Raw genomic sequence first — 129990 nt, 5'->3', positions numbered from 1 at the left:
AGGGCCGTCACTCTACTGCAGTGCTACATCTGCTACATCGCTGAGATCGGCAACATTTGTGATGTTATTGCAGTCGACATAAAGTGTGTAGCTTGCAGAAGTTTTGTTGGGTGTTTCGCATTTCGTCGGGGGAAGGGCACAGAGCGGTATAAAGAACACAATATGGTATTAATGAAGGATAAGGAAAGGTTCGGCGAGAGACAGCAGTGCTGGCACCTTCACCCATCATACCGATGTATTCCTGTAATATATGCTCGTCGCTCTAACTTTGCACTTTACAGAAGCTGATTGACAGCGTTTCGTCGGCTTCAGTGTAATGGCGACACAATGGCTTCCATTACACAATAGATGAGAGTTTTCCATTAAGTTCCGATTCGGTTAGTACGGCCTATATTTACAACTTGATACGTTTAATTTTTTTGGCAAACATGCGCATTAATGTTACCACCATTTTCTCTATTCCTATACTTCTGAGGTCAGTAAACATTTAAGTGTGGTTTTATCTGGAAATTCATACCTGATGTCTAAGGCATAAACAAATTTTTTCAAACCTTGATGGTCGGAACTTCTGTATGGCAGCATATCGACAGCAATTTTTTGTGAATAAAGAACCGAGTTCGTTTTTTACTATGAACTGGTCTCGTGCAACTCACTTCTGCTACAATAATTTTTTATGGAGCTTCACGCTTCTTTTGGTTGCACTTCTTGCTCTCGATCTAGCTCATATATTGATCCCTCACCTTTCAATTCTATTAATAATCCATGGTCCTCCAGTTTTTCCCATGCTACGTTTTTCGTGGTCTCTTAAATTAGTCCTTGTCTCTGATCATGTTTATAATCTTTAATGCAGATGGTACGCTTTAGAGACTGACTGTGATCCCCACTTCCTTGAAAAAATTCCGTACAGATGATTGATTTTTACGGTTCATTTTCATAACAATAACAAAAATCTCTAGTTACTCACCTCTCGGAACCGCGCGACTGCTACGGTCGCAGGTTCGAATCGTGTCTCGGGCATGGATGTGTGTGATGTCCTTAGGTTAGTTAGGTTTAAGTAGTTCTAAGTTCTATGGGACTGATGACCACAGATGTTAAGTCCCATAGTGCTCAGAGCCATTTGAACCATTTTTACTCACCTCTTTCCAAAACAAAATACTCTTGGAAGCGCGGAATTTCCTCGGCCCTGAGAGACTATCGGTGACGTGCGGAAACTACTGATCGTTCCATGTCAGCACCATTCGGAACACTTTCATGGCGACTGCACTCTTTGTCTCACTACTGCCAATGACAGCGATTCAACAGGTGTGGCACTACAGTTGCTTGACGAAGAATAATCCTGTCGTTGTGTGGCATTCAAATAACGAAATGAGTGACGAAGAAGCCACTGTGTGCACATTGAGGCCACTTCCTACGATACTCCAAAGAGCTAGCAGCTTTAGAGGCAGCGTTCTCCCTCGTGACGCTCGAAAAATTATTAATGAGGTTGCAGAATGCTGTAAACTCGAAAAAATAAAAAATAAATAAAACTAATGGTGAGCTAATTCACCCGCTTCACATCTTTCAAACAAGGGGTTTCAGCATTAAAGGGAAAGAGCTTAAGAAATATCCACAGGATTTGGAGTTTTGCAAAAACATTCCCGGACACTGACCGTCAACTCTTCGTAAGAAGAGTTTAGTTTTGTCTCCTATCCACTGAAACATTCGCATTTCGCGTGAATTACTTATGGAAATGCACTGCAGTACTGTGAAAGCAGATAGCATTCAATACAGCTGTATTTTTGATTATTATGTCTAGCCACGATACAAATAAAAAATTTGGCACTCGACGGCTCGTGCTTTTACCGTATTCAGTTCTGCGGGAGCTGGTGTGTCCTTGAAGGAACAAGCTCCGCTAATCGAACACAACAAGGGCAACCAACATATGAATGATATTTGTGGTTCTACAAAACTAGAAGTGACGCAGGGGCATTAGGAGTGCGTCAATGTCTTGTGTTTTCGAATCACTTTACACTTTAACACGTACAAGTGAAAACACTTGTAAGTACAATGATGACTCAGAAACACAAATGGACAGTAGCCGGTGTGTTTAATTAATAACGACAGTAATTGTATTTATTTTAAAATGTCTTGTACAGTACAATCACAAACACTTAACAAATCTTCAAAATATCATTTTTTTCCTCTACTAACTGCGTTGTCCCCCCCCCCCCCCCCCCCCCCCAGCCATGGACCTTGCCGTCGGTGAGGAGGCTTGCGTGCCTCAGGGATACAGATAGCCGTACCGTAGGTGCTACCACAAATGAGGGATATCTGTTGAGAGGCCAGACAAACGTGTGGTTCCTCAAGAGGGGCAGCAGCCTTTTCAGTAGTTGCAAGGGCAACAATCTGGATGATTGACTGATCTGGCCTTGTAACACTAACCAAAACGGCCTTGCTGTGCTGGTACTGCGAACGGCTGAAAGCAAGGGGAAACTACGGCCGTAATTTCTCCCGAGGGCATGCAGCTTTACTGTATGGTTAAATGATGACGGCGTCCTCTTGGGTAAAATATTCCGGAAGTAAAATAGTCCCCCATTCGGATCTCCGGGCTTGGACTACTCAAGAGGATGTCTTATCAGGAGAAAGAAAACTGGCGTTCTACGGATTGTAGCGTGGAATGTCAGATCCCTTAATCGGGCAGGTAGGTTAGAAAATTTAAAAAGGGAAATGGATAGGGTAAAGTTAGATATAGTGGGAATTAGTGAAGTTCGCTGGCAGGAGGAACAAGACTTCTGGTCAGGTGTCTACAGGGTTATAAACACAAAATCAAATAGGGGTAATGCAGGAGTAGGTTTAATAATGAATAGAAAAATAGGAATGCGGGTAAGCTACTACAAACAGCATAGTGAACGCATTATTGTGGCCAAGATAGATACGAAGCCCACGCCTACTACAGTAGTACAAGTTTATATGCCAACTAGCTCTGCAGATGACGAAGAAATTGAAGAAATGTATGATGAAATAAAAGAAATTATTCAGATAGTGAAATGTGACGAAAATTTAATAGACATGGGTGACTGGAATTCGGTAGTAGGAAAAGGGAGAGAAGGGAACGTAGTAGGTGAATATGGATTGGGGCTAAGAAATGAAAGAGGAAGCCGCCTGGTAGAATTTTGCACAGAGCACAACTTAATCATAGCTAACACTTGGTTCAAGAATCATAAAAGAAGGCTGTATACATGGAAGAAGCCTGGAGATACTGACAGGTTTCAGATAGATTATATAAGTGTAAGACGGAGATTTCGGAACCAGGTTTTAAATTGTAAGACATTTCCAGGGACAGATGTGGACTCTGACCACAATCTATTGGTTATGACCTGTAGATTAAAACTGAAGAAACTGCGAAAAGGTTGGAATTTAAGGAGATGGGACCTCGATAAACTGGCTAAACCAGAGGTTGTACAGAGTTTCAGGGAGAGCATAAGGGAACAATTGACAGGAATGGGGGAAAGAAATACAGTAAAAGAAGAATGGGTCGCTTTGAGGGATGAAGTAGTGAAGGCAGCAGAGGATCAAGTAGGTAAAATGACGAGGGCTAATAGAAATCCTTGGGTAACGGAAGAGATATTGAATTTAATTGATGAAAGGAGAAAATATAAAAATGCAGTAAATGAAGCAGGCAAAAAGGAATACAGACGTCTCAAAAATGTGATCGACAGGAAGAGCAAAATGGCTAAGCAGGGATGGCTAGAGGACAAATGTAAGGATGTAGAGGCTTATCTCATTAGGGGTAGGATAGATACTGCCTACAGGAAAATTAAAGAGACCTTTCGAGATAAGAGAACCACTTGCATGAACATCAAGAGCCCAGATGGAAACCCAGTTCTAAGCAAAGAAGGGAAAGCATAAAGGTGGAAGGTGTATATAGAGGGTCCATACAAGGGTGATGTACTTGAGGAATTTTATTATGGAAATGGAAGAGGATGTAGATGAAGATGAAATAGGAGGTACGACACTGCGTGAAGAGTTTGACAGAACACTGAAAGACCTGAGTCCAAACAAGGCTCCCGGAGTAGACAACATTCCATTAGAACTACTGACGGCCTTGGGAGAGCCAGTCCTGACAAAACTCTACCAGCTGGTGAGCAAGATGTATAAAACAGGCGAAATACCCTCAGACTTCAAGAAGAATATAATAATTCCAATCCCAAAGAAAGCAGGTGTTGACAGATGTGAAAATTACCGAACTATCAGTTTAATAAGTCACAGCTGCAAAATACTAACGCGAATTCTTTACAGACGAATGGAAAAACTAGTAGAAGCCGACCTCGAGGTAGATCAGTTTGGATTCCGTAGAAATGTTGGAACACGTGAGGCAATACTGAACCTGCGACTTATCTTAGAAGCAAGATTAAGGAAGGGCAAACCTACGTTTCTAGCATTTGTAGACTTAGAGAAAGCTTTTGACACTGTTGACTGATATAATCTCTTTCAAATTTTGAAGGTGGCAGGGGTAAAATACAGGGAGCGAAAGGCTATTTACAATTTGTACAGAAACCAGATGGTAGTTATAAGAGTCGAGGGACATGAAAGGGAAGCCGTGGTTGGGAAGGGAGTGAGACAGGGTTGTAGTCTCTCCCCGATGCTATTCAATCTGTATATTGAGCAAGCAGTGAAGGAAACAAAAGAAAAATTCGGAGTAGGTATTAAAATCCATGGAGAAGAAATAAAAACTTTGAGGTTCGCCAGTGACATTGTAATTCTGTCAGAGACAGCAAAGGACTTTGAAGAGCAGTGGAACGGAATGGATAGTGTCTTGAAAGGAGGATATAAGATGAACATCAACAAAAGCAAAACTAGGGTAATGGAATATAGTCGAATTAAGTCGGGTGATGCTGAGCGAATTAGATTAGGAAATGCGACACTTAAAGTAGTAAAGGAGTTTTGCTATTTGGTGAGCAAAATAACTGATGGTGGTCGAAGTAGAGAGGATATAAAATGTAGACTGGCAATGGTAAGGAAAGCGTTTCTGAAGAAGAGAAATTTGTTAACATCGAGTATAGATTTAAGTGTCAGGAAGTCATTTCTGAAAGTATTTGTATGGAGTGTAACTATGTATGGAAGTGAAACATGGACGATAAATAATTTGGGGAAGAAGAGAATAGAAGCTTTTGAAATGTGGTGCTACAGAAGAATGCTGAAGATTAGATGGGTAGATCACATAACTAATGAGGATGTATTGAATAGGATTTGGGAGAAGAGAAGTTTGTATCACAACTTGACTAGAAGAAGTGATCGGTTGGTAGGACATGTTCTGAGGCATCAAGGGCTCACCAATTTAGTATTGGAGGGCAGGATGGAGGGTAAAAATCGTAGATGCAGACCAAGAGATGTATACACTAAGCAGATTCAAAAGGATGTAGGTTGCGGTAGGTAGTGGGAGATGAATGAGCTTGCACAGGATAGAGTAGCATGGAGAGCTGCATCAAACCAGTCTCAGGACTGAAGACCACAACAACAACAACAACAACTGTGTTGTATTACAACAACCTTATATTTATATTTGCACTCCTTGTTACAAGTAAGTTAGCTCACACATTTGAAGATGACAATCTGTAAAATATGCATTCACGAATCCATGTTATTTACGTGTGTAGTTTTCACCATAAGCATCCGATCGGCACGAGATGCGCACGACCGTGAGTTGTCATCACTGGAAGACAAACAAGAAAATTCCGTCTCTCACGCCCTCACTCCCCACAGCGACCACTCTATTAACAACTTAGCTTATAAACAACATAGACTGGTTAAACCGCCACCTTATTTCAGTTGATTAAATATCGCCATACGATCTATTTTCCCTTTGTACTCCAAACGCCATGGATGTAATTGGAACCGACAATTTTACAGGTGCGATTTACAAAAGAATTATATTATAAACGATAGGACTATCGATAGTTAAACCCGACTAACGATAGAGACGATAGTGCAGATACTATCGCTAAATCGATAGTTTATCGATGTTTAAGTAGCACTAGCAGCCGGTGGCGCGAAGCAATCAGTGCGTTAGCCCGAAGGTCGAATTTTATAATCTGCAGCACCCGAAGAGGTGCTGTCCCCACCAGGCCAGTCCCCAGCGGCAGGGCTTTGATGCGGCCCAACAGCAGGCGAGGTTTCCGGCAGAACACAGTAAGACAAGCGCAATATCTCCCCAAAATGAATAACACTGGGAGACGCTGTTTCCCCTTCTGCCGTGTCGTCCTGGACTCATAAAAGTGTTGCAAGTGACATTTCCAGCAAGGGATGTACCTCCGCAAATTATCGACTAAATATGTTTTGGACGCGGGACAGAGATGCGGTATGTGTCCATTTAGACGCTGTCACCAAGGAGACTTCTGGAAAGTTTTCGGATGAGCAGTGACTCCCACAGGCGACCGCAATTGGTCAGATCGATGTGACGTAAGCAGTGTTCCCCGCGCACTCACCGTTGAACAAAAGTAGCGTTCATACGTTAAAAACTTGTTGCAATGTTTCGGTTGGACAGCCGGAGCAGCGGGGCAGCTAGCTGCACTAGATTTTGGTAGAAATGAGACACTCGCGTTCAAGCGTGTGCCCGATTAGGGCGCAGTACTCAGTAGCGGGTGATGTGGAGTAATTGCGGAACAGTTTTGCACTTACCAGGATCTCGGGACGATTTCTCGGAATTGTGTCATGTACGCTGGCCGCTATGGTTGCAGCGACATCACACCTGGTCGGCCTAACAGCCCGACAAGAACAGTAGGGTGGGGACCTTGTAGTGGAGCTGAAGAGCATAATACGTAACACACGCCACTCCGGGTGCAGCACTATCAGCCTTGTAGTATATAGAAGTTAAACGGGTGGCCATTGACCCACTGAGAATCGCAGCACATTCTCTCATTCTTTCTGTGATTAGGTACTGATGGAAACAATATGACCCAGAATCCTTTGATTTCGTTCAGTTAAAGAGCAGTGCCAATCTGCATTGCTCGTTTTTATTGTTGTACAATCGTGTTACAATCCTTTCTCTTCACGAAGGTATTAATCTGTCCACACTCAAGAGGCATCACCTCGTTAATACAATTTACGACTCTTGTAAATCATCTGTTGATATAAATCTGATTATCTTTCCTGGTATTTCAGACTACATACACTAAAGCGCCAAAGAAACTGGTATACTTGCCTAATATCGTCTGGGTCCACGCGAGCATGCAGAAGTGCAGCAACACCACATGGCATTGACTCGACAAACGTCTGAAGGGTGCTGGAATGAACTAACACCGTGAGTGCAGGGCTGCCCATAAATCCGCAAGAGTACGATGGGGTGGAGACCTCTTCTGAACAGCACTTTGCGAGGCACCCCAGATGTTCTCAATAATGTTCGAGTTTGGGGAGTTTGGTAGCCAGCGGAAGTTATTAAACTCAGAAAAGTGTTCCTTGAGTCACTTTGTAGCAATTCTGGTCGAATGAGATATCTCATTGTCGTGCTGGAATTGTCCAAGTCATTAGAAATCCACAAGGGACATGCATGGATGCAGGTGATCCGACAGGATTCTTACGTACGTGTCACCATTCACCGTATCTAGAAGTATCAGGGGTCCCGTATCACTCCAACTGCACGCATTCCGCACCATTACAGAGCCTCTACCAGTTTGAACAGTCCCCTGCTGACATGCAGGGTCCATGTGTATTCATGAGGTTGTCTCCATACCCGTACACGTCCATCCGCTCGATAAAACTGAAACGAAACTCGTCCGACAAGGCTACACGTTTCCAGTCAACAGTCGAATGTCGCTGCTGACGGGCCCAAGCGAGGCGTAAAGCTTTGTGTCGTGCAGTCGTAAAGGGTGCATGAGTAGGTCTTCAGCTCCGAAAACCCATATCGATGATGTTTCGTTGAATGATTTGCACGCTGACTCTTGTTGATGGGCCAGCATTGAAATCTGCACTTCTGTTTCGTTGAACGATTCTCTTCAGTAGTCGTTGGTCTCGTTCTTGCAGGATCTGTTTCCGATGTCGGGGATCTGATGTTTTGCCAGATTCCTGATATTCACGGCACACTCGTGAAATGGTCGCACGGGGAAATCCTTACTTGATCGCCATCTCGGAGATGTTGAGCCCATCGCTCGTGCGCCGATTATAACACCTCGTTCAAACTCACTGCCATTGTAGCAGTAGTAACCGGTCTAACAACTGCGCCGCACGCATTTGTCTTTCATAGGCGTTGCCCACCGCAGCGCCTTATTTTGCCTTTATACATACCTCTGTATTGAAATACGTATGCCTATATCAGTTTGATTGGCACTTCAGTGTATATTGACGCACCAAACCAATCCTGCGACCTAGTTAAAAATTTTTGTGGAGTTAACTTGATGTTAATAATTTACGTACATAACAACTTTCTATTAGGCAAGCGACCTCACCCAGTCCGATTCTTCAACAGAGGCCTGGATTGCATAGTCAGATGTCAATAAGCGCACAAGAATCGCATTGGAGGAATTATAATAGAATTCCGAGTTTAGTAAATAGTTCATTTCCTTATCGCCTCAAGATAGCAAAGGAGAGCTAGGAGGTCGCTTTCCAATTTGCACATCTTATTCGTTACCTCACTGTGATGGTGTTTCCATTGCAAAACATGTGTGCAGACTTTGGAACATTCAGACTTATTGGCAGAAATCGAAATTGAAATTAGTTATATTTAGATTAAAGTTCAGTCTTGATCACGTTATGTCTGTTTTAATGAGTAACCGGTTTCGGTTTTTTCTATTAAACCATCATCAGACCCATTGGCTCCCTTGGGTTGGTAGGTGGAGCTCTCCTTGCTGCTGTGCAGTCAACTGATGTCAGTTGACTGCACAGCAGCAAGGAGAGCTCCACCTACCAACCCAAGGGAGCCAATGGGTCTGATGATGGTTTAATAGAAAAAACCGAAACCGGTTACTCATTAAAACAGACATAACGCGATCAAGACTGAACTTTAAACTAAATATAACAATTAATTGATCACTGTAATCCAAAAACGTTTACCAAAATTGTGAAATTAGTTAGTTCAATTGATGTGTAACGAGGGCTACACTGGCTCGTAAAGCATCTCAGCTTTGAGTTCGTAAATTTGTAGCTATATAGCTCACACCATTGCCGAACGCCAGCATGACACGAGGCACAAACACTGTGATGCTATTCCAATGAAATTGTGCTTTAGAAATAAATTTATAGTGTTTGAAATTTTAGGTATTGTCTGTCATTACATACGCATGAACTTAAAAGTCAACTTATCCCCGACTAGAACCACATCTCAACCAGAACGTCTGTGTAAAATTTTGGTAGCCAGCAGAAGTTTTTAAACTCGGAAAAGTGTTCCTGGAGTCACTCTGTAGCAATTCTGGTCGAATGAGGTGAGATGCTAGTTGCCACCCCACTTAGACATAAGTATTATTGAACCCAATAATGAATGTTGGTACAGAAGTTTTAACTTCTGTTAGATGAATTTTAAAAATAATTAACCATTTAGTTTTTATCTTTTGTAGACTGATTACGTGTAAGTAATGCCCTCATTCTTATGAGAAATATTCATAATTGTTGCTCTGAAGGTGACCATAGCGGAAGCTATATAGATGAAGAAATAGGCTCATATTAAGAGCTCTAAATGGCTTTATTCCTAAAGAAATTTACAATTTCGCAAGAGTGTACATAAATATTTTCAAATTACTATTGAATTTCCTTCTGGCGGTAGAAGCGAAACTTGCCAATGCCTAGCTCTCGCACAGTAGAGAGATAATAGCTTAAAAGAACAATTTTTTATTATATTATTGATTATACATATGATATTCAATGTTTATATATTATATGTGTTGTCACGTTCGTTCGAGACAACCAAATCCTAGCCAATGGTGCTCAAATTAGCCAATTCGTACTAGCTTTGCAGATTAGTGAATGGAATGATGTGTGGGACTTCAATAAATTGTAGAGTCAGTGCGAGTAAATAAGAGTATTAGTCATATTATAGATGGCTGTATGATTGTAAACATTGAAGCCAATAAGAAAACAATAAACAGGACGAAATCTTTATCACTATTTGCTGCTTCAGGAATACTGAATTATAATGGTTGATAATGAACTTAGGAGGACAGTGGATCGCAGTAACTGTGCTTCTCTTTTGCGGTTTCTTCTCCTTTCACTTTGTTAAGTACAATCCACTGTGACAGGAGCTGTCCGTGGGACGCATCTGATATTGATGCCGTGGACGGGTTTGCCAGTGATGAAGACTCCTATCTCCTCCAGCTCCTCCCTGGTGCTGCCGGGGATGATGCGAAACTGCCGCATCACCGTGGCGAGCACTGTCTTCATTACCAGCATGGCGAAGCGCGCTCCCACGCAGAGGCGCGAACCGGCGCCGAATGGCAGGTAGCTGTAAGGGGGCAGAGCATTGGTGCCGCCACCCTCCAGGAAGCGGCCAGGGTCGAACTTGTCGGGGTCCGGGTAGATCGCCGGCTGGCGGTGCAGCAGGTTCAGGAAGACGAAGACGACGCTGCCGCGAGGCGCCACGTACCGCCCGTCGCTCAGTGGGATGTCTTCCGACGCGAACACCGGTGCGACTGGTACAGCAGGGAACAACCGCAGTGACTCCTAAGGCAGAAACCAGGGAATCACATCGTCTGAATGTGAATAATGTGGGGATGTTTCGTGGTGGTAGAGGGATTACCCGTTGACATTAGCTTAACGTTTCTAGAATATTCTACAGCAATAATTCGATGAGGCTCCTTTCATGTAAATATATGCTCAGGAAACAATATTATATGTACACTGATTGGTTCGACGTGGGGATCTGTAATTCCTTTGTTGTCACCATAATCTCCTCTAAATACACTCCTGGAAATGGAAATAAGAACACCGTGAATTCATTGTCCCAGGAAGGGGAAACTTTATTGACACATTCCTGGGGTCAGATACATCACATGATCACACTGACAGAACCACAGGCACATAGACACAAGCAACAGAGCATGCACAATGTCGGCACTAGTACAGTGTATATCCACCTTTCTCAGCAATGCAGGCTGCTATTCTCCCATGGAGACGATCGTAGAGATGCTGGATGTAGTCCTGTGGAACGGCTTGCCATGCCATTTCCACCTGGCGCCTCAGTTGGACCAGCGTTCGTGCTGGACGTGCAGACCGCGTGAGACGACGCTTCATCCAGTCCCAAACATGCTCAATGGGGGACAGATCCGGAGATCTTGCTGGCCAGGGTAGTTGACTTACACCTTCTAGAGCACGTTGGGTGGCACGGGATACATGCGGACGTGCATTGTCCTGTTGGAACAGCAAGTTCCCTTGCCGGTCTAGGAATGGTAGAACGATGGGTTCGATGACGGTTTGGATGTACCGTGCACTATTCAGTGTCCCCTCGACGATCACCAGTGGTGTACAGCCAGTGTAGGAGATCGCTCCCCACACCATGATGCCGGGTGTTGGCCCTGTGTGCCTCGGTCGTATGCAGTCCTGATTGTGGCGCTCACCTGCACGGCGCCAAACACGCATACGACCATCATTGGCACCAAGGCAGAAGCGACTCTCATCGCTGAAGACGACACGTCTCCATTCGTCCCTCCATTCACGCCTGTCGCGACACCACTGGAGGCGGGCTGCACGATGTTGGGGCGTGAGCGGAAGACGGCCTAACGGTGTGCGGGACCGTAGCCCAGCTTCATGGAGACGGTAGCGAATGGTCCTCGCCGATACCCCAGGAGCAACAGTGTCCCTAATTTGCTGGGAAGTGGCGGTGCGGTCCCCTACGGCACTGCGTAGGATCCTACGGTCTTGGCGTGCATCCGTGCGTCGCTGCGGTCCGGTCCCAGGTCGACGGGCACGTGCACCTTCCGCCGACCACTGGCGACAACATCGATGTACTGTGGAGACCTCACGCCCCACGTGTTGAGCAATTCGGCGGTACGTCCACCCGGCCTCCCGCATGCCCACTATATGCCCTCGCTCAAAGTCCGTCAACTGCACATACGGTTCACGTCCACGCTGTCGCGGCATGCTACCAGTGTTAAAGACTGCGATGGAGCTCCGTATGCCACGGCAAACTGGCTGACACTGACGGCGGCGGTGCACAAATGCTGCGCAGCTAGCGCCATTCGACGGCCAACACCGCGGTTCCTGGTGTGTCCGCTGTGCCGTGCGTGTGATCATTGCTTGTACAGCCGTCTCGCAGTGTCCGGGGCAAGTATGGTGGGTCTGACACACCGGTGTCAATGTGTTCTTTTTTCCATTTCCAGAAGTGTACGTAGATTCCGAATTGAAAGACATGAGAACCCCCCTCCCTTGATATCACCTGCAGGTAGAATGTTAACAACGATCGAAAACGCAATAAACTTTACACACTTGACGGCAAAGAACACTCTTCTACGAGTTCAAGATCTCCCCATCCTCTTACGTAAGAGAAGGGACTGAAAAAAAAGATTAAATGTCAGTAAGTTTCTTCAATACAGGGTGCCATAGCCACACATTTATTGAAAGACTACCATTATTTGATTATCTTTTTAATTTTAGACAGCCAGTCCGCGCTCGCTTGCGCGCGATCGCCTCTGTCTCTCTCTCTCTCTCTCTCTCTCTCTCTCTCTCTGTGTGTGTGTGTGTGTGTGTGTGTGTGTGTGTGTGTGTGTTTGTGTATGTCCAGTTCTGCAAGGCAGCAGCCGCCTGTCTCTCATGTGGCTTGTCAACTTGTGAACTTTTGGGTGACAACTGCCTGCAGCCGGAGAGAAACAGTACAATAGCTACTAAAATAATTTGAAGCAATGTAAATATGACAAAGCGATCCTAATCTTTATTCAGCAGAAGTCTTCTCCTTCTCGTTCAATCACAGGAGACGAAATTGCAGTTCAGATCATCTGTTTGTTAGTTGGTTTTCATCCACTTGTGATTGTAATTTGGCTATTGTAGCGCACCAGACCACAAACGTTTAGGGAAAGGGGGAGTTCGGGAGGGGGGGGGGCTAAAGAAACACCAATCTCCATTGGAGGGAGGAGGACGTATGGAAGGGGATAACACAGGGCATAACTCAATAACATCTTGAGCCATTTCTACCAAATTTTGTGTGTACATATCTCATTTATTGTATGAATATTTGTATAAAAATACTCGGGGTAGAATACCTCTACCACCACCAGGGTTGGTGTGCTGGTGAGACGCAGTGATTTGTAAAAATTTCGATGAACCCCGATATTAGTACCGAATCCTTCGTTTTCGGAGACGCTACCTAGTTTCGATAAATTTGCACATCTACAAGTGGCGATGTGGGTCGAGTTGGTATGTACGAGAGAGTGACATGCACTGAACAGCTAGAACATAATGACATCTACCTAATAGACGGTATGTCAACCTTTGGCATGGGTAACAGCGGTGGAGCGTCGTGGCATGGAAGCAATAAAGCCTTGGTAAGTCGCTGGAGGGAGTTGGCACTACATCTGCACACACAAATCGCTGAACTCTCATATTCCGGGGAGGGAGGCAATGAGCTTTGACCCCAAATTCAATCACATCCCAGACGTGTTCGATAGGGTTAAAATCTGGCGATTTGGGGGATCACCACATCAACTGGAACTCGCTACTGTGTTCCTCGAACCACACTCTTGAGATTGTGACATGGCGCATTATCTTGCTGAAAAATGCCAGTGCAGTCAGAAAACATGATCGTTGTAAGGGGATGTACAGTCGTGCTCAAAAGTTACCGAACAACCTGAATTGCATTTCGCCTGATTCGCATGCAACCCGCATAACGCAGCTATCTAGCAGGTCCTCTAATCGCTCCTCGGTACAGTCGTTTGACTATTGAAAATGGTTCCAACACCACTAGAAAACACTGCTCAGTATCGCAATAACTCAAGATGTAAAGTAATACCACGAAGCTACAAATATCAGGGAACACCTTATCACAGATAAGACTGTCCTTAAGGCTTGTAAGCTCACATTTATTACAATAAATGACATACCTGAAATGTTACGACTCTCATTATTACGTCAGATAGGTATTGCACTTAGTGAGTTCGTCATATTCATGATTTCCTCTTCAAAGTAACATACCGTACTTATTACTCGTATTTAACACAAAATGACATTAAAAATTTAAGTTATTCACGGGTAGCTAGTTGAGAATTTGTATGACTTCGAATGACACGACGAACCATCTCGTTCTGCATATGGATTCAAACCCAGGTCATGTAGACTAAGCAAAGATTTCGTAACTGTCTAGGCATACAGAGAGTGATATATTTCGATTTTAGACAGTATCAGTTAGCAAATATCAACTTTAAATTACATAACTTAAACATTTTAACGGACGCAAATTCTTACCCAGCATCTATTGTCCCTGTTAACGAACTACGAGAGATGTTAAATATGGCTTCTTCACAAGTAACTTACTTGAAATGCCGTGAGGTAAAGCTTTTTGTTGGACAGGAATTCGAACCCGGAACCTAATCGGATTGTTATCGAAGCACTACCAACTGTGACATATCGGATTTTCTCGGCAGTAGCCAGATGTGTTAACTGAAATGACGAGACGAAACATTAATTTTTTTCTTCCCAGGACTGCAACCCAGCACCTATCGCTATTATCTTCTAGAGAAAACGAACGTTAAATATGGGTTTGTTACATAAACAGCGACATGTGAACGTATTTGAACTAGAAATAATATGACGAAGAGTTAAGTGCTGACTGGGAATTGAACCCCACACATGTCGTTGTTGACTACACACAAAGAGACGTCGGCTACCGAATTTTTCTCCACCAGCAGCTCGGAATAACATCGTTGAGGTTACAGTGATCTCGCAAATAGTTTTATCACTGGGAGTCAAAAACGTCAGATATCGTTAGTGCTGACAACGAATGAAAATACATTAAAAATCAAAATTATTATCCACCAGCAGGTAGGTGTTCTCATGCTAGAGCTTGATAATACAGAATGAAAACTTTAGTGCCGGGCCAGGATTGGAACTCCATCCATGTGCAATATGTGGAGATGTTGAGGAATATGCAGTTTTGAACAAACAACAAATTATAGTCGAGCTGTATTGTCACGAAGGGATCAAATTCCGCTTTAAGGGCGGTGTGAGTTGCATTCACAGTTCAGAACCAATTTTATCGACATACAGAAGCTCAAATAAAAGATGGAATAAGTGTCCTGTGATCCTACATAGCGTTTGTTTCGTCACTAGAAATAAATAACTAGTATAAGAAAGGTTACTGGTGATAGAGTTTCTACATGTCGCCACTCCTGACTTTATTGTGGTTCAACCTAACGTTTACTTGGTAGAGAAGGAATATCATGTTTAGTGTGAATTTCAGACCACAATGCCATTATACCTCCTTCACTTGGCGTACCCAGAAGAAAATAGAATCTGTCTGTCCCTATCAAAAATCATCAGCAGAAGTTGGAATCGAAGCCAGACCATAAGTATATGCACCTGTCATCCATCCAATAGACCACCAAATCCTCTTCTCTGTGACTCATTTTTCTATCATAACGCACACTGGATGAGAATTCTGAGACACAGGCTCCCTGTAGTGGTTTTCAGCATGTTAAGTACATTCATTTACTTTGTTGACCGAATCGCCATGAACTAGCAGCCTCAGCTACCCAGTGCATACATTCGACTCTATTTTGTAATCACTGAAATAAAATGATTTAATTGCCACCTACACAGAACTGTCAACAGTATAGGATGCAGAAATTTAAACAGGAAGTTTTCCTTTCCACTTGAGCTGCTCTATTGCGCTATCTGTTTGTTGAAAACATCATGCGTTGCAAAAGAAAAGCTGTAACTGTCTGTCTCTCAGAAGTCTAGATCCGGCCATATGCATTATCTCACAGCACTGTGCGATGCAGAAGTTCTGGAGGAATTGTTGTTGACTTCTATAGCTGCTGTAGCTACGTGTCCTTCAAACCAATCGGGAACAATTGTGACCTGGTGTCATGGCACATTATCATCCATAAAAGTGCCATCGTTGTTTGTGAACAAGAAACCTGTGGATGGCAGCAAATGGTCTCATTTAATTCAGCTGCCTTAGTCCTTTAACACCAAATTTCGGCGCTCTGTTCTAACGGATACGATCGTCGTACGTCCCACAACGATTTCTATGATGACGCCATGCAGCGTTGCTCGTCCGTTGGAACGACAACTCGATATAGAGGCCGCTGCTCTCGGTCGTTAAGTGAAGGTGGTCGGCCGCTGCGTTATCCGTGGGGAGAGGCAATGCCGAGAAATTGGTATTCTCGGCACACTCTTGACGCTATGGATCTGGAATATGGAATTCCCTAATGATTTCCGAAATAGAATGTTCCATGCATGTAGCTCACAGTCTAATTCCCGTTGCTTGACCATAATCACACCGGCAGCCTATTCACAGAAGTCACTGGAATAAAAATGACAGCTCTGTCAATGCACTGCCGCCATCTGTGTACGTGTGTATCACTATCCCATGACTTTTATTCACCCCCAGCGTATTGTTGCTTTAGATGATAATTATATCATTAATGATCTTTTATTATTAAGCTGTTATTCAGTTGTCTATTAATAAGGGACGTCAATCCTGATACGGGTTCCTGCTATTGAGAAAGAGAAAGCGGATGAGGGAAGGTGGACAGAAATGAGTTTCTTTCTTTTGGGCATAAGTGTTTCTGCTATGTTGTTCAGACAAGACCGTTGAGGTAGAAAAGAGATATGATGGGCTGTATATGCTGATAATTCCTTAGAGCAGACGAAGTATATTGAAATCTCTCCAACTGTCCTCACGTAGCTGAGATAACTATACCTAAGATGGTGAAACATGATCAGAAAACCGAATGTCACAGATTCATCGTACGGATTCGAACATCACCAGTTCTGAATTCCGTGAGCCTTACTGAGAAAGACATTGCAGGACAACGTTGCTGTTATCAACAATTGGAAGTGCAACTTCTGTTTTTCAGGCCAAAATGGAATACCTTGTAGGATGTGGAGATCTGATGTCTTGTTCCACACTGTAACTGTGTGTTCAGCCCAGTATGGCTTTTCATGTATTACACTATACAACGCGATTTTTGATGTCTGCATAATTTTCACTGCACCACACGTACTTTTTTTGCTGGTGTCCCATCTACCGTTACTTTTTTTCCATCAGGTACAGTTTTTCCGTAAGTTAAGTGAACTAAGTTTTCATTTAAACCTAAGTTTCACAGAGAGAAATTTTATTGCAAGTAAGGGAAATTTTATGGTGGTAAGATTGAACAGTAGGCTGCACTTTTCATACCCATCAGACTCCTAGGCCGAAACATTAGTTCATTCTAGACGTACTATAGTGTTGTGAGGTGGTGAAATTTGTGCCGTTAAATGTATTTTTTCAGTTTCTTAGAAATGAGTTCTCACAAGATATTCTCTTACTTTTTTGGTACCTCCTTAACTGAAAAGCAAAAACTGAACATTAATAGTTTCGTGAAAAATTTCTACTAGCCATACTTTAGTGATCAAGACAACAGCTGAGCATCACACAAGATATGCCGTACATGTGTTGAGAGTCTGAGACCGTAGAATAATAGGAAGAGAAAGATCAATGCCTATTGCACTTCTCATGCTTTAGTGGTAGCCAGAAGATCATATATATGATGGCTATTTTTGCGTAGTTAACGTTGAAGACCGTAGTGCAAAAAGTAAGAAGGACATAAAATATTCTAACATTTTACGGCCTTACGACCAGTTACGCATAGGGAATCTCTCCCTACTTCAGTTCCATCTACCGTTCTCGAAGATTTGCAACAGGAGAGTAGCTCAGAAAATGAATCTGCTGATGGGGACGACTGCAATCCGGAAGAATATTCTACATCAGAATTATTTAGTCCAGACGAACTAAACGAATTAACTCTTGACTTCAGTTTGACAAAGATGCCACCGAATTTCTTGGGTCTCGGCTTAGGGTAAAACCATTTTCTACTGCTTGGAGTATCATCCTCTTGGTACAGGAACAGAGAAATCGAATTAATTATTTAAAGAAGAAAGTTGTGTGTTTTTTTGTGACTTTGAGGGTTTTGCTGAATTTCTCCAAAATCACTTTGATCCAAGTCAGCGGAGGTAGTTTATAGACGCGTGAAAACATAACCTACAATTGTACTTTTACATAATGGAAATTCGTTTGGCTGATTCCTTATTGTCCCTTGAATATACCTTAAGGAGATGTATTGAAATCTCAAAGCTGTGTTGAAATAGGTGAACTATAAAAATCTTCCTTGGACAATTGTGGGGATTGGGAAGAAGTTGGTACGCTGATTGGTCAACAGTCCATCTACACAGATATTCCGTGTTTCATTTGTGAGTGAAACAGCCGAGCCAAATACAAGCATAGAAAGACAGGTAACTGGTCCTAAACATAAAGCACCCAACCTGATTCACAGAATATTATAAAAGAACCAATTGTTCAGCCAAGCAAGACGTTATTATTTGCTCTTCACGTGGATTGGTGAAACAGTCCACTAAAGCACTTCTTAAGGATGGCGACTGTTTCTTGTAGTTGGTAACAAGATTTCCAGAAGTACATTGTGAGGAAGTTAAAGACGGGATCATTAAACAAAGATACTTTGTTTGAAAGTACGATAAATCCAGTGAAGAAAAGGGCTTGAGTTTCATTTAAAGAAAAAGTGGCCAACTTTTTGACAGCAACAAATATCCAGATTATGAAATCATGGTTGGCACGGTGTTGCAGAGTTTCATGAAATTGTGTGAGAACGTACGTATGGAGCTTCATTTTCTATATTCAAATGTCGATTTGTTGGCTGTGTCAGTGAAGAAAGAGGAGAACGGTTACACCAGGACATCAAAGATATGTGAAATAATGACGAAGGAAGATGCAGTAGAAACATGATAGCTGACTGCCGTTTTATACTAAAGAGAGATGGCTCTGGTGAGGGGAGGCAGTCAAGGAAGAGAGGTTTCGATCCACGTGAGTAAGGTTTTGACGCAGTTAGAACAGCGATTCGAAATTAATTCGTCAAACATGTGCTGCGTTTTTGTAATAATTATTAATATTTTAAGTGAAAAATTACCATTATCTACTCTAATGCAGCGTGTAGTGATTCTCTACAAGATTACAAAACAAGTATTTTATTTTGAACGCAATTAAAAAAATCCGCTGTTGAAAACTAAAGTGAGTTCAGCTAAAACATTGTATAACAATTTCAGCTAAAACTTTGTACAAGTTGCCACGGTATAGTAAAACCAAAATCCTATTTGAAATGTTAATGAAACATTATCCCAGTGACACTTAACAGCCATAAAAAAAGTCTTTCAGAAAGTTTAAAATTGCAGTATAGTGTTGTTTTACTCCAGTGTCACTTAACAGCCATAAAAAAAGTCGTTCAGAACGTTTCAAATTGCAGTATAGTGTTGTTTCACTCCTAGACTTTTTGCTGAGAGTGAGAAGTAGATATTTGTCCCATTTAAGATTCAACGTCATAGGTATTCTAATATATTTCGGGCTAATCAACCTTGAATGATTATCCATTACACATGGGGTTTAATGGGTTGAACTTTAACGCTATATTCTGTATTCATTTTAATAATACACTCAGATCAGCTTTGAAATTCCCGATTTTTGTCTTTCAGTTTATTGTTATTGTTCTAAGATGTAACTGGAGCCTAAATACTTATCACGTAGCCATACTGACAAACAAATATCGTATTAGAATCTGTAAGCTGATTTGCTTCCACGTATTTCGATACGAGCTGTCAACATTAACTACGAAACACGTAACTAACCAACTGTCAACGCGATTTCTTCTTTATTCCCTTAGATCGGCGACAAACAAGACATTCTTGTGTCATCCGTTGTTTCAGACGATGGAGCAGTTTCTTATTTCGTTAAGGTAGTTAATAAAGGGAAATAACTTACTTTTTTGAGTACGTATAAATGCATGTAGTTTTCTCTCTTTATTTCTACGGACGCGTGTCGCGCGTACCCACTCGCTCACACACACACAGGTGTGGACGTGAATAATGCTCATTTGCATGTGTGTGTGTGCATGCGTGGGGGAATTCGCTCGTGCGCGCGCCTGTGTCTGTGGTTCAGTGGTTCAAATGTCTCTAAGCACTATGGTACTGAGGGCATCAGTCCCCTAGACGTAGAACTACTTAAACCTAACTAACCTAAGGACATCACACACATCCATGCCCGAGGCAGGTTTCGATACTGTGACCGTAGCAGGCGCGTGGTTCCGGACTGAAGCGCCTAGAACCGCGCGGTCACAACGGCCGGCATGTGCGTGTGTGTGTCTCAGAGATTACAGTAACTGATTTTGTTTCGATGGTTTTCTTCCATTTATCTCCACCGTATTAACTCTGTAGTACAGAGTAGGAAACAGTCTCATCAGCGGCATCACTTTCAGCATTTTTCTGACTTTGCTGTAGTCTAATACACATTATCTAAATGTAATACTACTGATGTGTAGCATATTCTCTCAGACACATATGCCGAAAGTTTCGAAAATAAATGTCCCGTGGTTGAGAATATATAATACAACAAATGATTGGGTGTAAAGTGGTACAATTTATAAGCAGTTGTACGACTGGAGTTCTGAACTGTAGCAGTAAGGTTTTCTCAACTGTAGCAATTAATACAGAAATTTCGCAGGTGTGACCAAAATAATTTTAATTTTTAAGACGTTGCAAACAAATATGAAATCCTAATACATATTCATTATCTAAAATACTATCTGCGTTTTACGGGAGTTGGAAGACCCAGGAACGCAAAATTACCATTAATCGGTTTTGCTTTTCCTGATTGTTCTTGTCTTTTCACTCATTTTTCTTTCTTATTTCTAGTTTTGCTTATGGACAGTATTTAGTCCCCATGGAAACCGAAACCCGAAAAATGTGTAGACCCAGCGGCCAGATTCCAGTTTTGGAGGAACCATTGATAGCATTTTGTAAGGTCACAGTTCTGACACATGACTCTCCTAACAGCTGAGCAGTTTTTAACTAATATTGCTCTGAGGGTATGTTCGAAGCCATTTGTCAGTTGCTTGGTTGTAACATGCTACAAGCTGCTTAAAAATGCAACATCTAGTGGCCGTAGCTTATGAGTTGTGTATGAGTTCAGGCTGTAGATGATTAGATCAATATCTCTAGCTAACAGCAGGCAACTCATCTAGCAGTATAGATGTATTATTAGATCAAATCAATTGTTAAAACAAGCATGTCGACTGTTATCTGTAAGCGAACCTGTACAATATATAAGAAAAGCGGTGGTACAGTTTATAAAACGACGCAATAAATTTTAAACTCACTACTCTTTTTGCCCAGAGTCTAGTGTAGTTTTAAAGGTCACTACGCTGCATTGTCAGTGAGAAAGTATGCCTGTTTGCTATGTAAATTATAAACAGGCTTAAAATATCTGTATGAGTTCAGATGATAAGATTCCAAATAAATTTTTAGTTCCTCAGAGCACAAAATAATTTTGAAGCATTTCACTGCCAAATTATCAATGATCTATCGAACTGGTCATCAACAACTGGTGTAGTTACTGCCTAACGCACGTTCTGTCCAACACGAGGTACTACCATGCAGATGATTTTCTATGGATTCACAAAGTGACTCCCTACACTTTCCTCACCTTAAACATCACCATTCATTTAAAACTATGCAATGGGCTACCGGCTGAAAATTTTTTAGCTATAATTCTGGACACCACAAGCTCTACTTACCTTTATAACAGCCTCAGTGACCTTTAGCTGAGTGAGATCACTTTCGGTAACCGGTCTCAGGTAGTCTTCCCCAGTTCCGAAGATTTCGTCCACTTCCTTTTGAATTGCGTCTTGCCACTCTGGGTACAGACCCAGCAATGCAAATATACAGCTCAGTGCTGTTGCAGTGGTGTCAGTACCCGCCAGTCCGAATGTTCGTACCTGTTGAAACGGGAAGATGACATACGAAGAAATGTTCCTTAGTGATAAAGAGCGTTAGTACCCAGTGGCTATAAATAATGTACAACTACTCATGGATATCGAGTCTAGACTTTAATTATCGTATGTCAGCGAAATTTAGTAGACTTGCTACGGCGTTAATGAAGAACTGATTTCACTCAGGAAAAAAATAGTTCCAATTGTGGCCATTAGGTGCAAATCTGGCGTTGTTCACTGTATGATACCCACGCTGTCATTTGACAAGCCACAACACGAGTGAACTGTGTGGCTATCTAGACGACAGACCATACACTATTAATTAAACTCCTTTTTGTGAGTGGCATCAATTACAGTACCGCACTGATGGAGTATAGTTGAGTGAAAGGTCTAGAGAGAGGCCTGATGTCATTAAGTGGCTTAACTATGTGTAAAATGAAGGTGGAGGAGGAGAAAGGAAAGGAAAGGAACTACTGATGTCAGCTGCATCGGGACGTCAGGCGGAATCAGCAGCGACGAGAGAAAATGTGTGCCGAAGCAGGATTCGAATCGGTGCGTTATCCACTGCTTATCACAACTGTGCGGACTATCTCAACACGTCTCTCAGCTGCCCCACATTCACACCGAACACCACCTATCTGCAGTCCCTGTCCATTTTCTCTATGCTCGCTACTCTGAGACTCCTGCAGGAGGTCGGATGCACTTGTGTATCTACAATGAAGAAGTTGGATCCATTGTCCATCTAGACGAAAGAGTTGTATGAATGTGTGGCATCTGTTCTTTCGCAAAGAATAAACATCATAGGAAGAGGAATTCCTTCTTATGCAAGACACCTTTTCAGTTTCGTTTTACCCACACATGTTTCAGCACTTTTTGTGCTATCTTTTGTGAGTTATTTTATTTTCTTCCTGTAAATGTTTTGTTACATATAGTTACACATACTTAGAATAGGGAAAGTTAGTTTTGTGCGATATTCGAAGACACGAGTTAGAGCCAGGAGCAGGCCGGATTGCAGTAAGTTACGCATACCAGCAGTTGCGAAGGCAAATAGAGGCCACCGGGGTGTAGAAGTCCCGGAAAGGTCCCACACAGCAGTTTTCATGGCGCAAGTCACAGGCAGAAGAGGGCCACTGGCTAACCTAAGTGTTACCCATACGTGACACGAAGTGGAGCACTTGGCATAACAGAGGCGCACAGCCGAGTATAAATAGGTAGCGTTTTCTAACTAGATTCATTCAAGTGTGGCAGCTCTCCTACACGGCGGGGCGTATCACACCACCAGGCTACATGCAGCAACAGATGGGGCGCTAGCATCCCAGCCCGTGACAGGCCGTTGGTTCGAACGGGGCTGCAGCCAGCCAGCGGCGGGCCACTCTTTGGCTCACTTCCGCGGGCAGTCGTCTTGGCGTCCGACACACGCCAGAGACTTCCTGAGGGCCGCAGATTCGGACGCCAAGTAGCGGGCACTTGTTCGTCGCAGCAATCTCAGCCATGCCGGTGAGGAGAATGACGCAGCTGGCCGCCCAAGGCTCACACCGAGCTGTGCTGAGTTGGCTGATGGTGTAGCCATCCTGACATCATCGGAACTCAGCAGGCTGGCCAAGGCTGGCACGACACAGAGTTGTGTTGCACAGGCCGCTGGGGTGCTTCCTCAGCATTGTGGGCCCTGTGACACAGACCGAGGGGAATGGAGCACTGTAGTGGAAGCCAATAAGTCATTTGGAAAGTTCTCACCGAGTTTTAATACGGCACCTCCCGGAACTCACCCACTACAATATTAACACTTAGACAGAATTTTGGTACAAAATTTTTACAATTGTGAATGAATAATTGTTGTGAAATATTATACATCATTTGTTTAGAGTTCACAGTTCAGATATGTATTAACGACCTGACGCACTGTATTTTGTTTTTTTACGTTATATCTAGTGCTCTTGTCATAGATTAATTGTCATGAGAGTGAGTGTATGCATTAGTTTACATACCCCACATGACGCTATTGGGTATTTATGTTGGTAGCTAGTCTGCTACACAAACTACAACTTGTCACCTGCAAACAGCAAAACGTAATTACATAACAGACAGATAAATAAAGATTATGTTTTGCTGTTTGCAGACAACAGTTGCAAATTGTGTAGCAGCCTAGCTACAAACATAAATACCCAATGGCTTCATGTAAGGTATGTAAACTAATGCATACACCCACTCTTTAGCTAATTAAGCTATAACTAGAACAATAGACATAATATGATAAACAGCATACAGTGCATCAGGTCGTTAATACATATCTCAACTGTGAACTGTAAACAAATGATATATAATATTTCACAACAATTTTTCATTCACAATTGTAAATATTTTGTACCAAAAGTATCTCTAAATATTAATATCAACAACAGTTTTATAGTAAGAAAATAAAATAACCCACTGAAGGTAGCACAAAAAGTGCTGGAACTTGTGTGTAAAACGAAACTGAAAAGATGTCTTGCATAAGGCGCAATTCCTCGTCCTATTTTCACAGCAAGCACTGACATAAGAAGAACTTCACCACCTCAAGATGATTAGAATAGACATCTTTGGGGTGAGGCTAACGTCTGTGTGTCAAAATAACCCAAGGACAATAGATGAACTGAAGACAGCGATAACTGAGTATCTGCCTTTGGTTACATGTGAAACACTGGTAAAGGTGTTCGCAAATACATGTAAACGTGTTGAACTATGCCTTCAAGAAAGAGGAAAACAATTCCACCACCAACTGTGAAACTGGTGAGCACAGTGTATTTAATTGTGATTAATATAAATAATTAATATAATTGTTTTAATTGTAATAACGTCGAATCCCATCTCCCATCATAACAGCGGCGACTATCATTGAATCCCGGGTCCTAACTCATACAGCATCATGAATGTTCTGCCAGCCTTACATCCCTTGCAAGGTGAGACACTCGGAGCTCGTCGTTGCGTATAGACTTTGCGGAGGCACTGTATTTCAACAAGTGATCATGTTTACATAAATTATTTCTTATCACCAAATATCAGGTCGCACCAGTAAAATGTGGATCTTTCTCTTTGTATTTCTGCGCCAAGACTCCAGAACACTTTCGAGATTTCGGCGTGGCCGCTACATGAGTGATTTGCATCTCACCCTCAGCGGCCCACCATGCTATAGTGGATTCGTCCCTTGCAGGCACCAGAATGTTCATACTAAATTTAAGTATTGGGAAGTTTATTCTAGAACTATTGTCTGCAGCGTAGCCTTGTCCTGAATTTAAACGAGAATAATAAACAAGTCAGGCAAAATGAGAGTGGAACTTGTGACATGTGGTACTACAGAAGAATGCTTAAAATTAAATAAGTACCTCGAATAACTAACGAGGTACTGAATTGAATTTGGGAATGAAGATATTTATAGTACAAATTAACAAAATAAAAGGTCGGTTGATAGGACATATCTTGAGGCATTGAGGAATCATGAATATTGTACTGAAGAAGAGTGAATGGGAATGAAGGAGGGGGGGGGGGGGGGGAAGGAAGAATAAAAATAGTAGAATGAGACCAATGTTTGTTTACAGGTGGTAGTTCAAATGGATGTAGTTAGCAGTAGAAATGAAGAAATGAGGAGCCTTGTACAAAATAGATGAGCCTGGATAGCTGTACCAAACCAGTCCTTGGACATGAAGGCGACAGCTGTGACAAAGATGGGAGCTGTCAGTGTTAAATTACCAGGAGTGTGTGAGGTCATTCTCATAAAAAATTCGTTGTTTTTCAAAACTGGCTCTTACCACAGGCGAATAACAGCAGTATATCTAAAAATCGATATGGGAGAAAGACTGCCACTGCTGCCATTAGTCACTTAGCAAACCTTGCAAGAGACAGTGAAGGTTTCAATTTTGAAAGACCCACCTAGCACTGGAAACCTCACTACTTCCAGAGCTACGACTTGCATTGGTGTTACCTTTTACACTAAGTCAGGACCACAAGACCAGGATCTTCAGATTTCAGGCCGTAGCAAAATTCATTCAACAAACAACCTGCCAGGACAGACACATATATCAAAAGATATATTTTTACAAGTTCTTGTTTCAAGGCAGAGATCATAGCAACTATTAGGCCCAATGCATGTGCAACATACGTATCAGTCTTTTTCCTCATCACAAGCATTTCCACTGCAGCAGTATACCTCAAACAATTTTAGAAATTTTTGAAATTTATGTTCATAGACATATTAGAACAATAATGTCGCCCAAGTTTCCAACGAAAATTTAGCAACTGGGAACAGAAACTAGTTACATGTAGTTACCTATCAAAGACCTGTGGCCTGAACCCATCTGAGATGTAACGTTCTTTGTAGAACTGAGGGAGGTGGCGCAGTGGTAGCACACTGGACTTGCATTCGGGAGGACGACGGTTCAATCCCGTGTCCGGCCACCCTGATTTAGGTTTTCCATGATTTCCCTAAATCGCTCCAGGCAAATGCTGGGATGGTTCCTTTCAAAGGGCATGGCCGACTTCCTTCTCTACTCCGATAAGCCCGATAACCTCGCTGTCTGGTCTCTTCCCCCAAAACAACCAACCAACCATCTTTGTAGAAATACTTCTCTATTTGCTCACTTTCAGATTCCTTTGTTAGGTAAGTACAATTACTTGTTTCTAGTACATGTAACATAGCTCATCAGTGAAAAAGCATGAAAATTGTTTGTTAATCAAGTTTAATTTGTTGCATGACCTAGTTCACAAATGCATTTCAAAAAGAGAAAATTGGTAATTTCTGATGTGTTCATTCGCACAAAATATGTCACAATATATGTCACAGAAGCTTTATCAGGAAATGCTGCCAGTAATGTTTAGCCCTTGTATGTTGTGGCATCATTTTATGCCTTCGATAGAATGACTAATGTAGTTATTTTCAAAGGGAGTAAATGGATTACAGTACTTACCTCATCGTACACTTCACTCTCAGGGAGAAGCAAATTTCCATGATCATCCATCATTACATCCAGAAAAGTTTTCCTCTTCTTTGGTAATGCTTTGGATCGTCTCTCCCTAATAATTGCAAGTCCTTGTTTCGCCATGCCGTTATACAAGTTCAGCTGTCGTTTTAATGCTTCACCATCAGGCGTTAGTGAGATTATCCAATCAATTTGCAACCATGGCTGGTAAAATCTCTTCTGTTACAGTAAACACAATAAATTTGCATACAGAACAATTAAATGAGGAAAACCGTTTATTTAATTTCCCTACAACGGAACTGTTTCGCGGAGGCTGTGTCGAAAACTCTGTATTGCAAAGAAACAAAAATAAGAAACACATATAAAATTTAACTAGTTTATTTAAGTTCTTACATTCTTTCTAATAGGACTCGAAAGATGAAATTGATTTTTTGTAAGTGTGGAAGGAATACATTTCATAAAAAAATCGCAAATAAAGTGAAAAGTGTACACACAGTGTCCAACCTTAAAGTAAAAAAATCTTTTGAAGTAAATTATATCAGGTAAAACTTTTGTTCAGTGTCACCCTGCTATGAACAAGCTTATAGCCGTAATACAGTGTGGAACTGTAGAACCTTGGGTGTCCATCCAGTCATGTAGTAAGTATTTCGTCAAGCAGACTCATTTTGTCATCTTCAGGTGGTCCATGATGAAGAAACACGTTCTTATATAGTGAGGTCCGCACCAGACAGCGATACTATGGACACTGGAAATCACAGTTCACTGCTGGGTGCAGTTAATCCCATCCACTACCGCCACCTTCCATGGTGGATATACAGACAGAAAAGAATGGAGTGATCGAGGGGGTAATCACCATTTGCAAAGGATACTGACAAGAGCGAAGCATCAGTCATCAAGAGTCACCTGTAGATGGCAATCAGTCTGTCTGTCAAATCAAAAACAACGTGTGATAGCTTTGTTGGTTATTTCTATAGCAATAACATTATAATCAATGTATGATTTGTTTTTGTTAGATTATTGGAACACTAGGAGGTCCTAATATTTTTCTTATTTTAGGTCTTATGGTTAATCTTTGCTGTCTCAACAACTGAATCTATCACATAATAAGGCCAGAAACAGAACAACATCTTAGCATCTATTTTAGGACTTTATTTGGCAATAAATATCATACCAAATTATCATGAGCTGTTTTGTCACGTTTATCTGATGTTGGTCACCTGTTTAATGTGCAGTCTTCCAAATATGTATGGACTATGTATGATAAGCCTCAATTCTTACAGAAACATATTTATTATTGGCTCTTGAGTACCCATAAGTTAAGTGTAATAAAAAGCTACTTCAATGAATGAATATGTCTTTCAAACACCAACAATGGAGAATCACTTCATGTAAGAAGTAGCTACAGCTCTACGGAAGATTATAGCTATATTCTATTAGCCTCAAAGAGGTGAAGAATGGCATTACATTTTTGTATAGTGATCATCTTTCTATCTTAAATCAAGGATGAATTAAAACTATTTATCTGAATGTGAAGAAGAATGCAGAAGCATAAACACAAGATATGAGAAACATATCAATAGTAATTAATACAAATGTGCTTCAAACAACATTAAAAGTAAAAATAAAGTTGCACAATGTATTAAAGGTGTAAGGAATATGAGAAACAGATTGTCAAAGGTGAAGAAAACCCTTTTCAAGGATATTCAAGGAAATATTTTTACTTCAATCACGCATATGAGAGGTAACGCTACACATTTCTTTTTCTGAAAGCATGATGTTTTTTATTCAGGATTGCAATAAACCATATTGTGTATTAAATAGAAGATCAACTGTTATTGATACAATCAGAAAAGTTAAAAGAAGGAATCAAATTTTTAGATGATAATGTGGAAGATTTCATCAGTATATGAAAACCTATTGAAGAAAAAATTGAAGCTGGAAAACAAATTGTTCCCTATTATAGCAAAACTTACATTCAACATTTAGAAAAATTCCTAGACATACCACCAATCAATGAATTTATTTATGCTTTCTGTTACTTAGATGACTCAGAAATATAAGATGTATTAAATAAATAAGAAGAAGGTGCTAAAAATCTAAAAGATCAAAGAACTGAAAAAATCGATATAAGTGAAAGAATGTTGAAATAAATTGATCATAGTGAAGGTAATGTTTTTGCATTAACACTTTCTGGTATGTTTAAATATGTAAGTTACGTACCAGTAAAATATTACGGAGATAAATTTGTTGTTGGTGAAAGAGAAACTGAAGAGAGAGGTATATTAATAAAACTCTTAAGTAAGAAATGTCTGACTATAGACAACATAAAACAAAACTTGATACTATTGATTTATAAAACTAAATAAATATATTATTTGATTCAGGAGATCTATATTCTGATAAAAATCCAAATAAAGCAATGTAAAGTAGAGTATTAAATACAAAAATTTGATAAAAGAAATTGTAAAAATTGATATACTAGAATCAAGATAATCAAGTACAGACTATTCAGAAAGTGGGAAAGCAGATGAAGGATTAATTAACAAATAAAAGAAAAGCTTTTAGATATGTTTAGATGTGTGATGTTAGAGACTTAATAGACAGATTAGCTGAAAAGATGTTGGTATAGCAAAATTTTAATTAGTAAGTCCTATGATTTTACAGTAAATAAAGGAGTGCCTTACTTAATTAGACTTTTGAACAGTTTACTGCATGCATCTTGAATAAATGACAAATATGGAAAAGGATTAATTAAGAGATTTATTAAGAAATTACCATTCTGAATGCATCTTTCAACTCTAATTATTGTGTTCTAGGAACAAAATTAGAAAATGGATAACTGAGAGGATGTCAAGGTATAATTCAGACAAAGCATGTAGCAAACAAGATGTTTCATACAGAAATTATACAGATTTATAATCTAGACGTAAAGCAGATAAACAACTTCAGCAAATTGTAAAAGAAGAAATGTTGGCTTAAGATGCATCATTTAGAGAAAAATTAGCTGCAATACCAGTTAAATAAATAATACATGGAAGACAAAATTAGGACTAGGATTGACAATTGGTGATAATAATTAAAGATTATAAGAATTTTTATTATTTTTTATATATGTAAATGAATAATTTCAGAATCGATTATTTTGTGCTACCAAGGGGCAAAACTACACGTAAATCAATTTAAATGAAACACCATAATTATCAATTACTTAGTACTGATAAGTGTTTAGTGAAACTCAGAAAAGAAAAATAGATAAGCAGAAAAACTGGAAGTAATTTCCTCATACCATTAGATATACCAGCTATGAAAAAATTATTGATTATTTAACAAAAAAGAAAGAAGGAACAGGTTTAACAAAACGTGAGAGAGGTTTTTTTTACTGATTCTATTAGCAGCATAAGGAGAGATTGCTTATTTAGCTTGGAGATCATCAGTTGTCCATAAATTATTTCCAAATAAACAAAAAACAGATGCTGAATTGGAAGAACAAGAAAGACATAATTTAGCAATAGAAAAGACAAGTAAATCTATAAAAAAATCGACGATGGGATTAATAAATATTATAGAGCAACAAGAAATTTTGATGCAGAAAATTTAATTAAACAGTCTGAAATTAAAGCATTATTAATTTTCTCTAACTCGTCCCGAATTATTCTACATTCCATTGCTGACACATGGTATGCTCTCTGGCTTATTGGTTGATGGTCTCCAGTGCTAATCCGGTGCTTCACTGTCAATTTGTCTAATTTGCTCTTCACCTGTGAATTGAAGCATTCAGAGAACTCTTGGAGAATCACAAGTAGTTTCTCCTCTTGTTCCTTAGTGAGATCTGGTGATAGTCGAGCTAGAAGGTATTGTCTAGTAGTGGTAGCGCCAATTTCGTCCACAGACTTGGTATCAAAAGTTTCTATGACGCTCAGCTGTTCTGCAATTAACGGCTCAGCGTTTGCTACGCAGAGAGTCTTGGAAAGATTTGCGGTTCTCAGCGACAGTTAAGTATCCGCAATTCACTGAATCCGTTCTTAAACGAGACGACAGAGGCAGGGATGACATTATTCTTCAGTGATATGTTTCTCTTACATTCCACTACAAGATCCATGGGTTGCTGCATGGTATGACGCATGACAGGTACCTTTCTAGCGCTAACTGCAGGAATGATCGCTTTGTCCAGCACACATAGTCTCCACACTATCGGATTCGCATCTTCCTGTCCACAATATCTCATCTCGTCTAGCATAATCTTCGAGCGACCACAATCTATAACTGCCTGAGAAGCTTTCAGAAAGTTCCATCCGAGAATGACGTCATGACCACACTGCTGTAAGATGATGAATTCTAAGGGCTGTGTTTGGCCACTTATACCCACATGAAATGTACTTCTTCCTGTAGGTGTTTACATATTTCCCATTAGCCACCTTCAGCAGAGATGTTTTGCTGTCGGCGACGGTACTTCTCCGAAATGACTGAATATGATGCCCCAGAGTCCACAAGAGCTTGAGGTGGTCTGCCATCCACGAGGATGCACCCACATCTTCTTGTTCATCTTCGTCGTCCCGAAATTGTCGTCGGCTAAGGTCGGTCTGCTGTGTTCTGGTGCGGGCAACATCAAATATCCGCCGCATTTCTCGACAATAGTGCACCACATGTCTCGCTCGTTCACAGTGGAAACGTACTGGTTGGTTATCCGGGTACTCCAGACTTCAGTCTTCCTTGGTGCCCAAACAGGCTCCTCAAGAGGCATTATCGAAACGTAACTCCGCCTGGATCTCGACTTTTTCACAGTTTTAAAGGGAAATGAAGGACGAGAGATTCGGTTCAATGTCTGTTCCACGTCCTCCCTTACGACCTCTTGAAGGGTCTCGGTTATTTGCTCGCCGTGCAATCCCGGTGCCTTCTGAAATTCCTCCCTCACTATCTGATGAAGAACACTTGTGAAATCTGTTGCTTACTCCACCACAGACATCGATACGACGTTTGGAAGCCGTTCAAACTTCTTGCGTGTAAATCTTTTTTGATGCATCGTCTCGATGCACTGTCACCATTTTAAGAAGTCATCTGCTGTCGAAACCTCTCTCAGGAGTAGGGCTTGATACATGTCTTCAGCAACACCCTTCATGAGATATGCAACCTTATCTTCCTCCTTCATTCTAGGGTCCACTATTTTACACAGCTCCGTCTTGAATGTAGGATGCTATAGTACTCCTGTACGCTGTGTCCTGCACTTTAATTTATCTTCAGCCTTGCACTTCTGCCGTTGTGTTTCGCTGTAATACTTGCGCATTTCCACAGGGAATACTTCCCAGCTTGTGGACTTCTTATCGTTGTTCTCATACCATTTCCTGGCAGTGCCCTCCAAGTAGAAAAACACGTTAGCTAAACACACGGTGTCATCCAATTTGTTAAATTTGTCTGTACGCTCATATACCTTCAGCCACTTGTTTGGCTCTTGGCAATCGCCACCACAGAACCTGGAAAGATGTCTGATGTGGTGGCACACAGTTTCTGTCATCGTGGCGTCCTCTTCTTCTTCTGTCTCCGATAGAGTGCAGTCTGTTGAATGTGGCTTCAACTCGGGTTTCTCGCCACTTAAACGGCGGCTCTGTCGTGGCCTGATGGGAGCCATTGTGTCGTCGATAATGGGAGCTGTCACAAGGTCCAATACCCGGCACCTCCACCAGAATAAGTAGATGAATGACGAACACTAATTTCACTTAACGAAGGTTTATTCAGCACTTGCACATACAAGAGCGCAGAGAGAACTGCCTCCGGCCAGAACACATACATTATATATAAAGTTACAGAACATTCCAGTACAATGATTCTTCACATTTGTGGATACTTATAGAGTGCACTCGAACCGAATATAGAAATTAAAATTGTACCGTCTAGGTGAATTTTGAAGTCACGACTCTCCATGCAACAGTTTAATATCATCACCACTTCACCACAGTGCTTCTCAGCATCTTCTGTGACATTGCTCCCTCCTTAAGAGCAAAGCGTCTCGATGTTACGTCATCCTAGTCTGGGAACGAGTCATCAGTCCTGCATACTCCGACTCCCGATGACTGATTATCGCCCTGGCGGCGATATTCTTAGAACTTCGTTTGCCGCCACGCTCGTTGTCACCTTTCCGCATGTTGCCTGTCGCTGGAGCTTCGAATTTACCCTGGTTTGCAGGATACTTATAAGGCTTCATTCAAAGGACGTGGACCGTATCTCTGATCTTTCGTCGTCTTGTCTCAGGGTCTAAATCTCCAACTTCATAAGTAACATCAGGCAACTGTCTTCCAACCTTATAAGGTCAAAAGTAGTGCCTGAGGAGCTTCTCAGAGAGACCAACTTTCCGAACAGGAGTGAAGATCCAGAGGGGGTCACCAGGCTGGTAGACAAAAGGGCTGTGGCTCGCGTCATAACATCGCCGTTTACAAGCTCCAGCCGATCACCTAGCCGCCGCAATCCGGAAAACTAAAGGGTGAGACCTTCCTTGGAGGTTAGGCCGCCGAAGACAAAAATCCTCCACCGTCGATCACTACAAAAATGATAAGAAACTACGTCGTTATCCTCATAGATGGGTGACCAGCCCAAGCTCTTGTGAACTCTGGAGCATCATATTCAGTCCTTAAGACCTATCACCCAACAAAGTGAATGATGGTCTGTAACAACTGTGAATGGCCTTCCGTAGAGATACTGTCGAAATTTGCACACGGCCCAGATCACAGCAAGACATTCTGTTTCTGCAGTTTAATAGTTTCTCTCGGCTTTTGTAAGTGTCGCACATCTTCGTTTGCCACATGATGTCCAAGTATTTTGGTTTCTTTTGCTCCAAAGAGACACTTTCTTGGGTTAAGTTTCAGTCCACCTTGTTGTAGACACTTAAGAACGGCCCTTAGTCTTTTTATATGTTCATCAAATGGCTCTGAGAACACTATAATGTCATCTAAATAACAAAGACACATCGTCCACTTCAGGTGCCTTAGATGATTATCCATCATCCGTTCAAAAATTGCTTCGAATGAAGCCCTATAAGGATCCTGCAACAAAGGGTAAATTCGAAGCTGCAGCGACAGGCCACAAGCAGAAAGATGACGAAGTACGTAGCGGCAAAAGAAGTTCTTAGAACATCACCGCCAGGGCGAGAATCAGTCATCAGGAGTCTGAGTATGCAGGACCGATGATTCGTTCCAGGACTAGGCGTACTTAACACTGAAACGCTGTTCTCTTGAGGAGGGAGGAATGTCACAGAAGACACTGAGTAGCAGTATGGTTTAGTGGTTATGATACTAATCTGTTGCATGGAGGGTCGTGTGTCCAAAACTTACCTGGACTGTAGAATTTTAATTTCTATATTCAGTTTGAGTACATTCTATAGGTATTCACAAATGTGAAGAATTATTGTACTGGAATATTCTGTAGCTGTATATATATACTGCATGTGTCCTGGCCAGAGGCAGATTTCACTTTGCTCTTGTATGCACAAGAGCTGAATAAACCTTCGTTAAGTGAATTTAGTGTTCGTCATTCATCCAATTACACCCTCTTCTAAACTGAACACCAAATTGTAATTTTGAGTACGATTTCATGCTGAAAATTATCATTGATAAACATATAAACAAAGTTTTACCATTTGGTGCTCTGTTATTATATTAAGTGTGGATGATAATCTGTATGATATAAATAATAATGATCATTCAATTGTAGTGCAAAATTCAATTTTTTAAATGCAACATTAAAAGATACAATTAAAACTGTCACTTGATATCAAATAACTTCATTTGGTGAAATTTACAATCGACTGTCTGAACCTCATTTTCAGTCACTGAGGACGATCATAACTGGTGTGTTAATTGCAAAAAAATTACTAAAACTCATTATCTTCACAGAACAATAATCTTAAATGCACAACAAAGGAATCTAGATAATGTATAGAACGAAAAACGTACTATTGTTAAAAAATTATAAATGGTTGTGAAGAAATTATCAATAAATTGCATAAGACAGTGAGACAAATTTTTAAGAGATGAATTTTGTGATTCTTGAATTTCTCCCGGCGTATTTGATAATCAAAATATCCACGGGTATGCTGCCGGTCTATAGTGTCCAATGGGCACAATATTTCGGCGATCATACATGTCGCCATCATCAGGTGAACTGACGGACTGAGCTCCTGTGAACGTGCTGGCACGGAGATCCGTACACTATGGCTGCTCAGAGGGAACAGTTCCTTCTGAGCAGCCATAGCGTACGGATCTCCGTGCCGGCACGTTCACAGGAGCTCAGTCCGTCAGTTCACGTGATGATGGCGACATGTATGATCGCCAAAATATTGTGCCCATTGGACACTATAGACCGGCAGCATACCCGTGGACATTTTGAGATGAAATTTTGTTTTGCTTCATTTAGATAATTTGTAGCAAGCAGACTTAATAGCAATACATACAGCAAAATTAAAAGGGATTTCAGTTGTTACTGAAAGATGTGAATAGATATAAACTATACTTGATGTTCTTTAAAAATTTGCTTAGTTTATTCAAGTTAAAGGGAAAATTTTGTCACAACAGAGAAAGTGCATGATCACTGATCATTATGATTATTACAAGAGACAAATATTTACTGGATATAGTAATATAAGTAAAACATTTTAATTGATTTTGTAATTGAAGATAATGGTATGAAGATAAATCTTTGGAAATGGCTAACTTGTGATGACATTGAATATGATGACAAAATTTTTGAAAATAATGATACTAAACAGCTGAAGAACTTTTACCATTTTTCACTAATATAGTAGTAAAACAAAAGATAGGAAAAGAGTTCGTTAACATCATGTTAACAAGGGTTCAGAAAAAAGATTACACTATAAATTTCAAGAACAATCAAAGCTAGATTGATCTGTGTATGTTTTTCAATGTGTGATAATAAATAATTGTGTATGGTGGAAGAAAATTTAATTGCATATTGGATTTAAATTTTATTTTATACTTTTCTTTGATTATAATATGAAATCATTGAATTCTGAATAGCAATGCAGTTTGAATTTCAAGTATGTAATTATTTGATCATGAATGAAAGAGATGTGAATAAATGTTATAAAATATGGGAAGAAAAAATTGTATCATGAATGTATGGAATTAAAGCTTGAGTATCTGGTCAGAGTCTAAATCGAGTTCCTGGATTACATTTAGCAATTAGAAAATATATTCCATTAGAAAGATCATCTTACTTCTAATTATAAAAATTAAAGAGCTTATGTTAATGTTAAAAATAATGGTTATAAAATATGTTTTGTGGTCTATAAAATTAATATTACATCCTGTGAATTAAGTTACACAGACGATTAGTAGATATTACAATGTTGCTGTTAGTAATTTTAAACTTCTGAATTTAGAATTTAGACTGATAAGAATCTAACATTGAGATTTAAATTGATAGATCTATTAATGTTTGTTCATTTTATGAAAAATATCAAGTATATCAATTGAAGATAATGAAATGGAAACAAGACAGGATATCAATCACTTTTATCCCAAGAACGAAAAAAATTTAATATTATTGTTGGACAAAAATTTTGTCATGACTTATTTCAACTCAATTAACACATCATAAAGAATTGTAATTTATTTGTGATATGAGTTTAACCCATCGGTTTTTGTTATATCATTAAATATAGCACTAGATATAACCTAAACCCAGCTCCATATGGAGGATCAAATTGACACAAAAGTTTATTGAATGAATTGAAATAGATGTTGAAGATATTCGTAGTCTACACCCTGAAATTGAAGAAATTAACCCACTGACATTTTACGAACAATCTAGACATAATAAGTCAGATACATGTTCATTATGTACAAGTCAATACTCCCGAAAAAGACGAGAAATGTTGTCATCATGCTGATTTATCTGGGAAATATATAAATACATTATACAGTATATCCTTTTTAGATCTAAAACATCCTAGTTCTACACCAATTTATATACATAAACTCTCTGAGTATAACACTGATTCGTTCTTTACAGACTTCAGTTATAATGTTAAAAATATAGATTTAATATGAGATAAGCTTAGTTTTGGGAAGAAAACAAAAAACTTGTAAAATACAATTATTCATACATTTAAATTTGTAGTTTCTTCAGTTGATAAGTTATCATCAAATTTAAGAAAGGTTCAAATCATAATTTTTTTATGAAAATTCCATAATTAAAATGTCGATTATCCTATTAATTATATGGATAATCAGAAAAAGTTGAAAGAACAGATGTCACATCAAAACAAAAATTGTCATATATTTAATGAATGGGGTATTAGTGAAGAAGATTCTAAACAGAAAATTGGTCTTTGGAAAAATTTACTTAAAATAATCCTAGTGAATACCCTGATTTGACTCTCAGATCTGATTTTTTGTTCTCATATGATGTTTTTGAAAATTTAAAAGGCTGTTATAAAGGCTCATGACCAATAATTATTATTTTGTGGGCATAAGCTGGGATTCAAATTCATAAAATGATTAAAACTTAACTATAAATATTAGTGCTTAAGATTTGATATTAAAGATGGAAAAGCTATTGAAGGTTTATATCTCAATGTTGCAAAACTTATGGCATAGAAAATAATAAGCATTAGAAACATTGTGATTGAAATAAGATATCATATTATTTAACGTAAAACACATAACATAATAAATATTATTTAACATAATACAAATAATTTGTGTTTGAACTATGAGTAAATATTTAGCTTATGACAGATTTGAAAGGAGCAAGTCAAATAATTTTGATTCTACTTCATTTATTTTGGATATATATTTGAAATAGATGTAGAATATGAAAATATCTACTTGTTAAACATACTATTTACCATTTGCTACTGAAAATGAAATATTGCAGGGACTAAAGAAAAAGGTTATTAGCAACATTAAATGACAAATGTAATTATGTAATTCAGTACAGTATTGAAAGAGCATGATTGGCTGAACGAGTATGTCAGTTTAGTTATGAAAATGGGGACTAAAGTAAAAAATTATTTGGAAAAGATGTTTACAACTGATGACTAATTCAGTATGAGGAAAGAGGGATGGAAAATATTACAAACATAGTGGTTATAAAATTAATTCCAGATGCAAAAAGTGTGGAAGCTTATAGCAACATCAAATTTCGAACAAAGGACAATGTTCAATGAAATTCATGCTGCAATTGATAAGAAGGAAACTATACTGATATTTAACAAACCAATTTAAATTGGAATGATCATACTCAATTTGTCAAAAGGATTGTTTTATAATTTTCATGTATACATAGAACTATGAAACAACAAAAATTATAGAAAAAGTGAGTGTCATTTGCAAGATATTAGTAGTTATATTTATAACATAAAAACGAATTTTTTTCTGAAATATGAAGAAAATGTTTATTATATTTGATAGAAGTCACTGCACGAAAGATAGTATTTGAATCATTTCCAAAGTAAATAAAAACTATTAGTTTAATGAATGATGAGTGTAAATAAAAAATAATGTAAGTGTTTTGTGGTTTGAGATCTAAAACACATATTGATGAAATTGGTGATATTGTGGAGAAAAAATTCTAAAGGAGTTAGGAAAGACATTACAAAAAAAAACAGCCTTACATTATTATAAAGATTGATTGTTTAGTAATGCTAAACACTACAGAACTATGAATTTGTTTCAAATTAATATGTATGTAGTTTATTCTGTAGCAGTTCAGAAAAACTTCAGTATCTCAATATGATGAAAGAAATCACGAAATTTGAAGTAAATTTCATAGAAATTGATTAAAAAGTTCTCAATAGTGACAGGGAAATGATTTGTAATTAAGAAACAATTGGGAGAAAAATGGTAAAACAACCTGCAAAATAGTGAAGATAATTGAAAGAAATGATGGAAAGTCTAGTAAGGAGAAAATGGGAAAACAATGGGTAATTTAATTTGATGATCTGCATTGACCACTTTATACTGTGATTTTCTGATGTTTGGGAAAAAAGTTTTCCAGCTTGTTTCAACCAGATCCCACACTATTTAGTTGTAATTTTATGGTTGTTCCATTATGTTTGAAATTGTGGCAGAACATTTGCTAAGTGCCAAATCAAAGTTGGATATGCACATATTTACCACAGACATTAGTAAGATCTCACTGCAATCCACAATATTGACTGGGACAGGGTCAAGAAAATATGCCCCTTCTCTTAGCCTGGCAGAGACCTCACACTGAAGTCAGTATTACAGCTAAGCATGCATATGCTCAGCCACTGTTTATGACCTCAGCTGAAGAAATCACCATCATCGATTTGGACTAACATCTTAATCATGTCTCAAATGGAAATGCTCTTCAGTAAATTTTAAAAATTATACTTCAAGAGTTTATTAATTAGTGCATCAAGTAATGCTTTAGTAGTAAATGACAGTTGTAATTTTTCAGTCACTCTTGGGTAAAGGATTCTATCTAGTTAATTGAATCATTTTAAAATTTCTTCCAGTACATTGCTGACGCTGATACAGCAACCAGAGTGATATGTAAGATGATGATATAATCTTGATTGCAGAGGTTTTATTTTCAAATTTTCGCATGGTGCAAAGCAGTTCAATTTCTGTGTTAGATTACCATTGGTCTTTGGAATACGGTAGATTCTGTAGAATGATTGCTTTGCATACCACTCTTCATAGATGTTGGGCAATTAATGGCCAAATGTTGCCTCTGATAGGTGAGGTGTGGGGGAACTATCCACTTGTAATTTTTAATGGCCATTTAAACTGACCCATTCCCTTAATCCTCGGTTGAAACTTTATTCTGCAGACTGGTTAGGTACTTGATTTGGTCAGTAAGTAGTCAGTAAGATTCGTCTTTTAGAAAAAAATAGCCCATTGTTCTTTCCATAGCAGTGGAAACGTCAAACAACTTAACTCATGCCAATATGAGTTCTTCATTAACCATCTTGATTAAGGTCAGGGTCATCAGCTGTTGAGGATCTTGAGAGACTATCCCAAAGTCCTCATTGATCGTTTAGGCATAACAGAAAAAATGTACTATAGAATTCATTTATCGGAGACGTCCCTGTGCAGCAATCTCCATATTGTTTGTCACTCCCCATAATGAGGATACTGAGGCAGAAAATGAACCAAATGTTGATGGATGGGATTATCAAGCCATCCACATCACCTTATGCATCGCCCATTTTTCTCATTCCGAAGGGAGAAGGAAAGGATTTTAGGCTGGTGGTCGATTATAAGGCCCTTAACCAAAAGGTCGTCATTGAATATGTGCTGTTGCCCGATTTACACAATTGTTTCACTTGGTTCTCTGGGCCCAGCTCTTTTACTGTGCTTGATCTTAACCAAGCCTATTATCAGATACCACTTACTGTGGATTCCAGCCAGGTGACCACATTTTCTACTAATGGAAATCTGTATGCATTCAGTTGGGATCCTTTTGGCTTATCTACCGGGGATTCCAGCCAGGTGACCACATTTTCTACTGATGGAAACACGTATGTTTTCAGTTGGGATCCTTTTGGCTTATCTACCGGGGCAGCTGTCTTGTCTTGTCTGTTGGACCATGTGTAGGACAATCTCAAGTTTAGCTGCATGTAGCTACCTCGAAGACGTTCTTATCCATCTAGATCTTTTGACCAGCATCTGCATTATGTTCAGGGGATGTTATTGCGGCTTCAGGCAGCTGGGTTACTGGTGAAACCATCTACAGTCACCCTAGCTAGACATCAGATCTCCTCTCAGAGGATGGGATCAGAATTAACCAAGAGCACACCTCTGCCTCAAGACGAATGCTACCCTCCAGGAATAGAAAGGGAACAGCTCGGTTTATTGTCATGGCCAGTTATTTCCGAAAAATTTATTCCAAATTTTTCCCACCTTGCCACCCTCTTAATAGTTTACATAAAAAGGGGGAGGCCTTCCTTTGGGGAGAGAGTCAGCAGCCTGCCTTTGAGGCCATCAAAACTGCCATGAGTAGCCCTCCAGTCTTGGCTGTCCCATTTTTTCAAAAGGCCTTTATCGTCCAGACCAGTGCCTCCAATGATGGTGTTGCCGCTGTTCTACCGCAGGAATGTTCTGGGAAGAGGCGCCCTGTTGCCTATACTTGCAGCAGCTTGATACTGGCTGAATCTGAATACTCTGCTTACGAGTGTGAGGTTTTGGCGATACTCTTTGCACTCGAAAAATTTAAATTCTGCTTGCAGCATAGGGAGTTTGATTTCTAAACTGACAATCAGGTGATAAGCTGGATCCTGCGCCATCGCATGAAAACTGGCAGAATATCCACATTACCCTTTCGGGTCTGGCATATTGGAGAGGCTGACAACCAGGTGGCCAACTCAGCTGGATGTTTCAGGACGATAGCGAGGAGATAACTAAGTGTGACAAAGTATTTGAGGAATTGGCTGGTGCCATTTTAACCAAAGTGCCAGAGCTCTTTGGTTATCTTGATGTTAAGCTGGACCAGGACCCCGAGCTTGGCACTTTTAGGAAGCGTTTGCTTGCTGGGGAGCAGGCACCAGGGTATCTGTAGATTAAGGGAATTTTGTGTCATGTGTTGGGAGATCACTTGAGCCAGGAGTTTATTTGCTTTTGGAACTTGTCCCATCCGTTTTACGCTATTTTCATGACTCCTTTCTCAGTGCCCCATTTGGGTTTACACAAAACCATCGCTAAGGTGAAACAACACATAACTTGGCCATTGTTGAGTAAGGATATCTGACGATTAGTGCAGGAGTACGAGCATGTAAAATGGAAAAGCCTAATCACAACTCACCCATGGGCCTCCTCCAGTCGAAGAGAGAACAACATCCTTTGGACAAGTCATTTATTCAATACGTGGGCCCCCTTTCCCATAATAAGACAGGGAATTGTTACATCTTGATTGTTGTGGATGGCTTTCCCCTGTTCAGCTGGCTTATTCCTAGCAGTGGAGTTACAGCCACAATTACTGTCTATCGTCTTTCTATGGTGGTTTCAATATTTCGTCCGCCCAGGGCCTTAGTGACAATGCCACAGCGTTACAGTGCTCCTACTATTCCGACGCCTCATTTGATGAGAGACAAAATAGGAGCCTTAAGGCCACTCTCAACACATATCGTACTAAGACCCACACTGAGTGGGATGCTTATCTCCTGTGGATCAACATTGCCTTTCATTGTGCCCAGCATGAGGCTATGAAGGCCACTCCTGTTCCACTAATGTTTGCTTACTGGTTTAATTCTCCCATGACCAATTTGTGGAACATTAATGACCTCTTGCCAGAAAAGATCACCCTGGGGGTTATTCAGCTGAATTGGGGCAGTGCTAGGTAAGTATCCAATTGGCTCACTGCCAACAAGCCAAGCTTTATAATCAGGGGAGGCAGCCAGATTGCATGAAAGTTGGGGATCAAATTTCTGTTTGTAATTTCGGCCATGGGGGCGGTAACGATGCCGGTATTTCTATGAAGTTTCCGCCGCGTTTTATGGGACGTTATCAGGTTCTCCACATGCTGGGTCCTGTTAACCTTTTAGCCCCTAATGTAGCTAGCAATAGGACCTCCTGAGTACACAGCAGTCAGATTAGAGAAGCTGGGTCGAGCCCCTCCATTCTCCCACTCCCCTACCAGGAATAACCTGGGGACTGTTTATTGTCTCAGTTTGGGAGGTTGAGCCATGTCGGCTTGTACCGATTTCTCTTTCGGGTGACATCCTCTGCTTGGTTTCTTAGAGTCGCTCCGGTGGCGCTACCATCGAGCCGGGCCGGTTGGCCTGATTTTCGCGGCATGCGAGACTCATTTGGGCAGCACTTGGAGGAAGTTGGGGTCCGAGCTGAAGCAAACGGGGTAACAGTTAGCCGATTGTGTGGGAAGTGATCAAAGGCTCCATCCCATGAGAGGTTGATGACTATATGTTTTCCGTCGAAAGTGTGTTGCCATTGGCGTCCATTGTGCTGCCATTCTTGAAGTGACCTCTTGGCAACAGGCTGTCAGCTGGCGATTCACTTGCAACCTTTTCCCTTGCCTGTGATTTCATTGGAAACGACCGCTAGTTGGTCAATCAGTCGTCTCGGCGGAAGACATGTATAGGGTCTTTTGTTTTTTGGTGGATCAATGAAGGGGTCCAAATAATGAGCGTCCTACTGGGATAAATAGAGCAATTACTGCGTCGAGTTGTTAAATTCTTTTATTTAAATTGTGTTTTAGAGTTGTACTGGCCATCGAATGTGATATCCGTTAGCCCTAGCCACCCAGGGAGATGGCTGTCATAAAGCGGACACTGTGGACTGTTGATGAAAGCTCTATATTAGAAGGTGCTGTATTTGTATCTAGTGAAATTTCTGAGCAAGTAGTCCGCGTGCTTAACAGGGTGGTTAAGTGCTCGCCTCCCAAGCAATTGGGCCCGCGTTCGATTCCCGGCCGGGTTGGAGATTTTCTTAGCTCGATGACTGGGTGTTGTGCTGTCCTAATCATCATTTCATCCTAATTACGGCGCGCAGGTCACCCAATGTGACGTAGACTGAAATAAGACTTGCACATGGCAGCCAAACTTCCCCGAATGGGGCCTCCCGGCTAACGATGCCATACGCTCATTTTCATTTTTTTTTTTTTTTTTTGAATGAGTAGTCAATCTTAATGCTGTCCAGTACTAGATTTTGGGGGTAACATGTTGTAATTACCTTGGCTTAATCTTGTGTTTATATATTGTACTCTTGGGGACAGGTAACAGTTGTATTGCAGTTATCTTTGATAGTTTCTTGGGCTTTAGTGCTATAATCTTATTTAGGTGTTTGTCAAGTATTTTTCTTTAACCATAGAGCGGGCCCACTGTTGTGAAAAGTACAACAGCAGCGGCTTTTGTAGCTAATCGATGCCCTAACCTCGAGCTATTGGGCCACAGCTTCCATTATTCCACTGCCGATGTTTTCTCCATAGTGTTAGCGCGGCTTCAGTTCCTTTGATTAGCTTTCGCAGTTTGTTTTCTGAATTGTAAGCAGCCAGGTGTCGAATGATGTAAGAAGTGTAATGCGCACCTGCTGGTGTGATAGTTGCAAGCTTAGTTCCATTAGTCAACATGCAGTTGTAAGTGTAATAAAAGGTTACTTATACTTATTCGTTGTTTTTTATGTTGGATCAAATGGCTCTGATCACTATGGGACTTAACATCTATGGTCATCAGTCCCCTAGAACTAAGAAGTACTTAAACCTAACCAACCTAAGGACGTCACACACATCCATGCCCGAAGCAGGATTCGAACCTGCGACCGTAGCGGTCGCGCGGTTCCAGACTGAAGCGCCTGGAACCGCACGGCCACACCTTTTATTTTGTATAGATGCATATTAAACGTTAGTTTCGTTATACTGACATCCGAATTTATTTATTTGTTTAATTTAGTTTGATGTTTTATTTCAGTTCAAAGGGTGTATCAGACCATAAAATTCGCAAAGTACTCGAAGAGAGTGATGATGAAGTCTACCCAGACTTTTCACACATGGAGGATAGTGAAGTGAATTTGAATGATGAAAACATTAAATAAGAGGACTAAAGCTATAAATCTGGAATTGGAGATGAGGATGGTAATGATCTCGAAGAGATGGAAGCTGTTCGGATGTTCTTTACTGGAAAAACAAAGCTACGCTTTGGTGTAAAAGCGAGTGTGGTAAACGTCAAATACCAGGAGAAAAATATCATGAAAATTCTACCAGATCCAAAGCGAAGTGTGATAGATATAACTGATGAAGTTAGTGTTTTTCTGAAGATAAATGAACTTGACATTATCGATGAAGTAGTAAACTACAGAAACTCGTATATAAATAGACAGCGAGAAACACACCAATTGTCGTGCAAAAGAGATAATAAAGCGACATCAAGACCCAAAGTACTCTCTGTATTTGGGTTTCTTTTTTGACTGGAACAAGAAAAGGCCATCATCCAAATGTACTGGAACTCTGGGTGGACGATGAAACAGGAATGCAGCTTAGGGATGCAATGAGTTACAAAAGGTTGCTGTTTCTTCTACGTTGTTAGCGGTTTGGTTTGATGACATGGAAATTTACTGCAGGTCATGCAGCATTGCTATATGTAAAAGTATTAACAGTCTGAATGAATTCACGACAATACATGAAATGCTTCACCCTTTCAGAGGCCGCTGTGGACGGATTCACTACGTACCATGCAACCCAGCTAAATATGGGATAACAAGGTTTGCACTTTGCTATGCAAAAACATTTTATTGCAGTAATCTGGAGGTTTAATACAGAGTGCAACCAGAAGGGCTATACTGGGTTTCTAATAACTCTGAGAATATAGTGAAGAGCCTTGTAGTGCTTATAATTAACTCAACCATGCACTTCATAACTGACAATTGTTACACAAGCTACCTCCTATCTCAATACTTGCTGTAGACGAAAATCATTTGCATCAGTACGATGAGGAAGAAAAGACATGAAAATCCTCCAGAAATTCTCCCCAACAAGACAGGAGAAACTGGATGTGCAGTGTTAGGATTTCAGCATGATAAGTTCATACGTTTCTCGTAAAAACCGTGCTGTCATACTTTGGTCTAGTATGCATAACACGGTGACACATGATGAACAAACACACAAACCTGAAACCATAGCTGACTACAATGTGACAAAAGGTGGGGTTAACGTTCTATATAAAATTTGTGCCTGTTTATCAGTTTCAAGAATTGCAAGGTGATGGGGATTGGCTACCTAGCTGCTGGTAGACCTTTCTGGATGCAAAGTCGTGGTCCAAGAACTCTTCTGTTCCTGACGTTTCGTCCAGGTCTGATTTAGACATCCTCAGAGACGCTCCTCCACTGAATCTTGCCGACTGGACTCAGCAGAAGAGCACCGCTGAGGATGTCCAGCACAGATCTGGACGAAACGTCAGGAACAGAAGAGTTTCTGGGACCACGACCTCACATCCCAGAAGGTCCACCAGCAGCTATGTCATCTTGTCCTGAAAGTCTTCATTATATGATTGTCTATATTTTTTTCTTTTTCTAACATTGCTGGAATTAATTCACAAATATTGTTTTCCTTCATAATGCGAGAAATAACTTTGCGAAGACGTATTTATCTCAAGAGGTCTAATGTGTCTAGAGTTCAACACAAATCATGTTGGTCCTTCTGTAATTTTTTAAAAGGGATAAATTCCGAAACGAAGTTTTTAACCCTTCTGGCACTCTCTCGTTGTTGGTTGCTGCTAACTGGCATTTCGCTTCGTTCCATCGTAAAGGAAAATTTCAAACGTTTTCACGTAATAAATATAGATGTTTTCAATCACAAGTGATGTTGAATCCGGGGCTTGCCTCTTCAATGAATTCCTGCCGCCATCATTGGGAGACTATTTCACAAATCATCATCGAGCAGAGTTGCGCTAAGTATTATGCTTCTGCTTCTTCTTCTTCCTGAGACTGGCATATCATTTGAAATCCTGCGAACCATAGATGAAGGGTAACAGTCGTATTCCAGATTTCCATAAAGCATTCGACATGGACTGCTGACTGTTAACGAAGGTACAAGCGTGCGGATGAGGTTCCCCTGCATGTGTGTGGCTCGAAGACTTCTTAAGTAACACAACCCACTATGTTATCTTCGAGGGCGAGTGTTCATCAGAGACAAGGGTATCCTCAGGAGTGCCCACTGAAGTGTGATAGGATCGCTTCTATTTTCTGTATACATAAATGATCTAGCGGACTGGGTAGGCAGCATTCTGTGGCTGTGTGCTGATGATGCTTTGCTTTATGGGAAGGTATCGTCATTGTTGACTCTAGCAGGATACAAGGCGACATAATACGGAGACGAAATGTCGACTTCAGGTTATTGGAAGAATTTTAGGAAACAGTGGTTCATCTGTAAACGAGACCGCAAATATGGCACTAATGCAACTCATTCTTGAGAATTGCTCGAATGTTTGGGATCATCCACAGGTTGGATTAAAGAAAGACATTGAAGCAGTTCAGAGGTGGGCTGCTAGATTTATTACCGTTAGGTTCAAACAATTCGCATTTACTACGGAGATGTTTCGGGAACTCAGATGGGAATACCTGGATGGAAGGCGACGGGCGACGTTCTTTATGAAGAGACCTGATGAGAAAATTTGGAGAAACGACATTTGAAGCTCACTGCATAACGATGCTACTGCCACCAACATGAATTTCGCGTAAGGACCATGAAGATGAATTCAGAGGGATTAGGGCTCATTTGGAGGTATATAGACAGTAGTTTTTCCCTTGCTCTGTTTGCGAATGAATGAGAAAGAAATGACTAGTACTGGTACAAAGTACCATACATAACGCACCATACAGTGGCTTGTGGAGTATGTATTGTAAATGCAGATATACCAAAAAATTGTGCTCTTAAGGGGCAAACCTTTGCAGGATCTTATTACCAAAATCTCCTGACAAGGTTTTAGGTGGCCGACAAGACAAGCAGACCCAGGAAGCTGTCCAGCGGCGTGTTTTACTCCACGACGTCACCTCGGCTGATTCCAGATGGGAGAAAGAGACACATGATGCCTTTTAGGCTACCAAAGTTTGCCTCAAACTATTATTCTACTGAAATGTGCGATTTTACCTGCGTGTGGATATAGCTAGGTAACTGGGCTTTGCACGGTTCTGTTTAGAAAGGATGGCGCGGTAGAGTCATATGGTAGAGCCGTATATGTCTGTTTTCGTACCCTGCTGCTAAACTGGGGGCCAATAATATCATATACCTGTAATCCCGCAGTCAAATAGTCTAAGCATTGCTTAGAATTGCGAATTTAAAATATAATAACTTATAACAATATTAAAAAAAAGAAATGTTATAAACATTTGTCACACTCAGATCACTTACAGTAAGTGCAGACAATAGAATGTTCATCAACAAATAATCCGAAATTCTTGCACAAGTTCAGTGACATTAGGATATTGTTAGATATTGGTTAAACAATTACTTGGACCTGCTTGCCGGAAGAATCTTCTGACACTCTTGTCAGTGTTCTATAAAAACAATAGCAATCGCCGTTGTATAGGTTTATATCTATAAATAAACCTATACAACGGTGATTAGTACTGTTTTTATTGAAAATTGAACAACTGTAGTCCCATGCTCCACCACAAGATGGAGTTATATTCACTTTTGTCAGTGGTGGTGGTGTCAGCTAATACATGCCACTGGCCACATTTACAGTGGTTTTTGATAGCCACTGTGATCAACATTTAAATACAGTTATTGGCAGATATATTAAAATATTCATTAAGTAAATACGCAATTCAACAATATGTGGCATGATCATGCTGCATTCAGTTGCTGTGCTATTGTGGAAAATATGATGTTCTGACAGATATTTCCGCAGTGAAAACGATATAAAAACATATAAAATCAATACAGAAAATAGATACATATGTTTAACTTTCAGCTGTGATAGCTATAAGGCTACGCTACCTTCCAAGATGTTTTATGTTGACATGCCATGAAGTTTTTAACAGTTGTTAATTTCAAGGTTATTTGTGAAGATATTCTGTCAGTGTAAATCATTAATTTTTCCAGCTTCTGAGATTCTGAAAATATTGTGGTTTCATTGGATATGCCTCAATTTTATGAGATCCCAAATGTGTTCAGATTTGCCTTACTCTGGAACTGTTATTTATTATTGAAATTCTAGGAATTGTCTTCTGCACTCCACCCTTGCAAGCAACCAACGTCTATGTTCTCTCTGCTCTGGGAGTATCCATGTCCAGTCATGTGCTGACTGCCCTTATACCTGATTCCCAAAGGAATACCCAAGTGGCCTCCTAGCCCTGCTGACTCGTAACCAGCCAAGCAAGAAAATTCACCTCTCCTCAGTACCATTTCTAGACGAACGAATAGTTTGCCTCAGTGATTTATTCCTCCATCATTGGATGAAGAAACCATTGCATTGCAGGCCTTTCCAAAATGGTGATGATGTGATAATAGAGGTGGAATGTTACCTGGACAGCAAAACGCAGCCTTCCACAATCAACATATCTGCCAAAGCATCAATCGCTGGAAAACGCGTTGCACTGGAGGATGGTTATGCAGAGAAGAATTAACACCACATTTTATGATTGCAATTTGAATTTTTCGAAATCATTATTATTATTCTTATCATTATTGCTCACGGTTACTTTCTAATAATAAATGATATGTATTACAATTTTCAATTAAAAGATCGCTCCAGGCGATTCAAAGTTATTCTGTAACATGCACAAACAGACAAATATATACAGGATGAGTCATTTAAGACATAACACACCTTTTATTTCGTGAACTGGTACACATATCGAAGCGCGGCTTTCAGCAAATGTTAGATTTTCGAGGGGCACGTATTTTTTGTTTGGTTAATGTATTTTAGCGCTAGTATCAACGGAGATTTTGAAGCAAGTAGGTTTTCTTAAATGGAACCGTATACATTTTATAACTGCATTCGATAGGCATTGAGAAGACAATTACAGTGGCATAGCGTTTTTAATGTTGGCGTAAAAAATTCGAGGTATGTCCTAGAATTTGAGAACACGGAATCGGCATTAGCTGGTAAACACCGACAGGCAGAGCTCTCATGCTACGCTGCGTCAGATTGTCTACACGTTTGCCTGTTGACTTGCCTACACTGCAGACCGCTCATTTCTACTTTAAAATTCGTTGCATGCAGACGTGTACACGAATGAGGAGAAGTTGGATATACTACTTGTATATGGTGAACGTAAAAGAAATTCCGTAGAAATAGTACAACGGTATAGTGATATCTATCTGGATCGCCAATGTCCGACGCACCAGGCAACTGCACGAGTTATTAAGACGCTGGTGCGGACAGGCAGTTTGAACCTCAAAAAGAGGACAAGAAAGAAACTGCAACTGAAAGAGAACACGAAGAAGCGGTTCTGGCTACGACGCTAATGAATCTGCACAGTGGTACGAGACATATTGCCAAGGAATGTGGAATCAGCCAGACGAGTGTCATTCGCACCCGCATCGAGAGAATTTCCGTCCCTATCATCTGTCATTACATCAGGCACCCGACGGCCGTAAATTCGAACGCTGTACAAAATTTTGTCGGTTTTCCGTTCAGCAAGTGAGAGACGATCCTTTTTTTTCCAACGTGAGCTCTTTACCAATGAAGCAATGTTAACAAACAAGCTAATGTAAGTTTGCATAATATACATTAACGGGCAGCCGATAATCGACACTGGCTTCGTTTGGAGCAACATCAACGGCCATGGTACGTAAACGTAAGGTGGGGCATCATAGGAAATTACATTGTGGGATCTTAACTCACCTCAGGCGTTCAAAATGGATATTCATACGCACCCTTTCTGACGAACATTCTGCCGGTTTTTCTAGAGGAGGCACCATTGGATATTCGACAGTGTACGTGGCTGCAACACGATGGCTATCCAACTCACTCGCCCCAAACGCAAGTACTGAATAAGAAATTTCCTGGACGTCAGGTAGGACGAAATTCTGTTGTCACTTGACCTGAGAGATCCCCCGAATCCTCTTGATTTCTTTCTTTGGGGAGCACCCAGTCGTGCAGCCTATGACGAAACCCGAACTTCGCCAGCCGATATGTGTCGCCGAACCGCCAGACCATGCCTACTATATCATCTACCGTAATTACATCTGTTCACCGTTCTTTCGAACAACGATTGCAAAAGTGGTTTCCAGTTCGTCTTCAACAGTTAGAACACATGCTTAAATAAAGGACAAAGTTTTAGAAGACAAAATTGATGTTATATGATTTGGGTGGTTACCAAATCATTGTTAGTAAACTGTTTCTTTCATTTACGTGTGTACGAAATTGCATACAGGGTAACAATTATTGAACTACATGAAAAAAACATAAATTACTTAGAAACTACGGCATGTACACACTTAATTGAACATGTAAACGTAACTGCAGGTATTCGGCTTTAGGTTATGACATGTTCGATATGCCTTCCATCATTGGCGCTGATGTGGCGCAGACAAATAGGTAAATTCTGTATGGCCCGCTAAAATGTCGGAACATTGATGCTGTCGATGACCTCCTGAATAGCTGTTTCCAGCTCAGCAATAGTGTGTACACCTTGTTTTTAACATAGCCCCACAAAAAGGAGTCGCATGTGTTCAGATCCTGAGAATATGGCAGCCAATTGAGGCCCATGCCAGTGGTCTCTGGGCACCCCAGAGCCATAATGCGGTCCCCGAAGTCCTCGTCCAGAACATCACTCTCCTGCTTCGATGGGGTCGAGCTCTGTCTTACATGAACAACATCTTGTCGAAATCCGGATCACTTTGAATAATGGCGATGAAATCGAAAACCTTCAGGTGCCTTTCGGTAGTCACCGCGCTATCAAGGAATATCGCACCGACTATTCCGTGACTGGACATTGCACATTACACTGTCAGCCGTTGAGGGTGAAGAGACTTCTCCATCGCGAAATGCCGATTCTCAGTACCCAAATGTGCCAATTTTGGTTATTCACGAACCCACCCAAATGAAAGTGGGCTTCGTCGCTAAACCAAAACATACTGCTTACACTGATTCCCGTCACGCTCTGAGGTCAATGGAGCAGTTTGAACCTTCTAACGCAAACTGCTCAGAAGTTATGACGATTTTATTCCATATAGTTCAATAATTGTCACCCCGTAAGTCGAAAGCGTTATTGCACTCAGCTGGTGACATTGTCGTTACGCGCTTACGTTCAACAAGAAACGACGTTTCGTTAAAAGGAATATTCATTTTGTGGTGTACAGGAGGTCACCAAAGTATTTTTAGCAAAATGTTTAGCTCAACGAATGTATCCCATATGATATAGCCGGCCGAAGTGGCCGAGCGGTTCTAGGCGCTACAGTCCGGAACCGCGCGACCGCTACGGTCGCAGGTTCGAATCCTGCCTCGGGCATGGATGTGTGTTATATCCTTGGGTTAGTTAGGTTTGAGTAGTTCTAAGTTCTAGGGGACTGATGACCACAGCAGTTAAGTCCCATAGTGCTCAGAGCCATTTGAACCAACCATATGATATAAATAAGAGAAGAGTTGGTAGGGGCAGTTGTCCGACTGCATGTATTTTGCTTCTAAGGAGCACACAGCCACGTACAGGATAAATAGGTCAAATCACCTTTCTAACATTTAGATATTTAATACAGTTGTTGCTTTTTGTAGGATATAAGACCTCTTTTTTTAAAGAATGAACAATTGTTTTCTCCGTTTCAGATCAAATAAATGTGGGAGGATACACAAATGTGAAAGAATTTTCCTAAACGCTTTGTGATGGGCTAGAGACTAGTTCGTGTCAAATTTCGATAATCAGCAGTCGTAGGTGAATCTGCATCTAGGTCGTAAGTTGATGCAAGGGGAAATACAGCTTCAATCTCGCAGCGCAGGCCTCCCTTACGGTATACACCTATGCAGCTGGTCCGTGATAACTGCTCGGCACGCACCACTAATGCCGTTTCTGGCCGCCGTACTATCACATTCTAGGACAGTCCTTGAATTTTTTAACGACAGGTTTCAACATCAGCATTAACAAACGTTATATTACTGTAATAGTCTTCTCAAGAGCTGTCGAATGCGGTTATAAAAAGTATATGGTTGCATTTAGAAAAACCTTCCTGCTTCTATGCCTTCTTTGATAACAGCGCTAAAAACTTCAATCACACACACACACACACACACACAGACACAAACAAAAGTGCCTCTCGATGCTCTAGCATTTACCGAAAAACCGCGTTTCTATATGTGTCGCTGTTCACGAAATGAAAGGTGTGTTACGTCTTGCGTGACTCACCCTGCGTATACACACACGCGCTTATTTATTTACCTGAATTAACTCCAGCCCACTGATGAAAACATCAACGGCAACAGCTTGTTTTTTTCTATCAGGTTCCAGTTCATCAAAACTGATGCCATACATAGAAAGTGTAAGAAAGTGAAAAGACGTGTGCAGAAGCATCTTGCTTATATCTACTTCATTACCATTTGCCTCTGTTAGTTGTGAACACAGGAACTGTGCACCTTTGTTGAATGCCTCTGTGTAACCATGCAAAACCTGCAAAATAATTGTTTTAGCTGTATTAAATAGCAAATGTGTTATCTATCTTATTATTCTATTTTAATTATTTTATTTTTTAATAAAATGATATAAACATCTGATACCTGACATGCTCATTAAATCTTAATGCCTATGGTAACCTTAAGATTTCATCTTCACTATCGCATTCCAGAAATGTGTGGCTTAGATACCTAATCTTATTGTTCCTGCAGATGGTTACCAATATCAGTTTTTTCATTAGTACATTTCTCATTATAAACTATTAGTTAACACCTACAAATATAATTAATGTGGACTGTGATTCCGTTGGTCATCTAAATAGGTCATTTGTCTGTTCAGAGAATACATTTTACTTCTTCCGTCTATAGCCCGATTTATCTTCATTTCTCTGCTACCCAAGTACTTATTTTCATGAAGTTGAAACGTGACAAGCTATTTTCCGAGCCTTTTTCATTCTATATGAAGCTCATTAAGGAATGAGATAAAGATAACGGTGAATATTACGAGGCATGTTCAGAAAGTAAGTGTACTGTATTTTTATATTTCTTTAGAAAAAGTGTATTTGAAAAAATTACACGTTACCGTTAATACAACTGTCGACAATTTTTCGTATAACTGTCATCCCATTCAACGCATGTGATGAGTCGTGGCACAATCTTCTTCATGCCCTCCTCGAAGAACTCTCACACCAGCTCCTTCTCCCTCTTCAGAACCTCTCTCTGCACCTGTTCGTCCGTTGAAAACGTAACTGCATTTATGTGTGCCTTCAGGGAAGTGAAAAGATGAGAATCTAAAGGTGCCAAGTCAGGAGAACCAATTGAGTCCAAGAATACATCGGTGTCTCACTGTGTTTGAGGACAGATATTTTCATGCAACAAGCACACTCCTCTCATCAGTGTTTCCCTCTTTTGATTTCGAATTCCCTTTGAGCTTTCTAAGGGTCTCACGATATCTTTGTGCATCGTTTGTCAGCCCCTGAGGCAGAAAATCGACCAAAATGTTGACATTTCGGTCACAAATAACTGAGGTCATGACTTTTTTTTTTGTCCGAAATTGTGGAGTTGAATTTGGTGTGACGCCATTGTGACGACAGTCTTTTTGTCACAGGTATATAATGAGCTACTCCCACTACATCTCAGTAACAATAGAGCTCAGACATTCAAATTCAAGTCGCTCAACAAACTAGCAGCCGCTAATGACCTGATTTTCCTTGTTCTGCTCTGTTACCAATTCTGCCACCCGTTATCCCGGCATTTCTGTGTCTCGTATCAGAGCATTCTGAAGAATTGTGAAAACGTCGCAGAAATTTCATCTACTGTCAGTCGGTGGTTTTTACGAACAGTTCCTTGTTTTTTTTTCCACTAACTCACCATTTAAAATGCAAGGTCTTTCTCGCCTCAAGAACATTTGTTCTCTCTCCACTAAAGTTCCCACACCAATTAAACACACTAGTTCTGTTCACAATGTCTTTCCTATAAACTGTTTTGATTCGTGAAAAAATTTCGGTAGGTGTTATTTCTTCGACGAGCAGGAAGCGGATCACAGCATGTGGCTCGCATCTGGCGGGATTTCTTACTGACATCTTTCACGCAAATGGACAATAGAACGTGAGTTTACGTACCACCACTGAGAAGCCCACTCTGGGCAGCGGATTGCTCTCTATTAATAATTGTGGCCAACCATCGGGAAACAAGAAAACCTCAGTCCGTTATCGTCACCGTACACCTAATTTCTGAACAAGCCTCGTTCACCAGGCAGTGTTTATTAATGTACATCGAATCCCAGGGACTCAACATACTACGCTCTTTCCATTTTCATTTCTTTTCATTGTAACTTGGTGGTGGAACAGCCTATTTTATGGATGACTTTTGGGAGTGTAGGCAGGCACAGTGCCTTCGAATTGGGACAGGGTGGACAGATCACGACGAAGAAAGAGCGGCTCAGCCTAGTAGTAGAACTGTTGCTGTGTCACTACAAAAACAGCCTGAGAGCGCAGCTTTCCTGTTTCGAAAAAAAGCTTTTGTAGATAATCATCATTCAATTTCCCACAGAAACACAGAGTGCTGAAATAATGGACCTTGTCTTGAGTACGGCTTTCTAATTTCATAGGGGCTTTAATGTGAGTGTAGTGTTGGGCGTGAAACCATGACATTGGTAAATTGGTCAGTGGCGTCACAGAGACAGACCTGAAGCAACAGTTTTTAGAAGTGGGAAAGCTATTTGTGATGTAGTTGGATTGGTGTCATTATAAATTTTCTTGTGAGATTCTGTGTGCTGGAGGAATCCATGCCATTGGGCCGTTAAGTATGAACTTTTCACCATTGGTGGACAGGTAAAGCTCGGCGGTAAAACGCTAGGAAATAGCGAGATGGTGGTGAGAGTTCACAGCGGATGGTGTTCTGAGGGTTTGGTCAGAATGCTGAAGTCCAAGTCTGGAGAGGTGTCTTAGCGGACGACTGGGCTTCGGAGTTGCAGCTGCAACACTGTGTCCATGTAGCATTTCTCAGCAGTGGGTTTCACAAAGTACTAATAAAATTCTCATTCGTTTCTAGTAATCAATTTTTGCTACAAAACTGCAAATTAAAAAACATGCGTATTTTGTGTATTGGTTCAGTTCGTCCAAACCTTCCATCTTTGACATTTCACTTTTCTGATAGTCGAATAAAAATTAATCAGTTCTAATTAGACACTGGTAAATCAAATGGTTCAAATGGCTCTAAGCACTATGGGACTTAACCTCTGAGATTATCAGTCCCCTACACTTAGAACTACGTAAACCTAACTAACCTAAGGACATCACACACATCCATGCCCGAGGGAGGATTCAAGCCTGCGACCGTAGCAGACACGTGATTCCGGACTGAGGCTCCTAGAACCGCTCGACCACAGCGGCCGGCACATTGGTACATGCTGGGCCATATCATATACATTTGATCTTCCAGCGAAACTGACGTCACGCAACAATTCGGCTGAATTTTCGTGATGGAATGTTCGGTACTTCAGTGCACACTCTTAAACCGAGATAGTACATCAGCCCGGAACAATTTTCAATTGTTCGTAATGCTGTTGCCACAAGTATTTCTGATGCTCTCTTCGACAATCATTTTTTCTGTCCATAACAGCATCTCGGTAACAGTGATCACTATTTATAAATAGAAAACTGTCCAGCAGTGAACGGAAAGCTTTTTCACGTAGCTTTTATTAATTCACATACGTTATATCTGTTATCAGAAGTAGCACTCTCCTGATGGCAGCCATTTGGCGTTGAACACATTGCTCATGATGCAGGTGGTACTTACCTCTCTTAAGAGTGCCTGAAACTAAGGGGCTGTTATGCATACCCTAGTCGATGATACCCTCACTGCAATCAATCACTCTGAAGTTGTTGCGCAGTTGTTCAGGTTCAAATTTGTTTTCTATCTGCATCGGTTATTTGGTATATTCTCGTGAATAATATATTGATATAGTGCAAATGATTACAGTGAGAGTAATCGAGGATGCACGTCGACATGGACTGAGAACAAAAGTCGCAAAGAGGAAAAATATCGGCAAAGTGCTTGTTTACTGTGACAGTTCTCTGTGGCTGAATGGGAAAGTGTCTATGTTGCAGCACGATAGTAGTAACAAAATGAAAGATTACCTATATTCCACTAAGGATGCTGTTGATAAACTTAATACACCACTAGACTATGAGAATGTAGACTGATCTACTTCGGCGTTCGGAGACACCTATTTGGTGCAAGTAGAGCAGAGTGTAAAGGCTGCTTAGCATAAACAATCTGGTATCAACAAGTGCCTACCATTTTTAATTGTATATTACAGCACTGAGGATGGTCACTAAGTGACCGAAAATCGATTTTGCGGAGAATAAAACAAAAAAATACGACCAATACTGTTTCTCCTTCCAATTATATCCATTATCTGGTCGTGGTGCACAGAACACTCCATGGAGTCGCCGAACATACAGTTACTGATTTGCAACTTGAGTTACGCGGACTCTGTGTGGTAGGTATTAGGTACTGGTTTCATCGACGCTACTTTACTCTACCTAGTGTGCAACTACTACTGCAGAGTGAAAGAAAGTCGGAAGGAAGAAATATAAAGATAGGTGAACTGTTCGATCAAAGTGACTGAGAGCGAATAAGGAGACGAAAGAACGACAGAATGACCCCGCCACGCCGCACGTGGGTTCAATCATTGATTACCTCCATCCAAATTCACGGATATATTGAATGTATTAAGCAATCTTTGACATTCCTTCGTAAAGGAGAGAGTCATCTTTTTTAAGCATGATGTTGTTCTTAAAATTGCTTCTATACTGCGATGTGCTACTTAGATTTATGTTATCCTTTATAAATTCTAAGTACACGTCCACATGCTTTTAATTTTCCCATTTTTCCAAGATACATCATGATGATTGTTGTTTAACTACTTCTGTACCAAGTAACCTAGACATCGGGTGACGTGTTCGATATAGACGAACAACGTATTATTGTGGTTAAAATTGTGTAATATAAGATTTGTTATTGTTACTTAACGCCGATCTTTTTATAATACTGTGTGAGCATAGCACTGTTTTTTCTAAAATAAAAAAATGTATATTTTGCCCAGCCATTATGACAAGAAAATCGAAATTAACTACTGGCAATCAAAAATAAATTACAAACATGACACAGATTACAAAATAATATTGACATACTTCGTTTAATATTTCCTTTTAATTTCTTGCCTACATTTAAGGTACTGTGAGCTTAGTTCATCATAAATATTTTTATCCTACAAAATTTATCTGTGTTATGCACTTCTGTTATACATAAAACTTCCATGTTTCTCTGATTCAGATTGTATTTTCATGTAAAATGGTCCTTAATAACATATTATCAGTTACATGGATTTATTTATCATGTTTTGTGCTGTATACAAGATGATAATGCAGTCAACCCTCACAGTAGTAGATGGTGTCGTTATGTTTACACCACTTCTCTGTCAGCCGCCAGCTGTTGGTGAACATGAACACTTGTAATCGGCGCAATACAGTTACGTTTATGCTTGCACATAGTAGTTTTACATTTGACATACCGGCTTGTAGTAATCTTCATAATAGCGGGACGTGTATATTCAATATGAAACGAACTGCAAAACTGTTGGAAAATATGCTATGATATTTTAAAGCATAAGGTATGTTATAATTACAAAGGTGGGCTTAAAAGACAATTCATTGAATTATGATATCATGCTCGCAAAATATTTTTTCTGTCAATTTGTGTTCATCCTCTTGCAGGTCCGATGTGACATCATAGCTCTGTCGAGACTGGTCATCCAGTGAAATTCCGTTTGGCAATCTTGGCTTGTCAATTTTTCTTCAGTGTTTGCAGCATAGTGAGTTGCAGAAACCAATGTAGTTGGACATTACTATTCTATTGGCTAGTTAAAGAACACCCACACGATTTAAATAGTTAAGCGCTGCTACAGAAACAGTTAAAAGATTTGGGGGGGGGGGGGAGGAGGGGGTGCGCGAACTCTTCATCAGTTGGCAGCTGGATGGGTGCGGCCTGGTAAAGTGTTGTTCTCTGCTATCGGAGCTACAAGATCGTCGCGGTACTGAAGGACTTGCTGATCATCCGTTTGAAATTTCCAGCTGGCTGCGCGGTGTATGGAAGGCTATGTGGGGACCAAAACCAATGAATCCCTACATAAATGGATTTTAGTTCTTTTAATATCTTGGGAAGGAAAGGGTGATGCCTGTTTACTAGTAACTTTCAGTGGCGCCTTTAGCACGTTGGTTTAAAAGCGAGAAGTGAATTTTGTAATTCGAGTGCATTTCTTGAGAAGGCATTGTCTGTGTTATTGGAAATTGCTCTTTAGCAAAAGCGCTTTAAGGCTCAGCTATGAAATTTGAGATCTATTATTCGATATTTGAAGTTTTAAGAGAAATTTTAGTGTGTGTTCATCTTAAATAGTGCAGTTTATCTTTTGGAATTTATTTTAGTTAAGTACTTTTAATACTTTAATAAACACTGAACAAGGTAGTTTCCTCTTTTTTTCAATTTTTGAGTTAGTTGATCGAATAAAATATAAGTTATAAAGGTCACTAGGTCGTTAGTCTTATTTAAGCAACAGATTTTCCGTACAATTTTTGTAAATCGTATCTTATTTCTATTTTAGGCCACTTGCTGTTCTTAGGTTCTCCCAATGTTACCTGCCTGAGAGGCGGCCACTAGTATTGGAACAACCCTCGTACGTTTCCAAAGTAATATTATCCAACAAGGCGGCGATGACGTTATCCAAAATGGCGGCCATGACGTTGATAAGACGGCGGATTTTGCCGGGAAGTTTGAATTTTAGGGGGAAAGTACCACGCCTCCCTCCCCCAGAAAAATGGCGGGAAGTTCAAATTACAACATGATAATGCGTCACACCACATTCATCTCTACTAAGCAAAGTAATTGGCGGGAAAAAAACTTATCTTTATTATTTAACCAATTTCAAGCTGGTGTGTTCTCCAATGGGTCTGGACCCTAACTGGCTTACTTCATATCGATGCCAAAAGAGGACGCCACCGTGACGTCGGGTGATGACGGAAGTAGCGTTATTCGAGATGGCCGTGCCCAGTGTCTTCATCACAAGCTCCAGAGCCCAGCTGACATAGTTCATATCGTGGCCACCAGAGGCCGCTACCATCACGTTGGTTGATGACAAAAGATTGTCCGCTCTCTCTCGCGCCGCGCCACCGGCCCGTGGGCATCCGACCGCTTACGTCGCACTTTCTGCCGCCACCTCCATACATGCGCCAGACATAGTCTTCTATAGATATGCTAACGAGCTTATCTGAACAAAATTGACACCAGCATCGCTCATCTAACTTATCAATTACCGAAGTACTTAATTCCATTTCAATTTTAATCATATTCAATAAGTCAATTTACATTCCATTTCAATTTTAATCATATCCAATAAGTCAATTTACAAGCTCAATATTTAATGATCAAATGAGAAGTTCCACATATTCCCATTATCAGCGCGGTGTTCATTCATGACCTAGCAGCCCCCCCCCCCTCCCCTAGAATGCTGCACTCCTATTGGATACTGTATCAGTCACGTGACTCAACTTCATGGAACCTAGGACTTGGAATCAATTTTCACCTATGCCACACCCACCTGGACTTGGAATCAAATAGTTTTCACGATCTTCAACCCAGCACCACGCCCCCTTACCGACCCATGTTGGCGGGCTAACATGTACTAACGTGCACTATCGTGGCTTAGTTTCGAAGACAGTGAACAGCATAGAAGTGATAATACTTGATTTTTCCATCTGAAATTTTAACGCAGCGAACATCATGTTAACCTGTAGCCAATTTTTTGAGTGATTTTCGAAGGGAGTAACAGAGAGAATCTCTGGCTTTTCCGCCAATCAAACTAACTCGATAAAACATTATTACGTTTCATACGATCATTAACTTGGCTATTGCTGGGTATACGAGGGAGAACCTTATTAATCCAACTGGAAGTAAATATAGTGCTCTATTTTAGCGTAGACTTGCACAGTAATCCAGACAGTTTATTATCTAGTGCCATACATCGAGAAATTTTGTACGATTTCACGCATTTTTGCACCTTTGTTTACTCTACACCCACAGTGAAAAGTGACGATAAAGAAGACTGTGTGTACTTATGTCGCAGCTCTCTACTCACTACACGGAGACCAGAGTTCCCACAAATACGACAGCTAACTCGTCATCTTTAGCAAGATTGCGAGAACTTTAAACGTAAATTTTACCACCATACTACTACTACTGGAGGCAAAAGGAGGTCGGGCACAACTTCCTTGATATATCAACCACTCATTTGTTGGGCCACAAGTTCCACCTGCTCCCACCCACTTTCATTACAGTAACAATAATTTTCCATTAGTGTATGACCCTAAAATCTGTTTATTTATCTCTGTACCTCTGCTAATAGTTTCCATAAAGCGCCTCACCAATGTTCATTTAGTAACTCTCAGTATTTAAATGTCTACGTTTCTCTGTCGTCAGGCAAAAATGGTTCAACACCATGAATTTGAACTTAGGCACAAGGGACATGTATCGTTGTTTTGAAACGGCTATTAATGTATCGAACGTCTCTCCGGACCATTTTACTTATTCGTTTATTTCATATGATATCTAACAAAGTGTCATCTTCAACTGCAGTAGGGCCCCTTCCGCCGGAGTTTCGAGTCCTCCGTCGGGCATGGGTGCGTGTGTGTGTGTGTGTGTGTGTGTGTGTGTGTGTGTGTGTGTGTGTGTGTGTTGTCCTTACCGTGAATGTCCATTATAATTATCCGGGCTGTTATGCCGTGGTCGGTTGATGAATTCTGTGTCGATTCCCAACGTTTCGTCTCCGACTGCGGGAGACATCTTCAAGGGGGTCTGTAGCTCAATGGAAGGTCCAACACACCCACTGGCTCGCTACTGACTGCCGCTAAATTCCGTGTCCGCGTGCTCCCACGCCGCGGCGTGACGTCACGTGTTTTGAAAACGTCAGTGCAAATGGCCGCTGTCCGTCGCCGTCGATCGCCGTTGCCATCACCCAGTAGTGGGCGGGTGGTACACATCTTCTTTAACACCGGCATCCATATGCCGTTTAATTTCACACCCTCCTCCTTACGGTTGAAATTATTTGAGTGTTTTGCGATTTCGATTGCCTCCCTGTAGAGCCTTTCGTAATATCCGCTTCTGGCCGCTAGTACTTGCGTCTCCTTGAAACGAATATTGTGGTTCCCTGGCTCGAAAGCATGCTCCGCAACAGCTGATCGTTCCGTTTCTCCTCTTCTGCAATTTCCCTTATGCTCTTCCAAACGTTTAGAAACAGTTCTTTTAGTGGTACGCACATAAACATCACCACAGCTGCATGGGATCCTATACACTCCAGCTTTTTCCAGTGGTTTGCGAGCGTCCTTGGCAGGCTTAAGATATTCCTGTATCTTCCTGGTGGGCTTGCAAATTACGGTAATATTCCGCTTCGTCAAGATCCTCCCTATTCTTTCCTTTACATTTCTAACAAACGGCAGGAAAACCTTAGATTTTGCAGTAGCCTGTACGTCAGTATGATTTCTGCGTGGCTGCCTCAACGCACGTTTTATTTCGGAGGACGAATATCCATTCTTCTTTAGTGCATTGTGGAGATGTTCCATCTCAGCGTCGAGCAACTCAGGTTCACAAATATTTATAGCTCTGTCCGCTAACGTCTTGATAACACCACGCTTCTATTGTGGGTGGTGATTCGAATCCTGGTGCAAATAACGGTCCGTGTGCGTGGGTTTGCGGTATACTGAGTGGCCCAAACTACCATTTTAGTTTCTAAAAACAAGCACATCGAGGAAATGTAACTTGCCGTCTACCTCCTCCTCCATTGTAAACTGAATTCTAGTGTTTATACTGTTCAGATGTTCGTGGAACCGGCTTAGTTCCTCCCTACCATGTCTCCACAGCACAAACGTGTCATCCACGTATCGGAACCATACATTTGGTTTCTTGCTGGCAGTACCTAAGGCCTGTTCTTCGAATTTCTCCATAAAGAAGTTTGCGATTACGGGACTTAGGGGGCTTCCCATAGCCACGCCATCCGTTTGCTCATAAAACTGTTCATTCCACTTGAAGTACGTGGTCGTCAAACAACACTTAAACAGTTCTGAAATATCGGCAGGAAAAATTCGATCCACCTGTTCCAATACATCATTAAGTGGAACCATGGTAAACAGCGATACCACATCGAAGCTCACCAATATGTCCTCCGGCTGGACCACTATGGCATTCAATCTGCTGATGAAATGTGTCGAATTGTTTATATAAGAGTCCGAACGGCCCACATGTGGTTTTAGCAGCGTAGTCAAAAACTTGGCTAACGAGTATGTGGGCGAACCAATGGCACTTAGTATCGGTCTTAACGGCACATTTTCTTTATGAATTTTGGGCAACCCATAAAGCCTCGGTGGTAGCGCAACCGAATTGCAGAGACCTTTCTGTACACTCTCTTCAATGGAAGACTTTTTTATTAACCGCGACACAATTCTGTGGACGCTGTTAGTGGGGTCCTTATTCAGCTTCCTATATGCTTGCGGATCCAGTAGATCAGTAATTTTACTCCGATAGTCGACCACATCCATAACCACCGTTGCGCTTCCTTTGTCAGCTGGGAGAACCAAAATACTATCGTCGTCATTCAGGAGACTAGGCTGACAGCAACTTTTTCAAAGAAAATTCAAAAAAATGGTTCAAATGGCTCTGAGCACTATGGGACTCAACTTCTGAGGTCATAAGTCCCCTAGAACTTATAACTACTTAAACCTAACTAACCTAAGGACATCACACACATCCATGCCCGAGGCAGGATTCGAACCTGCGACCGTAGAGGTCTCGCGGTTCCGGACTGTAGCGCCTAGAACCGCACGGCCACTCCGGCCGGCAAAGAAAATTCCACACTGGCTGTATTAATGATTTTTATTAAATCTGCGACCGGTTTCGCACAACTTATCGTTGCATCCTCAGGCAATATACGCTATTTATAACATAGTAAGGTTGAACATTGCCCTCTCGCCAATTCTCACCATTCACGTCCAATATACCGTCATCTGGTGAAAGCGGTAGTTAAAATTTAAAAATCTTTTTTAATTTTTTTAACGATGGGAGCGGTAATGGACGTGCAAGTTGAGAGGAACCAAGCGGCAGCGGACACGGCCTCAACGTTACTATATTATAAATAGGGTATATTGCCTGAGGATGCACCGATAAGTGGTGCGAAAGCGGTCGCAGATTTAATAAAAATCATTCATACAGCCAGTGCGGAATTTTCGGTAATGTGCTTCGTCATAATTTGAGAAGAACATATATACAACACCAGAGGGAAACATGAAATTTAATACCATTCGTTAAGACCCTTAGTGGCTCAGAGAGGAGTCCAACATGCAGCAGTAAACATTTTTTATCATTTTCCCAATAACGTAAAATGTCTGACAGGTAGCCAAGCAAGTTTTAAATCTAATCCTGGACAACTTCTTCCACTCCATTCAAGAATTTCTACTTGTAAACTAGTGCCCAGAAAAAAAACACTTGTCTTTAAGTGTATCTATATGAGCAGGAATAAAATAATAACGTGTTCATTAGTGTTACCACTAATCATGTATACATTATCTGTAAAATTACTCGTTCCGCATCATATCACCATAAGAATCATTCAAATGGTCTATTGAACATGTAACGAACTCATTAAATAACAAAAAGCTAGAATATTTCCTATATGGTCTTGAAATGTAGCATACTGTACCAAATTCCTATTATCTTTTGCTTCGCCTGCACTTTAATGACTGCACCATCTGAGATTTACGCTGATGTGACAATGTACTCAGGTGATTCACATGAAAAAGTTTCCGACGTGGTTATCGCAGCGCAACGGGATTTACCAGACTTTGAACGCGGATCGGTAGTTGGAGCTAGACGTATGGGACATTCTATTTTAGAAATCGTTAGGGCATTCAATATTTCGAGACTCACAGTATTAAGACTGTGCCGAGAATACCAAATTTCAGCCGTTATCTCTCACCACGTACAACACAGTGGCTGACGGCCTTCGGCTAACGATCGAGAAGCAGCGGCGTTTGTGTAGAGATGTCAGTGCTAACAGACAAGTAACACCGCGTGAAAAAGCGACAGAAATGAATCTGGGACGTACGACGAATATGTCCGTTAGGATAATGGGACGAAGTGTGGCGTTAATGGGCTACGGCAACAGACGATCGACGCTAGTGCCACTGCTAACAGCACGACATCGCCTGTAGCTTCTCTCAAAAAATGGTTCAAATGGCTCTGAGCACTATGGGACTCAACTGCTGATGTCATTAGTCCCCTAGAACTGAGAACTAGTTAAACCTAACTAACCTAAGGACATCACAAACATCCATGCCCGAGGCAGGATTCGAACCTGCGCCGTAGCGGTCTTGCGGTTCCAGACTGCAGCGCCTTTAACAGCACGGCCACTTCGGCCGGCTAGCTTCTCTCCTGGGCTAGTAAGTATACTGGTTGGGCCCTAGGAGCTGATAAACCGTAGCCTGGTCATATAAGTCCAGATGTAAGTTTCTAAGAGCTGGCTGTAGTGTTGGATTGTGGTGCATACCCCAAGATGCCGTGGACCCAAGTTGTCACATGGCACTGTGCGGCCGGCGGTGGCTCCGTAATGGCGTAGGCTGCGTTTATATCAAATGAACAGGGTCCTCCGGTCCAGCTGAACCGATCGTTGACTGTAAACTTATATTCGGCTACTTGGAGACAATTTACAGCCATTCCAAGACGTCATGTTCCTAAAAAACGATGTCGTGTCATCAGACAAGAATTGTTCTCTATTTTTTATCAAAAAAATTCTTGACAATTCGAGCGAATGCTTTGGCCGCCCAGATCGCTCGGCATGAATCCCATCGAAAATATATGGGACATAATGGAGTGGTTAGTTCGTCCACAAAATCGTACGCCGGCAGCACTTTCGCATATTATGGATGCAAGTAGAGGCTGCGTTCATTATTTCTGCAGAGGACTTCCAACGACTTGTTGAGTCCATGCCACATTGGACTACTGCACTACACAGGGCAAAAGGAGACCCCACAAGTTAAGAGGTATCCGGCAAGTTTTGGCGCCTCGTTGTATATTGTTCCCCTTTCTGCGTATTTGCACCATGTTTTGCTGCTCGTGTAAGTACAATTGTGAAATAATTGTCCCTTTAGTATATCTCTGCATAATATTCTTTTCCCAAATTGCTGAAAATGTAACTCTATTTTATTCGCTGAATTTCCACATTCTTAAATAAATTATGACTATAATTCTGCTTACCCAATAAGTTTCCTTTTGTCTAGTTTTCTAATCCTTATTATTATGCTGGGATTTAGATATGTTCTCGACAAAATACACTACTAGCCATTAAAATTGCTACACCACGAAGATGACGTGCTACAGACGCGATATTTAACCGACAGGAAGAAGATGCTGTGGTAAGCAAATGATTAGCTTTTCACAGCATTCACACAAGGTTGGCGACGGTGGCGACACCTACAACGTGATGACATGAGAAAAGTTTCCAACCGATTTCTCATACACAAACAGCAGCCTGGCGAAACGTTGTCGTGATGCCTCGTGTAAGGGTGAGAAATGCGTACCATCACGTTCCCGACTTTGATAAAGGTCGGACTGTAGCCTATCGTGATTGCGGTTTATCGTATCGCAACATAGCTGCTCACGTTGGCCGAGAACCAATGACTGTTAGCAGAATATGGAATCCGTGGGTTCGGAAGGGTAATACGGAACGCCGAGCTGGATCACAACGGCCTCGAATCACTAGCAGTTGTGATGAAAGGCATCTTATCCGCATGGCTGTAACAGATCGTGCAGCCACGTCTCGATCCATGAGTCAACAGATGGGGACGTTTGCAAGACAACAACCATCTGCACGAGCAGTTCGACGACGTTTGCAGCAGCATGGACTATCAGCTAGGAGACCATGGCTGCGGTTACCCTTGACGCTGCATCACAGACAGGAGCGCCTGCGATGGTGAACTCAACGACGAACCTGGGTGCACGAATGGCAAAACTTCCTTTTTTCGGATGAATCCTGGTTCTGTTTACAGCATCGTGATGGTCGCATCCGTGTTTGGCGACATCGCGGTGAACGCACATTGGAAGCGTGTATTCGTCATCGCCATATTGGTGTATCACCTGGCATGATGGTGTGGGGTGCCATTGGTTACACGTCTCGGTCACCTCTTGTTCGTATTGACGGCACTTTGAACAGTGGACGTTACATTTCAGATGTGCTACGACCCGTGGCTCTACCCTTCATTCGATCCCTGCGAAAACCTACATTTCAGCAGGATAATGCAAGACCGCATGTTGCAGGTCCTGTACGGGCTTTTCTGGACGCAGAAAATGTTCGACTGCTGTCCTGGCCAGAACATTCTCCACATCTCTCACCAACTGAAAACGTCTGTTCAACGGTGGCCGAGCAACAATACGCCAGTCACTACTCTTGATGAACTGTGATATCGTGTTGAAGCTGCATGGGCAGCTGTACCTGTACACGCCATCCAAGCTATGTTTGACTCAATGCCCAGTCGTATCAAGGTCGTTATTACGGCCAGAGGTGGTTGTTCTGGGTACTGGTTTCTCAGGATCTATGCACCCTAATTGTGTGAAAATGTAATCACATGTCAGTTCTAGTATAATATATTTGTACAATGAATACTCGTTTATCATCTTTATTTCTTCTTGGTGTAGCAATTTTAATGGCCAGAGGTGTAATTAGTGTTTTCGAGAATCCATTGACAGTACAAACACTGTCTGAAACCAGCGCTTTCGGACTCAGTGTAGTGAGATATGGAAACAATACGCAGAACAATTCGTTGTCTGACTTCGCTTTCTCTTACAGCAACACTAACAAGACCTGCTGTACCCATTGTTACGGCGGTAACAATTAGACTACTCCCGGCAGACTTGTTGTTATGCTCCGTAATGGCGTAATGGCACTCTAACACAAATGTCTTCATTTGTAAATTTTTTTCATGTAAAAGATAATGTAAAGGGTAAGAAACAGCGAAGAAAATACAAAATAAATATGTTACGAAGCACATGCCTTAAAGAAAGGTGAGTGATACCGTACAACAAACTAGTTCTCTGTAGGTTATCGTCTGACCGCTATTCGCTGAAATTCTCCGAAATGCAGCAGAAATTTTTTTCAGTGAACTCTAGTTAGAAGACTCATATTTTCGTCAACATTGATATATATTTCAAGGACAAATGTATGTTCCCTTTTGTACTGCTACTTTTTGTCATAATTTTTGTAACTTCAACGACACAATTACGCTAAAGTTAATTCTTAACGTATGTTAATTTGAAATAAAAAAGAATAACTTCAGTTACAGTAATAATGTAACATGTCATATTTTCTTTATTAGTTAAAATATGCATAGATTATTAATCCTACTCTTTTATATCCATATATTTTTGTCTAGTGGAGTTTAACCAAAAGCAGCCGTGCTATTCAAGTAGCCTGTCTCAGGTTTTCCACTCTGCTTATCTACAATACAACGGAGCTTTTCACTGAAGACGAAAGTCTTATGGATGATGTACATACCTCTGCATGGAATGTAGGTTCTATTAGCTTTCTGTGTGTTTTCCAGAGTTCACCCTTATTAACGATGAGCCCGTAGCCTGAGAAGGGAATGAGGGCACGTGTGGTGTAGTCATCACGTTCCCGCATCTTGCAGCCCACCAGCAGTCTCTTTGCATCGTCCGGTTGCGTTGCTATCAAGATCAGTTTAGGCCCTATGTAGAACCTGCACAGAAGTTGCCATAGGAGCTGTACACATTAATGAGGAAACAAAGAATCGACTATGCTTGTGCACTTGTTTGCAGAAGATAAAGATGAAAGTAACTTTCGTATTGTGTATCACTGCCAGGTACCTGGACCATACATAGAAAGGACTGTTACAGCATAGTACACAAAGCATTTGAAAGAAGCACGCAATGATACAATAATTACAGTGAAGTCACCGCGATAGATGCTGATGTGCTGAACACTATATGAAGCTGGACAAGGTTCTTAAAACGGCATGTGGTCAGGGCGGACCACAGTGCGCACCCATGATGGCCAGAAGGTTGATAAGGAATTCTTGTGATAGGGCGTTCCGTTCGTCCGTCAGTCTGGTTGATAACTGCTGGACTGTCATTTATGAATATGGACTTTCTGAAATACGTCTCTCCAACTCATCCGGCACGTGTTCGATGGGATTTAAGTGTGAGTAACAAGCAGTCCAGTACATTCGCCGAACATCCTCTTCATCCGAGAGCTTCTCCACCGTCGCTGCTCGATGCGGTCGTGCATTTGCATCCGGAACAATGAAGACCTGCTTAGCAGTCAAACTCTATACCAGTCATGGGATCGACTTGGGAGCAAGTTGCAGGGAATGTGTTGCCATCCGTGGTGATCAAACACCCTGCTAAGAACTATGTGCAGCCTTATGTAATATCCAGGAGACCATAATGAATCGCTGTGCCTTCAGTGGGATTATTGTCATTGAATATAAGTGTTATTTCTGTTCATGTCATGGCGTGATCCCTCAAGATACTTTCTGTACTGTCCAGTTCACTCACATTAATATGGCCACGTGTCCGAAGCCTGAATAACTACATCTGCAGTGCAAACGCGTAAAATGCGAGTGAGGTTCTGGAAGGTGTCGACATAGAATGAACTCATGCCGTTTCTAGTGACGTGGCTTGCAGCAGGAGGTTTCTCAGTTAAGGAACTGTGGTGTGAACAGCCCGATCAAGGTAGTCCAACAGATTCTCGACTGGCTTTAAATCAGGTGAGTTTGGTGGTCTGAGGAGTAGGGTAAACTCAGCCTGGCGCTCTCTGAACCACGCATACACACTGTGAGCTGTATGACACTTTGCATTGTTCTGCCGGTAAATGCCATCGTGTCGAGGAAAAAACGAACTTCCCGTAGGGGTGGACACGGTCCCCAAGAATAGATGCATACTTGTTTTTATCCAGTAAGCCTTACAGAATGACGAGATCACCCAGGGATCGCTACGAAAACATGACGCACACTGTAACACTGCCTCCTCTTCCCTGGACGCTTTCGACTTTTGTTGCACGGCCGTGCACGCCAACCACTCTCGGCTCAATGGAGCGTAAAACCTGAATCACCAGAAGAGGCCACCTGTTGCCCGTCGGACACCCAGTGCAGTGCTGAAGTGAGATTTCACCCACCGTTGCCGATGAACAACGTTCAGCGTGGGTGCGTGAACTAGGTGTGTGCTCCAGGAGCCCATAAACACCAGCGTTCGTTAAGCGGTCGTTGAGGAGACACTCCTGGTAGCAGTTTGGTTAATTTTTGCGGACGCCTGCTGAACTGTTGAACGTCTGTTCGCCAGCACATATCTTCGCAGCCGTCGATCAACCCTGTCATCTAAGGCCCTTGGTGCATCGCAGTTGCCTCGGCCCCGGTTTTGGATGGCGCCATTTTGCCATATACGGTATACTTTATCCACGGTCGCATGTGAAAGGTTTACAAATTTATTCTTTTCGGAAAAGCTTTTACCTCTGCTCTTAAAGCAACGCCAATGCCGTCTATGAGATTAAATGTTGCGTGGTGGCGTTGCGGGCACAGGTCATGGTAAGAAAACTGGAGAAACTGGTTCTCCAGCACACAAAATCTGTGCTTAACAATTCAAGAAAAACTAAGTATAGCTGTACATTTTATTACTACAATCATAGTACTAATTAATTTACAGCCCAGTGCTACAAGATCACGTCCACTGGAAGTCTTTCCGACGCGACGTTGTTTCCTTTTCCTGAACGTGAGATGACACCGTGTCATCAAGAAAGTTTTCCTGGTATCACATCGGTGGCTCTGCACCCTCAATGTGCCACCATCCAACACAGCATCCCATTGGAATCATCAATAGCCACATCTCTTGCAGTGTCCCAGGAGAACAAGTCACTGGGCGTCCGCCGCAGCCCTCCCCCCCCCCCCCCCCCCTTCACCATCGGATATACACTCAAAAATAGTTTTCTGGTAATAGTTCTTTGGTCATTGATCTTCCGCACGTTAGTGAATACTAACGTCATAGGAAAAGGGCAAGTTTTGATCTTGGCATAGCTCACAGTAATGTGGTCCTTAGAATTTGTTGGTCTGTAATTCCTTAAGAGCTGTTTCGTCTGCTATTGACTACTCTTTCTTACTCGAGTCCCCTCGTATCTTTAAATTCTTTTAGTTTTGCTTTACATATTTTATTTTCTAGAGCAACAAACAGCTGTCACTTTTCTTCATTACGGACTACGACATACACACGATCAGGCTGTCTGTCCACTCCCTTTCTCAGTTTCATATATTCATTACATTATTGAAGCATGTATTTTCATGAACAAGTTCCAGGCCACAGCGGTACTTCTGTTCCTTTATCTTGTTAATTCTGTGTTAATACAACGGACATGAGCCATGTCTTGTCAAAAATGTATAATCCCTTTGGAGGAGATTACATAATTTCAAGGATGCTTGCGAAAAAGCCATGCACATGTCCTGCTCTACTGCTTGTGTCCCACTCACGTTTCCATTCGTTTAACTGTTTCCTATCAGTGCTGTTCCGGCCAGTATAGTCTTGTACTTTTGCTAGATTATCTCCGCGCAATCGGTGACAAGTTCCTAGAAATTGTACTTCTACGCCTACGGAGCAAATTTCAGACAAGATGTTAAGTGCTTCGACAGGCGTTGTACTAAAAGCGATCGTCAGCCTGAGAAAATACTCTTCTCTAGATGAGATACAGCTTGGCTGCGACATGTTCACTTAAATTTTGAGAGTCATACAGTGTGGCCACTGCTGTCAAAATGCATCGTGATAAGCTTTAAATACAGAGACTGGTAGCCAGTACCCGTTTGTAAGTAGTGCCACATTCTTCTGCATTATCTTTGTTCGCTGACTAATATCCGTAATATTAGCTAAGAAATTAAGTATTTTGTCAAAAATGACATTCCAATATTTGCATGTTTCATTTTTTCGCATGGAAACGTCGTCCATCTTTAAAGTGAGATTTTTCATATGCTGGCCTAAGTAGAATATTTGTGATATTCTTTATACATCTACATCTACATGGATACTCTGCAAATCACATTTAAGTGTCTGGCACAGGAATCATCGAACCATCTTCACAATGATTCTCTATTATTCCAGTCTCTTACAGCGCGCGATAAAAACAAACACCTGTATCTTTCGGTGCGAGCTCTGATTTCCCTTATTTTATTGTGGTGATCGTTTCTCCCGATGTAGGTCGGCGTCTACTAAATATTTTCGCATACGGAGGAGAAAGTTGGAGATTGAAATTTCGTAAGAAGATTCCGCCGCAACGAAAAAGTCTTTGTTTTAATGATGTCCACCTCAAATCCTGTTTCATTTTAGTGGCACTCTCTATTTCGCGATAATACAAAACGTACTCCCTTCTTTGAACTTTCTCGATGTACTCTGCCAATACTATCCGATAGGGATCCCACATCGTGCAGCAGTATTCTAAAACAGGACGGACAAGCGTACTGTAGGCAGTCTCCTTAGTAGATCTGTTACATTTTGCAAGTGTGCTGCCAATTAAACGCAATCTTCGGTTTGCCTTAGCATTCCGCACATCATTTGCTGTGTGTTTCTTCCAATTTAAGTTGTTCGTAATTGTAATTCCTGGGTGTTTAGTTGAATTTATGGCCTTTAGATTTCACTCATTCATCGTGTAACCGAAGTTTAACGGATTACTAGGGTCATTCACCAATTTTCGCACCATACAGATATGGCTCAATAATACTGAGATCTGGTCGTAGTAGCTACGGGAAACTCAATAATTCATCACCGCGCTCACAAAATAGGAATTGCACGATGCGAGCTTTGTGAACAGGTGCCTTGTCTCCTTGCAACACATCCCCGTTGCAGAACAGAGGTTGAAACGTGGGTTGGACGTGATAAGCCAAAATAGTCATATAGTCGTGGTCAGTGATGCGACTCTACAGTGTAACCACGATATGGCTGCCGAAATCATCGCCGAACCCCTTCCATGTTTCACTCTTCGGAGGCAAACTCTGCCAGAACTTGCAGTGTGCAACAAGACACATCCAACTAAATGACATTCTTCAATTGCTCCATTGTTCAGGTTTTATTATTTCGGCACCACGCCCTACTGTTACGGGAATTTGCATTACTGCTGCTTGGTTTTTGAATTTCAGCTCGCCCTGTAATTCCCTGCTTATGGAGCTCCCTTCGTATTGTTTTGATGCTGACATGGTTCGTGGGTGCGGCGTTGTGTTCTGCAGCGACTTTCGCAGCTGCCGTATTCTCATTTCTCGTCACAGTCCTCTTCATTGATTGTCCGTCATGATCACTCAACACATACGTTATGACTTTAGCGGATGATGTTTTTCTGCTTGCTCTGTATATGGTATAAATCTTCGATACGCTATATTTGACGCTCTGCAAAACAGTTTGGCTACGTTGGTTACGAACGCACCCACCGTCTGAACACCAGCAACTTGCCCACACTCAGCTTCACTTAACTGCGGCGTGATGCATTCAAGAGTACACAGAACACTGCTCTGACGACGACTGACAGTTGCATGGTAATGAGGACATTGCACAGGTCACGTTCGTTGTCAAATACAACAGTAAAACTTGCATGCTTCTCTAGAACCTGGATTTAGTATATGAATGGGAGGTGTCTGTTCCTTCAGAGGAGAGGCAGGAGATTAATGTTTAACGTCACGTTGACAACGAGGTCGCTATAGACGGAGCACAAGTGCGGGTTAGGGAAGAATGGGAAGGAAACACGCCATGTCCTTTCAAAGGAACCACGCCGACATTTACCTGAAGAAATTAGGGAAATCGCGGCAAACGTAAACCGGGATAGCTGAACCCGAGTTTGAACCATCGACCTACCGAATGCGAGTCCAGTGTGCTAACCACAGCGCCGTATTGCTCTGTGTCTGCACGGATGTGTCCGAAAAGACACCACGTGGAATCCGCTACTGTGATATATGATATGCAAACTGAAGAGGGAGAAAAGGAAGGAATTGACGATATGCAGTTGGCGGCGACGAGTGAAAATGTGTATCGGACTTGTGCTCCAATCTGGGATCACCTGCTGACTTGGTGGTTGCACTAACCATTGCGCCATTCGAACACACTGCTTATCGCCAAGTGGACCACCTCGGCTCGCTCCCCGTCCAACTCACATTCCCACCTAGCGCGACCTATCCGCAATGCGCATCTGTATCCTCACGCTTGCTGATTTCACAATACTGGCCATTAAAATTGCTACACCACGAAGATGACGTGCTACAGACGCGAAATTTAACCGACAGGAAGAAGATGCTGTGATATGCAAATGATTAGCTTTTCAGAGCATTCACACAAGGTTGGCACCGGTGGCGACACCTAAAACGTGCAGACATGAGGAAATTTTCCAACCGATTTCTCATACACAAACAGCAGTTGACCGGCGTTGCCTGGCGAAACGTTGTTGTGATGACTCGTGTAAGGAGGAGAAATGCGTACCATCAAGTTTACGACTTTGATAAAAGTCGGATTGTAGTCTATCGCGATTGCGGTTTGTCGTATCGCGACATTGCTGCTCGCGTTGGTCGAGATCCAATGACTGTTATCAGAATATGGAATCAGTGGATTCGGGAGAGCAATACGGAACGCGGCGCTGGATCCCAACGGCCTCGTATCACTAGCAGTCGAGATGACAGGCATCTTATCCGCATGGCTGTAATAGATCGTGCAGCCACGTCTGGATCCCTGAGTCAACAGATGGAGACGTTTGCAAGACAACAACCATCTGCACGAATAGTTCGACGACGTTTGCTGCAGCATGGGCTATCAGCTAGGAGACCATGGCTGCGGTTACCCTTGACGCTGCATCACAGACAGGAGCGCCTGCGATGGTGTACTCAACGACGAACCTGGGTGCACGAATGACAAAATGTCATTTTTTCGGAAGAATCCAGGTTCTGTTTACAGCATCATGATGGTTGCATCCGCGTTTGGCGACGTCGCGGTGAACGCACATTGGAAGCGTGTATTCGTCATCGCCATACTGGCGTATCACCCGGCGTGACGGTATGGTTTGCCAATGGTTACCCGTCTCGGTCACCTCTTGTTCGCGTTGACGGCACTTTCAACAGTGGGCGTTACATTTAGGATGTTTTACGACCCGTGGATCTACCCCTCATTCGATCTCTTCGAAACCCAACATTTCAACAGGATAATGCACGACCGCATGTTGCAGGTCCTGTACGGGCCTTTCTGGATACAGAAAATGTTCGACTGCTGCGCTGGACAGCACATTCTCCAGATGTCTCACCAACTGAAAACGTCTGGTCAATGGTGGCCGAGCAACTGGCTCGTCACAATACGACAGTCACTACTCTTGATGAACTCGGTATCGTGTTGAAGCTGCATGGGCAGCTGTACCTGTACGCGCCATCCAAGCTATGTTTGACTCAATGCCCAAGCGTATAAAGGCCGTTATTACAGCCAGAGGTGGTTGTTCTGTGTACTGATTTCTCATGGTATATGCACCCAAATTTCGCGAAAATGTAATCACATGTCAGTTCTAGTATAATACATTTGTCCAACGAATACCCGTTTGTCATCTGCATTTCTTCTTGGTATAGCAATGTTAATGGCCAGTAGTGTAGATTCCCGCAGGAGGTCCAACGATATTGTTCGTCAACATTGAAGATCGTGGATTCATTGCCCATCGAGATGAGTCAATTATATTAATGGTCGGTGTCCTCTCTTTCGGGCATGGTGCAGTGCATAAAATCGTTCGTCGTCCTCAGGGAACCTAAAATAGCGAATATGGAGGACATGGAAGGGATATGCGAATAGGTGGCGCTATGTGAGACTATGCGTTTGTGATAAACACCATGTGTGGATGGCAAAGTGGTTAACTCAACTGCCTGGTAATCAAGAGATCCCGAGTTCGAGTTCCGCCCCGACACACATTTTCACTCGCATAAATTTCCGATGTAGCTGATATCACAAATTGATTTCCTTCCCTTTTCTTTCTTCCAGCCTTCCAATTTACACAATGTGGATTTATGTTGAAGCAGATATTTTTCGCGGTGTTTCCATATGTATACTGAAAACGTTACATACCGTATTGGTCTTCCTCGGGGGCACATCCGATATTACTTTCGTTTCTGTAGTACATTCGGAGTACAGTTAGTCAAATGATTCTATAGCGCCGGCAAGTTATTACACGGTAGCAGTCTGACGCTTAAGAGCTTAAATACCTAAAGACGTCGCCATATTGACGTTGCATCTTCCTGAACTCGTTCACGACAATGGGCAGCTTTCGCCAGAAATGTGGAAGATTTCCCAGCAGCGGCACCGGAGTGGGCCCGGGCGCGTTGGTGCGTGGCCGAGTGATCCACAGCCAGCTGAAGACGGCCAGCAGAGCTCCCACCACGAGGCCGAGGCCCTGCCAGCAGGCGGTCCACCCACTCATCTCTTCTGGCGGTCCGTACAGAAATGCAGAGCGTCCTGGTACCTCTCCTTCAACCACAGTAGTTCTCCAATGTGTTCGTTATATGCAAGACTGGTCTCTCGAATTACTTCTGGAACATAAAACGAGTGGAAGAGTTCACACATCGTGAAAGCTGACTTTATATGACATGACAACCAGATAATTTAAGAATTTATTTTAGTATTCCACGTCTACGCGAGCTACGCGTCAGACAGCTCGGTAGCGTAACTTTGCTCTTTCAACCCGAAAGGGGACGCAGAAATATGGTCTGGGTGTACATTTTGTTGATTGTTGATTAATTCATGTTTCTATCACACTGTTCGTTCCGCTTCAGAAGCATTATTACTATTCACGGACAAAAGGGTTTTATTAAGTAAATATCAAAGAAAGAAGGCATCGTGTGAGACTGTTAGCCCGGGGGGGGGGGGGGGGGGGGACCAGTAACTAGGTTCAGCAGCCTAATCGGAAAGGAATATCTTTTCCCGCGCGCGCCCCTTTCCTCTCGAGGTGTGAGTATTGGGTCTTCATTGTATCGGAATCTACAGGGTGGTCCATTGATAGTGACCGGGCCAAATATCTCACGAAATAAGCATCAAACGATAAAACTACAAAGACGAAACTTGTCTAGCTTGAAGGGGGAAACCAGATGGCGCTATGGTTGGCCCGTTAGATGGCGCTGCCATAGGTCAAACGGATATCAAGTCAAGTCCGTTTTTTTAAAATAGGAACCCCCATTTTTTATTACATATTCGTGTAGTACGTAAAGAAATATGAATATTTTAGTTGGACCACTTTTTTCGCTTTGTGACAAATGGCGCTGTAATAGCGTATAAGTACGTGGTATAAGTACGTCGTATAAGGTAACATTCCGCCAGTGCGGACGGTATTTGCTTCGTGATTCATTACCTGCGTTAAAATAGACCGTTTACCAATTTTGGAAATGGTCGATATCGTGTTGATGTATGGCTATTGTGATCAAAATGCCCAATGGGAGTGAGCTATGTACGCTGCTCGGTATCCTGGACGGCATCATCCAAATGTCCGGACCGTTCGCCGGATAGTTACGTTATTTAAGGAAACAGGAAATGCCGGCCGGAGTGGCCGAGCGATTCCAGGCACTACAGTGTGGAACCGCGCGACCGCTACGGTCGCAGGTACGAATCCTGCCTCGGGCATGGATGTGTGTGATGTCCTTATGTTAGTTAGGTTTAAGTAGTTCTAAGTTCTAGGGGACTGATGACCTCAGGTGTTAAGTCCCATAGTGCTCAGAGCCTGTTTTGAACCATGAATAACGACAAAGTAATGAGAAGTGGCGGAAGTAGGAATAGCGGGAAAATTAACGTCGTTTCTGATCACGATGTACACGAAGTTATGAAATTTTGCTGCCTTTTAAGCAAAATAACCCATGACGGATGAAGGAAGGAGGGCGTAAAAATGGATATCACAAATAGAGAAGGAAATCGTGGGCAAGAAATGTCTACTGGTATCAAACATCGGCCTTAATTTGACGAATAAATTTATGAGAATGTACGTTAGGAACACAGAATTGTATGGTGGTGAAGCTTGGACTATGGGAAAACAGAAACGGAAGAGAATCGAAGAGTTTGAGATATGGTGCCACTGAAGAATGTTGGGCAACAGGTGGACTGGTAAGATAAGGGATGAGTTGTTGAAGAAAGAGACTTACGGAAAAAGACTGAGAAGGAGAAGGAACAGGTTGATAGGTTAAAGGCATCAGGGAAAATCTCCATGGTACTATAGGGAATAGTAGAAGTTAAAAGTGTAGCGCTCGACAAATATTGGAATATATTCAAAATATAATTGAGGAAGTATGGTGCAAGACCTAATCTGAAATGAAAAGGTGCCGGAGAGGAACTCGTGGCGGGCGGCATGACACACAAGACTGATTACTCAAAAGCAAAAGAAAGTAGGATGACCACCCCATACACCTCCATACCGCAGCCAAATGACGCCAATGTAAGAGAAGAACACAGTGGACGGTCTCTAGTGAATGGGCTGTCGAGCTGGTTAATTCGATGCTTATTATTGACAAAACTTGCTAGTGACCCGCCTCGCGAAACGCCTTCTATCCAAACGTCCCTGTTGTCAAACATGCCTGCAATGTCGTGGTCGCTAAAGTGTGGTGACGCGAACGTAGACAGTTCGAAGTCATGTGGATAAATGGAAAGCCCATCATCCTGATTTTTGTCGGTAGTAGAAGAGAAGTTTATCTAGCAGTGTACAATTACCTACCAGATAACTATACATAAACAACATGGGCTTACCCCCAAACCTTTGATACCGTAAACCACAGAGTGTTACTGCACAAAATCTATAACCTGACTAAAGGCTACGCGCTGAAGAGGATAATTGCAACGCTCCTACAGGGTCGACGTTTTTTTGTGGACTTCCAAGGAAAACACAGCCGATGGAGAACTCAAAAGTACGGTCTCCTCAAGGAAGTGTACTGTCACCTATTTTATTTAATGTGTACACTAACGATCAACCACAGTCTCAAGGATGCAAAGGTTTCATACAAGCTGACGACCTTGCTCTTGCTGCCCAGGGCAACCGGTTTGAAGATGTAGAGATAATGCTTGCACACGCTCTACAACAGCTTGGTACTTACTATGAAAACAATCAACTCGCACCCAATCCTAAGAAAACGCAAGTGTGTTCATTCCATGTGAAACATAAACAAGCTGACAGGAAACTTGAGATAGTTGCACTAGAATATTGTTTCCACCCCAGATATTTGGGTGTCACTCTCGACCGTACACTGACCTACAAGGAGCATTGTCTGAAGCTGAAGCAGAAAGTATCCTCCAGAAACTGCCTTCTCCGGAAACTGGCAGGATCGAACTGGGGTAAACATCCACAAACATTAAGAACAATAGCTCTTGCCTTATGCTATTCTGCAGGAGAGTTTGCTAGCCTAGTGGTACAATTCAGTACATGGAAAGGAGGTTGATGTAGCCTTAAATGACAGCTGTAGGATTGTTACAGGCTGCCTAAGGCCAACCACCATGGACAATGTTCAGTGTCTCGCAGGGATTTCTCCATGTGACATCAGAAGAGAGGCATAAATCAAATACAATGACCTCCCATCCACTCTTTGGACATCAACCTGCCAAGCCAAGACTGAAGTCCAGGTAGAGTTTCCTAACAACTTCACAGCCCTTAGAAGGATCAGCTGCGGCTACCCGACTCGCCAAGTGGAAAGAAGGATGAAAACACCTGTCAAACTGGATGACACCACAAGAATCCCTGCCGCCTGAACACATGGAGAAGTGGGTCATCAGGAAGTCCTTGAACAGGCTATGGACTGAAGTCGCAAGATCGAGGGACAATCTCCTTAAATGGAACTTCCAACTGCCAAATGCCAACACAACACTGTGCGAATGTGATGAATTGCAGACAACCCGGCATCTATTCAAATGCAACTCATGCTCAACCAGCTGTAGCATGAAGGATTTAATGTCTGCAACACGCAATGCAATGAAAGTTGCCCAATTCTGAGTGAATACTGTATAGTTCTCTTTGTATATACTGTATATGTGTTCATTTTTGTGTACCTCTGAAACGAATAAAGAGAGACCTCCAAACCATTGGGGAATGTTATGTGTCGAAAAGGCATGACATTAAAGAAGATATGTTCCTCTTATAGAATCTCCAAATACTATAGTCTCCACCCAGTTATTCGGAGATTTCACTCAAGTCTCTCGATGAAATGTTTATTTGAGGTGGATCAGTTGCTCAGTTGGAGAATAATTATGAAGGAATTTAGATGTAACATCTTTCCAAGACTCGTCTCAGTACTCGCCTGTACAATGGAACGGAAATCATTTGTGCTGCGAGACATCGTCGGATTTGACTGCCTCCTTTCCTTTTCATCTGCAATACCAACGCAAAGAGTAACTGCTTTTGTTATTCGTCGTTGTCATCGACTCAGAAAAGATGCAAGTGAGGCCAATATTCTTTCTTGCACAGTGAAGACAATGAGGGATAGGTTTCTTTAAAGCTACATCGCTACACGACTTTTCTTTATGTTTCCCTCTAACGAAATTGTTATGAGCGATGTATTAACTTGGAATCAACAAAAAGCTGTCTCTCCGTACTCAGTAAGTCCTCGACGAAGGTGTAACGTTTCTAGAAGAGAAAGTTGCTTTGCAACATGTTTTAATGCCATGAACACAATGGAAAGCGGTATTCACTTATGGAAGGTACTCTTTACAGTATTACACGAGAAAGCGAGTATCTAAGGTACGTAAAGAAAGACAAAACGTGTCACTAACAATTGCTGGAGAAATATCTGTCTCCAGCTTTTCACAGGAAAGGATGCCAAAGTCCTCCCTCGAAGAAGATAAATAGCTTGACAGAAGACTTGAAGAACTATCGAAAGTAACCGCTATGTAGAGAAACATATTTTTGTTTCATACTTTGATTACTAAAAATCACTATCATATGTAGGAACGTAGTATATGGCAGTAAGTGGCATAGTAATACAAGAACAGAAATGAAACAATCGTAATGACATAAATCTTGTCATTTTCCGCTTGTAGTTGTAAGTTGCTTCTTATGCTATTACAATTTCTGCGTTATGTAATTATCGGAAATAAATATTCCATGCCATGTCACAGTACGGATATAAGCTAAGCAAGCTTCAGAGTGGTGTATCACTGGAATCCCAACAACAGAATAAAAACGCTCACAGTCATAAGACGAACACATCGTTTATACAACTCGTACAGGCTGGAGAGCCATATTATAACATGTTAATCATACTAATGTTATTAAATTAATGATAAGGAAGCATATCATTTTGTGACTAAAATAAGAAGTGCAAGCAAAAGAAAGGTACCGAGCGACTGGATCACGCAACGGTTGTGAGTAAATAACTGACAGAAGTGCATTGTGATGGCTCTCAGAACAAAAGAAAATTGGTTGTTTGCGTCTGTCCACTTAAGATTATATGCACACTACTGGATTCAACAACTTTCTTGTACCTTGTCTGCCTGCTTAGCTGGGTGGTAACGTGCTAGTCTCCCATGGAAGTGGGCCCTGGGTCGATTCCTGGCCGGGTTGGAGATTTTCTCCACTTGCGGTCTAGGTGTTGTGTTGTCCTCTTGTTCTCATCATCATTGCATCCTCATCCCCGGCGCGCAAGTCGCCCAATGTGGCATCGACTGAAACTCGACTTGCACTTGGCGGCCGAGCTTCACCGGATGGGGCTTCCCGGCCAGCGATGCCATACGCTCATCTTTTTTTTTTTTTGTTCCGTTATGGACGATCGGCTTTGAACGGCTCTGATCAGTAATGATTGTAAAACACACTAAGAGCCTTTAGCAGTCTCTGTTACTAATCGTAAATGCAGATCAAATGAACAATATCTGACTCTACTTAAAAGATGAACTGTAAACTTTTTGAGATCTATTTACAGTATGAAACTACTTCTGATATGCAGTGGTATCGTGTTCGGCCGTTTCAAAGTCAAATGATAAACCCGTTGGCTCCTTTTCCTATTGACTTTTTCTTATCTTGAGCTGTAGTCTGTGCACTGTGCCTTATCTCATATCATATATGCTTAAAAAAGAATTCTTAAAAAAGAATTTCACCTTGATTTCTGTAATCTGTTGTAGGCAGATTTTCTGAAATGATTACTTTTCTACATTTTCTTACACGCAGTGAGATACAGTTGTAGATAATGTTGAGTGGTACTTAAGTAAATAAATTAGTGAAATCAAAGTGAAGTAGAAATTAGAAAATAAATGAAAAACTTAGTTTAGTTTAGAAGAATTACACACTGGCAAACAGCGGGCAGAACAGCAGAGCAGAAGAGACAATGACCATGAAGTCAGCAAGTTCCACATAAGCGGACGCTGTCGATTCAGCCGTCAGGGCATCACCCGACCGGCTCACGTGTTTCTCAGTTGTCACATGTGAGCAAAGGCCCTCGCTTCATTCCAAGAGCCAATGACCGACGTTAAGAAGATTCTTCGAGAAGCTTTTCAACGTGACAGAAGAGGCAATGACCGGCTCACGTGTTTCTCAGTCGTCACATGTGATCAAAGGCCCTCGCCTACATTCCAAGAGCCAATAACCGATGTTTAGAAGATTCTTCGAGAAGCTTTTCAACGTGACAGAAGAGGTAATGTCCGTGAAGTCGTTCACCTCCAGTAAACTGAAGTGAATAAATATGCGAGACGCAGTGGGCCCGAGAGATGAAGAAAAGAGAAGAGAGTAGCAGTAGTTTTCAGTCAGTTTCGGTGCTGAAGACCGTCATGCAAGAAGAGACTACATCATACACAGACGCACCAAGTCCGCCGCTGTAATGGAATAGCACGCAGCAGCCTCGGCGCCAGAAGACAGAAGTTAAAAGGTATTTGAAGTCTGATTTTTACGCACCTGGGTGACTCGTGAGGACGGGAAGGAGACGGCCTCACATCAGCAGTCACCTGTGAGCTGGGATGAAGATCTGACAGCCGAAGACTGGCAAGCGGGAGTCCGTTGTTCGAGTCCGGGACACTGGCCTTCCTGCGCCGCACCGCTCAGCTGGCCGACGCACAACACACGCGGCCGCTTAGAGAAGAGAAACACTGGGACGCCACATCCAAGGTATCACCATCCGAGGCACGACTTCGCTCGCAGTAATTAAACGGGCCACCTCGCGCTGCGCGTCTCCAGTCAACTGGGCGAGACAGCGCCACGAGATACACACTGCCACGCAGAATCAGACGCCGCCGCTGCCGCAGCAGAAGGCTTCGCAAACGACACAGCTGCCGCTCTTCGAGCCAGAACATCGAGTAAGGAAACAGTTGCACAAATCTTGAATAAAACTTATCTTATGTAAAAATGCTGTTTCATTCTACCTCATACCCGAGCCAAGGAAGAATCCACCCTGCCCACCTGTTGTTAAGAGAGAAAAAATAATTTATTTAGTATTTGCATCCTGACATAATGCTTTAGAATTAAATGCCCATTGCAGTAGTGCTCATCCTGACAATTGGCTAGCATCAAAAGAGAGAACACCCAGTTACATTTAGTGAAAGAACTGTTACAATAATGCAGAGCATTCTCCATTTTATTACATGTTCACCGTGGAGCTTCGGCGTTAACTCCCAGACTTATGACTTACTTAGTCGTTGCGATACACTAGTTTAATCTCAGTACATCTTGTTCTAAGGAAACTGGTATCGATCACAAAAAAAATGGCTCTGAGCACTATGGGACTTAACTTCTGAGGTCATCAGTCCCCTATAATTTAGAACTACTTAAACTAACTAACCTAAGGACATGACACTCATTCATACCCGAGGCAGGATTCGAACCTGCGACCGTAGCGGTCGCGCGGTTCCACACTGTAGTGCCTAGAACCGCTCGACCACACCGGCTGGCCACGAACGATGGGTTTGGGCCCCATCCTCAGAAGATGAAGAAGACTGTGGCTTGCAGATCAGAAATCCCCTCCTCGGCTGGACAGCTATAAGTTTCCGTCAGTGGACTGCAATTTGGCTGTAGCTTGTAGACAGATGTTGAATTAACCAGAGTACGCAGCAAGTCAATACAGCTGGTCCTCTATTTGTATCCGTAAAGCAGATAGAATAGTCCAACTCTAAGAATGAGCTGGAAGAGGTAGCAGCGTTAGTAGCAGGTGATGATGGCAATCTCCCCCTCCCCCACCACACTGGCAACCGCATGTACTCTCCTTTTCTGAACGCTCTCGGATGCTCCAATGTTTAACTTCCGGGTTTCAAAACGGTTACGTCCTGAGTGAAGTTACTACATTTAATCTCATTACGGTAGATCATTGTGTTCTGCTTTGCACTGTTGTCAAGTTGCTGATTCGGTTGTTCTTGGCTTCCCTCTCTCATACTATGATGAGACGAGCTCCCAGCTTCTTTGTACTTCAGGCCTCCCACGTTGACATTCAGTTACGACACCATGGCGTAGCAGCCATGCGCTCCCCTCCTTCTGCACTTAATTTTCTACTGTGCGTCCATTTACATCGAATGAACATTTCAGGAAACTGCGTTGTCGACGGTAAGATGTGGGTGGGCATAGTGACAAACAGTTGGGCATTAATAAAGATGTTGAATGGCGATGGAGATGCGCCGTATCATGGTAGGCTACTGAGGGTTGAAAGCAGTTCCAACTACGACTGCGATGGTACACGTTCATCCTCATGTCGTTCACAGACAGTCTGAATATTGTGTAACCAAACGTTTTGCACCAAGAGAGTATTTAGAAGGACCCTTATCTATTTTGAAGAACTGGTCCTGAATGGTTGATATAGCAAAACGGCGATTGGTATCTCCAGGATTAACTTCAAAAATGAACTTAGTCGTAATTTAATAGAGTATCCGCGTCGAATAACAATGAAAGGGATACGTTGGAATGAGGTGTTGTGTGTTTTTCACGCATGTAAATAGTTTTACGCATTTAAGGACTTTGTTAGTTATTTGCTTGTATTGTGAATCACATTTGTGACAACTCGCTGCGCTGTACGAATAGCAATGAAGATATAGACACGTAGATAGCTATACTTCGTATGAATGCGTTGTGTCTGTTCTTTCAGTGCAGAGAAGAGTGAGTAAATTGACAGGGACTGCGAATTCGTGGCGCTCGGTGGGAATGTAGATTGTCTGTGAGAAGTACCAAGATAGTCCGCGCAATTGCGTTAACGCTGCGTCTCGGATGGCGCTGGGGTTAACGCACCTGCATAGCAACAGATGGCCTCCCTCTGGAATTCTACAGTACCCTTAGCTATGTGATAGCACCACGGTGGAGTACGATCTGCCACGAATTAATGTGCTCTGACGTGCCCTTACCGCCGGCTTTTTGTGGAGGGGCTGATTATCCCGATACACAAACACTAGCCGCGCGGGATTAGCCGAGCGGTTTTGGGCGCTAGTCATGGACTGTGCGGCTGGTCCCGGCGGAGGTTCAAGTCCTCCCTCGGGGATGGATGTGTGTGCGTTTGTCCTTAGGATAATTTAGCTTAAGTAGTGTGTAAGCTTAGGGACTGCTGACCTTAGCAATTAAGTCCCATAAGATTTCACACACATTTGAACATTTAAACACAAACCCCAGGGTGGTACACGGATACGGGACTACCAACAACTGACGCTCCTCGACTGCGACTTTAAAATATTGACCAGATTATTAGCGGCAAGCCTCGATCAAACTTCGTTTGGCGGAAATAACAACATTCAGACGGCTGTTGTTGAATATCGCGACTTGATCGCCCTAGCAATGACGTGCCGACTCCGTGCAGCACTATATTTTTTTGCAGCAATATATTTTGATCAAGCGTTTGATAGAGTAAGTCATACCTATCTTGCAGACGTCCTGCACACATGCGATTTCCACGACCATTTATCACTGTCGTGATGCGGATACTCAGCAATGCCTCCTCCAAAGCGCTCGTCAATGGACGTACGACCAAATCTCTCGTCGTAGCGTGATCGGTCCGACAAGGATGTCTCTTATCTACGACGTTATACGCACTGGCTCTCGATCCATTACTTTGTGGCCTATAGCACCGCTTGACAGGACTAACTTTGCGATGATACACTTTGACGTGCAAGTCATATGCGGATGACCTGGTGCTGATAGTACAGAATGAAAACGATATGAATGTGACTTTAGATTGGATACGCAAATATGAAACAGCACTATAAATGTAGACAAGTCTGTAGCGATGAATATTGGTGTTGGACTAACGGAAGAATGTGTAGCAACCTTACGGCTCGTGGATATCTTGAAACGCCTAGATATTGTTTTCACCCATGACATATGTCGCACAGCATCGTAAAACTATAAGAGACTACTACAGTTAGTCCGGACTGGCGTCAAAGGGAACATCACACGGGCATTAGGCATGAACCAGCGGGTCACTTATGTTAAAAACTACCTAGCGTCACGAATTCCGCAGTATGCTCAAGTACTCCCAATGCCGGTAATAACAACACGACAAATACTGTCTGCGTTTGGTTCCTTTGCCTCGTGATGACGGGGTGTTGTGTGATGTCCTTAGGTTAGTTAGGATTAAGTAGTTCTAAGTTCTAGGTGACTGATGACTATAGATGTTAAGTCCCATAGTGCTCAGAGCCAATTTCGTTTGGTTCCTTCGTGAGTGCAGGTCTACTGATTGAAGTAAGACACGACGCCCTTACCCTCCCTCTCAGCAGGGTTGGACTTGCTGTTGGCATGTTCATAACCGAGCGGTAGTACAATGTTGAAACTGTGGAGACGACATCAGACTTGTCGGACACGAATCTTAATAGAAGAACTAGCACCAGGTTGTCGAATGACACCAGTTGAGGCCTGCACCTTTCCCAGTCACTCAACCACATACGCACTTTTTTTTAATAGAGTACAGTTACGTTCAGACGGCTATGCTGGAAACCAGACCTGAAAACGCGCGGGAAGCATTCACATATCAGTTGGAAAGTAGTATGGCGATCGATACAGCATGTTTCCTTAGATACAGAGACACGTGCAATGTGATACCTAGCAGTTAGTGGTAAAAATGTCACCCCATCCAGACTCCATGCGATTCACTCTGGACAACGATGAACAACGCTTCATATGCGGCCCCTGGGCAGATGAGTGCGTTTAGCGACATAAATGATCGCTTTCTTTCTTCGAATGCCATAAGGGGGGGGGGGGGGGGGACAGTTGGAATGAGCGCGGCATCAGAGACGCTGGCAATCGTGGGGGATTTCCCCGCGATAAGTCAATCATATTTCCACTCAACTTCTACAAAACGTAAACGGAACGAGGCTAATTATTCAAAGTCACCCTTCCCGCTGCACCACGGTTCCTCGTGGTCTCACGTACTGAAGATGGTCTGTCCTTCGCCATAGTAAATCCGCTTATTATTGAGAAAGGTGTAGATGCAATTGCTGGCCCTGTGAAATCCTGCTCTCGTTTAGGGAATGACACTTTGCTTTCGGAGACCACTTCTGATTCTCAAGCACAACAACTGCTTGCTGTCTCGCTTCTCCACTGTTACCCTGTTCGAGGCCCACAGAACTTTGAATTATTCCAGTGGTGTAATTTACACCCGGCTGCTCGACGATCTAAACTGAGGCCAAAATACAATCTTACCTCTCCGATCATCGTCTAATGAAAAGGGCAGATTCCTCCTTAGTGCCTACCCATACTCTCTTTCTCACCTTCGACAGAGTGGTGCTTCCGTCCAAGCTCAAAGCAGGCTATGAAATTATCACTGTCCGGCCATACATTTCGAACTCAATGCGCTGCTACCAGTGTCATCGTTTTAACCACACTATAACGTGTTGTCGACACCCAGCCAAATGTGTCACCTGTGGTAGGGATGCGCACGAGGGCGGTTATCCACCTTCTTCTGCCCCCTGTATGAACTGCAGCGGCGGCCATGCCGCCTCCTCTCCGGAGATTCAGGTGTATCTTGATGAGTGAGCTGTGCAAGAGATCCAGGTAAAGGAAAAGGTACCTTATCTAGTTGCTCGCAATTTATTGGCTAGTCTCAAACCCTGTGTTCTCCCGTCTGGTACCTATAGCTCTGTTGCTGTTATACCTTGCCCTATGAAGGACATAGCCACACTGATATGCGACCTACAATTCAGCTTTGAGGTAGTAAAATCGCCCAGTGTCAAGGAAGCATCGCCATGCCCTAATCCAGCTGTGCAACAAGCCGTCAAACTCTCGCCTCAAGTTGCGAAACCACCTGCTACACAAACGGTATGCCGGAAATGACAGAAGGACTACTCCTGTGAAGACTTCCTCCGTCCCTCCAGCCAAACAACACCCGAGTCTTATCTAACAGGAAGGGCTCGAAGAAGTCCTCCAAAGGCAACGGTCTTCTCCTGCGCCACCTCGAAGATCCTCTTCGATGGTGTCGGCACGTGATACCTTAGCCCGGCAAGCCTCCTTGTCGCCGGTGCGCACCAAGAACCGTCTCTCGGCGTTGGACTCCGCAGACCGACCACAGAAGCAAGCTGATGCTTCTGGGGACCCCATGGAGCAGGCTCCTCCTGCTTCTGTGCCCTGTAGTAACACCTCTTCCCAGCTGCCACTCGGCAGCCGCCAAGGTCACACCCCAGCATCTTTTCATCATGACTCTCCTCCAATAGAACATTCGCGGATTTTTGTCCACAAACAAGGTTTACAGCTGCTTTTAGCGTCGCAGCATGCCCTTACACGCTGCCTTCAGAAAATGAAATTGCGCCCTCACGATCACTTTGATCTTTCACATTCCTTACCGATTCATTTCGACCATCCCCCTGAGGTCGGCATTGCCTCTCATGGGGGCGTCATACTGCTCATCGGAATGACATTCATAGCCAACCCATCTCCCTGACTACCTATCTTCAAGCTGTGGTAGCTCGCCTTCTCCTTCCCCACCTGACTTTTTCCCTCTGCACTATATATGTCCCATCATCATTCGCTGTCATGAGAGCAGACTTTCTTCAACTTATTGGTCAGCTACCTCCCCCATTTTTGCTACTCGGTGACTTTAATCCACATCAGTCCCTTTGGGGTTCTCCCAGGACCTGTCGGAGAGGTGCCCTGCTTGGCTGACCTTCTTAACCAACTTAACTTCTTCTGCCTTAACACTGGAGCACTCACTTTCCTTTCCGACTCCTCGCACACCTATTCACATTTGGACCTATCCTTCTGCATTGCCCAGCTTGCTCATCGACTTGAGTGGTCTGTTCTTCCTGACACCTACTCGAGCGACAATTTCCTGTGTGCTGTCCGTTTGCTGACCCCTACCCAATCTGTGTGCCAACCTAAATGGCAGCTTCCTAAGGCTGACTGGCAGCTTTACTCCACCCTGACGACCTTCGAAGACCAAGATTTCCCCAGTGGGGATGACCAGGTCGAATATCTCACAAATGTTATCCGTACTGCTGCAGAACGTTTCATCCCCTGCACTTCCTGTCTACCTCGTCGTGTCCCAGTCCCGTCATGGGCTGAGGCATTCCGCGAAGCAATTCGTGCACGCAGACGTGCTCTCCGTGTTTTTAACCGCCACCCTATGCTGGCAAACTGCATTCATTATAAGCAGATGCGTGTAGAGTGTCGTCGCGTCCTTCGGTATAGCTAAAGAGCTAGCTGGAATCCATTCACTAGTTCTTTTATCAGTTCCACACTTTCCTCTGACGTGTGGGCCAACCTCCGTCGGCTCTGTAAACAAGATCCATTCGCCAATTTCCGGCCTGACAGTAGCAGACGATGTTATTGTGGACCCTGTTGCTATCTCCAACACCTTTGGCCGCCATTTTGTGGAAGTATCGAGCTCTTCTCACTATCACCCTGCGTTTCTCTATCGGAAACGAGAGGTGGAGGCTCGGGCGATACCCTCCTCTTCTCCGAATCGTGAGTGCTAAAATGACGTCTTTACTATGAGGGAGGTCGAACATGCTCTGAGTTCATCCCCATCCTCCGCCCCAGGGCCAGACACCATCCACAATCAGATGTTGTAGCAACTTTCTCTTGAGGGCAAGTACTATCTGCTTAACATGTACAACTGCATCTGGGAAGAGCGCACATTTCCACGACGTTGGCGGGAAGCCTCCATCATGCAAATACCTAAGCCCGGTAAGGACAGAAACCTTACTTCTAGCTACCGCCCCATCTCTCTTACCAGCTGCGTTTGCAAGATGATGGAACGTATGACTCATGCCTGGCTGGTGTGGTGGCTCGAGTCTCGACATTTACTAACGACTGCACTGTGTGGATTTCGAGCTCAGCCTTTTGCAGTTGACTATCTCGTTACTTTTTCCACCCATGTAATGAATGGTTTTCAATGTAAATCCCAGACTGTGGTCGTGTTTCTCGATTTGGAGAAGGCCTACGACACCTGCTGGAGAGCTGGTATCCTCTGTAATCTTTACACATGGGGCTTCTGTGGGTGCCTGCACTGTTTTCTTCGGGCATGTTTACAAGACCGGGTTTTCAAGGGGCATGTGGGTTCTGCCATGTCGGACACCTTTATCCAGGAAAATGGTGTGCTTTCCATCCTGAGCGTCGTCCTCTTTTCTATCGCCACTAACCCTATAATGGCCCGTCTCTGGCAGGGCATCTCTGGCACTCTTTTTGTAGACGATTTTTCCATCTATTGCAGTTCTCCAGGGACTTGTCTCACTGAGCGGCGTCTTCAGCGCTGTCTTGATTGTCTTTACTCCTGGAGCATTGACAATGGCTTTCGCTTTTCCCCTGACAAAACCGTCTGTATGAATTTCGGGCGGCACAAATGGTTTCTCCCACCATTGCTATATCTTGGGCCTGTTGCCCTTCCGTTCGTTGAAACTACAAAAGTCTGGTGTTCATGCTCGATAGGAAACTCTATTGGTCCTTCCATGTGTCTTACCTGGCAGTCCACTGCACACTGACCCTCCTCCATTTGTACCAGTACCTTGTACATTCGAAACTCGACTATGGGTGCTTTGTTTATGCGTCTGGACGCGCATCCTTCCTACGCTGTCTCAACACTATCCACTATTGTGGCATCCGTTCGGCCATGAGAGCCTTTTACAGCAGCCCAGTTGAGAATCTGAACGCTGAAGCTGCTGAACTACCGATGTTCTACTGCCGTGACTTTGTCCTCAGCAGGTATGCATGCAGTTTGTCTGTCATGCGTGGCCACCCATCCTATGCCTCTTTCTTTGATGATTCCTTTGACTGTCAGTATGGGGCTCGTTCCTCTTCTGTGCTACCTCCTCGAGTCCGCTTTCACTACTTGCAATGGCGGCTTAACTTCACACTACCTGCAGCTTTACCAGTGCATGTGAACCCTTCACCACGTTGGGTTTGCGAAGCGGCCCATTTTAACACTTACCTTCATTCGCTTCCTAAGGACACTACTCCAGCCTCTATCGCCTCCAGTTTCGTCACCTTCCCATGGAACTCTGCGATAGTACCTTTGTCTACACTGATGGCTCTCGGACCGACTGTGGGGCCTGGTGTGCCTTCATCATTGCCACCCGAGTCGTTCGACATCGGCTTCTGGCACACTCCTCAGTATTTACAGCCGAGCTCTTTGCCTTGTATCAGGCCATGGAGTACATCCGGCGACACTGCCTTTCCAATTGTGTCCTCTGCTCAGACTCACTCAATGCCCTCCAAAGTCTATGTGCGCTGTACGCTGCTCATCCCTTAGTGCAGTGGGTCCAGGAGAACTGTCACTTGCTCATTCTTCGTGGAGCCAGAGTAATGTTTCTTTTGGTCCCTGGTCTTGTGGGTCTGCCAGAAAACGAGGTTGCTGACGCTGCTGCAAAGGCTGCAGTCCTCGTACCTCAGCCCACGATTACCTATATTCCCTCCGATGATCTCTGGGTCGCCGTCTGTCAGGAGTTGGTGTCCCTTTGGCATCGCCAATGGCCCTCTATTCACGGGAATAAGCTTCGGCTTAAGCCTCTCTCAGCGCCTCTCGAACACATTGCCTTGATAGGACTGTGGGTGGATATAGCGTCTGACAAAGTATGCTGCAGAAACTCCGTGGCTGGATTGCTGGAAGGTGAGGGGGTGGCTTCTAGTCTGGATATCTAGGGACTTTCCTGTAGGCAGTCAAGGAGATGAGGATATGAGGAGAGCGTTAGATGGCCACTTTCTATGAAATCAAGGGCTTCAGGAGTCAAGTGTCCGAGGAGGTAGGGAGTTACTACGACTATATTTGGAGTGCTGTTGCTTTCAGGAAGGGTGCAATGTGGTAAGGGAAGAACGTGACTTTCGAAGGAGTCTGTAATCTGACACCAAACCCGCTGTTCTGCTGGTAATCTACTACAGATGTTGTGGTCAGTGGCAACAATTTAGTGGGAAAGGAACGGCTGAAGTGTGTGAGGAAGTAGTAGGGAATGGTATTCTTTGGTTGGATGCAAATAGTAGCACAGGTAACGGTCCATGTTTTGAAGAAGAGGCTAAGGGTAAGGTGTTCAGTGGGAGTATTAATTAAAGGTTATGTATTGCTCAATGGTAAATCCATTCCCGGCCACACTAAGGAGATTATCTGTAGTGTGGAGGATACAGGAAAAAGTTCAGGTAGTGTTATAGGGTTGGAGGAACGTTTCTTTAAGGATGACAGCAAAGACGTTGTGTTGGGACAGGATACGTATTAACACGGGCTCCTTGGTGTGTAGAGAGCAGATGTTGTGGTACAGGATGCTGCATTATTGCCACACCGTGATGAGTCTAGGGAGTTAGTTGTGTAGGTGAGGAGGAGGAAATGGACTTGTATGAATGTGCTGTGTCTGTTCATTTCTATATAAACGAAAGGAAAAATACCATGCATTCATGCAATTGATTCACATCGATGGGCAATGAATCCGTAACCTCTGTGGAGATGCACATTTATGTCTGACAGCCAGTGGGAATCTAAAAATTTGCGAGCACAGAGGACATAGACAGAGGCTGTGGACAGGTGGCATTGGGTGGGATTGTGACTTGGCCAGGGAGTGTGCTAAGGCTCTTTGTGCATTTGCGATAAACACTGTGTCCGGGGGATGCAGTGGTTAACACAACTGCCTAGTAAGCAGGAGATCCCAGGATCGAGTCCCAGTCCAACACACATTTTCACTCGTCTCCGCTGATTCCGCACAATGACCTGATGCAGTTGATAACATCAGTTCCTTCCCTTTCCTTTCCCTCCACCCCCCCCCCCCCCAACCCTTCAGTTTACAGATGAAGTGGACTTGGTTTTGGGAATAAACGTGGCTTGGATATTGAGGTGTAATACAGAGTAGGTGGCGATGGAACTTTGCTGTGGGGTTTGTGGTCGTTGGAAGAGTACAGGGGTGAGAAATCTGATGATGACTTCAGCAGTTTGGCGGAGAGAGTTTTTGATTTGAAGAGGATGATTAATAGGATGAATGGGCACAGCTAATTCTTTTTTGATGGGTGAGGGACTCACTTTGAATTTGATGGAGTAGGTCGAATACATATCATTGCAGGTGTTGCAAATGGGAAGGGAGGCGAGGTTTAGACATTGATTGAAGAAGTGGGAGACTTTACAGTGAGGACAAATGGGTGGGGTGGATTTTTACAATAGGGAGTGAGGTGATCATTACAAAGAAGACACTTTATTCAACAGTAGGACTGAGGGAATGGGAATGATCTGCATTACTCGACTTAATGATGGAGCTTTAAAATCAGTGTTTCCTTTGTAAAGAGGTTGTCGATGGTGGGGGAGACTTTGAAGACTCACATAGGGAAGACAGGGCCTAACTATTGTTATATGTGGAGGGGCGGGGGGGGGGGGGCGTGTGAGCATGATAGGAATTCGGTTCAGAGACCCCACCTTCTCCTTTAACCTGCTTTATCATAACAGATAGGGTGGGAGGACAGCAGGCAGGCTGGGGTGATTTGGATTTGGAGATGGTGTATTAGGTAGCGGGGGAGAGGGGGGAGGGGGGGAATATTGGAGGGGGGGGGGACCACGAGGACTGGGGCCAATGGTGATGCATGGGATTTTGAGGAGGTGATCTGTATGAAAGTTGGGGTTTGTGGAGGGACGTACTTTGTGATTTCGCGATCGAGGGATTTGGCATGTAGGAATTTGGGGTCAGGGATGGATAAGGGGAGGGTGTAGTCTAAGTGAAAACATGTACAATTTTCAGTCTGAAGAGAAATTTACGAATGTACGCTATAAGATGTATATATGATGAACGTCAAATGATTCCGTGCTGTATTTGGCAATTCTTTTAAGTTGTGATGACTAAAAGAATGTATGCTAGAAGCTAAACAAGTAAAAAGATAATAGTTTCATCTCTAGCAGTGCATAAACGAATAGAAACCGTAGTAACACATCATGATCTGACTCATTTGGATATTATACGTGCCAATCACGTTACATGTAAGCGGGCTACAAATAATCCGTACTGGAATCCGTGATAAAACATCAAATAATGAAATACAGTTGGAATGGCCTAAGCTTCTTATAGCATGGAACACGTACAAATTTACAATATTCTTGTCTACTTTGTATATTTAGTCATCAGTTCAGTGTTATCTATCATTCAAGAGCTATGACACTTGGGTGCCATATTGACACATATATATGCAAGAAACAAATCTGATACTCTGCCAGCCGTCAGTGGTTTATTGAGGAGAGGAAACTGGACAACAGAAACTGAACATCATTTGTAATAGTAACAATTTTTTTTTTATCTCGTTGTGTACCATAAAATTTCAACACGGTATTTTAACAATATAATACCAAATTGATACTGCTCAAGTCGATTCCCAATGGCATGTCTGGAGACAGGACTCAAACCCCAACGTCGCAGACTAGTCTGGACGCGCCACAATACACTCTTGTCAGATTAAGCAAGTACTAGGCGTGCGCAGGGTATCTCAGAAACAAATACAAAAATGTAAGAACATGGACCGACTCTTCCAGTCAATAAACAGTTTAAGAAAGAGGCATATTTCTTTTAAGATAAAAGTGAACTGTATCTGTTAGATTCATTTCATATTATTTACACAAAATACACACGAATTTGATTTGTTTGGTACTTTCTGTTAGCCCCCATTCAGTGGTATAGAGCTACATTAAAGTATTTACTTTTCCGGAAATCACCCAGTTCTATGTACGTTACCTACATTTTTGCTTCCAAATTTTCTTTTTCTCTGTATCCTCTGTATGAATGAGTGAATGAGTGTGTCTGTTGAGTTTGTCCTTTATGTGGTAGCAGTACAGTAGTTAGCTGTCTGTTGTGGTAGTGACAGTGTCGCGAACGCAGGTTTTTCAGTCAAGGTAAGGATATTTGTGTCCTTTCGGTATTCATTCGACAATAGTTAAGTTTATGGCGGAAAGGACACCTTTGGTCTCTTCCAGCTACTTGGGATAAGTTCGTTATAGGGCGATCGTGCTTTTGTCAATCGGGAGTCAACGTTTGGTGCGTGAAGATGGTACTCTTAGAGCGACTTGGCGCTGGTGAGTGTGTTAATATGTAAATTTGTGATAGTGTGTAAGCGTTTGATTTGCTAGTACGGTTTCATTTAGTTTTCAGATTTTAGTCCTGAGTATTTTTTTGTGTTCAGTAAGTTTTTCCGGTCTACATCTACATCCATACTCCGCAAGCCACCTGACGTTGTGTGGCGGAGGGTACCCTGAGTACCTCTATCGGTTCTCCCTTCTATGCCAGTCTCGTATTGTTCGTCGAAAGAAGGATTGTCTGTATGCTTCTGTGTGGGCTCTAATCTCTCTGATTTTGTCCTCATGGTCTCTTCGCGAGATATACGTAGGAGGGAGCAATATACTGCCGGACTCTTCGGTGAAGGTATCTTCTCGAAACTTTAACAAAAGCCCGTACCGAGCTACTGAGCGTCTCTCCTGCAGAGTCTTCCACTGGAGTTTATCTATCATCTCCGTAACGCTTTCGCGATTACTAAATGATCCTGTAACGAAGCGCGCTGCTCTCCGTTGGATCTTCTCTATCTCTTCTAATCAACCCTATCTGGTACGGATCCCACACCGCTGAGCAGTATTCAAGCAGTGGGCGAACAAGCGTACTGTAATCTACTTCCTTTGTTTTCGGATTGCATTTCCTTAGTATTCTTCCAATGAATCTCAGTCTGGCATCTGCTTTACCGACGATCAACTTTATATGATCATTCCATTTTAAATCACTCCTAATGCGTACTCCCAGAAATTTATGGAATTAACTGCTTCCAGTTGCTGACCTGCTATTTTGTAGCTAAATGATAAGGGATCTATCTTTCTATGTATTCGCAGCACATTACACTTGTCTACATTGAGATTCAATTGCCATTCCCTGCACCATGCGTCAATTCGCTGCAGATCCTCCTGCATTTCAGTGCAATTTTCCATTGTTACAACCTCTTGATACACCACAGCATCATCTGCAAAAAGCCTCAGTGAACGTCCGATGTCATCCACCAGGTCATTTATGTATATTGTGAACAGCAACGGTCCCATGACACTCCCCTGTGGCACACCTGAAATCACTCTTACTTCGGAAGACTTCTCTCCATTGAGAATGACATGCTGCGTTCTGTTATCTAGGAACTCTTCAATCCAATCACACAATTGGTCTGATAGTCCATATGCTCTTACTTTGCTCGTTAGACGACTGTGGGGAACTGTATAGAACGCCTTGCGGAAGTCAGGCATCTACCTGTGAACCCGTGTCTATGGCCCTCTGGGTCTCGTGGACGAATAACGCGAGCTGGGTTTCACACAACCGTCTTTTTCGAAACCCATGCTGATTCCTACAGAGTAGATTTCTAGTCTCCAGGAAAGTCATTATACTCGAACATAATACGTGTTCCAAAATTCTAGAACTGATCGACGTTAGAGATATAGGTCTATAGTTCTGCACATCTGTTCGACATCCCTTCTTCAAAACGGGGATGACCTGTGCCCTTTTCCAATCATTTGGAACGCTACGCTCTTCTAGAGACCTACGGTACATCACTGCAAGAAGGGGGGCAAGTTCCTTCGCGTACTCTGTGTAACATAGATCTCGTATCCCATCAGGTCCAGCGGCCTTTCCTCTTTTGAGCGATTTTAATCGTTTCTCTGTCCCTCTTTCGTCTATTTCGATATCTACCATTTTGTCATCTGTGCGACAATCTAGAGAAGGAACTACAGTGCAGTTTTCCTCTGTGAAACAGCTTTGTGTAACCAGAACACCAGGTGTACGAAGATCGTTACTCCATCGCAGATTTAAATCTCAGTTGCCTGACGTCTCTTTTAATTTAAATGTGTGCATGAACTATTCTCATGTGTGTTTTATTTCTTCTGCTTTTCATTTCGTTTCATTTTTAAGATTGGGTATCTTTGTTCATACCGCGTGGTGGTAGTTTCCCTGTGTGTAATTTCAGTACCATGTTGAATAAGTTTTATTCTTAATCATGCTTGACATTTTATTGCTCTTTTTGTCTTTTCGGTTTACATTTGTGATCTTGAAGTTTTAACGAGTCTTAGTAATTTTGCTTTGTAGTTGAATATTCACGGCATTAGTGCGTGTTTCACACCAGCGTACCTTAGTTTCATGTGGAAGATAATTGTCCGAAAGTGTTCCGTAGTATTCGTATTCACAATTACTCAGTCACAGCGATAGAGATGAACCTCTCTGCCTGTGACTTGTTACGATGGGCAGAATTCTTTTAATCTCTATTCTTGCGTAAATGAATCGTGTATGAGCGAACTTTTCCTACACGCGCCTAAGATTTCCTTTTGATTTATCACTGCAGTATGCCTCAGCACTCAGTATAATAATAATTTAATTAAGTTAAATAATTAAATAACAGGCAACGACAAATCATATTTGAAAATTTCTTGACGAATTTTTAATATGATGTTTCATTTCAATAAACTATGTTAAACTGTGATTACTACTTCTCAAACAAACCTCTACCCTCTTTGTAATATTATTTTAATACATCCAGTGTGTGGTTTCTGAAGCGCAAAAGGCAGACCTTATATTTCTAAATTTTTGTCTAATTATGTTATTTCTTTGTTGTTGAGGCTTTAGCTCCTGCTTGCTCTGAATTATTTGATTTATCGCGTGTATTTAAATTGTTTCCATATGCTCATTCCCTCTATTAGCTTGGTTCTTTTTATTAATGTTATCACATTAGCAATGCTTACCAATTCAATGATTAATTCAGTTCTTTTGTCTCATATCTTCCGAATTGTAATTAAATTGGATGGCTACTTAGCAAGGTTTTGTTGTACGTGGAACTTACACTACACTTCAGAGTTTGACGTTGGCCTACTTCCCCAGTTCCTGTTTGCAAATCTCTTTCCAGTAAACCATACACACATTAATAACCATGTAATAACATTAAAAACTCTTCCTTTAATATAACGCAACACAGCGAACAGTAAGTAACAAACCCTTCCACAATTTGTCACTGGCCAATAAGCGACCAGAATATTAGTATAGGGAATTTTGAGTGCTATAAAGCCGAGTACTATTAGAAAAAAGAGTTGACAACACCGGTGAAGACGATCTAGACCTGGCAGAAATTTACAAATAATGACACAGTATAAATAACTCCCAAAAGTTCATCATCAAGCGCAGAAACAATAATAAAATACATCGATCAACATACAGAGCAAGAGACTGAGCTGTATCACAAGGGGGCGGGGGGGCGACGGAGGGTCAGGCAAAGCGCCTGTGTAATGATTTCAATGCGGCCGACATACTGCCACTGTTCAGTCACAATTTAACCAATTCTAAACACTCTCAGACGGTATAGTCCTTTGGTAGCAGTGGTCTACCGATGACACAGGGTGTCTGGGAAGTAGGGACGAATATTAAAGTGCTATAGAACATACAAAACTTATTAAAGTGTTGTGTTTCTTTTACTACCGAAAGAAAATACCATCGCGTTCACCGCATGGCATCAGCGCATTGCACGGCATCTGCAGTAGCAATTTGAGCCGCAGTTGGTACCACAGAGACACAACGAACTGTTACAAATCGACTACTTGAAGGTTGGCTTCGAGCCGGTCTCCCTGTAGCGTGCATTTCACTGAACCCAAACCACCGCTATTTGCGACTTCATAGGTGTTAAACGAGACTACTCGGGAGGGAAAGACGGAGGTCTGTTGTACTTTTTGATGAAAGCTGGTTCAGCCTCGGTGCCAGTGATGGCCGTGTGTTGGTTAGTAGGAAGTCGGCTGAGGCCTTGGAGCGAACATGTCTGCATGCTAGACACACTGGACCTACGCCTGGTGTTATTGTCTGGAGTGCGATTTCGTATGACAGCAGCAGCGCTCTCGTGGTTATCCCATTCCAAGCAGCCTGACTGAAAATTTGTACATCAGGTTGGTGATGTCACCTGCAGTTCTTGAACAGCATTTCAGGGGGTATTTTACAACAGGATAACGCTAGCCCACGTACCGCTGTTGTAATCCAACATGCTCTACAGAGTGTCGACATATTATCTTGTCCTGCTCGATCACCAAACCTATCTTCACTCGAGCACATATGGGACATTATTGGATGACAACCCCAGCGTAATCCACAAGCAGTGGTAACCGTCCCTGTACTGACCTACCAAGGGCAGCAGGCATGGAACTCCATCCTACAAACTGACGACCCCCACCTGTTTGCATGTAGTATTCAACCTTCCGCCGGTTACACCGGATGTTAATGTGCCAGCATTTCACATTTGCGACGACTGATCTCCTTACATTAATCTTCATTCATAATCACTTAAATACGGTGCCTAGACAAATGCATTCCCGATGTTAATAATTTTTGCGTAGTGGTTTCAGAAATGGCTCTGAGCACTATGGGACTCAACTTCTGAGGTCATTAGTCCCCTAGAACTTAGAACTAGTTAAACCTAACTAACCTAAGGACATCATACACATCCATGCCCGAGGCAGGATTCGAACCTGCGACCGTAGCGGTTTCGCAGTTCCAGACTGCAGAGCCTAAAACCGCAAGGCCACTTCAGCCGGCCGTATTGGTTTCTTTTGCAGTCAATGTATATTGTAAATTGTGGTTTAAAATGTTGCAGTGAAATAAAATTATAATGTCATAAGTGTTTAAAGCTTAAAGCATAAGCGCCTTAGACCAAATGTGTGCTCCATTATATCCAATAAGTCTAAATTACAGACGTATCATGCTGGTGCTTGTACAGAATTGCTTTGTGCTTATCGATTCTAAAACGCAAAGCATGAGCTGGCCAATGTGTGCGTAGAATAATCGTTAGACGGCTATATTCACTCTAGATATGAAGTATTGACATATAAAACCTAAAGTAAGAGGATATGTTCTCCTTTCTGTAAGGCGTTTTAATCTTACAACCAAATAAGTTTGTATATACTTTAGACACTGGTGTGTGTAAAATGTATGGACGAAAGTAGCTTGTATATGATATGTCACCGCCACGTAACATAGATCGATGAAACGTGGACCACTCATAGAAAGAACTCCGCTGGTATAGTATGGAAGACAGTGGAAGAAAAACATAATGAGAGAAACAGAAATAACGCTTTTATTCAAACATAACAATTACACGTAAGTCATCGCGGTTTGTGGTGGGTCCCTGGATATTACAAATGGCGTGACTTGGTTCTTAACAGAGAGTGTGACGACCACGGAGGGCAGTGCAAAGTGCACCCATGCTTGCATCAGTGTTGGTAAGGCATTCTTCTGGGTGTGGCCTCCATTCCCACAACAGCGCGTTTGACAACTGCTGGATGATCGTTGTTTCATGTGGACGGAATATAACAGATGTCCCGAATGCATCCAACATGTGTTCAACGGAATGTAAGTCGGGGGAACGGGCAGTCCAGTCCATTTACAGAACGTTCTGTCGTCGCAAGGGCTCCTCCACCGGCACTGTTCGACGCTGTCACGCGTTGTCATCCATAACAATGAACGGGCAAGGAGTGGTCTCACAATAGCGTTGACTGGTGACTGTACCGTTATAAAATGTTCGGAAATCAGTTCGCCCATGTAACATTATGCCTCCCCACAACATAGTAGGTGCACCACAAAAACGACCACGTATAACAATGTGGTTGGATTACGTGTTCCCACTCTCTCACCACATGAGGTTATATCCACAGTCGTAATCAGACCGCTCAGATTAGCGTGAGAGGTCAATAGTTATCGGCGAGCTAACTGATGTAATCCGATTTGACTTCGACACAGAAAATCCTGCAGATACTCAGGAAACCGAGCTGAAAGTAATAAATAGGGCAAAAGAACATTCTTTGTTCGAAACTCTATTGACAAGGAATCTCTGAAAACAATAATAACAACAGGAATAATAATAAAATACCTCATTTTCAGCACGCTGAAAGACCTAAAGTAGAACGATCACATAGAACTACTGAAAAAGCAGAGACCAAGGTAAGATAATTTCAAAGGTTCCTATAGACTTTTTTTATCCATCCATGAAAGAGGTGGCTTACAAACCAATATTTCGACGTATTCTTTAGTTCGCCGGTGTTGGGTCCTTACGAGGTGTCATTAATAGAAGAGGGAGTAATGGCTCAACAAAGCGGGACGCTTTTCGTCGCTAGGTCGTTTAGTAACTATGAGATTGTAGTGGAAAGGCGCACTTAAGTATTCAAGCAGACGCTAAAAGAGAGGCGGTATGCATTAGAGACAGAATTAAAGTTAAAATTTCGAACGCGTGCTCTCTAAGGAGAGTGAGGTATCGTATTGCGTTGGTGCATAAGTTTGTAGAATTTCTCCACAACTTTAATAAAGAACAGGTACACATAACAGTGACATTAGTCATCAGTAATATATTCTTCTTCACTATTTACAAAAGTCTGCCAACACTGGGGTAACTATTCGATTTCACGATAAAGAAATCACATGAGTTTGAAGCGAAGAACTCATCAAGCCACTTTCGGGGTGAATTTTCATCTGGGAAGGAAGTTCCTTGAAAGTTGTTTGGTAGAGAACGAAAAATGTGAAAACCTGAGGGCGCAATGTCGGGTGAACAAGATGGGTGCGGAATAACTTCCCACCCAGATCCTGTACAGTGTTTATGCCAGTCTAGCAGAATGCGACCTGATGTCATCGTGGAATAGCTTCACGTCACTCAGTGTTCCTGGTCGTTGTTCTTGGACTTCATCTTCAAGATGTTTCAGTTGCTAGCAATAGATGTTAGCAGTGATGTTTACACCTCGAGGAAGCAATTCGTAGCTCACCACACAGTCGCTGTTCCACTAGATGCATTACATTATCTTTTGTAGATGCGCTCATTTGTTTGTACGAGCAGTTGCTTCTTTGTTTGGGCTCAACCATTCCTTTCTTTTCCTTATGTCAGCATAAAAAACCATTTCTCATCACCAACAACAATGCAGGACATTAATGGTCGCTGTTGTTCACGAGCCAGTTGATGACTAGCAAGGAGAGTTGCACACGTGGCCACACGCTGGTTTTTGGGATTTTGGATTTTAGGGTGCAGTACCCGCACACTCCATTTATGAACCTTCCCCACTGATGCAACTGTCGGACGATGGTGGACTGATCACAGTTAATCACATTTGCCGGTTCTCGAATACGTTGACGTTGATAATTGCAGATTAATGCTTTTAAATTATCTTCATCAAACTCTAAATGTCTTCGTGAACATAGAGAGTCACTAATGTCAAAACGAACCTACTTAAAACGAGAAAACCATTTTCTTTGCCGCGTTCTATCCAGTGGCATTATACTCATATACAGCACAAATGTCTCCCCCTACTGAATTCAACTAAAGGAATATGTTGGAAATGTTCCGATTTCTCCACTTGGCACTCAATTTTCTAGCTCCCACAGCTCCACTCATTCTTAAAATGAAAAAATAATTGTATTTAATCCCAAATAGCATCAGTGAACTACATATAAAAAATGAAAATCAATAAATAAGCCCCTGGCTACCGGAATACCAACACGCAGATCAAAAGCCGCTACGAACTTATGCATCAACCTAATATTGTTTCCCTTCTCATGCATTATCCGATATGACCTTAGTGGGAAAATCATAGTATTTTGTAACATCCACGATATAAATTGTAGCTACAGTGCGACGAGAGGAATTTATGCCTCTAACAGTTGTAAGCATTATCCGTCCGACATATGAAAAAACAGTAAAAGAAAAGGATGATAAATATTAATTATTTATATTATATTGTATGATGTAATTGGACATATCGATGTGTATCATACAAAGACAATGATAATTGCAAATTCCTTTTATAATTTGCTTTTGTCGTCCTTTGTTTTTACCTTTTGATGGTTGGCTTTTGTAGGTTGCGGACGCAAGACGCATATGAAACTGACGTCTGTTAAGAAATATAATTATTTGTTAATTATTACTTGAGAATAGAGTTCAGTATTACTATAAATATGAGTGAATAATTATTTGTAACTTTAATTCCTCCCTCAATTAGCATTATCTCTGTTAATTATTTCTTTCCGCAGCAAGGTGCGCAGCCATTGATAATAGCAATTCGTATCGCGTTTTTATCTGTGTTTCTTAGGAAAAAATCACAGGTTTTCTTGATGAAAATTAGTCTAAATAGTGCACAACATGAAAGTAAAGTTTAATAAGCATTTCAAATACTTATCCTGGTAAAAGGAAAGTTGATCTAACAACAGAAAGTCTCTATCAATTGTCTGCCGCCATCTTAACAATTATCCCAGCGGCAAATTCAAATTACGCAACTCTGCAGACGTAAATGCCGAAGGTAATAAAAACGTGTGAAAATAAAAGTGCAACGGCGGTCCCGAACTTATTTTAATAAAAATAGTTCGAATCAGATTGGTTCTTTAAAAACATTGCTCATAGCACGATCCATGTAACAAACTTTTTCTTGCTGATGTGTGGAGCTGCAATTAATTGCGCACGAGTTGCGAAGAATATTGTTTCAGCTAACATACGTCAGTGTTGTGCGCGGCTGATATTCGGTGGTTTTAATGATCATTTTGCTGAAGATAACTGTTTCCATCGTAATTAATAGTTGTGCAGAATCTGTTGTGTGAACTGCGATGTAGTGACACTTACACAGCTTACAGACAACACTTTAACACAACGTTAACTTGGATTTCTTTAGCAACTTGACCAAATCTTTAGCCGTGAGAAAATTTTTTTTTAGTAATTACTCAATGTAATGAAATAAGATTATCATTTTCATTTTCAAATTAGTTAAATACCAAACCACTGAATAACACAGCGAACGCCACAGTTTGAATAAATAATGGGATCGGCATTCTTGTGTGCCCCAATCGTGAATGGAATAAGAAAGGTGGATAGTACCAGAAGTGTCCTTCGCCACATTCTATAAGGTATCAACAAATCAGGTTGGGGAGCCAAGAGCGATAAACACAGATCACCTAACCAAGCTAGTATGAGAGTATAGCGTCCTTTGAAACATTAATCTCGCAAAGAGGAGGTTTTCATTTTTGACAAAACAGTTACTGTGTTTCTCGACACCATACCGGTACAACATTCAATTGTATGACTTACGACGTCAAATGGTTCTCACGATCTTGCTTGGTGCACTTTCATACAACTTTGTCCTGTCTGCGAGATTTTGAATAAATTTTGCTCCTGGAGATGATCTCTCCAAATGCAACGACATTCTGATGCGTTAGGGTTTGATGTTCTAGTGTGGTTTCAGACAACTATCACGGACATCATTGGTCTCAATGTTCCTAACACATTTCGTTGATAGAGTTTTTTTGTTTTTCCTGGGACTGGGCCACAAAATCTTGCTGCCTTTCTGCACTAGACCGTCGTGGTCTTGCCGTGGAACAATCAGGCACATTTCACAATTTAAATTTCTGTAATTAATACTGTACTGTATGTCCCTAACTGTGTCTCATCATGAAGGGTTGTGTTTGATTTCTTGTCGATATCAATTCGATTGGTGGCATGTCCTCCAGACTAGTTGTATACGGGTGAGAAAATAAATTGTCTACGTCCAAATGAAACCATCTCTTATATAGTTTTGTCAAGTAAATGCTAAGCCACAATATCCGTCCCATCTTCTTCATATTTAAATGTACAGAACCGGTAACAAAAGCGGTATTCCCATGAAGTAATTTAGAATAACCTCAAAAGCATATTTAGTAAGGTTTCTGGTATTCCTGCCTACCGCCTACTATGTTATGAGAAAGTGTCATTACACTGCAGTTTAGCAATCATGCGATATTCTTTTCTTGTGTTCAGCTTTATGTAGTTGCCACATAACGATCTATCTGCGTATTCCGGATACTTCGCATTAACGAATCCAAACACATAGAAAAACTAGCGTTACTTCATATTATACGTGTAGTAGCCATCCTGTTATAGGCCATGATGACTGCTGGTGACTCGTTAGTTTTAAAATGGTACACTAGCACTTAAGGAACGCTTGCATATCAGTAAGTCTCAGAGCTAACTAGGACTGTACAAGCAAATCGATGAACTTCTTTCCTTCGTCAACTCACAGAGGCTTTAACGTTAATAGGCAAAAGCTACATTTTCTTATTTTTATAATTCCATGCACAGTAAGATTACCAAGTCTATAGAATTGAACAAAAATAGCACAACTTACCAGAGGTTCTCCCTGCATCACAGGTCTTAGTTTCAATGTTTCAGGCAATTTCAGAAAAGTTTCTCCCAGATGTCATCGAGAACGTGTAGCAACAGTTCTCACTGGAGCCTGGTTTGCTACAGCTTCGTACGAATGCCACTGAATACGTAATCTCAGGGCGCAGATTTTCACTGCATTTCGTGCTGACATTCAGCTGATAATGAGAGGTCACGGTCGCTCTATCAGAGCCAGAACTATGGACTATTTCCCGAGTCTGTGTTTTTTTCTTTTTTACCACAGCCATTAATCGTGTTTCGCATATTTGCATAATATTAGCGAAGAGACTAGAGGTAATTCCAAAGGCGCACATTTAACAAATGAATGAAACAATTGCAGTAGACCACAACGAAACTACGAAATGGCAAAGAAAATAAAACAAATGTTTGGATACGTAATTGATACACAGTCTCAGAGTAGCTAATTTTTTTTTCTTTGCGTTAAGATATCACGTATATCTTTGTAGACAGATCCTTATCCCTTGTATATTCTTGTGGTTAGATTTATTTCAAGCCTTAGCGAAAACTAGTACTAAATGAATTAACTCTTGAACCGTAAAACAGATATATTCACTTTTATCCATTTTAACCTGATGTAGGAATAAGCTGAATCAACCGTGATTAATTCGTAGACGTATCACGGCCATGAGCATCGTCATACACTAACAATTTCAGAGAAAAGTTACACAAACACTTAACATAAATTTTCCAGTAATTTTTGTAATGATATCTTGGGTTTTATTTCCATTTACAGTGTTCTAAGATACATATCAACTGAGTCCTTCGATGGTATTTTACCAAGGTTAAAAACAACGAATAATGAAAGAAGAGCGCTAAAGCCGTACGAACACTTCCGGTAATCCGTGAATATGGATGTTCTGGAGAGAAACTGTGGAGAATGAGCTGTATCTATTTTTTACTTTGTGTTGTAGAACAATAGTGTTGTTGCATTACTAGAGCTTTCGCATGTTTTCCTCGCCTGTTCATGTGCCCTCCCAATGTGGGAGTTCTGCCCTGGGACCAAAGGATTGAACATACCTATCGACACCGCCAGAAGCGAGTATTAAGGGGCAATTGCACCGTTTCATACACAAGCATCATACGCATTTTGTATTAGACGCAGTAGAAAAGGCGTGGAAATCTTACCAGTGCAAAGTAGTCACAAAGATAATTGGAGGAACTAAGTTAACGAATTAGAATATGACGAGTCACTATAAAGCTGTAGTTCCATATATAAAACGTTCACAGAAGGATACATATGAAAATCTTAAACACCAGCCTCAGCTGAAGTGGAAAAAAATTGATTGCATCAAATGAGTGAATTTTGTTTTCTTATGAGCTCATAGTTTGCTGGCTGTCCGGTCCTCAGCTTTATGGTAACAAATGAACTGGATCCCTCCATTTGGTCTAAAGCAATGTCTCTGCACAATCCCCAAATAGTTAAGGTCTCATGTGGCAACGGAACAAATAAGCTCTTAGCCTTTGAAATAACGGTCTACACATTTAATCAACAGGTCATTTATTGTTTACGGATTTTGAAAAGTAGTCTGTATTTGGAGAACAGCCTAATAACAATGTCATCGTCAGTGGGAAATAAAGACTTTCTTCGGGCCATAAGCACTGAAAGTCACACTGCACACATTAGCGTGAGACAGATTTCTGCGTCAGTGAATAATAAAAATTTTGTCCTCAGGATATACAGATAGCAAGATACAGCTTTTAAGTCATCAAACACCTTAACATAAATTTTCTGCTTCGACCACGCTTTCTGTATTTTGATGTTTTCACCCTGCTTCTCATCGGTTTATTTTGACGGAAAGTCATGGATATAGTGGCCGGGAAAGTGCTTGGCTTACTAGAGTTCACACTTAGAAGCACAATAAATGTATAACACCGAATCATTAAGAAGATAAATGAATAATAGATACCGACAAAAATTCTACTAACTGTTTACTATGACCGACGAGGTTTTAATTAGTGAGTTGAATGATTATTTAAACACAATTTAAATATGGAGGAACGGCACCTTCTAGATTTTAGCCTATGCGGACCTCCAGATTATGCTACAGGTGAGGATAGGCATTGTCGGTATGGTGTCAGTTAGAGCAGAACAGGGAACCAATGATCATAAAGTCGTTACAGCATCACTGAAAAAGGCTGTAAATAGTAATACAAAGAAAGGCGGGAAGATATTTCCGTTTAGCGAGAGTGACAAGAGACGGATTTCAGATTGACAGGTCATCACGAAAGTTGTCTCTAGCACTGACGATGTTGAGCATCAGTGAACAAAATTGAAAAGCTTCATACAATACGATTTGGACCAGCATGTCCAGAGAAAAATTGTGACGGATGAAAAGGACCCACCGTGGTTCGACCACAGTTAGGAAGCTGCAAGAAAAGTACACAGAACTTTGCTGCATGATTTAAACGTGGCAAAAGCCTCACAGATAAAGATTAAACGAACCCAAAATTAGCGTAAGGAGAGCTGTGCGTGAAATGTTCAGTTTCGAAAGTGAAACTCTAGCTACCAATTTGAGAAAAGACCGATAGGAGTTCTGATTCTTTTAAAGTAAAGGTCCGCCATTTCACAGAATGTATCGTTTATTCTACTGTACAATAATGATTTCGGCCTCGTACTTAGTGCGAAGAATAAACACATAAATAGAAACACAGAATTTATGGGGAAAGGACCACAGAAGTAAATGCTCTGTCTCGGTAGTGTAAGGTGTTGAAACAGACCACGCACAGGAAGCGAACTTTGAAGTAAAAAATTTATTACTTAAAACTGTTACAGTATTAATTGAAAATTCGACAAATAAGTGATTCCAGTTGCGGAAGCAACCAACTACAGGTCCTCAATGGACGCCAACATCAGCTGCCTGTGTTCAGCTTTACGCAATAGTTTACACCAGTATTGACAGGAATTTCAAAAGCACACGTAAAATAAAACAATTGCCATACACGAAATACTTCGATAAACCACTGACCTAATGTGAGGTCCCCCTTAAAAGGAAAGCCACCTGACCTCTGAACCATATCTTACTTTAAAGTAACCAATTGGTATGTCATCACTCAAACTTGATAAAACACAGATTGCCCAGACATAAAGAGATTAGCATGACATTAAAAATTATCTATAAGAGAATGAAACTTTAAAACAAGTTGGCTAGTACAGCAATTAAAAGTAACGGCTCAGACTTAGAATTTTAAATAGCTACACTAACTGTTAGTCGTTCAGTTCTGAAACAAATCACGAGCAGGCACAGTCGTGAATCAAAAGGGCCAGAATATGCTTTAAATTAACAACAGACAAGTAAAGCTGCACGCGGTTTGGCACTGCTACTTTATAGTTTCAGAAGGACACATAAAATTCTTAAAAAGCAATAACGCTGTGCAAGCAGCACCCACAGGGTGCCACAACATTACACGGAAGCAAGTTCCTAACAGCCCATTGTAATTAAAATTTAACAAAAACGCTTTAAGGGAGAGCACCACTTTAAACCAGTTATCTCACGGTGAAAGCAAGAAATCTTAACATGTAACGGATCGATACTCACCGTTTACATAATTCACTGCGGCACACACGACAAATAGATTACATGAGCCAGTTATCTTTCCACTGACAGTGCTCGACAACTGTGAAGACAGGATTTAGCAAACGCCCCCGTTTATCCAAACTGAATCCACCAAACTCCTTTTACTTTGGTCCTTGAACACACCCATACACCGCGGCTATACCGGCAAGACACATCTAACATTCAGTGTGCCGATGGACACATAGCACACCGTTCCCCAGTACAGGCAACAAACCACGGTGAGCCTGGTACAACTTCACCATCTCAAACGGAAGCATTCAAGACCGCTAACACAGCAGTCAAGGCACAAGGCAGAGCGCGCCAACAGACTCTCTCGGAATCGGCCCGCGAACCAGTTTTATTGGCGACACGATTCGCCGCCAAGAAGGCGCCAAATTACTAAAGAGCTTTTTCCAAAACTGTTTCACAGAGGAAGATTACATTGTAGTTCCTCTTTTTTTTCATTGGACGAACGACACAATGATAATATCGAAATGTGCAAGGGATAGAAAAGCAACCGAAATCGCTTAACAGAGGAAAGGCCACTGGACTGGACCTAACAGATACCGATTCAATTCCACACGTAGTATGCAAAATAACTTACCCCTCTACTAGAAGCAGTGGTCCGTAGGTCTTGAGGAGAGAACCTTTCATAATGATAGGTCATTCCCGTTCTCAAGAAGTGTCGTCGGAAAAACGCTCAAAACCATAGGTCTGTATCTCTGATATTGGACTAGTGTAGATTTTCGAGCATGTTTTATGCTCACGTATTGTGACATCTCCTCTGTAGGAACCAGTATGGGTTCGAAAACGATTGTTTGAAACCCAGCTCGCTCTGTTCGTCCACGAGACACAAATGACCTTGTAGATAAGACAGAAATTTCATGAACCTTTTCGCGAGTGAGGTTGCTGTATACAAAGAAGGCGCGACGCTAGAAAATTAAAGGAAAATGCAGATGTAACATAGACTGAAATACCTTTTGCTGTACGATTACGAAATTGCAGAACAGCCACAGGTGCTCTTGTAAAATATCTGAGAGTAAGCCTACGGAGCAATGTGAAGTCGAACGACCACATAAAATTAATCGTGGATAAGGCAGTTGCCAGACTGAAAGAATGCTCAGGAAAGGTAGTCCATCAACGGAGGAAGAAGTTCAGGCGACCAATATTTGAATAATTCTCGCCGGTTTGGGATCTGTACAAGGTAGAACTGACGGAGGTAACAGAGAAGATTCAAAGAAGAGCAGCACGTTTCGTTACGGATTCTTTTAGCTAGTGCGAATTCGCCATGGAGATGGTCAGCCAACTCCAGTGCCAGAAGCTGCGGGGGAGGCTTTCAGCATTATGTTATAACCTGTTGTTAAAGTCCGAGACCGTACATTCCTAGAAGAGCTAAACAGTATATTGGCTCTTCTTACGTATACCTCATGAAAAGGTCATTTAAAATTAGGGAGATTCGCGCCCACCCGGACGCTTAACACCGATCGTTCTTTCAGTGAACCAGACCCGACTGGAACAGGAAAAGGGGGAAGTGTCACTGCCACAGGAAATATCCTCCGCCACACACTGTAAGATGGCTTGTATCGTATAGATGTAGATGCAGAAGCACAATAACGCCTCATTGGTGGTGAGCAAAGGTGGGCACAGCCTTCAAGCAGTTAAACACGAGAATGACCTTAGTTCAAGATGGCTGATACAAATCTTACTAGAGGCCATTGGATTTCAAGTCCCTGCAGAATTTGATGGAGTTACCCATTCCCCGCTACTCTAATTTAGCGGCGGCTGTGGCGGAGTGCGCACTAAGTGGCGTCGGAGGTAACAACGAAGTAGCAAAAGTACATCTAGACCAGTGGTCGTCAAACTGTGGCCCAAATGAATTATTCGTGCCTCCAGCGGTTCTCAGACGTTGTTTATAATACTCTGTCCAGTCCTATTAACGTGACCACCTGCCCAAAAGCCTAAATAACCACCTTTTTCAGTGGGAAGAGACACAGTGAGATCCTGGAAGGTGAGAGATTGCAGGGTACTCTCACTTCTGTTCCGGTGATATGCCACTTCACGTTCTTAGGGAATGTGATCGTCATTGCAATTTGACTTCATACATCATGGTGAAATGGTGGGCAGTAGATGATGCTCTTGCTTGCGTGCTCTAGGGAAGGAATAATGGTAAACTTTACCTGCGTTCAAGCGAATAGAGTGCCAATTTAAACGACTGCAGTGAAAGCAGTGACAGTGGGAAGCGCGTTTTTTCGGCGGAACCTGGATGGAAACATTTCTGGACGGCCGAGTTCCGTGGTCTCACTGTGCAGACACGTTGGTTGGCACCGGTCGGTAGGCAGCCTCGTCCAGGTAGACGACTAGCGCCGAGAAGTCTCCGCTGCAGTGGCCAGCGCATTGTAGACCGGCAATAAAGCGGAGGTGGGCCCTTGTTAGGCAAGAAGCCGACAAGCCAACTGTGAACGTTCTGCGAATTTCTGTGGGACAGGTACTAGAGCCCAGATGTCTAGACTCTGTTACAAAATATATTTGTGAAAGCACGAGGCTTTTAGCGAGTTTATGGCCGTTCTTTGGAAACTTCGAAATGGAAGCAATAGGGGAGATAACAAGCCTTAATGGAGGGTTGTGGTTCCATCCTGGTCATGTTGTTAGCAAAAGACACGGCGTCAACGCGTGGGAAAGAGGCCGCGAAGCTGAAGCTCTTATTTTTCTTTTTCCCGATTAATTTTAAAGTCTCTGATTGGTCAAATCAGTGTATGCAGAGCAATAGGCACTCTCTGAGATTCGAATGCCACACTCCAGCTCTTGAATGGTTTGTGCTAAAGCGGGGGAAGTGTAAGATGTAAATAGCCTTTTGCTACCGAGCCGAGGAGGAAAGGAGACAGAAGGAGAAGAACACTCTTGTACTGGCACTTCGTTAGTAAAGAACTGCAGGCCAGTGCCTAGACAGTGAGACTTGTGTCCTTTGCTGGTGTCCCACAGAGCACCTTCCGAACCATCAGAGGTACTAATTCCAGCATCACACACACAACGAGTGATGTGTGGGTGTATGTATTTGTCTTGAGTCGGCCGTCTAAACATTTGACATATTCTGTCATGAATAGTTGTAGCACGGAGTCAAACTGGTTTGGCAGACCAGTAAACGGGTCCACCTGCACACTGGAATCCACCGGGGTTTCAGAGGCTCATAGGGAAGTACCCGCATTCTGAATTAACTGAACGCGAGACCGCGTACTTGCATTTTTCGGGCGTGCGCCATTAATAACACATTGCGGCCGTCCATGATTTTAGTTGCCGAACGCACCATGCTGTGCCGCCTTGACCAGCAGGAGAGTGAAGTATTCGCTACTACGGCATAGGGTTCAAATATATGTTTCTCAGCACTCAGTCCTTTCGAACCACAGTTTTCTTTCTTTGCTTGGTGGTGGTGTAGCTTTGTGCCATAACTCGAATCCACGTGTATGAAGTCAGATAAAGCGATTAGTGTTTTTGTTAGTGTCGTGTGTCGATCCCCAGCTGATCACTTTGTCCAGCATAGACCCCATGTTAGTGAAAGCGTTTGTCAAATGAAAATGTTTGTGTGACGGTTCTTTAGTAATTTTTTTGTCTAGTGATGCTAAGAATGAATAAATCTATTCTCATTTAGACCATAACTTATCCCTGTGTTCTGATTAAAAGTACCTTGCCATTTTTATTAAAGACCAGATTCTAAAACGAGAGCAGCAAGTTTGCAATTGGCGAACCACTGCCAGGATATAGGTCTTGACACTTCTGTGATGCTGCCAGTTTGCGTACTTGCAGAGTGCTCATTAGAAATCCGGACAGAGCAGACAGGACGATATCAGAACGCGGTATTGCGGATACAACACCGAAGAAATCATGTATGAGTTCGGACGATCACGATACTGAGGAAAATGAGGAGGGCTTCAATCTAGTGGCATTTTTGATGGGAATGGAGAAGAAACTGGATAGACTAAAGGGAATGGAGGCTGGAGTAAAATGAATGGAGGACAAAATTAATGAGACAAGGACGGACATAAGAAATATCGGTGGTCAGGTAAATCAGATGCGAGAGGAAAACAAGTCTTGGGCAAATAAACTCCAGGAAAACCTACGGAAAGTAAACACCAAAGCAATGAAAGGTTTGAACATTGCACATGATGCTAAGAAGATGGCAGCGAGTGCCAAGACAGTTGCAAGTTTCGCAAGACGAGTAGCGCCTGAAGCATCGAAAGCGAGTAAACTCATAGGATTGCAAGGACGAGAGGCGTTGATCAGTTTGAGTAAAAAGGTCGAAAGCGTGGAAAAGAGGCAAAATGACGCGGAGCAGCGCATCGACACAAAAATACGTGAAACCACGTGTTTTCATGCGACAGCGCCCATGGACAAATTAGAATCTGAGCTTCACAAATTAGGGACTGGTTCGGAGGTAACAACTGCCACTCCAGTGAGCGAGACTGAAGAGATGTGGTCTCTGTTTTTGTTCAAATCGCAGCAGGAAGCGATCAACACGCATGTGGAGAAGAAACTGGAGGGGTCGCTAAAGAAACAAATTCAAATACGGCCAAGCGCGAACGCAACAGAACCAGAAAGAAATTCAGACGGGGCGGATAACTGCATACCGTTAGCAGCGACCAGAGAACATGGTGAGATGACGTCGCATTTTCTCCAAGCCGAGGAGTGAGCACAAATATGGGGACGTCGAACGAGGACATCCAAAGGTCTGATATTTTCAGTAAGATGGAAGTTGTCGATTAAACGCCATTTGATTTTCAACACTTCTTACAAGTACGGAAATTCGAAATCTTCCGCGATGGGGGTAGTTTTACTCACCCACGCACATGGATATCACAATTTGACCTCTCTTTATCTCCAAATTGGCCTTTAAAATACAAGCTGGATTTTATTTGCGTACACTTGAAAGGATCAGTTGCGTAGAAAATTCGTGGAATATCAGCATCGTGTAGAGGTTACTAGGAGTTCAAGGACAGCTTCCTAAATATCTACTGGTCCAAGGAGACGCAAGAGCACATTAAATACGAAATGATTGTTGGCAAAGATTTCGAGAGTTTAGGCTACAAAAGCGCAGTCATGTTCCTTGATGCAATGATTGACAAGAACCAGTATGTTGACGTACCATGCTCTACCGGTGAAATTATTCGTCATTGTTACACCAAACTTCCGTCAGCATATCAACAAGTATTAGGTGGCAGTTGTAATGTGGAGCTTAGTACTTCCCGTAACACACTTTACGAATTCGACTACGCATTCCGAGCAGAGAATATCAGAGAACACAGAGGAAAGTCTGACAGATACGTCGCAGCCTATATGACGCGTTCACAATATAACTCCAATAACAGGAACGGAAATGTACGGAATTGAACGCCTTACGGAAACCATTCACGGTCGTGGCAGGGGTAAAATACAGGGAGCGAAAGGCTATTTACAATTTGTACAGAAACCAGATGGCAGTTATAAGAGTCGAGGGACATGAAAGGGAAGCAGTGGTTGGGAAGGGAGTAAGACAGGGTTGTAGCCTCTCCCCGATGTTGTTCAATTTGTATATTGAGCAAGCAGTAAAGGAAACAAAAGAAAAATTCGGAGTAGGTATTAAAATTCATGGAGAAGAAATAAAAACTTTGAGGTTCGCCGATGACATTGTAATTCTGTCAGAGACAGCAAAGGACTTGGAAGAGCAGTTGAATGGAATGGACAGTGTCTTGAAAGGAGGATATAAGATGAACATCAACAAAAGCAAAACAAGGATAATGGAATGTAGTCTAATTAAGTCGGGTGATGCTGAGGGAATTAGATTGGGAAATGAGGCACTTAAAGTAGTAAAGGAGTTTTGCTATTTGGGGAGCAAAATAACTGATGATGGTCGAAGCAGAGAGGATATAAAATGTAGGCTGGCAATGGCAAGGAAAGCGTTTCTGAAGAAGAGAAATTTGTTAACATCCAGTATTGATTTAAGTGTCAGGAAGTCATTTCTGAAAGTATTCGTATGGAGTGTAGCCATGTATGGAAGTGAAACATGGACGATAAATAGTTTGGACAAGAAGAGAATAGAAGCTTTCGAAATGTGGTGCTACAGAAGAATGCTGAAGATTAGATGGGTAGATCACATAACTAATGAGGAAGTATTGAATAGGATTGGGGAGAAGAGAACTTTGTGGCACAACTTGACCAGAAGAAGGGATCGGTTGGTAGGACATGTTCTGAGGCATCAAGGAATCACCAATTTAGTATTGGAGGGCAGCGTGGAGGGTAAAAATCGTAGAGGGAGACCAAGAGATGAATACACTAAGCAGATTCAGAAGGATGTAGGTTGCAGTAGGTACTGGGAGATGAAAAAGCTTGCACAGGATAGAGTAGCATGGAGAGCTGCATCAAACCAGTCTCAGGACTGAAGACCACAACAACAACAACAACCCAAGAGAGGCGGGAATGGAAAGAGGAATGAAGGCTACGGACCACAAAACAACGGATGGCGAAACCATGACACCGGTTTCAATGACAATAGAAGATGGGCACAATTGAACAACAGAGGATACGGAAAAATAGCTCCGATCGAGGAAATTGTGATTCGGGGACAGAATCCAGGTCGAGGGGCGCAAGGAAATGATAACCAACGCCAATGACTAGTTAAGTATGCAGAAGAGGCTCAAAACGCATCGGCAACTAAATTCGGACCTAGCCTCATCAATGTTGAAACTTCCTGGCAGATTAAAACGGTGTGCCGGACCGAGACTCGATCTCGGGAAGGCGAAGTTCCCGATTTCGAGTCTCGGTCCGGCACACCGTTTTAATCTGCCAGGAAGTTTCATCTCAGCGCACACTCCACTGCAGAGTGAAAATCTCATTCTGGACTCATCAATGTTATTAGATACGACGATATTGAAGAAACTTTGTTGGAAGGAAGAGCACAGTTCACTCAAGATGACGTGCATCCAATTGTTATGGTTACCACCGGAGGGAAGGAAGTTAGAGCAATCCTGGATAGTGGTAGTGAGATTCGGCCATCGCGGAAGAGACTTATAGACAATGTAAGGGACTGCAAGACAGGGTGGAACTATCGGTGAAGAGACTAAGAATAAAAGGAGCAATAATGGGGAAGGTAACTGAAGTAAACATGCAGACAAGGCTAGAGCTACTTTGTCAAGGACACCTGCTGGTGAGAAACTTCCTGATCGTCTCAAAACTGACAACCGAGTTGATTATCGGAACCGATTTTCTAAGCGAGTACAATGCAATACTGGATCTAGGACGTCGTACAACTTCATTAAACAAGGATAAAAGAATCATGCTTCATTTCATTGATCGGGCGATACGGGCGCAAGTCCCCGCTAGGTGCCTTAAGATCTGCGTAGGTTCAGAAGACTGGCATGTAGTGAAGGCGAAATCAGTGATGAGAGATGAAAGGGATTGCCACTGTGACCTAGAGGAAACTGAGGACGAGATCTGTCGTCATTCGATACAAGAGAGGGTTTGTGGTATCGACAATATTACCGAAGAGGAGAGAGCAGAACTACAAATCGTGCTACTGAACAGCACTGAAATGTACCTACCTAAGACAAGAGCCAACAAGAACTTCCATTATGCATTCTGTGTCAACGAACATCAAAAGTTCTTCCTCCCACCTTATCCCATTCCGATCGCATACAAAGAGAAAGTCCAAACAGAAGTACCGTGGATGCTGCAAGAAGGGATCATTGAAACCATTGTGTCCACATACAATAACCCATTGCAGGTAGTTGAAAAGAAAGATGGGTGTTTGATTCGAGGCAGATCGACACGATAATCTTGCCGGAGAAAGACCTTCCGGAGAAGCTGGAAGATCTCTTGCAAAGATTTCATGGTGTCAAAGTGTTTTCGTAGATTGACCTCCGTTCAAGTTTCTGGCACACTAAATTGCACCCTTCGTGTCGTCAATACACGGCTTTCCTAGTTGAACGACACTGCTATCAGTCTGCAGTATTCATCAGGGGGCTGAAGCGAATTTTGTCGGAGAGTCTGAAGAACGACATCACGTCCTATGTTGATGATATCCTCTTCGTAAAGCTCGCTTGGGACGAACACAACAAGGTCCTTGGTGAACTACTAGGAACATGAAGGCAACATGGTGTCCCAATTAATTCAGAAAAATATTGTTTCCGAACGAGGAAGGTGAATTTTTTTGGCCACGTGATTTCAGGTGAAGCTATTGCACCTAATCCGGGAAAACTCGAAGATATAGCACAATTCCCGAGACCACAGACCACGAAGGACCTCAGAGGGTTCCTGGGCGTCTTAAGTTTTTGTAGGAAGTTAATTATAACGAAAGAGAATGGTGCATCAAGGCTTTGTGCCTTAACAAGAAGGAAGACACAGTGGTTATGGGACGAGGCAGCGGATCACGAATTCAGTTGGCTTAAAAAAAAAAACCTTGTGGAGGCACCTAACACCGGATTTTTGCATGTGGACTGACGCAGAGAAAACAGGTCCTGGCATAGTAATATTCCAACAAATTATGGAAGAGAGGACATTAGTAAACAAGAGCATAGCATTTAGGAGCCGGGTCCTTACAAAGTGAGAAAGGAATTACTCAGTAACTGAGTTGGAGGCACTGGCAACCGTGTGGCCTTTCAAAAAATTCAAATATTTCCTGCTGGGACACAAAACCCATGTCTTTAAAGACCACAGAGCATTGGAATTTTTACTGTCGGCAAAACTGGGACGCGATAGGTTGACACGTGGGTTTTATTCCTCCAGCAATTTGACTTCAGCATCACATATGTTCCGGGGAAAACAAATGTGATTGCGGGCGCACTTTCACGTTTGCCGATTGGGGGACCAGATGAAAAGGGAGAAAATGCGAAGGATAGTCACTTTAGTCTATTCTATCTGCGGGGAGCCCCTTAGAGAACTTCATGACTGCATCATTACAGGATGTAAGAAGAGAGCAAGAGAAAGATCCGGAATTGAAGCAGCTGAAAGAACGATGGAAGGAGCGCCAGGAAGTCGAAATACGAATGTTCTACCTTGTAAGGAAGGGGATCTTATTCCACCGCCGTAACGCAAAAAAAATGGTTCAAATGGCTCTGAGCACTATGGGACTCAACTGCTGTGGTCGTCAGTTCCCTAGAACTTAGAACTACTTAAACCTAACTAACCTAAGGGCATCACACACACCCATGCCCGAGGCAGGATTCAAACCTGCGATCGCAGCAGCAGCGCGGCTCCGGACTGGAGCGCCTAGAACCGCACGGCCACCGCGGCCGGCACCGTAACGCAACCAGCACGATATGGAGCCTTTGTATACCAGACGAGCTAGCCAATAAGTTGATCTGGTACACAAACTTAAGTTATTGTCACTTCGGACCACGGAAATGCTTCCTTAAATTAAAGGACCTGTGCCACTTTAAACAAATGGAAAGACGCATAAGGAAGGTTCTATCTGTATGCAAGGCATGTCAGAGGGCAAAACCCGGCAGCCCTCCATCCAATCGTTCCAAAGAAACTGCGAGGTATGGTGGCCGCGGACTTAATGAGACCGCTCCCGGTCATTCGGAGTGGTTTGCAATACGTTTTAGAAGTCGTTGAATTAACACTGAAGTTTTCTACATTTACTAGCTAGACTAGAGCAGCCGACTACCCTGACCACTGCCTTACGTCATGTGGTCCGAGTAGGACATGAGTACGGACGAAGGGTAACCTTCTCGGTGATGGAGGCTGTGGACGGAATACAATTAAAGTCGGTGAACCTCCCCACTGATGTCCGTCAACCTCAATGCATTTGGCAATACGTATAACGACATTCCTCTCAACAACGAGTAGTTCGCCTTCCGTATTGTTCGCACATCTATTGACAATGCGCTGACGTATGTTGTCAGGCGTTGTCGGTGGATCACGATAGCAAATATCCTTCAACTTTCCCCACAGAAAGAAATCCGCGGACGTCAGTTCCGGTGAATGTGCGGGCCATGGTATGGGGCTTCGACGACCAATCCACCTGTCATGAAATATGCTATTCAATACCGCTTCAACCGCACGCGAGCTATGTACCGGACATCCAATATGTTGGAAGTACATCGCCATTCTGTCATGCAGTGAAACATCTTGTAGTAACATCGGTAGCACATTACGTAGGAAATCAGCATACATTACACCATTTAGATTGCCATCGATAAAATGGGGGCCAATAATCCATCCTCGCATAATGCTGCACCATACATTAACCAGCCAAGGTTGCTGATGTTCCACTTGTAGCAGCCATCGTGGATTTTCCGTTGCCCAATAGCGTATATTGTGACGGTTTATGTTACCATGTCCATTATAATTATCCGGGCTGTTATGCCGTGGTCGGTTGATGAATTCTGAGGTGATTCCCAACGTTTCGTCTCCGACTGCGGGAGACATCTTCAAGGGGGTCCGTAGCTTGATGGAAGGTCCAACACACACACTGGCTCGCTACTGCCAGTAGCGAGCCAGTGTGTGTGTTGGACCTTCCATCAAGCTACGGACCCCCTTGAAGATGTCTCCCGCAGTCGGAGACGAAACGTTGGGAATCACCTCAGAATTCATCAACCGACCACGGCATAACAGCCCGGATAATTATAATGCCCGGGTTCCCGGGTTCGATTCCCGGCGGGGTCAGGGATTTTCTCTGCCTCCTGATGGCTGGGTGTTGTGTGATGTCCTTAGGTTAGTTAGGTTTAAGTAGTTCTAAGTTCTAGGGGACTGATGACCATAGATGTTAAGTCCCATAGTGCTCATAGCCATTTGAACCATTTTTGAATTATAATGGACATGATATTTCCGGCCGTGAAAGTTTACATTTTGGTTTATGTTACCGCTATTAGTGAATGACGCTTCGTCGCTAAACAGAACGCGTGCAAAAAATCTGCCATCGTCACGTAATTTCTCTTGTTCCCAGTGGCAGAACTATACACGGCGTTCAGATTCGTCGCCATGCAATTTCTGGTGCATAGAAATATGGTACGGGTGCAGTCGATGCTGGTGTAGCATTCTCAACACCGACGTTTTTGAGATTCCCGATTCTCGCGCAATTTGTCTGCTACTGATGTGCGGATTAGTCGCGACAGCGGCTAAAACACCTACTTGGGCGTCATAATTTGTTGCAGGTCGTGGTTGACGTTTCACATGTGGCTGAACACTTCCTGTTTCCATAAATAACGTAACTATCCGGCGAACGGTCCGGACACTTGGATGATGTCGTCCAGGATACCGAGCAGCATATATAGCACACTCCCGCTGGACATTTTGATCACAATAGCCATACGTCAACATGATATCAACCTTTTCCGCAACTAGTAAACGGTCCATTTTAACACGGGTACTGTATCACGTAGCAAATACCGTCCGCACTGGCGGAATGTTACGTGATACCACGTACTTATACGTTAGTGACTATTACAGCGCCATCTATCACAAAGCGAAAAAAGTGCTGCAACTAAAACATTCATATTTCTTTATGTACTACACGAATATGTAATAAAAAATAGGCGTTCCTATTTAAAAAAAAACTCTGTTGATATCCGTTTGACCTATGGCAGCGCCATCTAGCGGGCCAACTATAGCGCCATCTAGTTTCCCCCTTCAAGCTACACAAGTTCCGTTCTTTGTAGTTTTTTCGTTTGATGCTTGTGCCGGTCACTATCAATGGACCACCCTGTATATATGGCACTTCGGTCGGCAAAGCCTGTATTAGACAACACCTGTCTGAAGCAGGTGTTAGATTGGTTGCTGCCGTTACAGTGACAGGTTATCAAGATTTAAATGAGTTAAACGTGGTATTATAGTTTGGCGCCCGAGAGATGGGACACAGAATCTCCGAGGTAGCGATGAAGTGGGGATTTTACCGTACGAGCGTTTCACGCGTGTACCGTGAATTTCAGGAATACGGTAAAACATCAAACCTCCGCAGGAAGGCAACCAACGACGACCGAAGAGAATCATTCAACGTAACAAAAGTGCAACCCTTCCACATATTGCTGCAGATTGCAATTCTGGGCCATCAACAATTGTCAATGTGGGAATCGCTCAATGAAACTCGAGTACCCTTGTACACAAAGCTTTACGCCTCGTCTGGGCCCGTCGACACCGAAATTGGACTGTTGATCACTAGAACCATGTTGCCTGGTCGGGCGAGTCTCGTTTCAAACTATATCAAGCGTACGCACTTGTCCTGGTTTGGAGACAACCTAATGAATCCATGGATCCTGCATGTCACCAGGGGACTGTTCATGCTGGTTGAAGCTCTGTAATGGCGTGGCCCGCGTGCAGTTGGAGTGATTGGGACACCCCTGATACGTGTATACATGACTCTGACAGGCAACGTGCTCTTCAGAAGAGTTCTCCATCCCCTCGTAGTCTTACGGATTTATGGACAGCCCTGCAGGATTCATGGTATCAATTCCCTCCTCTACTATTTCAGTCAGTAGTCGGGACTAGAGATGGGGGATGCGCTCTTGAACTAATTCATAGAGTTGAATCTTTCAAAGGAGTGAACAATCAGTGATTCAGAAAAAAAGAACGGTAGCTCCAAACGTTTCTCACAGCAGAGAGAGAGAGAGAGAGAGAGAGAGAGAGAGACGGAGCATATCAGCGGGGCCTTTGCTGGTCAGAGCACACTGAACGCCACACAACACACCCAGCGCCGGCCTCTGCCCTGCTTCTACCTTGGCTGCCTGCATTGTGCAGTGCCCCATTGGATTTTGTGTTTCACATATGCCGTGCCGTCCATGTGCGTCGTCTGCCGCGCGCAGTGTCTGGCGCAGCTTAACTTCGCATCGCACTCTGTCGGCGATCGTTTCAGTCGCACGTCCTGCCCTCTGGGCAGTTGATGCGAGCAACAGGACAGAGAGCCACCTAGCGGATAACATAGGAACTACTTGCAACAACCTGCTCGCAAGAGAACAGACGATTTGTTTCGGAGCGGGTGAGTTCACCGCTCCCCCCATCCTCGGAACTCGCCCGCTCAACGCTCACCCCACCGTCTCGACTCTAGCCAGAGCATTGAGCAAAGCGACTCAGGTGTCACTCCGCTCTCTGCGGTCTTAGCTCACGCAGTAATACAGCTCGCGGCTCGACCCGCTCGACTCAGCGCCTCTGCATCGGAGTTCGTCCCTACTGGATATTGTTCTTCGTAGTAATACCGCTATGTATATTACATTATTATGTTATGTATACATCAATTGTTTTTATTTTATTTTTATTTGTTTAAACTGATTAGATTAGGTTCCTGATGACTCCTCTTACTATAGGATTTTTATTATGGACACTCGAATTTACGCTTTAATTACGAGCGAACCGATAAACGTATCGCAAAATGTGATACACCAATATTTTCCTTGTTTTATTCTGCGTAAGGCTATATGCAGCACTTTCGTTTTACAGTCAAATTTATATATTTTTTTTTTCTTATTCTGGTACGGATTTTGCGATTTTAGGCGTCTTCGGAAGGAAACGTTCACTTTAAAAATATATGGCTTGCGATGAATTTGTATGAGGTTAATGAAATTTTAATACATTATAGCTAAATATATTGTTAATGTAAATCTCAAGTTACAACATTTTCCGATCACCCAAAAAACCACGATAGTGCAAAATAAATCAATAATCAAAAACTTTGTCATATCGTGGAAATTTCAATAAACAATACAAAATTCTTACTCATTATCTGTGTTACTTAAAAATAGGATCAAATAAGATCAAAATACAGGTGTAGTACTGGAATAAACCAAGTTTAAAGGACAATGTGCCTTCCATTTATTTTCTATTGTAAATGAGTGGTGAGTCATGAAAAAGAGCTAATTCATTTCAGGGAGTGAACAGTTCTGATCCAATCTCTGAAAAGAACAGTTTTGCCCATCTTTAGTCGGGACTACGGCACGTCGTGTTGCAGTACTTCCGCGTGCTCGATGGGGCCCTACACAATATTAGGCAGGTGTACCATATTCTTTGACTCTACAGTATATGATCAAAAGTAACCGGACACCCCCAAAAACATACGTTTTTCATATTAGGAGCATTGTGCTGCCACCTACTACCAAGTACTCCATGTCAGCGACATCAGCAGTCGTAAGACATTGTGAGAGAGCAGAATGGGGCGCTCCGCAGAACTCACGGACTTCGAACATGGTCAGGCGATTGGGTGTCACTTGTGTCGTATGCCTGTACGCGAATTTTCCACATGCCTAAACATCCCTGGTTATATTGTTTCCGATGTCATAGTGAAGTGCAAACGTGAAGGGACACGTACGGCAGAAAAACGTACGGGCCGACCTCATTTGTTGACTGACATCGATCGCTGACAGTTGAAGAGGGTCGTAATGTGTAATAGGCAAACATCTATCCAGACCATCACACAGGAATTCCATACTGCATCAGGATCCACGGCAAGTACTACGACAGTAAGGCGGGAGGTGAGAAAACTCGTATTTCATGGTCGAGCGGCTGCTTGTAAGCCACACATCATGCCGGAAAATCACAAAGGACGTCTCACTTGGTGTAAGGAGCGTAAACATTGGACGATTGGACAGTGGAAAAACGTTGTGTGGAGGGACGAATCACAGTACACAACGTGGCGATCCGATGGCAGAGTGTGGGTATGACGAATTCCCGGTGAACGTCATCTGCCAGCGTATGTAGTGCCAACAGTAAAATTCGGAGGCGGTGGAGTTATGGTGTGCTCGTGTTTTTCATGGAGGGGGCTTTGTTGTTTCACGTGGCACTGTCACAGCACAGGCCTACATTGAAGTTTTAAGCAGCTTCTTGCTTACCACTGTTGAAGAGCAATTCGGGAATGGCGACTGCATCTTTCAATGCGATCGAGCACCTGTTCATAATGCACGGCCTGTGGCGAATTCGTTACACGACAATAACATCCCTCTAATTGACTGGCCTGTACAGAGTACTGACCTGAATCCTATAGAACACCTTGGGCCTTTGAGATGTTTTGGAACGCCGACTTCGTGCCAGGCCTCACCGACCGACATCAATACCTCTCCTCAGTGCAGAACTCCGTAAAGAATGGGCTGCCATTCTCTAAAAAACCTTCCAGCACCTGATTGAAAGTATGCCTGCGAGAGTGGAAGCTATCATCAAGACTGTGTGTGGGCCAACACCGTATTGAATTCCAGCATTACTGATCGAGGGCACCACGAGCTTATTAATCATTTTCAGCCGATGGTCAGGATACTTTTCGAGTGGATAAGGTGGGTGCGATATGACTTCCCAACGCAACTCCTCGACTAGCAGAATGCAAGCTAGAGTTATCATGGGGTAACAGCAATTGGCGCAGTCTTGCTGGTCGTTGTTCTTGGACTGCGTCTGCAAGGCGTCTCAGTTGTTAACAATAAATGCATCAGCGACGGTTACATCTCGGGAAAGCAATTCAGAGTACGTCACACGGTTGCTGTTCCACCGCATCTAACATTATCTTTTATGGATTAAAGATATGTGCAGTTCTACGTATGGGGAGCTGCTGCTTTGTTTGGGTTCAAGCATTGCTTTCTTTTCCTTATATTAGCATAAAGACACCATTTCTCGTTACCAGCAGTGATACAGAATGGGAATGGTCGGTGTTCTTCACCAGCCAGTTGATGACCTGCAAGCAGAGATGCACACATGGCCATCCGCAGAGTTTCGTGATTTTGACTTATAGAGCCTGCGGTACCCGCTCACCCGATTTTTGAATCTCTCCCACTCTATGCAAATGTCGCACGATGATGGAATCGTCACAGCTCCTCACGTTTGCCAGTTCTCGAGTACACTGATGTTGATCATTGTGTATCAGTGCGTTTAGACGATCATCAAATTTTGAAGAAGTTCCCTGAGCGTAGAGGGTAACGTCAAAACGTTTCTCCTTAAAGCGAAGAAATCTTTTTCTTGCCATGTTCTGTCCAGTGCCATTACCCCTACACACGGCGCAGATGTTTGTGGCTGCTGCCACTGCTTCCATCCCTCTGCTGAACACAAACAGAAGAATATTTTGGAAATATTATGATTTTTCCACTTGGCAGTCCCTTTTCTAGCGTCCAGATCTCCATTTACTATCTCCAAATGACAAAACGACAATATTTAAATTCAAATAGCAAGAGTGGACTACTAATAAAAAATGACAATCGATAAATAAACCCATAGTAACTGAATGCCAATATGGAAAATAGTAACTCTACGAACTTACGCATCGACGCAATAAACAGGAGCCGGTAGCGATACGAGGGCCAATACAAGCGTCATACAGGCGGCGGTACTTCACACTACACCGCCGTTACAACGAAAGACTGTGCCTAGTAAGCACTCAAACACGCAATAAATTTAAAAATTGAACTAGTAACCGCACAGATAACTCCAGGTAAGTCGGTCGTGCTTGACTCTCATATAAATAATTCTCAAAAGAAAGTGTACTCGCCGGATCTGCAGCAGGAACGTAAGTTAAATGTTAAAATGAGTAAGTTTTTGAAACATCGATGTAGGACCCATGGCTGCTACATATGCACAATGAAAACTGAAGTTCGGCCACTTACCTCATCGTAGATTTCTTCGTCACTCATCTGTATCTCGGATTCCATCAGGGTGTCCATGAGGGCCTTCCTACTGTTGAGAGACGAGTTGACTTTGTTCATCTTCTTATATGCAATCGCACGTCTGACTAGGTTGTTGGTGACCGACGTATGTGATGCTAACTTATGACTTAATACTGTGCTCCACATGATGAATTCTGAGTGATACCACGGTCGGAAAAGCACTTTCTGTTGGAACAGAGAGATTAAGATCAGTAACGAACCATAGAAAGACAATTCGTTTTTAAATAATTCGAGTTCCTTAGCGTACAAAAAAGAATGAAAAGAAGAGATCCGCCAATTTACAATATATAATAAGTTTCGTCACGCAATTTCTTATACTCCGACGCTTGTAAACTCCGTTCCATTACTTTAGGGACGTATTGAAATTTATCTAATTAATCTCCTTTACAAGAAGGGAACAGAATGGACATAAAAAGCTATTTACTTATCTTCTTTTAACTGACAAACATAGTATTCACAAAAAAAGTATATTCATGGAAAAATTTTTTAAATTAATACAAGGACAGGACCTAGCTTGCTTTAGAAGTGGATATAGCACCACATATCATTTGAAAGTCGTCAGCGGAACTATAGAACTAAGTAATGAGTGTGAATTATCAATCTGACTGAGTTAATTGGTTTTGAGGAATAATCTGACTCACTTTCGACGAAACCTATAAAAACAGCTGTTGAGAATCATGCCACTGATTCAGCTTACGTCTTACACTAAACGAAATACAGTAAAATAACGAAACAAAATGTTAAAAATTATCTGAATATTTTAGGTAACCTAAAAGGGTTTTCCAAAGAAAAAAATGGTTCAAATGGCTCTGAGCACTATGGGACAACATCTGAGGTCACCAGTCCCCTAGAACTTTGAACTACTTTAACGTAACTAACCTAAGGACATCACGCACATCCATGCCCGAGGCAGGATTCGAACCTGCGCCAGTAGCGGTCGCGCGGTTCCTGACTGAAGCGCGTAGAACCCCTCTGCCACTGTGGCCGGCGGTTTTCCAAAACTAAGTTTCTGATGACGCTAAACAGCAACATTTACGATCCATGCATATTATTAATTCTGACTTACTGCAGTGAGGCATGAACATCTAAAGCGAAATCCACCGAAACACTGTTGTTCTGTGAGGAATGTAATTAATCATTTAAATATATTACTTAGACTAATGTATTTCCTAAATTTCATTACTCTACATTAATCAATGTTTGGTCTTAAGATTTTTTTCGTCATTGTATTTCATTTATGATTTTGTGATAAAGATTGTGAATCTGACACTTTTCTTTTCAATATTTTTGTGCGGAAAATAAAACGTTTACTAAAGACCAGCTTCAGTAACAGATTTTCATAAGACATTTTTGTACTGAGGAAATGCGAAAATCACTGCGTATTTGGCTCTCCTCCCCTTCCCCCTCTCCCCTCCCCATCTCTGCGTCAAGCCCAGCCTGGCCCCCTACCAAACCCAGTAGACCGCGTCGACTATAAGTGCAACAGCTTGTGCCCGCACAACAGACAACACAGCGAGCACGTGGAGCCAGAGAAACAGCTGCTGTTGGTTGACTGCCATCCTGTACCCACTAAAATCGCTGAACCGTCAATCACAAAGTAATTTTAACTGGGGTATAGTCACATGGTTGGCCCAACCCATCGAGGCAAGCAGTCCGTGAACCGCCTATCGTAGGTGCAACGGGGTCAGCTATGCCATCAACGGAGCGTCGCTGTCGCTGTAGAGCACTGCACGACGCGTGTCGACCCGTCACAAGACATTGGTATGCATGTACATTACTTCTCTCACAGTTTGTAGCTAATAATAATCCAGATAGTAAGTTGGTTCTTCCTCCAGGGGCATAGTTTCTGCCAAAGGCAACTAATACTATGTTTCTACATCTTTTGATTGGTTCAAAAGATATCCTGGGGAAATAATTGGGAGTTTTTGAGCTAGTAAGGCAAAGGGACAACGAGATATTGTTAAAATTTAACATAGCAACGACAGTGGGGAAGTTGGTTCCCAACGGCAAGCAGGCGAAAGATGCAGTACTAGGGAAGCACATGTACTTGAGGAAAATCACGCTAGTTAAGAAAACGATCGATTAAGGACACCTTCCAGAATGTTCAAAGCAAGATGCGATGCAACAGAAGTGATTGCTCCCTGCGCAAATGAAACAGATGAATCACGCCTGTCTTTCCAAGAGATTACTGCTGCACTAACCAGCACAGGAAATGTAAAAGGAAGAAAGAGGTATTTGTCTCACACAACGACCGAACTGAAAGAATTATGAAATGCTGGAGAAAGAAAATTTGATTAGTTTCGCATGTGGAGCTAGCTTAACAAAAAAAATGTGCGTTGCTATTTTGGTTGGAATAAGGAATAACTCTAAGGAAAAATTTGTTCGGACGCATGTAGCAGCAAATGCGGTGTGACTTTTAGAATGATCCTGTGGCGACTGCACATTTAAATCGAAATTGTGAACTTATGTAGCATGCTGGATGCGCTGGTATGGATGATTGTAATCACTTTGGTACTGATTGTCTAATCTTTGTTCACCAAAAAGTTTGTGATGTTGTGCTCTGCATATGTGGGTACATACATAGCTGTGAATAATAAAGGTGTTCACATCAGAAAGTGTATGTTAGAGAATCAGTGAATATTGTTCTCCAAAGTGATTACCCCGTACTGAACGCATTTTCCGCATTTCCTCTGTCGTGCTACAGTCTATTCACAAATGAATCCTGCGGATGTGAAGAAAAAGACGGAAGATCCAGTTTTGCCGTCCGCTTCTACTATTGTATTGGTGTTTGCTGCTCCTGCATACGTCGACAACGTCACCAATGGTAACAGATTTTCAAACATTAAAATTGCGCCCTTCTGGCCCACATGAGAAGAACTTCGGCTTACTCAAGTGGAAGCCGGTTACTGACAGATTTACTTTGATTATTTTTCAACTGGATTTGAGCGTTACTGAACAACTCGCCAATATTTTGACCCATCAATCATATGCTTTGATCAGAGTAACTGTGCTGTAGCGTTCCTTTTTACCGGCAGAGGCGCGGTTGCAGCGTATTGTGTATAATGAGGTTTGTGTTACTCATTCCCAAGCCCAAGCGATACGTTAGTTGCGCGGTTCGGCGGGAAACGAACTGCCGTCGGAACAATCATTAAAGCTTTTCTGGCTCCGCAAGTTGCCTCAAAATGTACGGGCTGTCCTTTCTGCTTTCTCTGAGCTCTCTCTAGATAAACTCGTGCTCAAAGCTGATCCTGAGGCAAGTGCTTGTTCGGTTAATAATTCTTGACTTGTAACGAGTAAGGTTATGGACAGCGGCCCCAAACCGCACATGCTAGCATCGGCATCCGCCCCCGATCCCTGTATTCCGCAGTGTGCAGCCAATGCTGCGTCTGCAGAGCCATCTATCAAAAATTGCTTAGCGAATTGGTCAGGCCGAATACACAGCTTGCGAGGAAGGATAGCAACAGTAGCAACGCTCGTGGCTCCACCGCACGCCGTAATTGTTGGTTTTGATACCACAGGCGTTTTGGAAAAGCTGCGAGACAGTGAGTGCACACCCCCTTGCAACTACCCAAATGCTCGTCCAGAGCCATTAGGCGGGCCACTGGTCCGACTTACTCACAGCGACTACCTCATACGCCGAATGTTACGGTGTCGGCTGTAGGCAGATCCGTAAGATTATTCATTACCAACAGAACATTGGGGGTTCATTTTATTGTGAATTCTGATTCGGACATTAGCGTTGTTTCACGAGAGGAAGATGTCTGCTAGAACTCCTCCGATTCACTTGCAACCCTGATTTTTTGACGGCATCAAATAATTCGCATTTTCCCACGTTAGACAAAAAGATTTTAACGTTGACATTTGACGACGAGTTTGCTCCTACGTGTACATTTGCGATTACTGATGTTTCAGGCCCCAATTTAGGAGCAGACTTAATCAAGGACTTTCTTTGGCACCTGATTTCGTACACAGCTGCCTGATGAATATACCTGTGTCTTCTAAACTCACGGGCCGCATGGAGTAGCCGCGTGGTCTTGGGCGTCTTGCCACGGTCGCGCGGTTCGAGTCCTCCCTCGGGCATGGATGTCCGTGCTATCCTCAGCATCCTAGCATAAGTTAGTTTAAGTTAGATTAAGTAGTGTGTAAATATAGGGACCGATGACGTCAGCAGTTTGGTCCCATAGTAATGTACGACAAATTTCCAAAATTTTCTAAGCTCGCGACCGCGCCGGGCTGTTACTGCGCGACACCGCCGATTTCGGCCGCGTGAAGATTTCCTGGTCGTCCGCGCCTACCGCGACGCGTGAGTTGTCACTGCCGCCGTTTTCGCGCGAATGCGGAGCGCTCGCGTGGAACAGTAGTTGGAGAACAAGCTCCCGGAGCTACGGCGCCTGAATGATGCAACCACTGCCCCTTCCTCTGCTCCCCCCTCCTTCGACTCGCCGCCAGCGGACAACGACTTCGGTCAGTTGATTCTGCGAGAGTTCCCGGCACTGACAGGTCCTGTTATGGCCCAGGTTAATGTGAGTGGCACTCTAGTACGCACCTCATATGCACTTCTTCTGGCCCACCCATGGCTAGAAGGCCAAGATTGCTTACCTTCTGAAAAATTACACACCGCTAAAGATGCGCTTCATGAAATAATTTCAGATGGAACGGTGTATAGTTCACACTGTGCTTGGGCATCGCCATTGCAAATGGTAGAAAAGAAAAACAGATCATGGTGCATTTGTAGGGATTATAGAGATCTCAACGATCGCACTATCCTTGACCGATACCCAGTT

The 129990-nt window shown here is 42.5% G+C and overlaps 1 protein-coding gene across 3 annotated transcripts; it reads right to left on the bottom strand.

Moving 5' to 3' along the window:
* Positions 1 to 9630: 9630 nt before the first annotated feature.
* LOC126475277 (cytochrome P450 4e3-like) lies at positions 9631 to 105157 on the bottom strand. Of its 3 annotated transcripts, none has more exons than XM_050103031.1 (7): positions 105008 to 105157; positions 75755 to 76078; positions 68053 to 68254; positions 52672 to 52899; positions 26861 to 27091; positions 21729 to 21929; positions 9631 to 10623 (listed from the first exon to the last, which is right to left on the bottom strand). In XM_050103031.1, exons 2-7 carry the CDS (start codon positions 75967 to 75969, stop codon positions 10180 to 10182), a joined length of 1521 nt encoding a protein of 506 aa, XP_049958988.1. In that variant the 5' UTR covers positions 75970 to 76078; positions 105008 to 105157; the 3' UTR covers positions 9631 to 10179. The 3 variants fall into 3 exon arrangements, with proteins under 3 accessions (XP_049958988.1, XP_049958989.1, XP_049958990.1); XM_050103032.1 differs by having other exon boundaries at positions 75755 to 76075; XM_050103033.1 differs by lacking the exon at positions 52672 to 52899.
* Between the last annotated feature and the right edge of the window lie 24833 nt (positions 105158 to 129990).

This window comes from Schistocerca serialis, chromosome 4 (assembly GCF_023864345.2).
Source record: "Schistocerca serialis cubense isolate TAMUIC-IGC-003099 chromosome 4, iqSchSeri2.2, whole genome shotgun sequence".
NCBI lineage: Eukaryota > Metazoa > Arthropoda > Insecta > Orthoptera > Acrididae > Schistocerca > Schistocerca serialis.
The sequence above is the reverse complement of the archived record's forward strand: the minus strand, read 5'-3'. Positions and strand labels throughout refer to the sequence as shown.

Bases quoted from the DNA above. Each gene is read 5' to 3' on its own strand.
- LOC126475277 (XM_050103031.1), bottom strand. From the start codon at position 75,969: ATGAGTGGGTGGACCGCCTGCTGGCAGGGCCTCGGCCTCGTGGTGGGA. The intron at 21,930-26,860 runs GTAAGTACTGTA...CCGTTTCAACAG, and splicing joins AGAGTGAAGTGTACGATGAG to GTACGAACATTCGGACTGGC. The intron at 10,624-21,728 runs GTAAGTAGAGCT...TTTCTGCCTTAG, and splicing joins TCACTGAGGCTGTTATAAAG to GAGTCACTGCGGTTGTTCCC.